Genomic DNA, 141,867 nt, shown 5'->3' on the forward strand with positions numbered 1-141,867 from the left:
TTCTGAATGCCATCATCTAGATTATGGTTAGTCCATCTCTTCAGGATGGATTCCATTCGTGAGACATAAGCTTCCACTCTTTCTCCAGAGGACTGACTTAGGTTCATAAATTCCTCTCTCATCCGCTCTTCAAAACCTTCACGCCTGAATTTAGTGAGGAAGGCCAACTTCAAGTCATCCCATGTGCCAAAAGTTCCTGCTGCTTGTCTCTCATACCACTGAAACGCCGTGCCCTTGAAAGTGGCGGGGAATATCGCTAACCAATGCTCAGGGGTTCTGGCATTGTTAGCCACACATGCTACCATAAACTCTGCAACATGAAGATCGGGGTCTTCATTGTACTCTCCCTTAAAAACTGGCAATGGGACTACATTCGCTGGTCTGTCATCAATATTTCCAGGACGGATCTGGCTTGGAAGTGGACCTCCAGCAGGAGGAAGGGCTTGATGTGCCATTGGGACTTCTGTAAAGAGTTCCGCAAGGGCGTCAAAGGTGGCTTCTGCTGCTAGCTCGTTCTCAGTCTTGATTTTTGCTTTCTCTCTTCTCACGTACCTCTGGACTCGTTCTAATGCTTGCCTCTTTATTGCGTCATTCATCAGGGGGTTGGCTCCACTATGTTGTTAGTGCTCCACAGAGGGTTAACAGAAGGCTTCAGTCTCTGGAGGACTCTCTTGCCAACATTTCTTCGACTTCTTTCTTTTCAACGTCCCTGAATTCTGCTTTCATGCCACTGCACAGGGGAAGGTATTCGGTTCTGAAGGTGTCAAAATGCATACGTCTGAGTATTGTGGTGGTGCCATCATCATAGTAATGCCAGCTTCTGATGGTTTCAACAGTGTATGTTGTGAAAAACACTCTGTCTACCAACTTCCAATGGGTTGCTAATTGAATAAACAAAAGATTATCAGTACACCAAGCATCCCATGTATCTTGCTGTTGAGCGTCCACGAACAAATTCCAACTTTTTTCCTTCTTGTCTTTGTGAACCTCTACGGACCAAGACTCCTGAAGCTTCTTCACAATCTCCCACTTGATGTTTTCTGGAAACTTTTCAATAAATGCCAAATCTTCCATGGATGGTCATTCTCTCTGTTTCTGCTCTTCAGTTTGTTCCCAAACAGTTTGCCACCAAGATGCAAGTTTCTGCTGCTTCAATAGGAAGAGGAAACTGTCCACCACATAGAGCATGCATCATGATGGTGATGTGTTTCCGCCATTGTGGGATGAACTTCTTGTGGAAAGTGGCTTTGATTATGAGAAATTCCAACTCCTCAGTGGAAGAAGGAACTTTACAAACATCCATTGAATTCTTCTCTTCTTGGCAATGCCAATTCCTTCATTTTCAGCCTCTTCTGGTGCTTGTTGATGGCAAGTTTCCCCGGCTGCGCACCAAAAACATGGAGCCCCAAGAGGAACACCAAGGAAAAGGGAATTCTCTTGCAAGAAAATCTATCTTGTAACATCAACAAGCTTGTTTATCATGTTTCATATGATCACAATGAAGAAAAGAACACCAGGCACAACAAATCTTCATGTAGCATCATGTAGATCTTCCACGGATTTGATAGAATCAACCATATTCTTCAACATCTTCACAAAATCCATCAATAGAACAAAGAAAGGAAAGGAATACACCATCTTTGAATGGAAATACATCACATAGTATTCATCTTCATAGTCTTCTCTCTCAATCTCTCATATACAATCACTCTGTTTGAGTAGAATTGGCTATCTCTGACTCTCTCTCTCTCTCTCTCCATCAATAATACATCATATCCTCACTACAATCTCCAAAAATTACTCTCAATAATCCCTCTTAGGTCGTGGATACCCCTCCCAAGAGGTATGTCTGATATGAAGAGTCACCAGAGCCACTACAGTGTCCTTTCATAGCTCACTACTGTCACTTCACTCTAGTCTTCACTTGAGTCTTTGGCAGCTACTTCTTCTACTTCTTTCAGCTCTTTTGCACTTGTATTCACCTCTTTCCAAGGCTAGAAAACTTTTCCAAACTACACTCTCATCCATCAGAACACATACAGAAGCATACAGAACAGTCTACAAAACAGTACCAGAACAGCTACAGTACAGAACAGAACAGAAACAGAACAGAAGCAGAAGCTCTACAGAAGACCTACAAAAGGTTACAGAAGGTCATCAAAACCACATAACTCACTCTCAAACCATTCCAAACTCTCACAAACCATTCAATAAACTTTCACAATATCTCATTCTTCATCAATCAATACTCCATCCCTCTTTACAGAAGACAATCAGAACAAAACAGACCAAAACAGAGCAAAACAGAAGGTATACAAAACCATTCAGAACCTATCAGAACATCACAGAACCACCAACAAACATCATGATCTTCCAAAACACAATCAATATCATCCAAAACACTCTCAAACCACTTCCAAACCAATTAATCATCTCATAAAATCAACCATTCAGCTCTCAAAAACAACAAAAATCAGCCAAAAAACAAGTCATTTCAACACTCAACAGCCCTATGACTAGTTTTGGCCTTGGTTGTGTAGCTAGATCAATTTGATTGGATGTAAAAATAGTGTATAGGGACTTGCATGAGGATATCTATATGCAGCAACCTAAGGGATTCATAGAAAAGAGTAGAGAACACCTAGTGTGCAAGTTGAGAAAGAGCCTTTATGGTCTTAAGCAAGCACCTAAGGAATGGTACCATAATTTTGATACTTTCATACATTCGTTGGCACCTACGGATATACTCGCAGTGATAAGGATCAATGCTTATACATGAAGAAGGTCCATAATGGTAGCCTTATTATCTTGGTACTTTGTGTCGATGATATGTTGATTGCTAGGAGAGCTCGTGATGAGATGGATGCTTTGAAGACTCAACTCAAGAAGAGCTTTGTGATGAAGGATATGGGGCAAGCCTCACATATTCTTGGCATGTGCATCACACACAATCGCTCTAAGGGGCTCCTTTACATGTCACCGATAGATGTATATATAAAATGTGTTTGAGCGATTGTATATGCAGGATGTTAAGCCTATTGGCCATCCTTTACCATCTTATGTAAAGGTATGTCTCGCTGATTGTCCCCAAGTAAGATGAGTAAAAGGCCAAGATGGCCAAGTTCCCTTATGCATCCATAGTGGACAGTTTGATGTATGCCATAATAGCCACTCACCCTGACATAGCCTTTACACGTTTCCAATCAATAAGTGTGATGAGGATGAGCCCACTACTTTTAAAGTGACACAAAATTGAAAAGATTGAATGGATGCTATTATGAAATATGAATATGATGCTACTGGAAAAAATGAGACTTGGTTCTTTTGTGACTTACTTCTAAGTAGAAAGACCATTGATACTAAGTGGGCCTACAAGTTGAAACATACACCAAATGAGAGTGTCGATTGCCATAAGACTAGAATTAAGACTACCAGTGATTATCAATACAAGGGCATTGAATTTTATGAGACCTTTGCTCCCAATTGTTGTATGACAATAATTTGTAACATTTGTGCATTAGTAGCTCTTGCCAAGCATTTATACCTTTGCTCATGTTATAACTATGGCCATTTGCTTACTATAGCATGGACAATAAGAAGTTGAGCACTAAGTCATGGGAACATTATACTTTTTGTGGCCATATGACTGGCCTTCCATCCTTTTTGCATGCACCTAGACTCTACTCTAAATGCAAAAGTTAGATTGTGCACATCCTAAAGTCTTATTGCCAATAGTATGTTGACTAATTGTTGTATAGCCACTTCCATCCCTTATCAACTAATTGCTTAATGTAGGCTCCAACAACGTCAACTCCCAAATTTGTAGAGAAAAAACTTGCCAATACTGGACTCTTTATAAGCTATGCGATCTTATTATTTCCAAGACAAAAGACAATGCTTTTTAATCATTTTCCTAGACCATGAAAAGGATAATTCACATTTCTCTAGACCATGAAAAAGATAGTAGAAAAAAATAAAGTTTCGTTTGATTAAAGAGTACTAATTACATCTAAGAGAATGTGTAGTTAACAATCTCACACCTATTCCTACTTCCTTTCCCACAAATCTAATGAAAGGAAAGTCACATTTTCCTTGAGTACTAGTTATGGCTAAGAGAATATTTAGTTGACAAACTCATACCATTTGCCACTTCCTTTCCCACACATTGATACACCTGATTTTCCTAAAACATGTGATGCCAAAACGGATAACGAAAAGTTAGAAAGTCACATTTTTTGAGCCTACTAGTCATGTCCAAGAGACATGTGGTTAAGACAATCGTATCATTTCCTTCCCCCTTTCTTTTGACACAACCTCTTACTCTTCCTTGAACCCTATCATTAAAGTGAATAAAGAAAGAAATTAATAGTGTTAAAGAAGTGGAATAGCTTTAAGCCCTAATAGTATTTGAACAGTTCTTCTTCTAATCGTACCATTAAAGTGGATAAGGAAATGAATTACCAACTATATGGAGACTAGGAGCATCTTTCAACCTCTAAAATATTTTAATAGCTTTTTTTAGAAGACTCAATATATAGCATTCCATATCAATATTTCTTTTCTAGAAGTATCATCAAAGGTTAGTGTATCCAATAGACACACTACCCTTTTTTAGGAAGTCTTTGAACATGTGGTTCTCACAAAGAAAATCCATCGACTCCTCCACAAGAGGAGGGATGTTGTCCAACACACTCTTAAAGTATAATCACACAACCATCTTTAGCCATAATCTTTTCCATCAAAAGAGAAAAATGAAGAAATCCATATAAGTAATAAACCAATCAACTAATAGATCTATCCACCATATAACATCCACCATGGTATTAACTAATTGTCTTACCTATGATGTATTCTCTTGCTTAATTGGGTTAATTTAGGTACCTTCTTTAAATCCACAATACTCTTGATATCTTCAAGCAAGAAAGAGAATACATCAAGCACATGAAGCATCTCTAGGCTTCAAAGCTTGTGGGCAACAAGGCCCCTCTACCTCCAAGGCCTAAATTAATGAAGATAAATCCCCGTGCATATGGTACCAATAAACCTCATGCCTCAAGTAGTCATTAGATATTTTAGTGTCTATAAAGTATATCGCAGATGAATCTTGAGCCTTTCAGATGAATCTTGAGCACATATGAATTTTAGTGTTCTAGGTACGTTTTTAGTGGTCCATCGAGAGACAAGTCTAAGCGATGATGCACGGCACTCCCATGGAATGTCATAGGGTTTGTCCCCTAGGTTTTTACGAGTCTGTCTTGCAATAAAACGTTCACAGCCGAACCCACTAGGATCGACCTTAAACTTGGATTCCTAGTGGTCAAGGTCTCCTGACAACATTCTAGCGTCAGGTCCTGGACATCCTGCTTTACGCAGAGATACCCAAGCAGAAGAATATCCTGCTGCACTTGGTTCAAGGAGAATGGAAAATGAGAGGGATACGTCGCTCAACCTCTCTCCCCATAGGACATAGTCCCATTCCGGTCCCCTGAAATGGCATGAATCAGGGTTCTAACCTAACAATACTTAAAGGTCGAACGTTGGTAAAACCTTGTGAGAAGCCTCCAATTCTCTGGGACCACCTTGCCGCAAGACGAACCCATTGGGGGTTCAGCCCACCTGCTTCCCTCAATGGCCCTTCTTTAGTTATCTAATTTGGTCCTATCATATTTATGTGTGATATTTAAAATTAGCTTCCTTAATTAAGCCTTTTTTGGGAACATGGTTTATTCACGTAATTTACACCACAAACACGAATACAGAGCAAGCAATCCTTTGACAAACAAGTTCAAATAAATTCCGTAACTTATCTTCACGTTAATCTATGTCTCTTGCCCATACAGGAGAAATTGTATATCCCTTTTGTCCAACACAAGTACCCGGTCCAAATCACATGGTTTCCATCCTTTATTTAGAATAGGATCTTCCAACACCATAGACGTTGGGCTCACGGCAGTCTTCAACTTCATTTCGGACTAAGCAAGGGGTGTCCAGAGCTCCACCTAACCCCAAGCGACCTAGGAGTGAGACACAACTTCCGTGGTTGGCCCTTTCACCACTCGACCTTTGGCCCGTGAATTGAGCAGTGCCCTCTCAGGTTGAAACACGGTGTGACCTTGGAGATGATCCACCCGCGCAAAACATCCTTTCTTAATTAATCCCATTAAGAATCAAGCATAATAAAGGCATTCAGCACTAATATCATTGTCCAAGGAAGCATTCCTTTATTCCTATGGCAACTTGTCATCACAAACCCTTGCCATGCATTTACCATCAAACACAAGTACTTGGAATAATCATCCAAACCACAATCCAACAATTACTTTATAGTAAAAGCATTTAATGTGTTGTTCCATTAGCCAACAAAACAATGGTATTCTTTTCCAAGCATTGCAAGAATAGACATGATAACATTTCCATTGCACATTTGCTCTCCCCCTTGGGACCAAAGAGTAAAATTTACTTAACATTCCCTTCTTTTGGCTAAGGCATATGCTAAGGGTTCAAATATTGTACACAATGTAAGTCGTATCATTTCAATGCGAGTTAATCAATCTAGCAAAAGCATTTATACCTCTTTTCTAAGTGACATTTATCTTTTAGCCTTTCACTACTATGCAGCATTTTATCTTGACATTATCTTCCTTTCTCCTAAGGCAAGGAGTCGCGTGTCACTGATGTAAAGTTCACATAATCTCTTCCATGTATGTACTGACTATGTGCATCTGCGAACCTTAAACAGTATTGTCCTATGTAAAGATTAATCGAAGACTCATTGATACTTAATACTTTAGAGTCCCATATGCTGCTTATGCTATGCATGGATTCCTCGTATAGCAACTAGGTGCAATTAACTTCCCTTGATACAAGCACTTTGCAAACTTCATCTTTGAATATTTGAGATATGATTTATCATTTTTAATGACTTATTCTAGCACGGCAAAGCATGGAGTCTAATGTATCTCATGTGAGAATCAAAGCAAGCATCTATCAATTTGGAAATACATTACTTACGACCAGTACTGCAATTGGATTGACAGTGATGCCTTCACCTGAAGCTTCATTGTTGGTTGTAGATTGCCATCCACACCAGACATTCTTCGCTTGGGGGCCATCACCCACAAGTAGATTCGAGAGATAAGGAAGGAATGGATTTTGAGATGGAAGAGCGTAAGAGAAGATGGCTTAATCAAAGACTGAGATAGGGGAAATTGAGCTCTCTCTCTCTCTCTCTCTCTCTCTCTCTCTCTCTCTCTCTCTCTCTCTCTCTCTCTCTCTCTCTCTCTCTCTTTGTGTGGGTCTCCTTGTGCTTCCTTGTGCCTCCCATGCCTCATATTTATAGCTAAATAAGAGAAGAAGGGTTGTGACTGAGAGGAAGAGCTCTTTGTGGAGGGGATCTTAGAAAAATCAGTGATATGATGCTCAAATCATAGATCTAATGGTTCCATTGTCTCCGAAAGGGGGTAAAACCCCAAGGCACTTGATTAAAAATCTTTCAAATTACTCCTTCTTTTTCTCCATGTTTGAAGTGCTGTTTACTACTTGTAAATTGCAATCACAGCACGCGTAATTTTGCCAACCTCTCTTTTTCTTCTTTTTTTTTATAAAATCTCCAAAACTAGCTAAAACATCACCTTTTTTTTATATGACATCCAATTCTAAAAATCTCCATATCTTTTTAGGATAATATCTAAAATATACTAGTTTTGCCCAAAATCTAATATTTTTGGACAATCCATACTATACACATTAACACAAGTGATTAATATGCCTCATAACTCTCATTCACTTTGTAACTTTTGTGAAGGGTGGCTATGGTCCTTGTCAATCCGAGAAAAATATCCAATTATGACTCTCGATTTTTTAATATATTTTTAATTAAATAAAAATCATTAGTTATTAACGTTAGTTAGTCTTTAGTTAGTAATCTTACTAACTTATTAATTAACTAACTAACTTTTAGACTAATCAACTAACTTTTAATTGCGTGGATATATTACAATTAAATAATACCCTTTTATATACAATTAAAAGCTACTAACACATAACTTTAACCAAAACTTTATTAATGGCAGATCAATGATTGCCAACACAAACTAAAAAAAAATTGACCCAATCCTCATTAAGTCCATCTTCAAACCTCCTATTTAGCTCTCTCCAAAGAGGTATCCACTTTTCCATGTTTTATGCACTAACAATAGTATGTCCCCTAAAGATCCTTATAAAGAAACCAAAAGCTTTCCCATTGAGTCAATGATTGCCAACCCAAACTAGAATTTTTTTGCCATTCAAGCACCCAATCCTCATTAAGTTTACACTCTGCTTGGTGTTCTTATAGTTAATGCCTAAAGTGTTAACCTTCATGGATAAAGTATCAAAAAAATGTCATTATCCTAGCTTGAACATATGAGGATTAAATTCTATAGAAATCAAAAGTATGTATCATTTGTTTCCTACAAGCTAAAAAGGTGAACAACATATTCAAGAGTCCTTCTTTGATGGCTGCAAATGCTTTACGAAGGCATATATTAGAATGCATGGTGGCATGATCCTCTTTATCAAAGTTTATATCAACCTACGGCTTGTGTATAAGGGTGTTGGTGGCTCATTGCTAAGGGTGCAAATAGATGTTGGTGGAGACATAGTATGAACTTATGCCAATCATGTTTCTAAGTACAGGAAAGGAAAGAAGAATGGCTCAATACTCATATTATGACTCAAAATATAGTCTTGATAGATTATTGGAATATGGCACATGATCTTAGGGATATATCCTAGACATTGGAATGCATGACTTAGGATGCTTGGGATATCCTTGAATGCAACATCAACTCACTAAATCTCGTGAATAATAACTCCACTGGGTTGGTCACTTGGCATAACATGCAAATAGATTATACTTGAAGGGAAATTTGATTAAACCGATGCAATTTGTGTGGAGGGAGATGGTGGATTCTTCTAAATCCTATATACCAAGTGCTCGAGGCACTACTGTAGTTTGATCATGCTCCAATTATGATTACTTTAAGGGTGCTTGTGTAAAGAGGAATGAGAGGCAATGCTCTACCTTCAAATTCAATACCACATTTTTAAAACAAATATCCTATTTAAGGAAACTTAAGAAGGCTTGGGTGAGAAATGAAAAATCTACTATTGACCCGCTGAAAAGGTGGGGGAGCTATATGTATAGTGTTAGAACTATCTTGAAGAGTATGGGTATCATAAAGCTTATTTGGGATGATAGTGGTAGGAAATTATCTATACATTTAGAAATCACATTTTGGATCATCTTAGTTTCCACCCTAGAAGTGTAATTCTACTTAGTTTGGTACATGAGGTTGAAGTCACCTTTAAAGATTGGGAGGGTCATAAAGTTTCAAGTGCTAGGATTTAATTTAGTGCAACGTGGAATCTCCAAGGGAAAGCACGAGATAGGTGTTACTTTACATCTCTATAGGCCAAGTTGAAGAAAGAAACTTTGGCCATGATCCAATATATGGTTGGTAGGATGGTAACTAGTGAAGAAGGCATAGCAAGGGCGTTTCACACATATTTGTTTTCCATTTTTGGAAAACAGTTTGAATGTAATGAGGACCACAATGCAAGGCTTTTGAAGTTTCTTAGAGGGTCTTATTGACTTGTGGAAAATGGTCTATCCTTGCTCATGGAGTTATCATTTAGCCTAGAAGAAGCTAATTTTTCTCTCAAGAGAATGAAGAAGGGCAAGACACCTAAGTTGGATCACTCTCCCCCTGAGTTTATGTCAAAATTTAGGATGCATGTGCATTTAGGGTATGGTAGCTTATCTAAGTTCATTAACAAGGGTGTCATAAATTTTTTTCTTAAGTATTGGGAGAGGACGGCCTAATCGTTGGGGGCCCTCTCACTACATTGAATGTTCCTTATAAAGCCATAGCAAAGATACTTGCTTTGATTTTTTTCTTTTTTCTTTTTGCCTTAACTACAAGAAATAGTATGGATTTATTTACAACAAGAGGATTCAAGATGTAATCTTTCATAAGTTAAAAGGAAGGGATGATGCATTAGGATGCATTATTACTGATTTCTACAAATGGCTATTTCACAAATTATTTTTCAATCAAGAGGTTTGGATGGCAAGGCTATCCCCTTTCGCCTCTTTTATTTGCTCTTTACTCAAATTAATTGAATAGAATCTCAACAAGGTTTGATCAAGGAGCTTCTGCTTCCCAATGGTGATATCTTTTGTAAACAAATGTTTAATAACATTTTTAATGACAGTTCTAACATGATAATAGCCGAGCAAGCTTCATTGGAGCCACTATTGAAGACATATGCTAAATTTGCATATATTTTGGATTCTCAAATTAGTCGAGGTTCTTTATATGGGTTGGGGTGATACCCCCAATTGGGTTTCTTAATATAATTTTAAAGATTTATGTGTCACTATGCAAGAAAGATTCAACTAGCACTATGCAAATTCTCACCCTTATAATAATATTTACTAGTTTACTATTCACCTTTACTGAATCCAATTGGACTCAGTTGAAGAAGTCATTCAGGAAGCCTTTTATGGTCCTTTGGAGATAACAATATGTGGTATTCTATTTCATGGGAGCAATTGACAACTACTAAAATGGATAGTGTATAGGGCCAGAACCCTTATAAAGTAAGGCTAGAAATTTCTATTTTAACCTCTTCAACAAACTTGAGGAGGATTGAATTTGGGAAATGACTATGAAGGACTGGATTGGTTCTTACATATTGCCATGTGGTAATTGGGAAGGTCTCAATTGGAAGGATATCTTCATGTCGAGATACTGAAGCTCAAAATTAAAGTTGCAAGTGTGGATCATACCCTAGCAAACTCATGAATTATGCTACTCAAGATTGGAGTTGGTATGAGGATCTAGTACAATGTAAGATAACTCTCTACAATAGATGTTGTGGCTCCAATATGCCACCTTTGAATATGGGTTTTCTCCATTAGTGGAAAATGCTAATTGTTCTTTTTCTATCCTCAAAAAGGGGCTTCAATAATGGTCAAATGTCTACAACATGGGCTCCAATGCAATGAGGGGCTTGGAGAATATCACACACTAGTATAACTTGAGTGCACCTAAGGTGTTGTGGCTATGAAGGGTAGCAAACCATCTTGGTCCAATAGCCTTTAACAACCAAGTTAAGGGCTACTTAAAGGAGTGGATCAGCTAAAAAGGGAAGCCTAGGCAAATGATTCCTAAAGACTCTAAATAGTTAGAAGAAGCTAGAGCTTAGTGCACCCTATATGAGTGAAAAAAGAGGCTTAAGCATTCATGGAGGACGATCTACTCCTTCAAGCTCAATGTGTTGCTTAAGGGCACCTATATGTCTGGAAAAAGAAGCTTAAGCATGCATGGAGAACCACCTACTCTTTGAGCTTAATGTGTTGCTTTGGAAGGTCTTTACAAAATTCCTACTCAATAAGGCTTTTCTCCTCAAATATAGAACGGTCTCCGCAGTTAAGAGGACAAAGATATATTGCATGTTTTATGGGGTTACATGGAGCTAAACCTACTTCCAAGTAAACTTATCAAATTATCAAGGGACATGCTTTATACTAAGTCCAAGAATGAGATTATTTTCAAAAACAATGGAAGAATCCTAGAGCTTTTGGCTAATTGAACATCGAAGATAGTCTCTAAAGTTACAATTGTTATCATGTCTAGGCAACTAAAAATGGATAAACTTTCAAGCTCTTTTGTGAATGACTTATCTTTCTTTTTTGAGAATTATAGCTACTCCGTTATAAAAAATATTCCTGTCACACAAAAATTCATTTTTATATTACACTTCCATGACCTGTTTGTATTGCTTTTTAATTGCATTTATAGTACTATGAAATTCACATAGTCTATATCCTTGGTACGTATATCACATTCTTTTACACCTTACTAAAGTAATTACTAACACACATATACTTCATGCACTTATTCACTAACAACTTAACATAACTAGATAGACATTTGTGTACATTTGACCACACACACACACACATACACACGCACGCACGCACGCACCACATGCACACACATGCACATGCACACACACACACACATAAACTTCCATGCAAATATGAATATGTGTTTTATCTTTTACATCTATTAATATCTTGAACCTCCAAAAAGAAGCTAATCCTATGTGGTGCATGGTAGAAATTTCCCAAAGTTCTTGAAAACAAAAATTTATTTGCCTTACTATCAAATTGTGGTGCTCCTTAACTCCTTGCTCTCAGAGTCGCCTTACAAAAGAAAAAGTGAAAATGCAAAATTAGGCTAATTCCACATAACCCCAAGTAGCTAGGGTAGTGCAAAAATAGTTACACTTTAGTTTACATATGAATTATGCCCCAAAAAGGTAAAAATTAGCTTGGTAAAATCACTTTCCTCATGGCCAATCGATAAAGGATCCATAGATGCCAACGGTGCATTCACTCTTTTCCCCTTAATATTCAAAGTAGGCTTTCTTGTCTTGCAATATGGGTGTGGATATAGAACTTGTGCAATATGGGCGTGGATATAGAACTTGAGAAAGGAATCTTAGTATCTATCGTGCATGAATCATGGACCCAATGGGTTATTACCATGTTATCTTTTTTTCTCCCAACTACCCCAAATGGTGTAATCAACCATAACAACATGAACTAAATACAACAAATGCTCTTGTCCCTCTCCCTTCTCTTTGCCATTCCAATCTTGTACACATGCTTGTAGTCTCCTCTAAGCAAGGAGGAGGAGGAGGAAGAGGCATACTTGCTTAGACTCTAAACTAGAACCAACTCCTCTTGATGGCTCATGAGGTAAATAAAGGAGGCAAATAACAAATGCTCCTACAATTGATAATGATGGAGAAGTCAATGTCCAGAGTACTTTCACTCAATCTAATTTTATATAAACATTAAGTGGCCTACATTACTCTATTCACATTAGTCAATTTGGCTCTTATCTCAAGTAGAAGGGGACCTTGAGTTGAAGTTTTGATAGGGTAATGAAGGACCAACTTCTACTAAGTGAATGGGAGTCAAAGTTTTGGAAATCATAAAATACAAACTCCTAAGTTTGTATAGGGGAAGGATGCATTAACGATGCATGATGGGTGGGTCTAGTTGAGAGAAGGGAAACTTTTCTTTCAAATACAAACTCTTAAGTTTGTGTAGGGGAAAGATGTATTAATGATGCACGATGGGTAGGTCTAGTCAAGAGAAGGGAGACTTTTCTTTCTTCTTGAACAATCGATGATATAATGAGACCTCTCCCCTCCCCCACTTCGACCTTACAACAACCAAAGATTATCCCTACCAGGTGTGAGGTGCTAGCTCAAAATTTTGAATCATGCTATCATATTGAGTAGGAAAAGCAACTAACCGCCCAAGAAGTAGAATAGATAATAGAAGGGAAAGCAAGAGATGATTGGCCCACTTCACCAAAGATACATAAAGGTCATTTAGTCTAGTTATTTGAGACTTAAGGAAAAAAGAGGCTTCTATTTTGCAAGAAGCATAAGGAGGTAATAGGTGGCAACAATGCCCACAATATGTGCATAAAGGAAAGGTGAAACAAGAAATACCCTCTAATAAAGATCTTGCTATGGAAGAGAAGAATATGTAGAGCATGGGAAAGGATCCCCTCCACTAGGCTTATGCCTTAAATGGGCCTCCTTTGATTTGAGGTAGGCTTTTAAGGAGATGAGTGTCTTAGATGGTCCTCCCTTGAATGGAGAGTTGAAGGAAGACCTATTCTTTTTGTGCAACTACATTGTTGGTGCATATGTGGGTGATTTCCACTTTTGTTAACCTTTAGTATCCATGACTTCATTGTGACAATTATGCCTTTTTAGGAATTTGTGCATACTACATAGTTAGAGTCCTATGAGATGATGCAACTTACTCTAATCACTTAACACATATTTTATATATCAAATAGAAATGAATTGAGGAAAAGCACCAAACCTCCTTGTTCTTATCAATCGAAAGAAATTATTTGAGAAACATTATTTGCAATAAGTTGGATCTCTTGGGAATGATGATCTCCAAAAATAGTTCTCTGACCAATATGCTCATGAGGATGCTTTATTTTTCCTAGAGCTTTATCTCTCATTACGCTCTAAATCAAGGATGCTTTACTAGATTGTGTTTCCACACACACACACATACATGCACAAAAATTAGAGAACTTGAGAAATTGAAAGCTTCTCATCATTAGCTTTCCAATGCAGAGATAAAGTGGGTAGCAATGGCCTTCATGTTCTTTCTCTCCACATGTTTTCTTGCAATACAATTAAACTTTAGTCATGCTAGGTGCCACATGCACAGGCCTCATATGCCCTCCTTGAGAATTGTATGGCATGTGAATGGTGTAGCCAATGCCCTAAGCATAGCTCAACCAATGGAAACTAAGTTCTCAATTTTATTTTATATAAGTCTCTTCAGATACATGGTACAATGGAGAGAGAGGGAGAGAGAGAGAGTCATTTGATTTAATTTACACCCAAGTGCTTAACATGTTAATGATGATGAGTTAGCCAATGCCTTATAACCATAATTTAAACTATTTTCTAGAAACCTTGCCAATCATTTTAGCCACATGGTAGAGAGAGAGAGAGAGATAGAATGAATTCTTAAAGGAAAAAGAAAAGTTTTCTAAAAGATATAGAGGTATTGAGTCGTCTTTAAAGTGCCATCTAGAATTGGATGTAAGGTAGTAGCATTTATGCAATATAACATAGAAGTGTAGATTTCTCAATTTAAGGAATAATTGTGCTCACAACTTATCTTTATCACATGAGGAAGTACTGATGTTGGACTCACCAAAAAATCATAGACAAGCAATCCTCAGTATGGCATGATGAAGGAAGTTTATACATTTTTGAAAAGTCTCTCTGCATGATAAGATATCCTTTCTATCTCCATCCTCTTCTCATCCTTCCCAAGCAAGGGTGTTAACCTCATTACAAAAAGAAAGTGAAAAAGTGGAAAAGTGCAAGTTAAGTCAAAGGCAAAATCGCATTCTTAAATGCAAGGTGCCCCTAAAACTTTTTGTAAAAGAGCACCAAGCTCCCTCCTGTGCAAACTATAAAGGTAGATGGGCAATAGAAAGGAAGGCAAAAAGAAGGCACATAGAAGGAAATGGAAAAAGGACCTTGTCACAACGACTGATCATGTAAAAAAGGGAACAAGGGTATGATCACCCAAAAGGGATTTAGGGTTTTGTATATAAAGTTGAAAAGTGGATGAAGAGCTCATTCTTTGGTGTGTGGCAAAGTGGATTCTTCTTCTTCTCTCTTTCTCTTCTCTTGCTTGCTTGCTTGTGATGCTTGAGGGAGGGAGTGTGAGTGAGTGAGGGAGTGAGTGTGTGAGGGTGAGGGATCTTGGAGGTGAAGCCCTCCACAATCTCCTCTCTTCTTCTCCTCTTCTCTTCTCTCATCTCGCACATGGCTATGAAGGATGGAGCTTGAAGGAAGAGTCTTGAGGATGCTTGAGCTTGCATCACAAATCGTGGAGCTATCGGAGTGTTTGAGAGAGGAAGCAACTCAATCGGGCATCAAGGTAAGCTTGCTACACTCGTAGAGAGGGATAACACGTTGGCTATATGAGAGGTAGCCATTAGTGTTCGCTTGAAACGCTTGAAGAAATAAGCAGTTCGTAGGCATTAGCGGTTGAGCAAGAGCTCCTTGCCGAGACCAATGGATTCAAGCTTAAGCACTTGAATGCTTCAAATCAAGCATCAAAGTAAGGGTTTTTAATCCATGCTACAAGTAAGTATTTCTAGTTTTTAATGATTAGTTGAGTGGGAGAAATCATTTCAATACTTTGCTTTTGATTTTTGTTGCATTTAGAGTAGGTTATGATTGAGAAATCAAAGCAGAAAGCTTAGGGTTTGCTGCTGTAAAATATGCCAAAACATGGCATAAACAGAGAAAAAATGGAAAAAATGAGTGATTAGATGTGTTGGAATAACAAGGGGAGTGATCGATGAGATTAAGTTTGTGCCCACAACAAGGGTTTAAGACCCTGAGAGGCAAGGGAAAGCCTCGTTTGTGACCTAACATTGTGTGTGAGAGAGAGAGAGAGAGCTTAGAGGCCCTTACTTGGCAACGGATCGATCAGGCTAGATCGGAGGTTTTCGTGACATCTAGGTATATGAGACTCTTTTCCTACATCACTAGTTGTATTTTGGAAAATCAAGAGTGCTAGCATTGCTTTATCAGTAGCTTTTGATTGAATCATACTCGAGTATATCGCTTCGGCCATAACAGTGTCCGATTCCCAAAATCGAACACTCGGACCGCCTTATCCAATTTTCAAAATCAGACACTTAGGATCAGACCTACCATGTCACCACTTGGACAACTCACTCCTCTTCGATTCTGAGAATCTGACGGGAGGGAATCAGACCACCCCACGCTATCCGATCGGACATACCTTGTTCGATCATGACAATCGGACACCTGACCACCCTATCTAGTTCCTAGAAATAGGCATACCCTAAATCGGACACTGGTAAATTGGGCATCCGATTCTCAAAATTGGACTCTAGTAAATCAAACAAAGCCTAAGAGAGAAAATCAAGACATTTGATAAACCTCGACCGACGAAGAGCGTGACTCGCACTAGGAGAACTCACCAAAAAACCTTATAGATAGTTATAAACCTAGAAATTGTAGCCGAATGGCTAAGAACCATGCTGATGTACATTTCAGCAAACTTGACATGCTTAGTGTTGTAGGTTGATTGTAAGACCCCTAATTGAGCTTGAACAAGTTGAATGACACAGCGTAGACCCTAACAAGTGACAAGGAAGGCTAAGAACCGAGCTTAGAGCCCCATCAGGCCACAAGCATAAGCGGGAGTGTGAAAGCTAAATAGTCATCTTGTCTTCACAGTCATATTGTTTTCCAGCACATCTAAAGTACACTAGATGAGAGCTAAAAGCCTGATGTATGGAAAAGAGTACACACATACACACTGAGTGACTGTAAATTGAGAATCTCTTGTAAGTAACAAGGAACACACTCAGACGCAATAACCTAAAGGAACCCACCAGAAGACCCTGAGACTTCGCTGGGTGATTGAAACCCCAAGTGTATGACCTAGCTAAAATTGCAACAAAGAAGCCAGGCACAGCAAGGACAAACCCCATCGGAGAGGTGGATCTACCTAACCTAATCAATATCATCGACAACTTGGTAGAGCACGAGACGGTGGACATGGCAGAGACAAGCACCAATCAAAGATAGCATGAGGAGCTCGACTTAGGCAGTCTCCCCACAGAAATCCAATTACTAGTCGCCAATTACGATCTACAGGCCCCGACAAGCCACCACGATAGGACAGCTAAGGATATCATAGCGAACCTAGAAGAGGAAAGAAGACTAGCACAAGAAGTTATGCATGGTATAATGGACTACAATTAGGAGCAGCAAACTAGAAACTTGTAGTAGAGCATAGAAATGCGAGAAATTCAGCACGTGCTAGCGCTGACAAGTAGAAATAGGACAGGTCATGATGCCGAGAGGGAAAGAGCACTAAAGGGAGATCTTATGCTAAGTGAGCTTCTCATGAAGCGACTATTAGACAATGCCTCCGCTGAGCGAAGTGCCACTGCAATGGCAACATCATTGCTTGCAAGATTAGGAGTTACTCAGGGCTCTAAGAGCCAGTCTAAAATCCTGATAGTCGTGAAGAAGCTAGACAAGTACCAGCCTAATGATGACCCATATAGCTTCATGGAGTAGTTTGAGCAAGTTTGCAAGGCCAATAGCCTCCAATCTTACTTTTCTCTCACAAGGTTTGGTCTGTGCTTAGGAGATAAGGGTAGGACTTGGTACAGGAGTCTAGACACTACCAACCGAACTAACTTTAACAACCTCAAGTTTCTCTTCATTAAGAGATTTTTCGATCCATGATACTCTGACAACCTACTAGTGCGACCCATAAATGGCAAACAAAGAGAGAAGGAAGATATCCGGGATTACATGACCCAAGTGAGGAGTCTCTTCAAGAGAATCCCAACTGGTGAGCGACCAACCAAAAGAGTGGTATCCACGGTATTCATTAATGGAATATAAAGTGAGGAGCTCTACAAGGCCTTGGTAGGCAACTCAAGCTTGCAACGAGATGTGCTGATGACTAGGGTCTTTAAAGAGGCGATCAAAGTGGATGACCAACTTAAGGAACGAAGCTCCAGGAGCTCAAATCGATATGAGCCTAACACTAGAACTTCAGAAAAAGCTTCAGCATTGAGTGAGAGATCATGCCCAAGTACTCAAGATAAAGGAAAGGGCATGGACTCAAGTTAAGAGCTAGCAGAGATGAAGATGGAGCTAGCTAGATTACATGAGATAATGAGACAACCAACACGTCCTCACATCCATGCATGTATCCACTTGCCAATTGAGTGTCAGCAGGACCCTAGGTTGTGACCTTGCACAAATTGCGGTAGGTTCGGCCATGATGCCATGTAGCATTGTAGACTGCCAAGGAGACTCCCATATCACAACCATTCAATTAGCCTTACCTATTGAATAGGCCACCAAACTTATTTGAAAGGGGAGCCCCATTGGCTCTCCCGACACCTAATGACACCAAGCCAACCGTTCCTAGGATGGAGATAAACCCTATGGGCATACCTAGACCACATGGACCCTACATGACCCATCCACCAAGTGACGTTCCGATTCACTATGTCGAAGAATCGAATGACGAAGAGCCTTACATACACCCTTGCATCTCGTACGACAAAGAGGGCAATGCAATCCTTGTGGACTACCAACCAGTACTAGTGAGATGGCATTAGGTAGAAGGAGAGGTAGAGGCTTAGGAGAGCAGACCCAAGAACCAAGACTTGCGGTCACCCAGGGCATGTTTCTTCACACTGCCCCAAAAGGGAGCAAGCAAGTCGAGACAAGGCTGATCTTAAATGTACTAAATGCAAAAACACTCATCTCTTTGTTGATGGCCCCAGACGGAAGCCATATTCTAGTTCGGCAAATGAGCTATCAGCTTCATTGGGACTATTCAGTGTTGAGACACTCGATGGGGAGGCCATGCCTATCCCATTGCGTGTCATGACCCACGCACAGACCAAGCAGGCCGGCATATCATTGCCGCCTAGCAACTTACACGCAGCCTCAGTAGGGAAAAGAGCTAGAGATAAAGAAAGAAGAGATAGATGCAAAGGTCACAATGAAAACTGAGAGTGCTAGGATGCTGTCTGCTAGAAAGAAAGTGACCAACGTAGAGGCAAAAATGTCAACTCCAAAGACAGATAAGAAAGGAAGTGTGAGGGTTTGGGAGTATCCCAACCCAAAGCACCAACTCAAAGCCATCAAAAGGTGAAGGAAGCCAAAGAAAACCTAAAAGACACCGAGCCCATATTGGAGGATGAGATTGATAATCTCTCAAGCATAAGCACGCCAATGTCACCTCCATGACCAAAATCGAGAGATGTGGTAGCACCACAAATAGTGCTGCATAAACAAAGCCCAAACGTTATGGACCAGCGAATCAGCCAAGGCCATTGGCCAGGAAAGCACAAAGACAAGAGCGTGACAAGCAGCTAGCAATCTCCTCACCTCACTAGTAACCACCCTTGTGACACTAAGCCTAAGAGATATGCTTAGGCAGCATCAACCGCTGCGGCAGGAGCTAAAATAATGGATTGAAGGACCAATGGGGCAAGGTGCCGACTTGAATGAACACGACGCAGAAATGTAGACACCGAATCTAACACTGCACTCAGTGCCAACATCCTTATATGTCAATGCTTTTTGAGAGGGCCCTAAAACACATGCTATCTTACCGATCTTAGCTCTAGGCGACACCACAAGGAAAGGGATCGTGGACACGGAAGCGCGATTCAGTGTGCTGAGCTGCCATGCAGTGCTCCAGACCTGGGGTAACCCACCAATCGAGACAACCACGTTAAATGTCACTCTAGCTAATGGAATGAAAGTAAAGCCATTCGATATGTTAAAAAATTGGCTAGTAAAAATGGCAGGAGTTCAATTCTCGGTTGATTTTATAGTCATGAAGGGAGTGGACTATGATATCCTGCTAGGCCGACCCTAGATGTGCATTGTAAGAGTCAGAAGACTAGGGCAATGGTCTAATCTTCCTAGGCAATCAAGTGAAAGCCGTAAGAATAGAGATGGACATGTGGAAGGCAACTCTAGTCGACCTAGATGCCATTTTCACTATGATGCAGGGTGACGGCCCGAATACAAAATCTTACTGGCTACTGACTAAGTATATCCCTTGTCCTCAGGATGAGCGAGACTAGATGCATGTCCTTGCTACAATTAATTTTTCATTCTCGGACAATGAGGAGTACGAACAATTCATCAAGGAAATTGGCAAGGCCAACAATGCACCCTCAGTACCAGTCTGTATGATGACTAGAAGCTCGCATACAAAACCCAATCCTGTCACATTCCAAGTATTGAATAATAAGTGAGAGCCTCATGTGATCTTAGAGCACCCGACGACAAGTTAGCTGGTAACTCATCAGCAAATCTTAAACCACTTGAAGATCTCTTGAACGAACCTTAGTGGCGATGGACCAAAGTGCATGACTTAAACTTGATGTACAATTGGGCCTCAGTTTACCGATGAGAAGAAGCCTGAGTATTAGGACTTGGAAGATGATGGGTAGTCAGATGAGGGCGATTCTGATGATGAGTACAAGGATTTTTTATCCTTCAATGATGAGCGTGAAGGGGAGATTGATATGATAGAATACGATACTAAGGGACACATAATCGAGCAAATACAAGCAGACTCCAAACCACACAAAGAAAATGCCTTTAGAATAAAAAAAGGAGTCATGTGCATGGATTGCAATCACACTTGGTTAGAGCATGTAGGTGCAATGGACTATGAGGAAGCAGGACTAGTCCAACCAAGTGTTGCGCCCATATATAGGACGGATTCACCTTCCGAGCTACGACCACAAAGAGAGACTCCCTCTTATAGCGAAGACAGAGAGTTTGATTCTGAGTCAGAAGTGAGCTCAGACAGTGATCCCAAGATACCTCAACCTGCTAAGACTAGGTGCACCAAATGGAAACTACCCGTTCACTTAAGGTGCCGAAGATTAAAGGAGGAAAGGAGAAAACAGCCTAGGGACATGCAAAGTAGAAGAGCAAAGAAAACCGCAAGACTTACCAAAGGGGTTCACTAAGTTCAAAAAAGGCGATAGGGTAGTGATCTTGCTAGGAGCCAAACACCAGGGGCAAGCAAGTGAACTAATCAAAGAACTCACCAAGGTCAAGGAGGTCAATTTAGCTAAGGAAGGGGAAACCCTCCGACCTATCTTTATCATCGATGACTTGACTAAGGAAGAGGAAGCAAGTCTCATTGCTCTCTTACTAGAGTATATAGACATCTTTGCTTGGTCTCTCGAGGAACTCAAGGGGGTAGATCCGAGTGTAGTGACTCACAACATACCCATGACACCTAACGCAACACCGATCAACAAGTAGTGACCGTACCCTATGAATCCAAAGCATGCCCATACTATCAAGAAAGAAATTGATAAGCTAATGAGAGCAAGATTTATCTACGAGATTGAGCATGCGGAGTGGGCTTCACCCATAGTCATCGTGCTAAAGAAGAATGGGAAGATCATAGTGTGCATCAACTACCACAAGAAGATAAACGCTGCTACGAAGAGAGATAATTATCCATTGATGTATACCGAGCATATGCTCGAAAGAGTAGTTGACAAAGAGGCCTACACCTTCTTAGATGGCTTCTCGGGGTACAACCAGGTGCAAGTGCACCTTGACGATAAGCACAATACCGCCTTTGCCATTGAGTGGAGAATCTTTGCCTACACAATCATGCCCTTCGGGTTGACTAAAGCACCAGCTACCTTCTAGAGGCTCATGTGTGCTATATTCAAGGACATGCTTAGGAAGGAGTTAGAGGTTTTCATCGACAATCTATGTGTCCACTCCACTTGGAAGGAGCACATAGACAAGCTCTGAGCTGTCTTTGAACAGTGTCAATTATATCGTCTCTCGTTGAATCCTGTAAAGTACTAGCTTTGGGTGAAGCAAGGATATGGCATGTGGTATCAAAGAACAACATCACCACTAGCTTCTCGAAAGTTAGGGTTATCATCGATCTTCCACCACCAATTAAAGGGGAGTTCAGTGCTTCTTGGGCCATATAGGATATTATCAACGATTTGTGTTGAACTATGCATTGATCACTATACCTCTATACAAGCTGTCGATTGTATTCAAATGGACCAAGGAATGCCAACACACGTACAAGAAATTGAAAAAGGATCTAACCATTGCACCAATTCTAAGGGCCCCAGATTGGACAATTACCTTTCATATTCACATTGAGGCTTCTAAATTTGTTGTAGGAGTAGTGTTGTGCTAGCCTCGTGAACACAACTTAGACTATCCTATGAGTTTTGCCAGTAGACAACTCACGGATACAGAAATGAATTATTTGACAACACAGAGAGAGGGGTTAGCCATGGTATTTGCTGTAAAGAAGTTTCAGTACTATCTTTTGGCTACTCTCTTTACCTTCTTTGTTGACCATCAAGCCTTGCTATGTCTTACTAACAAATCTTATGCTACATGACGCATCACTCGATGGCTACTTCTACTTTTAGAATTTGACTTCTTCGTGGTTGTATGCAAGGAAAAACAACATTACATGGCTAACCATATGTCTTGTGTATTCCCACAGGAGAAGCTGTTGAACAAGGCATTACGAACGAACTACCTGATGCCCATCTCTTTAACCTATCCAATGAAAGAGATCTATTTAAAGCTTATTTGATGCCATATTGGGTAGATGACATAGTCCAAGTGCTTGAGCATGGACTCCCTAAATGACCAATAGAAAAGGCTTGACTTAGGCGACTCATCCTAAAAATCCAACCCTATCAACTAATAGCATGTCAACTTTACTAGCTAGGGCAAGACCAATTGCTGTGCCAATGTGTGTGCGAACATGAAATGCATGATGTGCTTATTACTGAAGCACACGACGGAATCACAGGAGGACACTTCAATGGAGACAGGACAGCCTGCAAGGTACTGCAATCTCAACTATGGTGGCCTACTCTCTTCTCAGATGCAGCACGATTTGTAAAGCACTATGACGAGTGCCAATGGACCAAGGTCCCAATTCGCAACGATCAAATGGAGCTAACCCCAATAATTTTGTAAGACAACCATTTGAAAATAGAAGAATCAACTTCATTAGACCAATACGTCCCGCGGCACAATATTCACAGGTTAAGTACATCATCGTAGCCATAGACTATCTCACGAAGTGGCCGGAAGCACGAGCTACGAGAAAGAATGACACTAGGACCACTGCTAAGTTCTTATGGGAGCAGGTGATCTCACAATTCGGCTATCCCATTGAACTTGTTAGTGACCGAGACACACACTTCATCAATGAAGTGATAGCTCATCTCCTATCCATCTTTCTAATCATCCATCAAAAATCCTTGTCGTACTACCATCATGAGAATGGCCAGACTGAGTCTATAAATAAAATCCTAGTAAACATCCTAACCAAGGTGGTCTCTACTTCACGCAGCAACTGGGATAACAAACTCGTGGCAGCCTTGTGGGCCTACCATATGGCTTATAAAATGGCAGTTGATCAAAGGCTAACCTATGGAATTGAGGAAATTCTACCTGTAGAGTTATTCATTTCTAGCTTGAGAGTCACTCTTTAAGAAAGATGGGATGGAAAGGAGGCATGAGTGCTTAGTCGAGTTCGAACACCTATCGGAGACTCGGCTCGGCTTCTAGCCACCCATGCACTAATATGCGAGAAGGCAAGACACAAAAGCTAGTTTGATAAGCATGTCAAGCAGCGAGACTTTGAACATGGTGACTTATTACTGTTGTACTCAATCAAGGGACATAAACAGAAAATGAAAATTTAGGGGTTAAGACCTTTCACAGTTCGTGCCATTAGTCAAAATGGCAACATAGAACTCGAAACCCTAGAAGGAGAGGGCATAGGCTTCTTCAATTGCAGCGGCATAAAAATGTACTACCCTCCCACGCACCCGCTACATGAGCCTCCGATGCTAGAGTCCCCTGCCAATGTACCAGTGGGTGGCCACTATCATTGAGATAGACGATGAGGATGAGGAAGCCATAGAACAAGCTTATCTAAGCATAACATTCTCATTGCCAAGCAAACACATACCTTCAATGCATCGATCGATGATGAGGGAGCCGACTTTAATGCCTTGACTCATGATCATTGGCTTCAAATCGGTTGGCAAACCATAGCTACAACAGCCCACTAACACCAAACTCAGCCTGTATGGGGGCTGGTCATATGCACTCTTGGGAAAGTGCAAGGCTATAGTCTCTATCAAGTCTGAAAGCATACCAATAATCTTCTATGTGTTGCCAAACACCAAAGATGCAGGTACGGAATCGCTGTTAGGATGCACATTTAAAAACAAACTCATTGCAACGTTGAATACGAGTCCCAGCGTATTCACATTGCTATATGCAACATACGTATAGTCACCACTTTCAGTAAGGATTGTGCAACTCCTTCAAAGTCCGCAAAGCCACCAGTAGAGAAGCCCATTGTCAAGTCTGAGGGGGGTCGTGAGTCATCACAACCTGCCAAGCCTCAATGCCAGCAACCCACTGAACCTAAAGCTGAAGCCCATGAATCCTAGTTCAAATGGGTATCTAAACATTAAGGACCGCCGCCTAGAAGCAAAAACCCATGCCCTCACAAGGCTAAGGATCCACACTCAAAACTTAAGAGGCATAGAAGAAGCTACTGATATCGACAAACGGTCAAGCCGCAATGGGTCCCAAAGACCTTATTGCAAGCACAAGGTTACTATGAGGGTGACACATGTATCTAGAGGTACCTAAAGCCAAGACAGCCAAAGGCACTCCTCATGAGCCACCCTCAAACTTGACCACACGAAACATCTAGACAAGTTAGGTTGCCCAAAACCACAACCTGCTATTAACAAACCGCCCAAATCTAGTCCCGCTAGTGCCCCTCAGACCTTAGAAGCACCTAGTAGTGCAACACCCGTAGCTCCAACCAAACCCATTGAACATGAGGCCAAGCCACAACCTCAAGGGCAAACCAAGCGACAACCATCAGCTGTGTTGAACTCTCTAATTCTATCAAACCTAAACCCTTGGCGGCCTTAGACTGTCTTATGAGCGGCGATCAATTCTAACCTTGGCCATGGACTTAACTGAAAATATGGGGGATGCCTTGGTTTCTTGCCTTAGACGCTTGGATGCTACTTTCATGACACTGGCTAAAAGATACAATCAACTAGACTTAGATCTTTTGGAAAAGCCTATAACAACGGAAGTGCGTACACTCGCTGCTCTTGGGAGGAGTCAGAATTTGTATTCGTTAAGGCTTCCAAAGCAGTTGAAGAGTTAATTGCCACTGAGATATCCAGAGAATAGGCAATCAAACAACATCTCATTACGTTGTATAACAAGAATATGATCATGGTCCCACAAAGCAAGAAATCAAGGAGTTGAAACAATTTGCTGACAATGACTCCGCTTTCTTTCAAAAATGGTACGCTCTTCGATTGCAATGGGAGCTAGAGGGATGCCAAATAATGAGCAACGCTGAGTAGTGGCATGCAATCATCAAGGCATCAAATACAACCCAACCTATGTAGCTCCAATTTCCTATAGGGTGTTGACTACCATCCGTAATCGACCCCTAGAAGAACACATTAGGGGACATCCCTATCTAGGTCGCATCCTCACCGAGGAGGAGCTGCACATTGTTAGCAAAGTGGACTTTGGTGACTTCTTGCTTGATGTCCTCGCTTACATTACACATGTAGGCATCAGTCCTTTCGACATGGATAGCTATGCTAATTTAGAATATAATCCAAAATTCTATGCTTAGCTCATGTGAAAGTAAAACACTAAGATTATGTGCTGAAGGCCCTTCATCCTCTAACCCTTTAATCCTAGGAAGGATTCTTCTCATTTCAGAGGGGGAACGGGGTAAAGTTAGTCAAACCAAACACATGAATCAAATCAAACACATAAGGAAAACATTAAAGAAAAAGCACACATTAGAAACCTCAATCAATGCCTAAAAATAGAAATGGAAGGATGAAACAACTTGTGATTGAGGAAAATGTCAATAAAATTTGAAATAAATAAACTACTTGAAGGAAAAGTCTACTTCTGCACTCAAGCATTTCAATTTAGCTAGTATGTAGTCATTTCCTTCTGCTTGTAATTATTTTGAAAAGCACTAATGGTGGATATGGCTTCTGACAGGCACCCATCATGGCAGGCCAAGAAAAAGCTAGCAAATTGCCCTTTTCAGAAGAAGAGCAAGCAAAATTCGACCTTTTAGTGGAAACAGAGGCCTTTAACTAGTTTAAGTTCTGGCATGTCTTCAACCTAGAAGACGTTGCCATCGAGGAATGCACCGTGAGGCAGATCCCATATGCAAAAATACATGGAAGTTGTGAGCCAAGGAGTTGATTATACCCGCTGTGCAAAATTTCTAAGAACTTTTAACAGGAACCATGGTACTATCACCATGTGAGAGGGGGGAGAGACACGCCAAGTACAGATTGAGCTAACCCCAAATCTAGTAGAAAGGGCCCTGGGATTGGCCAATAAGGTGGAACGGAAGCCAAATAGAGATGTGTAGGCCATGATAGGAGTGGACAAAGTGAAGGTCCATACCAACGACGGCATCAGCTTGGTAGATATCCCCAATCCTGAGATTCAACTCCAAGCAAAAATGGTGCACGTGTTGTTCTCTAGCTAGAGGTACAACACTATCATAAGCCGCATTAATGTCCCTTTGTTAGAGAGCATGGCAACACAATCACTGGATGAGGTGAATCTGAATGGTTTCATGAGAAAGACCATCGAGACCTCAGCTAAGGCCCTGACAACAAGAGGAGGGCTAGTAAGAGGAGAGCCCCTAACTACCAAGGCCAAAAGGAAAGCCTCATTTTTTAAGGTCTCAACCATTGAATTCATTGGGGTCCTTATACGGCCATTATCAGAGAAGCCTTGGGGCAAGGGTAGAGAGAAGGAGAAGAAAAAGGAGTTGGAGAGACACCACTAAGATCACCTCCTCAACAAGAGTAGTAGACACAAACAAGTGAAGAAACAGAGACTGATGATGAAGGGGAAGGAGAGTAGCAGACTAGCCGACAGAGGCGCAAGGAGCAAAGCAGGAAAGCTTCACAGGGAATGACGGAAGAAGAAAGGAGAAAAAAGAAAAAATAGATTTGCGGAGGGCTCGTAGGGAGTCTAAGAAGACCGAAGAAGAAAGGAAGAAGAAAGCACAAGAAGAGGTAGAAAGGTTAAGAGAAGAATCGAGAAGGTCTAAGGAGGAGAGAAAAAGGAAGGCACTCGAAGAAGAGGCAAAGTTGAAAAGAAAGGAGGATGAGAATATGGCTCTAGCTACGCGCCGATCAATATAGTAGAGCAGGAGAGATGAGCTGGATACCATGAGCCCGCCAAAAGAGGAAGGGCCAAGCTCGAGCACCCATTTGCCAGAAGTCGTGCCGCCTCCTCCAAAATAAGGCAAGGGCAAGGAACCAATTGTGCCCATTCCTACCCTCCTAGTGCCAACCAGCCCCCCACAGTCACAACCACCCAGGGCTCCACACCAAAAGTAAACTCCAGGAATGTCTTAGCCTAGGTACCTTATCTTGTAGATAAGGAGAGGACCCAAGGGACCGAAGAGGGTACCCCAATGACAAGGACCAAGAGACCACTGCAGTTGATGCCGAGTCCAGGCAAGATCTGAAGAGGTAGATTGTGGAAGTCTCTACCACCTCCATACCCACAATAGAACTGCTAGCTAAGAAGTATGATGAATATGTAAAACAGCTACTATCGCAGTTGGAAAAAGCTAGGGAAGAAAATAAAATAGCAGCAGTAGAGCTCGAAGCTAAAAAGGAGGCCATGGATGTATTCCAATTGGAGAAAACATGCCAAATAGCCATGGCCCAAAGGGAAATTAATGAGCTAAAAGAGCATCTACATGCTAAAGAGGAGAGGGAAGCTGAATGATAGGCAAGATTAGATGAAGAAATGAAAGCCTTAGTGAGCCTGCGAAGACACAACGAAGAGATTGTGGGGCTTTATGAAGATTTACAAGCTGAAATGGAAAAGATCACTAAAGACACAAAAGAACTAGAGGAGCTAAGGGAGGAAAGAGCACACGGGTATGAAAAAGAAATGAAAATTTTAACACAAGAAGCAGCCTCGGAGCAGGAGGAGCAACAGAGGCTAAAAAGAGAAATGGAGGATTAGGAGCGAAGGCTCACAATATTGGCCTAAAGGTAGGGGGAAAGCCTCGAAGACATGAAGAGAGTGGAAGGATGGGTTAATTAGAACGAAAGAAGAGTTAAAACCTTGGCCCAACATTTAGCTCAAGTGTAAAAAGACAAAGTATTGGCTGAAAGCAGAGCAATAGCCATTCACATGAGTTTTTCAAGGCCCGACAACACGCCTTCCTCAATAAGCTACTTGATGTCACTTAGACGACAAAGGAAAGGGAAGCCATTGAAACAATCAAGAAGAAGCTTGGGATTGCACGAAAGGCCCTGAAGGCAGGCTTGTAGATGCCGGTACAACCCGTGGGAGTCCGCCTAAGCTCCGAAGAACAAAGAAAGTATATGTTACAAGCATGCCTGGCCCCATAAGAGGTGGATGCATTAGGGTTCACCAAAGGGGCACAACATGAAGCCCAACAAGAGGAAGAGGTTGGATTGAACTTCGAAAAGGGACCTCATGAAGAGGAATTAGTCCCACTGCCTCCTTCTCCACCCCTAGAAGACCAATAACCAATGAACACCTCCACTAAGAGGAGAGTAGCACTGAAAGAAAAGAGGAAACAAATGGTGGAGGAAGCTAGGAGAAGATTGAATGCTAGACTAGTAATAGGGCCAACTGCACCCGTTCCACCAACCTCAGATGAACTCCCAGCAAGCTTCCACATAGATCTCATTGCCTGGTAGCAATAGGAGAATGCACGGCAACCCTTTGATCTTAATTTCCACTTCCCCACCAACTTACGCCGGGTCCTGCCCATAAAGGTGGTGGTAGAGGTGATTATCACCATTGGAAGAAAGCTAGGAGAAAGATGGCTAAAGGAGGAGAGAGAGCAAAACCCCACCCTTTGGGGCACTGAGGATGTGGAATTTTGGAAAAACAAGGTTTTTGAAGTCACGAGATTAGTGCCAGGCTATGAGTGCCAACCTACGTGGAGGTGTAACATCATGCCCTACGAGCGAAATAATCCTACATTCATGCCATACCCTCAAAGAATAGGAGTGGATTTTGACCCCAATGTCCACGTCTTGTACAACTTCCTTGTAATCTACAATGCGCATTGCACTAAGCTTGAAGATGCCCCTGTCTTCACCTCAAAATACCTGTATGATTCCTTAGTCCACTTCCACAAAGAATTCTCTTCATGTCCTGACCCCACCTTTATAACCACCTGTAATTATATTAGATTACTTAGAATACTGCTTAGACAAGCCCCCACCCCACAAGAGCGCAACCTTCCAACCCTCTATTTTGACCCTAATGCTATAGATAGTTACGCAATGGCTCGACTAATTATGCGAGCTACACTACTTCCTTCATTTTGCTTAGCTCTCTTGGAGGACATGAATGATAGCTAGTTCACCCCCGCTGCAATCATCCATTCCTCTCCACCACCACTCTCCAAGTCTATCTCAATGTGAAGGGATATATCCAAGGCTGCCCATTCCTCAATAAATCTTTTAGACCCCCTTCTCCACCTCATCATGACCATGAGGACGAAGCTTAGCTTTTGTCATAACTATGTAAATCCAAAACAAAGAAAGAATCCACGAGAGAGAGAGAGAGAGAGAGAGAGAGAGAGAGAGAGAGAGAGAGAGAGAGAGAGAGAGAGAGAGAGAGAGAGAAGAATAAGAGAAAAGAAAGAAAAGAAAAGAAAGGAAAAGAAAAAGAGAAAGAAAGAAAAGGAAGAAACAAATCTGGATGAAAGAGAATCGAACACAAGAAAAGCACTTAACTCCACAAAGGTCACAGTCACTGCACCTAGGGGTTCTCAAGTTGGGTGCATTCGGTGGCTTTGATCGGCCGGCTCCATCCCTAACTCCCTAGCCTCACTTTGATTCCCCACTTCATGCTTAGGGCACATCAAGGGCAAGACATACCTAGGGAGGTAACACTCGCATATGGTTTAGACCTATCACCCTAAGCTACATGCACCACACCTCCCTTATGCACAAAATGGGTCCTCAAGTGGGGGGACAACACCCAGGCTTGCCGAACCCACCTCCCAATTCCACTAGCACAAGTACAATGCACCACACGTCAAAGAAAATAGACCCCCAGGTAGTGCACCTTATTTTCTTTTTAGGTACAAACAAGGCTCCAACCACCAACGTTGGAGGTCCCATCATCCATCCAATGCTCTCCCGGCCTCCACCACCTTAACCAGTTTATCAGTTGCTTCCCAAGACCAATAGCCTCGAGACCCCATCATCATCAACTATGACGATCGCCCTTTCCAATCAACGAACCTTCATCAGCTCCAAACTGCAAGTGTCCTAGAACTAGCACCTGTCTAGGAGGGGGTCCTCTTACATGACATATCACCATGCAAAAGACGAAAGACAATAGATACAGAGCAAGGCAACCCCAATAAAAAAGTGAATGAAGAAGCTCATTTGGAATAGTGCAAGACAAGGCAAGCTCAGAAAAAGAGGGAGCTCCACCTACTATGACGAGGTTCTCTCAAGGATGATGGAGGCCCTGTCAAGGATGAAGGATGCTCTCTCAAGGATGACGGTAAGCACCGAATATTCTAGCAAGGCTCTCTCAAGAATGAAGGAGAGCCTCCAAAGGCCCTCACAAGGAAAGCACGAGGTGTAATGCAATTCATTTTATGATGAATACAAGTATCCTCTTGTGTGAAAATGGTGAACTCTGAACAGACATAAGCAAAGATATAAGGCAACTTAAAGGCGATCGGGAAAAGCCAGGTTCCACTCATGTCATTGCAACCTTGGCCAGCGAGAGGGAGATCTGTCCAACACCATATTCAAGGGACAAATCCACTCCAGGTCAACAGTAGGGAAGGACCCACAACAACTATATCTTCAATTTCAAGGTTGGTCCACCCAACACCATCCCTTGCAAGGGCTTGTATACAAACTTGAAAAAGTCATTTGGCTACACCCATCCCACCTTCCAACTACTACCCATCAATGCCATGGGACTGGCACTAAACTAGGAGGGGGATAATGTTAACCTTAGCACAAAAAGAAAGTGAAAAAGTGAAAAAGCATAACTAATTCAAAGGTAGAAGTGCATTCCTAAACGCAAGGTGCCCCTAAAACTTTTTGTAAAAGAGATCCAGGATCCCTCCTATGCAAATTGTAAAGGTAGATGGGTGGTAGAAAGAAAGGCAAATAGAAGGCACACAGAAGGAAATGGAAAAATGACATTGCCACAACTGCCGATCATGTAAAAAAGAGGATAAGGGGATGACTGCCCAAAAAGGATTTAGGGTTTTGTATATAAAATTGAAAAGTGGATGAAGAGCTCATTCTTTGGTGTGTGGCAAAGTGCACTCTTCTTCTCTCTTTCTCTTCTCTTGCTTGCTTGCTTGTGAGTACTTGAGGGAGGGAGTGTGAGTGAGTGTGTGAGGATGAGGGATCTTGGAGGTGAATCCCTCCAGCATCTCCTCTCTTCTTCTCCTCTTCTCTTCTCTCACCTCGCCCATGGCTATGGAGGATGGAGCTTGGAGGAAGAAGCTTGAGGATGCTTGAGCTTGCATCACGAATTGTGGAGCTATCAGAGTGCTTGAGAGGAAGCAACTCAATCGGGCATCAAGGTAAGCTCACTACACTCGTAGAGAGGAATAGCGCATCGACTACGTGAGAGGTAGCCATTAGTGCTTGCTTGAAACGCTTGAGGGAATAAGCGGTCCGTGGGTCTTGGCAGTTGAGCAAGAGCTCCCTTTACAAAGGGTTCCTTCCCTCAAGGAAGCATGAATTTGTATTTATATGTAAGTAACATAACTATTGTAAAATTCATAGCTATTGAATGATTGTTTATGAGGTTCTCTTGTACATAAAAAGTGATATCTTCTATCAAAAGGAATAGTTCAAATTCTCATCCCCATTATGTGAACTCATATCAAAAAAAGAAGAGCTTAATATTAGCCAAGAGAAGGGAATGAGATAAATCCCAAAACTTACAGTGCTTCAAGCCTCGAGAAATAAATTATTGGAGAAACATTATTCGCAATAAGTTGGATCTCTTGGGAATGATGGTTTCCAAAAATAGTTCTTCAACCAAAATGCTCATGAGGATGCTTTATTTTTCCTAGAGTTTTATCTCTCATTACACTCTAAATGGAGGATACTTTGCTAGATTGTGTTTCCACACACACACATACATACATGGACAAAGATTTGAGAAATTGAAGGCTTCTAGTCATTAACCTTACAATTTGGGGTGAAGGGGGCCTAGCAATCTCTCTCTCTCTCTCTCTCTCTCTCTCTCTCTCTCTCTCTCTCTCTCTCTCTCTCTCTCTCTCTCTCTCTCTCTCTCTCTCTCTCTCTCTCTCTCTCTCTCTCTACACACACACACACACACAATACAAAGAGATATACAACAACATCCATGCTAAAGCATTGTAAGTTGCCAACTAGTAAGCTTTTAAGTGCACGAGCTTTCCAATGCAGATAAAGTGGGTAGCAATGGCCTTCATGTTCTTTCTCTCCACATGTTTCCTTGCAATACAATTAAACTTTAGTCATGATGGGTACCACATGCACATGCCTCACATGCCCTTCTTGAGAATTTTATGGCATGTGAATGGTGTAGCCAATGCCCTAAGCATAGCTGAACCAATGGAAACTAAGTTCTCAAATTTAATTTATATAAGTCTCTTTAGATACATGGTACAATGGAGAGAGAGAGAAAGAAAGAAAGAAAGAAACAAAGAACTATTCACGTCTACATAAGGCCAATGTGGTCTACGAGACAAAATCTAGAGTACATCCATGTCTAATGTCATCTCATCAGTAAGGTAAAGATAACATTACAAGTAAGTGGGTGGCCTATGAAACAATATTGAAAATAACTATATGATGGGACTATACCAGGATTGAACCATGTGTAGTGTTGTTCCATGGATAGAAAAGAAAAAGGAAAGGAAAGGAGAACCAGATTTAATAGAACCATGTACAAAAGTGTGGTGGAGACTATGGGCTATACCTGATCTCAAGATCTACACATGATCTCACCTATGATGCGGTCCCTAGCTGCTTCATTGATATGCATGGTGGTGAGTCTTCGATGTCTCATGATAATGGCTCTAATCCAATTGTGGTGTGGCCTCCTCGGACGCAGTCCTAGTAGATGGGGTTGTTTTGCTCGACGAAGGGAAATGGCTCTATCCAATGTGACTCCATGGTGTGGCCTGCAAGGTGTCTAGCAGGGTGGCTTTGGCTCTGCTAGGCTAGTAGTGTCAGTAGAGTCGGCTCTGTAGAAGAAGTCTGTCATTGTATTATGTGTGTGTCCCTCTGGGTGAGCTGGCCTCCTGTCTCGAAGTAGTGTAGTTAGGCACCTCTGAGCTCTAGGAGGAAAAGACCTAGGCATCTTTGGTCCTTGTACTCCATGACACAACGAAGGGGTCCAAATCCATCATGGAAGAGGCAATGGTACCATCCTCGTATGTCATAGTATAATGTGCATTTGCATATGTAGTGCTTCTGTGTCTCAGGCTCTCGACCACAAAGCTAGCAAGTCCTATCCTCTACTAGGGTATTTCTCCATTTGCCTATCTCCATCTGAAGCCTATGTGAGGAGGTGCGAATCTGTTCGATAGCAACTTGTACGCTATGGGAGAGATGGGTGTCCATATATGCTGGTCGAATAGTGAAACCATCATCAGAGAGACACAAGAAATGACTCCTGTAGAACTCCATCCTCGATCCTAGAGGGAGTGGTGGATGGATCCATGTCTTTAGTGTCTCAATCTTCAAGATATCAACTTTGATCACCTGGCTCAACTTTGATTGGCTGAGAGAAAGTGTAGGCAGTCAAGGCTATAATCAAAAGGTGGAAGATGATGTCAATATCCAAACCATGTAGGCTCATCCATATAGCCATATGTGAAAACCAATAGTTCTTCTCACCTCCTACTATAGTTGTCTAGATGAGGTTGGTGCCAATCTAGAGTATCTATGGCGTGGAAGTTCCCATAGTCCGTGCCAAAAGGTCATTGCCCTAAAGAGTGCCTTCGTAACTATAGGTGTTGGCCCTAGCTCTGCTCTGACAATGGGATGTGGGGTGGAGGGCTTACTCCTAATCATGCGTGCTATCATCATGATCAATGGCCTTTCCATGCTATCCCAACCATCATAATAAACCCTCTCTACTCCAATCTGATCAATGAGTGGGCTAAGACGCCTATGGTACAAGCTGCAACCCCATACCTCTGCTCCATATAGTAATGTTAGTGTGACTAGGATGTCAAACAACCAAAGTTTGGTGTGGGGCTCCTGGAACTGTATGTGAGCACATTGACTCTTGAGTGCCCCTAGTGCTACATATCCACATGCCAGACATGCCTCTAATGCCGCTCTCAACGAAAAATGTGGGCCAGAGAAGGTGACTCCCAAATAGACATATTCCCTTACATGCTCCAGTATGTCTCCCCCAAATGTGAACTGGTACATAGATCTAGTCACCCATGCTGCTGAAGTATTGAAAACCATGGTTTTGGTCTTCCCAAGGTTCACTGTGAGGTCTTTATCTCTACAAAAGATGTGCAAAGCATCTAGATGGCATTGCAATCCCTCCAGTGAATCTGAAATGAGAACAATATCATATGCATACACTGATATCGGTATCAACACCCCTGCCAGGCTGGCTCCAGCTCCTCCTCCTCGATCTACGTAATCAAACACTTCATCTATGTATAGACCAAACAATGTGGGTGAAAGTGGACATCCTTGTTTCAATCCTATGGTACTTTCAATCCTCTTTGATAGCCCCCCACGTGCTCACACATGACCTATCAACACTACCTCGTACAATGCATATACACCCCATTGTATACCCTCTGGTACTCCAATGCCCTGCGATCTCTGCATTATGCGTGTATGAGGCACTGTATCAAAAGCTTTGCGAAAGTCTACAAATCAACAATAGATCCTCTTGTCTCGGACCCTCCTCAATAATGGCTCTAAGTGTGAGAATATGGTCTAGCATGGTATATCCTCGTCTGAAACCTGCTTGTCCTTGTGCTCTCTTGCCTTGCATTTCAGCCCACTCATTGATTTCATGCTCCAATATAGATCCATATATCTTGGCCAAAGTATGACCGATCATGATAGTCCTGTAGTTGCTAGGAATCAAGGGATCACCACTTTTAAATAGTGGAATTATAGTATTGTCTAACCAACTCATAGGGAAACCTTCACATACTACTCTATTGAACATAGGTGCTAATATGGGTGCTAATATGTCACAAGCATGTGAGAAATGTTCTGCTACTAGTCCATCCTCATCTTGTGCCCTCCCATTTTGTAATCTATAAATTGCATCCCTAACCATTTTCATGTGAAGAAAGACCATTGTGTTGGCCTACAAGCTTGTGGGGGCTGCATAGGTGGCTGTCCTGGCAGGTCATACAGCTGTCTCCCATAGTCAAGCCAAGCATTTGGTGATGTAATCTGTATGGGGGGCTGTCTTTCATGAAACATCTTCCATGCGCTCTTGCTATCCTGCCCCAAAAATAGCTGATATATCTCTGTTTCTGCTTTCGCTTAGTAGTCTCGTTTCTTCTTCCACACAAGGCATTTGAAGAATGCCTTTGCTTAACATGTTGAGAGAGAGAGAGAGAGAGAGAGAGAGAGAGAGAGAGAGAGAGAGAGAGAGAGAGAGAGAGAGAGAGAGAGAGAGAGAGAGAGAGAGAGAGAGAGAGAGAGAGAGAGAGAGAGAGAGAGAGAGAGTCATTTGATTTAATTTACACCCAAGTGTTTAACATGTTAATGATGAGTTAGTCAATGCCTTAACCATAATTTAAACTATTTTCTAGAAACCTTGCCTATCATTTTAGTCACATGGTATATATATATATATATATATATATATATATATATATAATTATATAATTTTAAACGTTCCTTGCTCAAAAACTTCAAGATTTTGATTCACTCAAACCAAACCTACCAACAACAACGTTGTTTTATCTGATCCCCACAATAGTTTCATTATCTACCAAAAATGTTGAATCCCTAGCAACAACAACTTTTACTCCAATCATCTAGCTCTATCCCTCTTAAGGATGGATCCTCAAATATTTAAAATGCTTTTGAAGAAAAAATGAAATAGCTGGTAATGACAATCAATCACAAGAAATAAAAGATGCGTGGCATTATGGAGAGATCTTGTTTGTGTTGGTCTTCTACTCCCTATATATGTGGAATAGGCTCAAGGAGAAAAAGCTTTATGCCCCTACATGCAAATGGAAGAGGAAGATGTAAGTCCACATCTACAAACATTTACTATCTCGCCAAAAATTGGGAATAATACGTGATACCCAAAAATGTGAAGCTACCAAGGTACAACAAACTTCATAATTATTCATTTTTGTAGAAAGGTTAATGAATAATGAGGCAACTAATAGAGTGATACTAAAGGATGCATTGTTTGAAGGTTTTACAAAAATGAAGGCATAAAATGTATGAATTATTTAACATGAAACTTATATTAAGTGTTTAAAAATTTGCATCATAACTTCGAGTAGCTCTTAAGAATATATAATTACACACAAAGTGTAAAGCTAGTGAGGTGAAACCTGAGGAGCCAAGGCTTGGTAGCCAACTAGTAAAAAGTTATGCTTCCTATGAGTGACCACTAGGGAGGCACTAGAAAAGTTTCAAGGAGGCCAACCAGACGAGCTGAAGATAACGTCGAGATAAACAATCGTACGCGTGCGGAGTCATTTCGGTTTTAAGCCATGGGGTGTTTCTACCTGCCCTGCCCTGCATCGGCGCTCTCTTCCCTGAGTTACCTTACAGGTCTCCATATGTATTTGAGTTTTTCTCTGGTTTTTGCTTTGGGGGGCACAGAGAGAGAGAGAGAGAGAGAGAGAGAGAGAGAGAGAGGATTTGACATTGTCCGGCCAGCACCTGCGCATGTGGACACGTAGAACATGATCGTGTTAATTGGTAGGCTCTTTCTAAGGTCTTTAATTATCATTTCAAAGGGAAAGAACAGAAGCTCTCAGGTAAGATTTCACGTAGTGGATTTATTCCGTTACCCGGTAAAAATATCTACAAGAAAACAAACGCAGAGGACAACAAATAAAACGTTTAAAAGTTACTGCGTGTTAATTTTGGTTGAGTGGTTCAGAAGAAAATTCTTTCAAACTGTCAGCCAATAATTGTAGTTTCAAAGTATTTTTCCAAAATCATCTAAGTTCTACTTGTAATCATGCTGCTGCAATAAGGCAACTTCCAAAGACGAGTATTATTACAGCATGGAATCCTGAAGAGGTTCCCTCTGGTTGTATTTGTAGAAGCACAAGGATTGAACTTCCTATTATATTGACAAATGTGCAAATTTGCGGCTCTGTGCGGTCTCCACATTTGAATGTGAGCAGCAAGGGCAGAATCTCAGGGCCCTAAAATATCGGAGCTTGTGCATGCAGGAGAAGATAGTAGCATTGCATAATCCCAAACTACTTATGGTATAACCTCTTCTGCACCCTTTGGATGTTGCTCTACCTGTTCTATGATAGGCTCTGTCCCCAAATCGAGCAATCACACTAGTGCCTACTCTTTGCACCAGCATCTAATCCAAGTGCAAAGACCTTACTCGTGAGTTTTTGCATGTATTGCATGCATGTTTTGCCAAGATATTTCAATTGTTTCACTCGCTTTCTTGCTTCTTCCTCAAATTGCTTTCTTGCTCTCAAGCCATGACTTTAGTTTAGAGTTGCTAGTATGCCTTGTAGGAAAATGCAAGAGCATGAAAGGTGTTCTTGCAATCTCATTTGCATCCTCGAGAATAGCACAACCTCATTAGATTATTACAAGGTTTGAAAGGCATAACTTGCCAACTTTACATAACTTCCACACCTTTGAACTAGCCAATCTTTATACTCATTAATTGATGTAGAAATTACACGGTGCAGTAGATAGAATTTGAGCAAGGAGTAGAGAACACACACAACAAATATGAAAAAAACAAAAGCTACTTTACTTTTAAACGAACTGATACAAAGATGGTTCTGTCCACTTGTGTGTTTCTATCGTGAAGCTTAGATGGCGATTCAAACAGATGGTAAGAGAAGAGCTTAAGGATAGCTAGAAGAACTTTGACTGGGTGAAAGATATATTGACGATGGCTTTGGAGGGGTCTTCCTTTTATAGCTTGAGAGGGTAGTCTAGTCAGCGTATTCGACCATATTATGAACCTTTCCTAGTCGCTAGGGAATATTCCCTATTCCCTTTATCGTCAAGTTGGGGGTGTTGCCCCTGGACTCTCATCAAGGCGGCTGCTAGCCCCTTGAGACCCCCCAACTAGGGATTGCTTACACGGCCCCTGGATCTTAAAATAGGGGTCCTTAATAACACCCACATATTGCAACTCGATGCATTGTGCCTTGAGTTGTTACCAGCATAACTACTTTATCTAAGCCAAAGACTAGGTCTATAAAGGTTACCTTTTTGCCATTGGGTCACATAGATTTTGTTTGACATACAAGTAAGGACCTAATCAATGTCCGAGGTTCCACATGGCTTCTCTTCATAAGGAGGGCCTTGTGACTTATGTGGAAATGTTGGATCTAGAGCATGGTAGGAGCTATGGCGGTTGGAAGGTGAAGAGTAAATTCATGAAGACATAGAGTTGGAGATAGATTGTCACACAAGTAAATTAGGTTCCAAGATTGAGACTTGGACTTGTAAACACAATCTTGTGTGGTTGACTCAGACATTTAAGTGAAAGGATAATAGTATCATCATATTGCATTTCTCATCTTGCAAGTACAATGCCTTATAGTAGTTGGGTTGTTCCACTCTTCTCACTGTGCATATGGAATTCAGGACATTTCTTCCTATAGCATATATAATTTGTCATTTCTCAACACTTCCCCTCAAATGATGAGTTCCTATACTAGCTGGCTTTTGCTCCCCTTACATGGTGACATGGCTTGGGAGACTAGCTCATAGGCAGCCTAGTCAAGTTAAAGCTTGAAACTTTACGTCTTTGGCAAGGGTTTTTACAAAGCAAATCTACTAAGGGAAACATAGAGATCCACTATGAGAAAAACATATAAAAGATACAATGAAAAATTCTTTAGAACAATCAGTCAGAGTTGTTGATGGTAACGAAAGCATGTTCTTTTACTTCTTCTTTTTCATTCATGAATTGATTATGGTGGTTACCATTCTGCATTTGTTGTGCTATTTTAAGGTGGAAACATTCACTGACTATATGGCCAGTCTTACCACAATAATGACATGTCATCTGATCATTGTTGTTGGTATTAAATCCTCAATCTCTTTCTTTGGGTCCAGCAGCTTCTTTGGTATATAAGAGATTTTCCCTAGATGATGGGACACTATCTTTTACATTCTTGTTTTTTTGTTTATTCTCTTCATCAAGCAGAGTGCTCAATATCTTTAAGTGAGAGACTTTGAACATTACTTAGGATGGACACAAGATTCTCATATGGATTCTTATTTACACTTGCAAGCAATACAACTATTGCTTCATCTTCATCAATATTCTTCTTAAGAGTTGCAAGCTAGGTTTTTAGGCTCTTGAACTTGTTAATGTGTATGGTCATGGAAGCACTGTCTTTTATATATAGTTTATAAAATTGCATGAGTAATTTTACCTTTGAATTCTTTGCTTGGGTACTAAATATCCTGTTAAGTTCCTTCCAAGCAATTCTAGCATCACGGATGCCAGAGATATGATGTAGCCCATCATCACTTAGTCCCTTGGCAATGATGCCTAGTGCCTTGCTATTAATCTTCTTCCATTCTTTGGTTTTTGGTGGAGCTATTGCAAGGATCTAGCTTTTTGAATCTTCTTTCGCTACATCACTTAGTCCCTTGGCAATGATGCCTAGTGCCTTGCTATTAATCTTCTTCCATTCTTTGGTTTTTGGTGGAGCTATTGCAAGGATCCTGCTTTTTGAATCTTCGTTCCCGTCATCTGCATTACCTTCATCATCTTCAAAGAGATCTCAGAAGTCTTTCCTCATGAGGTGGTACATGGCCTTTTCCTTCTAGACATGGAATCCTTCTCCATTGAACTTTGCTATTTGCTCAAGCTCTGCCATGTTGATAAGCTTCAATTAACCAGCAAAAGAGTTGTATTTCAATGTGTCAAGAGACACAAGAAGGTCAGTGTCAAATTGACACTAGTTGAGTATTAATGGATACTAGTCGGTTCGATTGGCTCTCTCTCACGAACTTTGTGGATGACTTCTGAGCTTTCTCGGGCACTTCTAGATCTGTAGTGAACTTCAGAAAGTGTAGCTCAGTGATTAAAATAACTGTTGATAGCTTCAGTGAGAAGAAAGAATGAAAATTTCAAATTTTGAAGCTTTGGCTATGGCTGCCCACAGAGATGACAGTTAGGGTTTCACAGATTGTGACAGATAGAGAGAGAATTTTGAGGACCCCTTTCAGCCTGAGATTGCCCTCTTGGGAGCCCTCAAATGCCCCACAAAGATTTGGAGAATTGCGCCTTGTGCTGGATGTTGGATCAGATCGAACCCCTGTCTGCGAATTTTGTGCTAGTTTCACGTATTTTTGCAATGCCAGGTCCTATAGGGCACAATGTAGACCTTTGATGTGACGAGGAGCACCTCAAGCCGGGAAACAACATTCTTGAAGAGAGCAAGGGCTAAGATGCCTTAGTTTGCTCACACTACCTTCTCCAAGGTTAGTAGGTATGTCAGTCTGCAACCACAGTCAGGACAGTAAGCAATAATTTGTACAATGCTGGGCAGCAAAGAGCCGAATGCCCTACTGTAAAGTGATAGAGAAATCCTTCTTGTGTCAGGGAACACTTCTTCATCAGCAGAATGCTTGAAGAGATTTGGCTTGTGGAGGAAGATCCAAGAGCTCAAGCAAGAGTAGGCGTAGTCTAGCTATGGCAAACATGAATGTCAAGATGAAGTTGAAGTTTTAAAAAAAAAGTCATGAGCTGGATGTAAATTGAATAGAGACGACCAGAGGTGAAGAGAGACTAGGAAAGCAATATATGGAGCTATGCCATGCTTAGCTGAGCTCTGATACCATGCGGAAATGTTGGATCTAGAGCATGGCAGGAGCTATGGTGGTTGGAAGGTGAAGAGTGAACTCATGAAGACATATAGTTAGAGATAGAATGTCACACAAGTGAATTAGATTCCAAGATTGAGACTTGGACTCATAAACACAATCTTGTGTGGTTGGACAATGACTCAGACACTCAACTGAAAGGATAGGAGTACCATCATATTGCATTACTCATCTTGCAAGTACAATGCTTTATAGTAGTTGGGTTGTTCCACTCTCCTCACTGTGATATGGGATTTAGGACATCTCTTCCTAGAGCATACATCATTGTTATTTCTCAACAACTCAGAGCACCGTAGATCATTGGTGACACCTTATGAGGGTAGGGCATTGAGCATATTTAATACCCCCTCTCAATGTCCACTTTTAGGTAAACTACATCCTTGGCCCAATGCCAAGTCTTTGAAGATGAATTCGAAGCAAATCCTTTAGAAGAGCTTTTGTGAAGATATTGGCTCCATTCTCCTTCGTTGGACAATAGATAAGTTCTATTATCTCATTCTCAATCAAGTCACGCATATAGTGATGTTGGAGCTCAATGTGTTTGGTGCATATATGAAATATTGGATTTTTGGCAATGGTGATGCAACTCTATCCATTTAGCATTGTTGGATCTTCATATTGTACTCCCATATGCCATAGGATCCTCTTTAACTATGTTGCTTCACATGTAACAAAACAAATTGCCTTGTACTTTGCTTTGGTAGAAGGCAATGCCACAGTTGGTTGCTTCTTATTGATCCAAGAGAATATTCCTGAATTAAAGAGAAACAATATTCGGACATTTGATTTCCTGGAATCATTGTCATCTGCTCAATCGGAGTCACAATTCCCTACAAGAGCACATCCAAAATTGCAGGTGATACCATAGTCAAGAGTTCCCTTCAAGTATCCAAGTACTCACATCCCAGCTTTCCAATCACTTGTAGTTTGTTTGAGGGAATTGTGATTGGAAAGCAGGTTCTCAAACAAACTACAAGAGCACATTCAAAATTGTATGTGATACCATAGTCAAGAGTTCCCTTCAAGTATCCAAGCACTCACATCCCAGCTTTCCAATCACTTGTAGTTTGTTTGAGAACCTGCTCAAAACACCAATAACAAAATTGATAATCTGACTTGGTGTTGCATAAGTAGATGAGGCTGCCAACCAATCTCTTGTGCCTCCCAATGTCTGCTAGGGTTGATGTATCCTCAATGGATAACTTCACATTGACCTCTATAGGTGTAGTTACCTTTTTACACTCGGTCATGCCAAATGCTTTTAAGATCTCCCATACTTCTTTTAAGAGATGAAGATTTTACCAAGCTCTTGTTGAGCCGATTCCAAGCCCAAATAATACTGCAACAAGCCCAAGTTTGTCATTTCAAACTTAGAGCTTAAAACCTTTGGAGTTTGATGGATCATATTTTCATATTCACCTATAATAAGAAGGTTATCCACATATAGGACAATCACTACAGACTTTTCACTATCCTTGTAAACATAGAAGTTAGTATCCGAAGCACATCTTTTAATATTCAAACCTAAAAAGAATTTATCTATCCATTGGTACTATGCTCTAGGGGCTTGTTTCAGCCCATGTAATGTCTTCTTGAGCTTGCAAAATTTGTTCTCAAAGTGGAGGGACTCAAACCCTGGTGGTTGAGCCACGTATACTTTCTCTTTGAGGTCACCATTCAAGAATGTTGATTTAACATCCATTTAGTAAATTGGCCACTTCTTATGAGTGGCCACTCCAAGTATTGTGCGAGTAGTGGTCATTCTAGGAGTTGGAGCAAATGATTCTTGAAAATCATATCCTTCAACTTGTGAAAATTATTGTTTGACTAATTGGACTTTGTACTTTTCTAAGCTCTCATTAGTCTTGTGCTTGATCTTCCAGACTCACTTGGTGCTAATAATCTTCCGCTTTTCCGATGGATCCACTAGCTTCTAAGTATCATTTTTCATTATGTTGTCATACTTAACTTGTATAGTTGCTCTCCATGTTAGATCGGCAAGTACTTCTTCCAAGTCTGTTAGCTCCTTTACTTTTCTCATGATCTCAGCAATCAAGGCCATATTGACTATGCGAGTAGAAATCTTTTTTTGCTACTCTATTCTTAGAGATCTTCTTGGTCCATCTGTCTTTTTCTCAATAGTGTAGTGGCTTTTTCGATGATATGATTGCAAGTTGGTGAAGTTTTTTCTCATCGTCCAAAGATGACGCTTCCTCCTCCTTGAGGATAGGACAACTCTTGGGATAGGTTCATAGTGGACTACTTTTTCGTTGGATGGTAAAGTGGAAGAACTTATATTCTTTTTCTCCATTGTATGTGGCTGTTGTTTGAACACCACATCACATCTCACTATGATCTTCTTTGCCTCTTGGCCATATAATTTGTAAGCATTTTGCTCATCACTATAAGCCAAGAAGGTAAATTTTGTGATTTTTGGTTTTAACTTGTTTCTCTATCTTTTGGAACACGTGCGTAACATTTACATCTAAAAGCTCTAAAGTGTGAGACAGATGGTTTCTTACCACGATAGGCCTTACAAGGAGTTTTACTCTTAAAAGCCTTTGTGTAACTCCAATTGAGAATGTAGATTGTAGTATTAACAGCTTTTGCCCAAAACTGGTTAGGCAATCCTTTACCCTTAAGCATGCACATTGCCATTTTCACAATGGTGCGACTTCGGCCTTTAACAATGCCATTCTATTGAGGTGTATGAGGTGTTGTCAATTGACGCTTAATCCCTTGGCTCTTGCAAAGGTCTTCAAACTCCTTTGAGTTGAACTTACCACCACTATGTGTTCTAAACTTCTTCACACTTTGCCTTGTTTTATTCTCAACAAGTTCTAGCTATTTTTTAAACTTTTCAAAAATTGAAGCCTCATCACGAAGGAAGTACACCCACATCTTTCTACTATAGTCGTTGATAATCAACATAAAATAAGAAGATCCTCCCAAAGCTCGTGTAGGCATTTTACCGTACAAGTTAGCATGATCCAACTCTAGAGAAGCATTTGCTTTGTTCTTTCTTACTCGTGGAAACGCCTTTCACTGTTGCTTTTCCATCATACAAGTTTCACATGGTTTCTTTATTTCAGTTATTACAGGTAGGTGAGTAACCCTATCTTGCTTATGCATCTCCTTCAATATCTTTCATGCCAGAGTTTACTTGTGTTCACATCAGTGGTGGCTATAAGAGTACTTAGTTCATACAGGTTATTTTTTCTTTATCCTTTGCTAACAATGTTACCGGCATTGTTGGTGATTTTTGCACTTGTCTTAGTGAACTTCACCTCATGGCCAAGATCAGTTATAGAAGCAATTGATAGCAAATTTCTCTTAATCTCTGGAACATACAATACATTTGAAAGATTATTGAGTTCACCATTTGTGTTCAACAGGTATTTTGTATCATTCTCAGCTGTCGTAGTGATGGAATCTTATAGAGGCTTCATAGAACTATATAGACCTTTCTTGTTGGCCATGTGACGGAGGCACCACTATCAAATACCCATGAGTTAGTGCTAGATATTTTTTGCGCCAAGGAACACGCTTACTCAATGGCGCCATGAATAACTTCAACTTCGCTTCAGTAGTATTGGTTGTCTCCTTTCCTTTAGTCTTCACCACGATACCGTTCTTTTCATTTGTTTTCTTGACACGATAATCTACAATTTCATGTTCTTTTTTCTTGCAGTAGAAGCACTCTCCTTGAAACTTTTTCTTAGCATCTTTCTTCTTTTTGTCACCATTGGTAAAGGAACTACCTTTGCCGTTTGCATTGAAGACAAATGCTAAATACAATGATGTGGACTCATCAGTCCCTGCATGCAGCCCAAGGCGTCAGTGAGGGCACCAAATCAAGCTGAGATGATGGTAGTAGAAAGTTGGAGAGTGTCTAGGAGCTAGATTGTGCTGAAATGTACAAGAAGTGATCAGCCAAGTGTGCATTGTGGCTATGTATAGCCAAACACCTCTAAAACTGGCCGAGTACAAAAAAGGTCTTTAAATTTGGCCGACTTGCTCAAATAGGTGATATGATTGCAATAAATGCAGTCTGACTGCACATAAAAAAAGAAGGAAAAATAATGACAAAATATCCCAAGTAGTCGTGGAGCAGGTAGGCATTGTCAAGTGGTGGAATCTAGTCAATTGATTGAGGAAATGTACAGGAAATGTGCCTAAAATGAAGGAAATGTATAGAAATGCACACTAAACCGTCAAAGCTCCAATGTCTCTGTTAGACTCTAATAGGAGCTCACAACTGAGACATGACACACTAACATGACTAAATAGGGTAGGCTAATATCCCCTCTCATATCCTAGGAGTGTCTGAAGACCCAACAATCTCATATGATGAAGCATAAAAGCCTTGGGCAAAATCCAAGTGAGGAGATCCACCACATTGTCCCTTGTGGGACAATCGGCCACTGGCTCGGAATCCCTGGTTTGCTCACAAACATAGTGATAGTGAATCTCAATGTGTTTCGTGCTGGCATGAAATACCGAGTTCTTTGCCAGAGCAAGGACACTTTGGTTGTCCACGTTGTAAAGAAATACCCTAACATAGAAACACAAACAGAAACCGTACAAAAAAGCATAGATTGTTAAAAGAACACAGTTAGGGTTAGGGTAACTCAAAGACAATGAACATATAAAATAAATGAAGTGATATGACTGTTGAATATACAATGCTCATGCAGCAAATGCACTATGCAATGAATTAATATTGAACCTCGAACTCCTATATCTCAAGGATCAGGGCAGGGGTAATGAGCTGGAGAGTGTATCGTACTCTGAACGAATCCCGAATCGCAGCAAGGCAGGCTCTGGATGTTGAACAATAGTAAACGTAGCCTGTGTATGGCTGGACTTGAAGCAGACGACAGTCTAGAGAGAGTGTAGTAAACACAAGTTGTAGAGAGAAGAAAACAACAAACACAAGATGTGGAGAGAGAAAATCAGCTGAATGTAGGTAGAGGAGAGAGAAAATCTGCAAATGTAGGCAGTGGAGAGAGAAAATCTGCTGCGGCAGGCTGAGAGGGACAAACAGCAGCGACAATAGGGAGGAGAGAGAATATTGAGCAGGTGGTAGCTGGAGAGTGATCAGCAACAGTTGCTCTGCTGTAAACAGCTGCAAATTGCGGGTGGAAGGCTGGAAACAGGCGCTAGAATGTAGATGAGAGCAAGGGACAGCTGAGACTGCGATGCCCTCTGTGAAAGGGGTGTGGGTAGCAAACTGAAAACATCTGAAACCTGCAAAAACGAGATGTATGGCTGAATGGAGGGTAGCATATCTATTTATAGAAAGTTTTGGCCCTTCCAAGTGGGTTTGTGCTTGTGGGACACACATGCACTCTCTGGAAACACATTTCTTTTAAATAAACAAGGTTACTTTATTAATTAAGCATGTTTTGGGGCTGTTTAAGTAAAGCTAATGCATTTTTAGCTTAACATCCCCTCTCAGGCCCAACAACGGTGCCACAAGAATGAAGGCTAGCCAAGCCCTTTTTCTTCTTTTACCCCAAGGCATCCCATCCCAAAGCAGCCAGAGCATTGGACAAAGGGTGCACATTGGTTGCCCAGTGGCCTACTAAGACTATAGAGGCGATGGTTATCTTACCAAGGGAGCCCAAGTGATCACCCCAGAGAAGATACGGCATAGGACAAAGTGTGCACTTTGGTTGCCCAGTGGCCTACCAAGCTCTACACAGTCGGATGGAATCAGCTATGGACTTTTTAAAAAAAAGAGCTTTTTAGATTTGATAGATTTAGCATTAAATGAGGGTTGCAAATCAATTTTCGTCCTATTGAGTATCCGTGCCCCAATACGAGAGAGTGATAAGGGATGGGTAGACCCAAGACCTTCACAAAACAAGCATACTATTCCTACCATTATTGGATGTCGGTGAAGAAGGAAAATAACTAAGGTGTGGATATAGCAAATAAGTGAACCAAGCTAGACAAGCAAAGCAAGCAAGCAAGTTAGGGAAAAATTGTCTTGGAGACTGACATGTGCAATGCCACGAATATGGTGGATCAAGAGCTGACCACTCTAAAAGACCGAAAAGGGATAAATGCGCACAAATGCATGTTTACACGAAGAGAATGCCAATGCATGAGGTAATGCAAAGGGAGATGCAAGATGTCATGCTCACATAAAATGCTATGCAACGGTGTCACTTGGACAGTGTGCTCGTAGGGGAATTGTTCACTTGTCCAAGCGTCCTTTTACAATCATATCATTTTGATAGTGCGGATGAAGTTACAAATGTGCATAATACAATATAAAGGAATAAATGAATGTCTAAAAACTGTAAGCAGTATTGGTGTCACTATCAAGAGAAGAAGCCGCCCTCTCTCAAACTAGAAGGGAAAGCAAGAGCGAAGTATCCTCTCTCCATCAATCTGAAGAAGTAGGGGGGGGTGTACCCAAGCCAATCCTGGGGTAGTAGGTACTGAAGGATCAGCTAGTCGATCCCCTTGGCTAAGATGTCTGCAAAATTATTTGATGAAGGCACAAACTCTAGGCGGATAGTGCCTAGCTTGACTTGCTCTTTGGAAAAGTGGAAGTGGATTCCCACATGCTACATCCGTGGTGTGATGATTGGATTACCTGTAAGGGCAATGACACTCTAGTTGTCGTAGTAGGCAATAGTGGGAGAGTTGCAAGGAAAATGAGGCGTTGCCAGTAAACTCCTTAGGTAGATGGCTTGAGTGGTGCCATGGAAGAGAGCCCTATACTCAGCCTCAGCTGTGGAAGCCGCCACCGTCTCATGTTTACGGCTAGACCAAGAAATGGGAGCCATGCCCAAGGTAAAGAGGTAGCCACTATGGGAACATCGGGTATCAGGATCTCCTATCCAATCAGAATCAATGTACCCTTGCAAACATAAACCAGAACCATATGTTAGGCCATAAGAATAAGTATACGGTAAATAACAAAACACACGAAGACATGCAATCCAATGTAATATCCTAGGTGCTATAAAATACTGACTGAGTATGCTAACCGAGTAAGCTAAATCTAGCCTAGTATGATTCAACAAAAAAAGTTTCCCTACAATAGACCGATAGGTGTGTGCATCAAAGGGCTGACCTAGGGTATCCTTCGATAAGTGGACCTAGGGTATCCTTCGATAAGTGGACCTAGGGTATCCTATGAAACCAAGACCGCGGTGCTTGCTTCAGCCCATAAAGAGCTTTCTGCAAGCGGAATACCTTATTCGGCGGGTTTCCACAAGGAAAGCTTGGTGGCTGCTCCACATAGACTTCCTCCTCGAGATAACCATTCATGAAGGCACTCTTGACATCCATTTGATGTTTCGGCCAACCATGGTGAGCGTTTAGCATGAGAAGCAACCGGAAAGATATCAACCGTGCAGTAGGGGCAAAGGTCTCTTTATAATTAATGCCATGCTTCTGTCGAAACCCTTGCACTAGAAGGCGAGCCTTGTACTTGTCTAAAGTCCCATAAGCTTTTAGCTTGGTTCTAAAAATCCACTTTGTCCTGATGACTTTCTTGTGGCTCGGACGATCCACCAATGTCCAAGTCTCATTTCGGTTAATACTCTCTAGCTCCTTCTCCATGGCCTCTCGCCATTGAGGGTGCTGAAGAGCCTCCTACCATGTATCCGGCTCAGAATGTGCTACTGCTTGAGGAGCAAGCCGGGGTAGATCTTCTAGGTCCCTTCGGAGTGGAATCCAGTGGTAAGAGCCTTGAATCCCGCATGTTCTGCTGGTACCAGGGAGGTAACGGGTCTCGGAGAGGGGGCCTAGGAGCTAAAGAATTTGTAGGAATGTCAGGAGCAAGAAGTAGACTAGGCTTAGTAGGCACGATCTTCGATGATGTGGAAGGAGGAATCGGATCGGAATTTGGTACAGAGGACTGCACTATATCCCTCTCATAAAAAAAGTTCCTTCGAATGATCACCTTATTTGTCCGAGGATCGAACAAACGATAGGCTTTCGCTTCAGAGGAATATCTGACAAAAATAAGATTAGCTCGGGGAGTGAGCTTTGCTATCTTATCATCAGACGTGTGTGTGTAGGCATGACACCTGAAGACTTTGAAGTGGAAAATAACAAGCCGAGAGCCAAATAATGCCTCATACGGGGTCCTCTGAGGAAGAGCTGCAGTTGGGCACCAATTGAGGATATACACCGCGGTGTTAAGAGCCTTGACCCAAAGGTGCTCAGGGAGCTTTGCTGCGAACAGCATAGAGTGTGCCATTTCCATGATTGTCCGGTTCCTTAGCTCTAGGACTCCATTTTGAGAGGGGGAGTTGGTAGAGGTGAGCTAGTGAGAGATGCCATGCTACTATAGAAACTCGGAAAACTCGTGGGAGATAAACCCACCACTGCTATCACTCCTCATGCAACCACACAACGTCCAGTTTGGTTATGAACTAGCAGCATCCAAGCAAAAAAATATGTGAAAGCATTTGACTTATGCTTGAGGAAGTATATCCACAGGTATCTAGAATGATCATCCACTATCAAAATGAAGTACAACGTGTCATTCAAGGCAACAGTGGATATTGGCCCACAAAGATCAACATGAATCTATCTAAGAGGTGCCTTAGAATGATGTAGGGGTACAGTGTTGCTTCTCGAGCTGATAGGTTTTACGGACATCGCGAGCTAGCTTTAGGCGGGGAAGGTCCTTAACGAGCTCACAGCATGATAACTCATAAAGAGAGTCATAACCAAGATGCCCTAAGCGTAAACGCCAAAGACGCACATTGTTCATAGGCTCATGAGATGTGGCAAATGCTTGGAAGCTATGGAATACCTAGCCCTCGGCTGTCGGCTCAGTCAAAAAGTGTGTCATGTGGTATAGGCCAATAGGCTGTGCCTCACCGCGAGTAATCACTAAACCAGTAAGAGAGTTAAGGACCTCAACTGTGGTTGCTGTAAAGAAAATTGCTTGCCCCAACCAGCAAAGCTGTTGAACAGATAACAAGTTCACCCCAAGCTGAGAAACATGATATAAATTGCCTAGCAAAGCCAGATCCGGATCCCTGTTAGTGGCAAAATTGATGCAACCTTGAGCCTAAATCTTGACTGAGGAGTTATTTCCTACGCGGACCCGCCCAGTTGCAGGGGCTCGGGTACAGAAGATGTCCTCTATAGGAGTCATGTGATGTGTAGCTCCATTGTTCACAATCCAAATAGGACCTGAAGCGCTCAGCTGTGATGAGTAGGCCTCTGTGAAAACCTTGTCAAGAGGCAACACACAGATATGGACAAGACTTGCATTTGATGTCTCTATGGAGACGATGTGGACCGCTACAAACTAGTCAGACAAGCCCTCTGGAGTTGAGAACATTGTTGCTTGAGATGACGGACTAGTGGCAGTGTGAGTTTTAAACTGCCCCTTGCTATCACCTTGCCTCCCCTGTTGGGGGTCGCCCAATTTAGGGGTGGGGGTTTGAGACTTAGGTTTTGGTGCTGTGCCTCTTGCCTTACTTGTCGTCAAAATGGCCAATCTTTTGACAATGTTGACAATACTTATTATTTTTAGGTACATTTTGCCACCTTGGTTTGAGTTGTGACTGGGAGTTTCATTGTGATTTTCTGGATTGATTTTTTTAATATTTTGATTGTAAGTTTGATTTTGTTTGCCCTTCCCTTGTTGCCCTTTAGAAAATGAGCAACAAGAGCGACCTCTGAGAGATTATTCATATGAAATTGATTGAACAATCGTGCATAACGCAACAACTGACACTCAAATTCATAGAAAGTAGGCATGGTAGGCTTTGAAATTATACCTTTCAAAAATTTGAAGTATTTCATGCAGAGTTTGTTTAGAAACAGTGTGACGTGATTGTTAGAGGACTTGGGAGTCTCCATAGTGGAAAATTCGACACCGATACTCAGCCAACTTGACTTTCAAGTCATCTCGGTCAGAGATTTTGAAATTTTGAAGCTCATGGTTAAGATTGATACGACGGATCCTATCGTGAGCCGCATAATGGTCAGTTAAGTGTGCCCATCGCTTTGACATTAAGTCAAAATGTTGAAGCTAAGAATGAAACTCAGGGAATAAGCCTTGCATCAGCTTGACAATAGTGGAGGTATTCCTAGCCTTCCATCAGCGGACGACCTTGTATGGAACAAGTGCGGGATTGGGTTGGGGTTTCAATTGTTGCACAAGATTCCATAGGTTTTGTGAGTCAAGGACATGTCTCATCAAGTTTGACCAAGTGGTAAAGTTTGACCCGTTGAAATGAGTTTTGTCATTGAATGTATGCTTGGTTAAAGATGAGGTAGAACCATGAGGTGTTGGGAAAGTGGGGTAAGATGGATGGGTGGAATAAGATGGTGGTGGTGGTGGAGGGTTCTGAAAAGAAAAAGGTGGAGGAAGAGGTGGGTAGGCAGAAATGGGTTGTGAATGTCCAATGAGTGCCGATTGAAGCGAAGGCACTAGAACATGAATGTTTCCATAAGGTGCCGGTATAGGTGGAGACACTGGGATACGGAAGCCTTGTTCAAACTTCAGCTAGGGCACATCAGGATGACCAGAAGGTCCACTAGGTAAGGCCATGGAGGCAAACTATGGTACCAATTGATCTACACTCGGGAGAGATTGGGAGGTGTGCTTGTGTTTCCATAACCCCTCGGTGTGATGTGTGGTGCAACATGAGGTGCTTGAAATGGAAATGTGAATGGTGTGAATGGAAGTGGAGAAGTAGCAGAAGAAGATGGTGGGATGGGTGGGTTTTGAATTTGTGGAGTGAAAGGTGAAGATGCATTTTGTTCATTTTTACCATTTAATGATTGAAAATGAAAAGATGATGACGAAGATGCACCATGTAATGAAGGAATAGGAACACCAAATTTATTCTGATTTTGAGAAGTAAACTGAAAAGAAGGAAGGGTAGAAGAAGAAGTACCTGGCGTTTTCTTATAATCCCCACGACGTGTGTTAACATACAAGAATTAGTCCTCAAGAGAACCTTTTTTGTAGTCAATAAACTATACTCTTTTTTCCTCATGATTTCTACCAGTATGTTGCAAAACAGAAGAGGTAAAATACAAAGGAACAAAAGACGAATCTAAAGTACCTTGTGCTGGAGTAGACAGAAGAGGATGAAAGAATGGAATATACTCCGGATCTCTTTCTCCAACAGGGGGGCCCATCCCTGATAGAGGTCTCGACGGCCCTGCACATCATCAGACTTACGTGCAAAATTTGAAGAGAGAAAATCATGTATATCTTCATTGAGTAGCTTTTCTTGAAGGGAAATCCTTCGATCAAGAGCTCCTCAATCTTCTTTTGTCTGTAAGCCATGATCATGTGATATTCTTTGTCGGACAGCTTACATAACTTTGTTTCTTCCTTGTGGGTCAGAAGTGTCTTCCACCATGGTGGAACTTTGTGGAGCAAGCTGATCTGCCTACTCTCACTGGGTTCTCGGCATAGATGTTTCTAGAGACTGAACTAGTCTTGTTGTGTTCGAAGTCATCTGAACCCACTGTTGTTCTTGCTTCTGCAGAGAGCTTTCAGATCAAGGCCTAGGTTTCTCTTAGAGAACCTTGCTCTGATACCATGTAAAGAAATACCTTGACACAGAAACACAAACAGAAACCGTACGACAAATCACAGACTGATAAAAGAACACGGTTAGGGTTAGGGTAACTCAGAGACAATGAACACAGAAAATAAATGAAGTGATATGATTGCTAAATATACAATGCTCATGCAGCAAACACACAATGTAGTGAATGAATATTGAACCTCGAACTCCTATATCTCAAGGATCAGGGCAGGGGTAATGAGCTGGAGAGTGTGTCGTACTCTGAACGAATCTTGAATTGCAGCAAGGTAGCCTTTGGATGTTGAACAACAGTAAACGCAGCTTGTGTATGGCTGGACCTAAAGCAGACGGCAGTCTAGTGAGAGTGTGTGCAGTAAGCGCAGGCTGTAGAGAGACAGCAAACGCAGGCTGTAAACAACAAACACAGGCAGAGGAGAGAGAAAATCTGCAAATGCAGGCAGTGGAGAGAGAAAATATGCTGCGATAGACTGAGGAGAGGGGAAAAAAGCAGCGACAACAAGGAGGAGAGAGAAAACTGAGTAGGCGGCAGTTGGAGAGTGATTAGGAACAGTCTTTGCTGTTAACAGTTGCAAACTGCGGGCGGAAGGCTGGAAACAGGTGCTAGACTGTAGATGAGAGCAAGAGACAGCTGAGACTACGGTGTCCTCCGCGAAAGGGGTGTGGGCAGCAAGATGAAAACACCTGAAACTTGCAAAAACAAGATGTATGGCTGAATGGAGGACAGCATACCTATTTATAGAAAGTTTGGGCCCTCCCAAGTGGGTTTGTGCTTATGGGATACAGACACTCTCTAGGAAGGCATTTCTTTTAAATAAACAAGGTTACTTCATTAATCAAGCATGTTTTGGGGTTGTTTCAGTGAAGCTAATGCATTCTTAGCTCAACACATGCACAACTCCATAGGTCATGTGAATGGAAAGTCAATCTCTACCAACATACGATGAAGCCAAATTGCCTCCATAGCCGTCGAACATAGGGCATGGTACTCAACCTTTGTAGAAGAAAGGGCCACAGTAGGCTCCATCTTTTCGCTATAGGAGACCCGATCCAAGGAGAAGGCATAACCCGTAGTGGATTGTCTCCAATCCACATTATCTACCCAGTTAGAGCCACTCCATCTAGAAAGAGTAACCCCCTCTCCATGCATGATCCCATAGGATTGAGTCCCTTTAAATACCGATGAACATGTAAGGTTGCCCTCCAATGATCTTGTGTAGGAGTCTTCATAAAAGAAGACAATAGAGCCACGACAAAAGAAATATCTGGCCAAGTGTGGATGAGCTAGATAAGGGAGCCAACAAGGCACTTGTAGTGGGTAGCATCTAAAAGGGGATCTCCTGTTGCCACAAGCTTGGACTAAGGGTCCATGGGGCAAGAAATAGGCTGACACTCCTCCATACTGAACTTCAAAAGTAACTTGGAGATATACTTGTGCTATGAGATAAAGATGCCCTGTGCCATTTGATAAATCTCTAGACCAAGGAAGAAGTGTAGGATCCCAAGAACCGTCATCTCAAACTCCTGTTTGAGAATATTTGGAGTCCGATCAAGCTCCGTAGAGGCACTCCCTGTGATGATAAGATCATCCACATACAAGATAATCAAAACACACCTATCACTCTCGACCTTATACTAAAGGTTAGAGTCATGAGCTAATCTCCGGAAGCCACTGTCACATAATACCTCTTTTCTTACGGTTGCTCCATCCATCGGTTAGAATGGAGCACCCATACTTCCCCCAATTTGTAGGCACAGGCTTAAGCGACTTATTGATCCTCTCTCTCTCTCCCCCTTTCTCGTCAATTTTCTTTGATTACATATCATGATATGTGACCCCATACTAACCCTCGCATGGACCGATGGTAGCAATGGCTTTTACCATCCTCTTTCATCGATCCACTTTGAGGACGTGGAAAGAGAGATTGCACTCAATGCTGGTGCATACAATCTCTATCTCACCTTATCTTTGTCTCTCTTTGAGAAAAGAGGAGGATTGGATACTTGGCCCATTGCTTGGGCAAGAGTAGGTCGTCTCTTTGTTGTTGGTGCACCACTTGAATGGCTTTTTCTTAGTAGGATAGACGATGCCCCTCCAATGGAGGATATGGAGATTGGTGGAGAGGGATAATCCTCCGCATTGGGACTTCATGATTAGGAGATACTACCTCCTTGCTCGCCCTTGCAGTGCCTTTACGCCACCTCAATGGCAAGTATTTTTGATGACAATCTTGATAGATACTGTTGGGAATATTGGGGCATGGTGTGGCCTCGTCTTCTAATTTCCGTAAGTGGATGAGGAGTGATAGATGAGGTTTTTATCTTGGGGGAAATACTTGTATTGCCACTTGCGAGTGTTGGCTTGCTCAAAGTAGACACTATGTAAGTGAAAGTCCTTATGAAGAGAAGGTGCCATTGGTTGTATGGAGAAAGAGAGAGAAAGGGCTTGAGGTAGAGAGGGTGAAGGTGGAGAGTTTAAGATGTAGAGACTCGAGATGGTGGAGGTGGAATGATTGAGGGAGTAGGAAGGGAGAGCTTAATGGACTAGAGAGCTTTAGGGAGTAGAAGGGTTGTCTCCGTACACAGTACGGACTGATCCGTAGAGTACGTATTCGTAGGATTTAGTACGAAAAAATAGGCACTTTTTGGCCACTCTCCTTGAAGCCTACAATCTTCTTTTTTTTCTTTCTCCTTTCTTTTTTTTCTTTTTTTTTCTTATTTCTCTCTCCCCCAAGCTTCTCTCTCTCTCTCTCTCTCTCTCAAGCTTCTCACACCCTCTTTCTCTCTCAAGCCTCTCATCTCTCTCTTCAAGGAGGGATTGGAGCCACTCTCCCAAACACTAGACTTTCCCGACTAGAAATGCCTCGGGCTCTTCCTCTTGGAGCTACTCCGACATAGAGACCACCTTCTATGGGTCCAGGACCAAATAGCCGGGAACACATAGCAACGCACCCTCCAAGAGTTCTACAGACCCTCGGCCATCCCCTCTACGTTGAGGATTGCAGCGAGACTAGTGGCCTCTCTCTGTGCTCGGTGCCCATACCCAGCAGGCCCACGCCCCTGCAAGAGATATCACCTATTGATACAACGGATTCTACAGCGCCATCGGGGAGCCATACCCTGCCGCTTCAGCCTCTCCATGCTAGATAGGCCTATGCGGGACATCTTAAGATGACCATGCTCCATGAGCAGTTCCACACTGCACTTGAAGTGCATCTAGATTGTATCGAGTTTGTATATCATTTTGTACCTGCTCACCTAGTTTACCATAGCACTAGAAAGTAGCTTTACTGGGACTTGGAAAACTTCCTAGACATTTTGTATGTAACCTTTTAGTCTCATAGGCCGACTTGGCCTTTTGTAGACGTTAATATAACTTTCTTTCTTTCTTCTTTCTCTCTAGCCTCTCACTCTTTCTCAACCTTCTCTCTCTCAAGCCCACACTTCTCTTATTTGTATGATCATCCATGTATAAGTATCTACTCTTATCCATGTAGTTGTAAGTTGTAGGTAGCAGTAGCGCATGCTGCGTATGCAACATCAGGTTTTGGCATGTTACCCTCAAGTATTTTTCTTATATACTCTAATAGTATTGCTATTTAGACATGAAATATCTATTCTAGTATCTTTAGTCCAAAATAATCAAGTTAATTCTTTTTCATACTAATTGTATCGTACCTTATAAAATCTTAAAGTACCATTTAGTACCGTATTTTATTGTACCGTATCGTACCGTACCTTTTGTGCTTGACAAGTATGAGGAGTAGAGAGAGTTGAAAGATTAAGTGAGTAGACAGGATGAATGAGATGGAGGATGGGGAGAGATTTTTATAGAGAGGGAGAGTGTTTTAGGATTTAGGCTTGGGGGAAAGGAAGGGGGGAGAGAGAGTGTGTGTACGGATATATCCAAGGTTGAGAGAGAGAGAGAGAGAGAGAGAGAGAGAGAGAGAGAGAGAGAGGGCTGGCTAAACGGATGACATGCACAAAGAGATGGTTGACCAAACCAGTGTGGCTCAACTGGTTGAGTTGAACATATGGTGATCAAAAGGTCTTGGGTTAAGCTCCTACATTCCGCATGGTCATTTAGTGTAGGTGTAGAAAAAGGGAGATTTGAATTGGGGTCAGTGGGTTAATAAATTAAGTGGCTTACCACTAGGGTAGCCACTTGATTACGTGTGAGAGTCTTGGTGTTTGTGTGAGAGAGTATAGAGTTGTTGGAGGAGGTTGAGGGAGTTGTTGGGGAAAAAGAGCCCCAAAATGGATAGAAAACGGTCATTTTTGACCTCGAGTAGGTGTAGTTTGATCCATGCAACGGACAACTAATGCCATTGGATGAGTGTGGATGGGATCGGATGGGGTAGGACGGATTGGACGAGTTGACATGTCTGTTGGATGTGGACAATCTTGTTGGAGACAAACATAATCAATCAGAGATGGAAGGGCAATTGAAGGATGTCCATGACAATAGTTGGAGGTGAGTGGGTAGCAACAGGCAATGGAGCTGGAAGCTACATGGTGATGAAGAGTGGGGTACATTGGGGGTGATAAGGGATGAATCGAGATGCAAGTGACCTAACACTACCAACCAAAAGTGGGGAGTTTGCTTATGGGACACTCAAACACATGGAGTGCATTTGAGTTTTGGGGTGGTTTAATTTTAATGTCTAATGCACCTCTTTTGGCTTAAAACTGCCTATTTGGCCCAAAATTGGAACCTTGAGTGATTATCAAGCAAAGCTCGCCCCATTTTACCCCAAGTGGTCTCATCTCAAGCAGCCAAGGCATCGATCAATGAGTGCACGTTGACTGCCCAAGAACCTACCAAGACCATAGAGAAGATGGTTATCTTCTGCTTGGTATCCTAAGAGCGGAATCCAAAGGGCCACCCCAGAGAAGCCAAGGCATCAAACAAAGGGTGCTTATTGGCTGCAAAGTGGCCTAGTAGGACTTGCAAAGGCAATTCAATAATCACTTCAAACTTTCTTCTTCTTCCTCTCTCTCTCTCTCTCTCTCTCTCTCTTTTGGATGAGAATGAAATTGACCTTTCTTCTTTGGCTAGGGTGGTAGATAACCTAATTTAACTCAAATTACAGTAAGCATTAAATTGATAAATATGAAACAACACACTTTATGGTCAATCTTGGATAGCCAACATCCAATTGGCCCCAACAATTGGTGCCCCTTGTGGTATTTCTTGAATTTGTATTGCCAAAGGTTGAAGTACTCTAAGATATGGATTGATCTCCTTCAATCTTCAATACAATGTCTATCAACAATTATAGGCGACTCTTGGGTTCAATTGGGGTGCTGGCCATAATAAATGGAGAATGGGCTTACCCCTTGGATCGGCTGTACATTCTTTGTCTCTAGCTGCTACACTGAGTGTGGGGTCTGTTAAGCTAAAAAAGTTGAATATGATAACAATGGAAGACTTGTAACACATATTGAACTCATTGGCCACTCTTTTTTCTTTCAAGTTTATCAATGATATGTTGTCAAGCTTACAACTGTTTTTAAATCTCTTAGTACAAACTTCTTAAAGTAGGTTGGATATCCATGGCAATGGAAGTTTATGTTTTTACTCCATTCAGCTTTTCTTGCTCTATCTCATTGCTTCAATAGGTTGTGTTGTGCACCCATAATGTTAAAAGCATTTGATGTATATTATTATGGGATCAATAGCTTGGTATCAGGGTCCTTGTTAATGTTTTGATTGGAGGCAGTCTCAATAGTGTTGATTCTCTCCCTCTATGTGTATAGTAAAATGTTATTGATATCATGTAGGTCTCTCATTGTCATCAAAGTTTTCAAGACCTAATTTGAGAGAGAGAAAATTTTCCTGCCAATCATCTGTTTCAATGCAAGAGGAAAGAAATTTTGGACAAATCATCAATATGATGTCAACTCGGCGGGAACAAATAATGGGAGCCTTTCTTTCTACCACTCTGTCAGGTACATACTCTCGAGACTATGATAATTTGTATTTTATATACACACTTTTTTTGTGGGTATTGATGTACAAGTTGATTAGACATTGTAGGTGAATGCAGCATAAAAGTCCAAAAGCATTTGGAAAAAAGATCATATTGAGGTTTATGCAATCCTTTTGATGTAGAGATGTTTCAAAGTATCGCCATTAAAAGCAATAGATATGAGATGGTGAGATTGTAGAGCTTCCCTATTGTCTAGAGTGTTGAAAAGTGCACCTATGAAGAGAAAGTAGCATAAGGCTGAATTCAATCTTACTCAGAAAGATTCAAAGAGCCAAGAAAACTTGCCAAATCCCAAGGAGAACGAAGTTCAAGAGAAGAAGGCGCTTGTTGAATAAGCTCTTGCAAACGTGGACATTACCAAAAAATGTGTGGAGAGGTCTCATGCAAAGAACCATATCCATGACAAGTAGTAGGAGCAATCCTTTTGATGGCAACTGTAGAACTCAAAGCCAGGACATTGGCAACCATAAAACTCAAAGCAACATCATCAAGCGTCCCTAGAGGGAAAGTCTCTTTTTCGGTGGGGCCCAAATTTTAGAAACTGTTTTGTTGAGATATCAAAGTATTAAGTGCATCGTATTACATTAGTTCCTATTTTGATCTCCATTTACAGTCCCCAAAAGGCTTTATTTGTGGTATTTATTAGAGTTCAGGCGCCACCCTAAGATAGGAGCCACCCTAGACAGTTCAGTGACTCATGTGCCTTTAATAGGGCAATGCGCATTATTGTCCATACACCTCCAACACTCCCACATTTGTTCTTCATCATTTCCCCATTCATTCACTCCATCACACATTCAACCTCAGCCCTCTACCACTGCTGTCCACACCTCTATCCTAGCAGATATGTCAGTTTGTGGTGCTGTCCAGCTGATCGTGACACCATACCAGCAGGTAACTTCTTTTTGGAGGTGGTCTCCACATCATCATCAGCTCTAGACATTCCAGATTGGCTGCATGTGCTAGTTTCATGCATCCTTGGACTGGTAGAGTAGATCGTCTTCATCTTCATTGTGTGTTTCCAGCTCTTGCCCCCACCCTAGCACCTAGATGACAGTTCCAGCCATCAGCTACCTTTTGGCAGCTGTGTTTGCAGCAGATTGAGGCCGTCTGCAGTAGGCTACACCCTCTTTATCAAATTTGCATTAGATATCTGCGTTTTCGTTTTTTCCTCCTCTCTTGAAGGGGTGCCCAAAAATCACTTGTTTGCAGCTGCTTACTCAAAGAGATCTTCATGAGACATTCTTGCATTTTCTTCTTCAGTTAGCTGCCTAGTAGTTGCCTTGATAGCAGCCATCATCTCAGAGAGATTTGAACATGTTCTTCATCTTCGACATCGTCTGAGGATTGCAGTTTGCTCCCTCTATTGTGGTTTCATCTTTGAGTGTCTACTCCATCATTCCATTGCCAGGAGGACTGTGTTTTGCTCCCTCCATAAAGCAGCTCTCCTTGTCATCAGGATCTTTGCTTGAAGGACTACGTTTGGCTCCCTTCATAATGCAGATCCCTTCTAGTTGCTTCATCTTCCTTAGGCTAGTTTCTTAGGCATCCAAGGTCATCCTTAGGAACCTTAGGCTAGTTGGACACCATTTCCTTTGTGCTTATCTGTACTTTTTCAAGTACAACTATTTTTTCCTTTACTTTGGTGCATTTTGCGCTAACCTAGTGGTATTTTTCATGTAGTACAGCATCCAAAGCATCTCCTTATGAAACATATGGTCTATGGGTTTCTTTCTTGATACTTTTATGTTGGGTTTTGTATTTCAGCTCAAAACTAACATTGTAGGTATTTAACGTGTCCTAATTGGGCTGAAGGTTTGTTTTTCAGCTCTTGCCTTGGTGAGTATCGTCTCCATTAGCATGGCGATGGTGTTACACTTATCATGTTCCTTTGTAGGTCTAGTGTAAAGACTCCCTTATTCATGGGCACTTTTTACTTTCAAGTTGGAGAAGGGCTGTTTTCCCATGTGAACACTCATCAATGGGTGTGGTACTTCAGTACCTTAGGAATTGTACTTTCATTATCATTGTCACATAGTGGATGTGACCTTCTAGCAATTCTGACACCAAAATTTTGGGGATTTTGTGTTCAGTCCACAATATTGTCTAGTTTCATGTCAAAAAATTGGGGCTTTCCACATTCAAGCCGGAATTCGCCAAATAAATCTGGGGCTTTTGTGAAATTTGTCCAAATTCATCAACATTGGGGCCAATTTCATCATCTACATCGACATTTGGGGACATTCGGGTCTTGTTAGCTGCAAAATTTTCTTCGACATTATCAATTGAGCACAAAATTGTAAATTTTGTGAGCTTTTCCTTGCTTTTTCATATTGGTGCACATACAAGTACACATTTGGCAACCGTTGTGAAAATTGAGTTGCACACAACCAGCAATGGCGTGCCAAAATGACTTAAATATGTTTGGGGACTTGGACAAATTAGATGGCACAAATTATCCAATGTGGCATGCATGATGAAGCATGTTATGGTTGCCAAACAACTTTGGGGTTATGTATGTGATGTAGATGTTATGCCTGTAGGCCGTGTTACACAAAATATTGCACATTCATCCAGTTCATCCATTGCTACAAGTGCGCCTTTTGCTCTAGCTCCTATTGCACCTTCAATTGTTGATCATTTGAGATGGTTTATGGGAGAGATGCCTAGGTAAATGCTTTGATTTCATTATTGTGTAAGAGACAAGTCATTCTACAATTTGGTTGTGCACAATGGCCAAGGATGCTTGGGATAAACTTGTTTCCTTGTATCAAGTGTGCATTGAGGCTAGTGTGGCCTATTTGCGCAAATAGCTTGAGATGCATTACATGACTGAGAGTGATTTGGTGGATGCCCACATTACACATGTAAATGATATAATGGAGCAGCTTGCAAATATTGATGAGATTATTCATGATGCTTCTCTTGTTTCTACAGTCTTGGTTGGTCTACTTGAGTCTTATTAAAGTTTGGCCACTACACTTTGCTTGGTTGCTCCAACACAGGTGAATTGCTCCAACATAAATATGAGAAAACAAGCATTTGCAGCCAGCCATAGAAACAAAGAAAAGTTATGGCAGCCATCCAACTCAAAGGGCAAAGGCAAATCAGCCCCTTCTATGAACTCTTCAAGTACCAAAAGATGAGGGTGCTAAGAAAAAGAGAGGTAATTATTGCAGGAAAAAGGAGCATGTCATTGAGGAATATAGAAAGAGGGTTATTAGTGAAAAAAGAAAGCATTCAAGTATAACTGTTGGTGCTGAAAATTCAGCAAGTGTAAAGGGTGCAACAACACATTTAGCTTTGTGTGTTGTTCGTAGGATCCTTCTTCTTATGCACATGGCTTATCAATGGTTGAAAACAACAATGCATGGTATTTTGACAATGATTCCTCCTAGCACATAGTATCCTTTCAAAACTCGTTTGTATCATATGCAAATATATAAAAGAAGGATGAGTTTTGTGTGTAAATAATTCTTTATATAAAATTCAAGATATAAGACAGATTCCCACTGTTGCCACAATGAATAGGAAAATTATTATGCTTGAAAAGATTTTGTATGTGCCTAGCATAAAGAAGAACTTGCTTTCAGTTTCAACTGTTGCATGTGTTGGTTTCATGGTGAAATTCCACATGGATTGATGCAGTTTTTGTGACTATAGTGATGGGGATGCCCTTGTTGTCACAAGCACATTCTACAATGGTCTATATCAGCTTGATTTATATAAGAGGAGAGTGTCATAGAATGCATTAGAGGTGGATGACACTGTGTCAAGGCATGCACACTTTGGTCATCTCAATTATGGTAGTTTGCTTTGCGTGAGAAGAAAAAATATGGTGCTTGATCTCCCTCCGTTGAAAGCACCTACTCATAATGTATGTGAGAGTTGTGTACTTGGCAAAATGCATCGTGCTTTGTTTCCCAAAAGTGGATCTATGTGTGCTAATAAAAAATTACAGCTTGTGCATAGTGAAGTTTATGGACCCATGTGTATCGAATCCATTGAAGGATACTTGTAGTTTGTTACCTTCATTGATGACATGACCCACCCCGTTATTGTTGGGCATATGTTTTGAGACACAAATCAGAAGTGTTTGCATGCTTTAAAACTTTCTTGGCCTTGGTGTTGAAAATGGCAATGGATGCAAATTGAATACCCTCCATATAAATTGAGAGGGGAAATGCATGCCACAAGAGTTTGACTCTTTTTTGATTGAAAGGGGCATTAAACATCAATATACTACGCCTTATATACCTCAACAAAATGGTGTGGCTGAAAGAAAGAATCGAACTTTGATGGAGATGGCACGTTGTATGCTTTCACACAATAAGCTGCCCCCAAGTCTTGGCTTGATGCTATTATGTGTGTAGTTTATGTGCTGAATTGCAGTCCCACTAGAGCATTGGTTGAATGTATGCCTTATGAGGCTTGGAATGGCCAGACAACTAGTGGTGTCACATATTTGTATCTTTGGTTGATTGGCATATACTTTGGTACCGCAACCACAAAGACATAAGTTGCAAGGCAAGGCTTTCAAATGTATTTTCATTGGTTACAGTGTAGAAAGTAAAGGGTATTGCTTATAGTAACTCTCGATAAACAAGATTTTAGTTAGTAGATGTGTGATATTCACTACACATGCTGGCCATACCTTCATGGATTGCAAAATCAGCCCTTTGTGGGCCTATGGATATGTTTGACAGCTTTTGCCATTGTTTTAGCAAAGTGCATCCAATTTTGGTCAATTTAAACAACCTCTTGAGGGTTTACAACAGCAAAATCAGCAGCAAACACATGTTGAACAAAAATTTGCTTTTCAGCCCATTGATCAGGGCATTGTTTATGATGAAGTGGCTGATGAGGGGCTGTTGTTTGGAAAGCTAAAACAATCTCTAGATGGCTGTTGGATATATTACAAGACAATAAAAATCCACTCCATTGGGTTTTTTCTATCCTAAAGGCACTTCTCTTTCCTTACAGACATTCACAAACAGTGACTAGGCTATATGTTTTGACATGCGGGTGTCCACTAGTGGTAATAGCATCATGCTTTGTGATTCATGTATCTCTTGGTTGGGCAAGAAGCGGTCTATAGTAGCCACATCTAGTTGTGAAGCTGAATATAGGGTAGCATTTACAACTATATTGGAATGTATATAGGTTAGATGCCTTTTGATCGATCTTATTGTGGGACAACGGCCACCCACTCCTATTTGTGTGATAGTTAGAGTGCCATGGTAGTTGCCTTCTACTTGAATCCCCCAAGGACTATATGTATCTTCAAGGAAGGAGAGATGATTTTTCTAAGGAGATGAGACTTTAGATAAGCTCTCTATCCCTAGAAAAATACATGAAGCTTAGTGCAAGATATTGTGGATCATATGAAGTGATCAAAGTGATGGAAAAGTAAGTCTACAAACTCAAGTTGCCACCCCATCTCAAGGTGCATAATGTATTCCAAATGAGCCTACTTAATATGTAGCCAACCCAAAGCATTAATGCCAACTCAAGGGATTTTTAAAATGCATCTGAAGAGGATCCTTGAGATAAGAAAGAAACCTTTGAGAAAGACATCATCTTGTACAATGAAAGGCTATTATGAAGAAGATCCCACTTAGGTAGATAAGAATACTTCCAATTTCTCTCAAGGTAAGAACATCTCAATTGCTCTATGAGAAGAGAATGTAATATCTCCATTACATAAGTGTTACTAATAAAACAAAGTGAGTTTTGAAACAATTAAATTAATGTGTAAAAGATTCACTATATATGTTCACATCATTTACTTAAGGGGGGTTTGTTATACCTATCGTGTTCCTCTTTAGTTTGGTATGAACGTCCATATGCACTTTTTACCCTCTAGTTGGAGAAGAGTTTTTTCCCTGTGTGAACATCCGTCAGTGGATATGGTACTTTAGTGTCTTAGAAATTGCACTGGTATTATTGTTCTCACCTAGTGGATGTGAGCTTCTTGCAACTCTCTTCTCCCTCACTATTCACTTGTTCATTGTTGTGAGTGTGTGTACACCTACTGTTGAATCGTAACCTTGTAGACGGAGATAGTATGTTCTCTCTCAAGATCAAGTCTTGGGCATCCTTTTTTTAATCTTGACATCCGTTTTCTTTCCTTTTAGTCGAAATGCTTTTATTGTTTAATATAATTTATTACTCCATTGGTTTTTTTCTTTTTCATACTAGGTGGGCGACTGCTTTGGTTGTTGTGCCTATGCGACTTGATCAAGTTTGGAGTCATCTCTTGGGATTGAGTACAAGCATATCTTGACTACCTTGGTGGCTCACACTTCCCCTGCCTGCCCTTCCATTCGGGGAGTATCAGGTCTTCTTCACGAATCATCCTTTTGCATGGCAGAGTACTATCCTAGCACTTCTTGACTAGTAGAGCCCTCTTCCAAGATTGAGAGCTGGTCTTATCTTTGAAAGAATTTTAGAAGCTTAAAAAAAAAAAAAAAAGCTACATGTGGCATCTAGAATAGAACCATAGTTGTCAGGTATGAAAGGTACGGTACGATAAAATACGGTACTAAATGGTACCTTATGATTTTATAAGGTACGGTATGATTTTGGTATGAAAAAAAATTAAGATGATTTTTAAAATAACAAAAACCATAAATCATTAAATGATAGATTATAGAATACATGTTTAAAGAGGAAATAGCCATTTCATTATAGAATAAGATGAATATATGAGGGTGACCATCGCGGTTACATGGGCTGCACAAAACATGCAATACAACTACAGTCTAATATATTTGAAAAAAAAAGAGAGAGACCTATGTCATATGAATCTATGATGAGGCATCACTATCATCATTATCATCATCATCATTAGAACCATCTAAGTGCTTATCAAGAGAGTCTGAAGATGACTCCTCAGTATCCGATGAGACACACTCATACTCATCCTCATTGATGAGGTTACCATCATCATCAAATGATGGCTCCCTAGGTGGTGGCTGTGTCATGAGGCACAGGATGTGAGCTACTAGAGCCTCGCCTTACATATGTCTGCAAGCCACTCGAACCACCCCTTCTTGATGATGGAGAGCATCGAATGACCATGCCCTTGCTACCACCTACTCGAACTCCTCGCCCATGAGCATGTTGACTGCGAGTGTTACGAGTATCTGTTGCTATAAGCTCTCTACAGAGCTCTGCAAAAATCATCTTCTCCTCCTCGTCCACCTCCTTATGTATACTTGGAAGATCGTTGCCTGTCAACTTGAATGTATCAACATTCACCTACACAATGCAGTGATGCACATAAGATTAATCATTGTAAATGCTAAAGTCTAAATTGTAAAGTATAAACTTCAAAGTTTAAAAGTTAAATCAACAAATTTTAAATGTTATGGTTAAGTGTTTAAACTTTACTTGCTTCGGACTACCCATGCTTATCATAGCCCTCATCATGTGTAAGTTGTGTGGCAATAGACTAGCCGCTCTAACTGTCGTGTGTTAAGCAAATTGCAAATCTTTATGTGAATGAGAGAATAGGCACTCCGGTTTTTCTCACATGCACCCGAAGAGCAATCCTGGGCAAGGACCTTCATGGCTAAGGACTGAAGGGTCTCTAGTGCGTATCCAAATTTTTGCCACCAAAATAAAGGCTTCATAAGTGACTCTCTCCTCCAACAAGTGGGAGAAGCAAAAGCCGTATGCCCCTCTCTGATCTGCATAGCATCCTAGCTCCTTTAGCACTGCATTGTGGTCATCCGTAGGGACCGCATAAGTCAAATAAGCAAGCTGGTCCGAATGGAACTCTCTATTATCCATGACTGCCGGTGACTTGTAGGCCGGACGTACCAATGCGGCAAAACCATGGATGGGCTTATGCATCCACGTGTATCTCCTCTCTGCTATCTCTAAAACATGTGCACGCTGTGTCTCTGTGATCATTGTACAAGCACGTGCCTTCGCCAATGCCATTCTAAAGAAGTGAACAAGAAGGCTCATGGTGGACCCCTCGCAATCACTCATACGTAACACCCTATAAAAGGGAGTCGCGACAATGACAATGGCACATACTTTTTGCCAAAATTGCTCATTAAGGCATAAGCGCTGCATGGCTTTGGCCTCCTCTATCCCATGCTCATCCCACTCATTCCATAGAGTGGACACCACTCTCTGCTGGCCCAAGGCAGACCACACCTCATAAAGGTGCTCCAGCAATAATCACATGTAAGCAAAGTGAGTTGAAGAAGGCTTCTTCAACTCCACTGTGCTATGCTAATGATACATCGCAAGTGCCTTTACCTTTACCGTGAAGAATGTCACAATTAATGTAGCTTTGTGGACCACACTCTTCACCCACTTGAGCTTTCCAATGTCCTCCATGTGCAAGTCCAAACAATGACTTGCACATGGAGTCCACACAATCATAGGCAACTCGGCCTCAAGCAAACAGTCCATGCACCGACAATTCAATGCATTGTCAGTAATAACTTGCACCACATTTGAGGGGCCCACCTACAACCACAATTTACAAATTACAAGTAAGTATACTTATTACTAACAGTACTTGGAAATTGGAGGTTAGAGAGTAGAGAAAGTTGAAACTTGAGCCTTTCAAGTTTCAAGTTTCAAGATTCAAGAATAAAGAGAGATGGGACCCGGGGGTTGGGGGCCTTGTGGCCCGGGGGGAAAGAGAGAATCAAGATAGATCATAGATACTAGAGAGAAACTAATTATTAGAAAAGGGAGATAGATAGTTATGCATAAATCAAATTTCAATTATGAATCATGATATTATCATAATGAAAGAAAGTGAGACAAATTTAAAAGGCAAATTGCAATGTATACCTCAATGATAGCTTGTCGAATGTGGCGGTAGATGAATTCGCCCGCCATTTTTCTCCCCCTCTTGCTGGTATCTATGGCCCGCAAAAAGTAAGTGCCGAGTGGACATGAGACGAGTATGTTGATGATGCCCCATTTCTTACGATCACTCCATCCGTCGATGAGAATGGAGCGATCATATTTTATCCATGTGGCCCGAATAGGATCAAGGGCTCTATCAATCCTCTCCTTCTCTTCATCAATCTTTTTTGTCCTCATGTCATTGTTTGTAACACTGGTCCATTCTTCACATGGACCCACATTGGCAATGGCTTTCACCATCTTCTTCCATTGCTCTTGCTTTAGGACATTGAATGCAAGACTGCACTCAATCACCATGTGTGCAATTTCAATGTCCTCAAGTTGTTACCTGGCAACTGATCCACGCACATGACCGGGAGCTTGAGAGAGAGAGGATTGTCTCTCTGGCACTGCATGAGCCTTCACTCTTTGTCTTTTATCGGAGCTAGTTGCGGATGTGGAGCGCCCACCACCAATGGTAGAGGTGTCTCCCGCATCGGTTGAAGATACGCCCACATTGGATGCTTCCTCGTTAGTAGGCATAGGAGCTGGTGCCAATAAGCCACTTCATCCTCCTCTTGTGGATCCCCCTCTCATCTTGGCGAGAATCTCCACTGCAATGTTTTGAGGGATCTCCTTGCATGGAGCAACTTGCCCCTCCGTCTTGGAAAGATGTTGAAGAAGTCGAGTTGCACCACTTGTATAGCGCTTCCTGCAATACTTGCATGTCCAATGGTGGGAGTTGTTCCTCTCCACATGGATCTCATGCAAATTGAAGGTCTCGTGCTTCTCACGAGTCATGGTGCCGACGACGGATAAAGAGGCCGGAGAGAGAGAGAGAGAGAGAGAGAGAGAGAGAGAGAGAGAGAGAGAGATGCTTGAGTCTCGACTCTTGAAACTTGAGTCTTGAAAGTTGAAAGGGAGGGAGACTTGAGAGGCCCGAGGGTTGGGGTAAAGTTGAAAGAGCAAGAGTGAGAGAGAGGGGATGGGAGATGAGATTTGAGAATGGCAAATGCTTCAATAGGATGCGAGAAAGAGGGGATGGGAGGTGAGATTCGAGTATGACAAATCATAAGTCCATTCAAGAATCAAGATCCAAGAGAGAAAGATGAGAATGGTAAGTGCTTGCTGAATTGGTGTGGAAGCATGGAGGAGAGGAGCACCTTTTGTAGATGAGAGAAGGGTCAAAGTTCAAACAGTCAAAGAGGGGTCAACGATCAAAGAGAGAGCTGCTAGTTGGAAGGAATCCAAAGAGGGCTTTTGGGGAGGGGGGAGGAATGCATGGCTGGAAAAGGGGGTGGGAGGAGGTATCCAAGGCTTCTCACCCCCAAAAAGTGCCTCACAGGCAGGTGGAACACGCCAGAGTAAAGGCAGGGGCACAAGAAACACGGGACGCGGGATCCAGGATGCGCAGACCACGTGGCCCAAATAGGCCCAAAATCACGTACGAATTCGTATGGATACGTAACGTACGATATCATACGGACAGAACCGTATGTCATACAGAGGCAACTATGGGTGAAGCTTCACAAAGAAGAATATGGAAACTTTATCTCTAACTTTACTTGCCTTCAAACCTCCACTAGGTTTTGTAGGTCTTTCTTCCCCTTAAGCATTGCACTTTCATATTGTTGCAATTCCAACTTAATTGATATGCAACATTGTATCAAGTGGACTTGCCCCTCATATGTACTTAATACACTAGGAGCACCAAATGCATAAGGAAACATTCTTGTTTGCATACTTGCCGACTGGTGCAATGTGACTTTGCATTTATGGGAATTTGCATACTACTAGCCATACTAAGATACATTTTCCCATACATTGCATGCATTTTTCCTCTCATGATCAACACTATACGGAGCATTTGCACGATTAGCATTAATACCACGAATTCCAAACACGGTGGACTGCGTATATGCATTGCCAAACTTGCCACTTTGTGTCCTAGCATCATGCCAACATTGCTATACATGGGGTTATGAATATTACCAGCCATACTCGAATACATTGGGCCTTGCACACCATACATTGGTTGCTGCATATCATAAGAAGTTGTGTCATACATCTTCGTATGCAGTCCTTGATCCACCATAGCATGGAAACTAGTGCCACAACCAAAGTACCCTACTACCCCATCATTGCATGCATGCCGTGGTGTCCAAAAAGCATTAGATTGGCACTTCCAAGTTGGCCTTGCTATGCATCAATTGCCCCGTAAGTACCAACTATTTTGCTTCATTAACATCCTTGGGAGCTTCAAGTGAAGGCTTTGGCATTTCTTTTGATGCACCTTGTTGTCCCGAAGGTGTAGATAAGTTTTTCTTCTTGCCCTTGCTGTTTTTCTTCAGAGCATTTTAAAATTATATGAACTGAGAATAATTTACCAATTGCACAAACATTTAGCTGTTGTCATCAGCTGATCTTTAAAATGATCATGAAATTCTTCTTGGTCTTGTTGGTCATTAGCTTCTAAAAGCCTAGAAGGATCCACATTTTGGTCTAAACCCACTATCAGCTTGATGTTCATGCTGTATGCCTTGTCCAAGATCAAACATTGCATTTTTCCCAACATTCAGTGAATTTCTCAGATTGAGAGGCATCATCTTTGTTTGATCCCATCTCACTATCTAAAGACATTCTTGTTGCAATACTTAGTTGAATACAACTTCTACACCAAAGCAAAGCTTTTGACCTTGAATTAGGTGCCTTAGGCCCACCAATTTAAGGAAATTGATGGTATCTCGGTAATGAAACCATGAAACTAGCTTTTCCTTTGAAGAGCGTGGTGAAACTTGATTAAGCACTAATTATAGCAAGCATAAAATGCAGATAAACTGAAAATGCATACTTTACCACTTTAATCTTGGACATTGGACACTTGGTTGGCCCCAAAACAGACGCCCTTTGCAGTATTTCTTTATCTTATATTGCAAATGAAAAGAGTACAACTGAGATTCTCTGATCTCCTCTGCTAATCCAAGTGCCTCTTGTTGGCAAAACTGACTAGTAAGCCTCCAAACCCATTTGCCCCTTGGTTTGCGTGGGGATTGACCTTCACCCTGCTCCTTGAAAGACAAATTCAGTCCCAAATCTCATATTGGTTGGCTAGCCGCTTGAATCTCTTTGAAATTGCTCGATTTCAGCTGTTGGAATTCAGGTCATGAGACCTAAATTTTGATTATGTATCCCAAGGTAACTGTCAAAACCCTAATTTTTACTTGTAAATTAGGATTTATAGCAAATATTGACTAAAATCTCTTCTCTTTGATGACTCAAATTGTTGGAAAATGTTGGGATAACTTAAGAAATGATTGGGGGATGAGAGAGAATGTTGCAAAGAGAGAAAATTCAGAGTTTCATTGCGAGAAACATTGAAAAGCTATTGTTGTTCCACTCAAACAGCCATGGAACCTATCATCTACAGCTTAGGACACTAAAAAAACTGCTGCCCCTCTTGTATGCTATCATCTGCACTAGAAAGATCTTGGGTTACTTTCACTTGCTCTTGGAGGGTTCCAAACTGCTATCACATGTTGTAGGATTGATCCTTGGTGGCTGCAAATCACATTAGCAACCTCTCCTTGCTCTCTAACAGTCTCCTTCTCTCTCACAATGGCTAGAATAGACTTTCATCAGCCCGTAAAAACGTATTTTTCACTTATATGGACAAGTTTTTCCAAGTAGCAGTCTTCTAATCTCAATTTTTAGCATTATCTAGTTTATTAAATTAATTTTTAGAATATTAATTCTAAAAAGTAATTTAATAATTATTCTAGTGCTAAAAAAAATAATTTCGCGTACCAACAGTTAAAGTGGCTAGGCCATATCCTTGAGTAGTTATTAGCTTTTAGACCGGCATTAATTACAAAATCTAACACTGGGTATGACCTAGTACTTGTCAGGCACAACTTATTACAACTTTTGCATTTGACACCTATTGTATCCTCGAGGTCTCTAACTTGTTACCATGAAATAACTGCCATGTGTATCACATGTGCTAAACAACCTTGCACATTTAATTAATAACTTAATTAAATGTTATCAGCAAGATTAAAGAATCTCAAAATTTCACGTCCCCATCATATTTATAATCAATATACAATGAGAATTATCTTTTGAAGAACCATGGCATTGAAGTGAGCGATGCGCAGCGGCGATGCAATGTCCTGCAATGAAAATGTCAGGTAGAGACCAAAATGTGAGCAAGGGTAGAGAGTGAGAGTCAGAGAGAGAGATGCACGATGTTCTTGGGTATAATCTTTTTGTGTGTGTACCTCTTTAGGTTTTAGATAGATATATATGAAAGTATAAATGTACTAAGGGTGTGTTTACACTCGTGCACATATAAAAGGCACGATGGCCCTTTATTCCCAACAACCTCCCACCTGAAGGCAATGTGCCTTAAGAGGAGAAAAGAATAAGCTAAGTCTAGGTATGCACAAAGCTAAAATACATATACCTATCCAACTCCCATCATCTATCGACAATGAGTAAACTGCTCTGTTGGAAGACCCTTTGTGAGAAGATATACAAGATTATCATCTGTATGCACTTTGACAAGCTCAATGCTCTTGTTGTCAAGTATATCTCTAATTAAGTGATACTTCACCTGTATGTGCTTTGTCTTTGCATAAAAGATAGGATTCCGTGCTAGCATGATAGCACTCTGACTATCGCAATGGAAAACAGGTAGCTCTGTAATGCCAAGCTCTCCCACCAAACGTGAAAGCCATAAAGCCTCCTTGCATGCCTCAGTGCCAGTCACATACTCTGCCTCTATAGTAGACAATGCAACACACTTTTGTAGCCTAGAGATCCAAGAGATCCAAGAGTTCCAAGAGACTTTCTACAGTCCGCATGACCAGCATAGTTTGCATCCATAAAGCCAATGACAGATGGCTTCTGCTTTCCAAAGCAGATACACAAATCCTTTGTGTCTTTGAGGTATCTCATAATACCTTTCATTGCTACCCAATGCTTTTTACCAGGGTTTGCTATGTATCTGCTAACCACTCCCACTACAAAGGCAATGTAAGGACTTGGAGTAACCATAGCGTACATCAAACTGCCAACAACTGAAGCATGTGGTCTTGGCCATTTTAGCCTTCTCATCATCAGATGTAGGGCTGTTCTCTGCACTGAGTTTCATATATGGAGGTAATGGAACCCCAATTGTTACCCCCTCCCCCCTCCCCCCCAAACCCCCGGCCCATATTGAAACACTGCAAAATCTTGAAGATATACTCCTTTTGAGATAGATAGAGTAATCCTTTTAACCTATCTTTGAGTATTCGCATGCCACGAATGTGATTTGCATCACCAAGATCCTTCATGTCAAAGCTGCCATAAAGACTTTGCTTCAATGAGTCCAAGGCACGAGTATCCTTGCCAGCAATGAGCATGTCATCAATACATAGAACCAAGATAATCAGGCTGCCATCTGTTGCCTTCTTGGTGTACAAGCAGTGATCCACTTGACTTCTATGAAAACCTTGAGATTGCATAAATGTATCAAACTTATGATACCATTCTCTTGGTGCTTGTTTTAGTCCATACAAACTCTTTTTGAATTTATATACCATCTTCTCTTTCAAAGACCTGTTTGATGACCAATTAATCAAGTGAATAGCTGTCATAACAGTCTCTGCCCAAAAGCCAGGGGATAATGCAGCATGAGACAGCATAGTACAGATTTTATCCTGTATGGTCCGATTCATACGCTCTGCAACTCCATTTTGGGGTGGATTATTAGGGGCAGTGAGCTCCCTCTTTATCCCTTTGCTGTCACAAAATGCCTGAAAGGCCTTGGACATATATTCCTCACCATTGTCAGAGCAAAGACACTTAAGTGTCTTATCAGTCTGATTTTCAATCAATGTGAAGAATTTTTGAAACTTGTGAAGTACTTCATCCTTGCTACGAATAGGGTAAACCCATACCTTCCGTGTAGCATCATGGACAAAGGTGACAAAGTATTTCTTTCCCCCTAAAGATAACCCTAGCATCTGACATACATCAGAATATACTAACTCTAGAGGAGAATATTTCAACGAAAGAGACTTTTTATGAGACATCTGTGTATGTTTACCATAAACACAATGATCATAATGCTCAAAATCAACATAACGAAGACAAGGCAAGTAACCCAAACAAGAAAGCACTTTCATTCCAGTTTGACTCACATGTCCCAACCGGCCATGCCACAAAGAAACACTTGGCTGCTTGGTCACGGCAACAACATGGTCATGCACACTAGATACATGGAGAGGATACAAGGTATCACTTTTACAACCTTTGGCAATCACTCTAGATCCCTTACAGATTTTCCATTTCCTTTCACCACATTTGGTATGAATCCATCGTCATCTAGCTGCCTTGTGCTAATCGAGCTCTTCTTGAGCTGAGGTACATGCCATACATGCTGAAGTGTGAAGACAAAACCATGCTGAAACTACAACTGCACATTGCTAATACCTGCAATGTTACATGCATAGTTGTCCCCAAGATGGATAACATCATGTCGACCCCCTGTATAGTTAGAAAACCACTCACAATGAGGGGTGACATGAAAGGAAGCACCTGAATCTAGAATCCAAGTGTGCATGTCATCATCCGTATTTGCAAGTAAAGCATGTGTACTAAAGTGTCAAGAGACAAAGAGTACATCATTCCCACTGTCACTGTCATGAGTAACTACATTTACCTCTTCAATTTTGACACTGCTCTTCTTAGGCTAACTCTCTTTCTTCTCTTTCTTGCTATCATGTTTATAGTGACCCTTCTTGCCACAGCGATGGCATTTAACATCCTTACCACGTGATTTATTACATCCCTTGCTATCAGATTTGCCTTTCTGCTATGATTTGCCCCTAGTATGCAAAGCATTGGAAGACTTATTGGATGCATTGTTTTGCCGATTCATCTCTTTCATGAGTAGAGCACTCTCTACATCAGCATACAAAAGTATTGCATTAGAATTGCTCGTAGCAGTCCTGAATGTACCTCAACTCTCTGGCAGAGTGCAAAGCAAGAACGTAGCCTTAAATTCTTCATCAATCTTGAACTTCAAGGCAATCGGTTGGCTTAAAATGGAGTTAAACTCACTCAAGTGAGTAGAGATTGCTGTACCCTCTTTCATACACAAATCCATAAGCTTTTTCAGCCAGTAAAATTTGCTTGCGACACTCTTTTGGGCATACAATTCTTCCAGTTGAGTCCAAATAGCATAGGTAGAATCCAAACCTTCAATGTTAAATAGCAAGGCATCATAAATCGATAGCTCGGTGGTTGAGCGTGCAAGCTCATTTAACTCATCCGAGTCTTCCTGTTCCATATCTGCAGGCTTTACCCCTTTGGTCTTAATCGGCCTTGCTTGCTTCTTTTGCAACAAGATATTATGGCACTGTTTTTGCGAGATTGCAAAGTTATGTGCTTCTTCAAGCTTCTTAATGTGCATGAGATGACTCTTGTCACTGCTGTCAGCCATGATTTTCAGCCCAAATGTGACAAAAAAAATTCAGCAAATGCAGGCCCAAACTGTCACACAAGTGACCAAGGTATAAAAAGTGCCAACCAGCAATAAATAACCACGTAAAAGCACAAATTTCAGATTTGCAAATAAATTTTCAGAAGCACTAAACCTTGTGCTACAGCACTCCACAACTGATTAGAGCTGTTCCAAGGACAAATATATGAGAAGTCCCAAAATTTAGCTGCAATTTCTGTTGTACATACATCCACAGGCACAAAATTTGACACGCACGGTCAAAAGCCCCAAAATTTTTGTGCTCAAAGCATCAACCATACATTTGCACTATCTTTGACATGCATAGAATAGGTAAATTTTGCCAAAATAGAGCAATTTCAGCAAAACTCCCAAAATTTTCCAAGTGCTAGGTGTCCAAATTGCATGGAATTAAACCCGCATGTACATAAAATGGCCTAATGGCACACAAATTTCGCCCAAATAGCAAAAGCCACAAATTGCACAGGGTCCAATGTGCATCAATGTCGAGAAATTGGGTAAATTTCAGCCCAATTCTTGCATGTACATGAAAGGCCCCAAATATCGGAGGCAAAATGTCACAAATTCCTGCAATTTCTGAGACAAATATCATTGTTGTGTCTTGCTTGAATCAAATCTGGACAAATCCCCAAATTTTTGGCACAAATCTGCCCAAAATTCTGAATTGTGCTTATATGCACGAATGCCCGTCAGCGATCAAAGGCCTTGCTTGCAAGGAACATTTAAAAAAATTAAAAAAATTTGCAAAAGAAAAGTGACGAATCTGCCCCGTTTACAACCACCAGCCCGTCGCTTGTTCATGTGACCTGCTCGTGACTTGAAAGACAACGTTTTGACCTGTGCCTGAAGTACGTGACCTGCACGTGACTGCGTCTGACCCAAAAATGATGATTTTGGCTTGTATGCAACTTGGAATTGTGGCCTAACTAAAAATGTGGCCTATTGACCTACGCCTGACTGCACGAGTTGTCGCCAGTTTGTGTTCAGTGAAAGAACAATGACGAGCTGATGTGCACGTACTCCGAGAAGTGCGAACGACTTAGCCGTAGCTATGATACCAGTTTGAAGTAAGCGATACACAGTGGCGATGCAATGCCTGCGATGAAAATGCCAGGTAGAGAGTAAAACAAAAACAAAAACAAAAACAAAGTAAAACATGAGCAAGAGTAGAGAGTGTGAGTCAGAGAGAGAGGCACGATGTTCTTGGGTACAATCTTTTTGTGTGTGTATCTTTTTAGGTTTTAGATAGATATATATGGAAGCACAAATGTTCCAAGGTAATAGGCACGATGGCCCTTTATTCCCAACAGGCATACCAAGAATGACATTGATATGGTCAAAGCTCATAAGTTGAAAATCCATGATTTAATAGTATTGTTGAGTTGAAAGATCCAAGTCTGGCACCACCCAATCCTAACCGTCTAGCATGGGTCCCTCCGCATATCAGACACGATAAACTCAGTAAGTAGATACCATGTGGAGTCACAAACTTTACCCTATGACATTTAAAAGATCATGTGGATCAAAAACAATTTTATTAATGGGATTACTATTGCTATTGCTAGCATTAACAAAACATTTTTTAAATAAAAATTCAAAAGAAACACTTGGAGCCTCAGGCGTATTTATCGAAGTCTTGGAAATAAACTTTGCCTTTTTATATTGGGGAAACTCTCGATTACCATGAAAATGAACTGTTTGATGGCATGTGAAACAATGGTCCTTTGAGCAATACTTGTCGTGAGCGACCTTATGCTTGCTATCCTTTTTCTTGTGCAACTCTGCTAATGAGTTGCTGTTGGGATAGGTGATTTCTTCAACTTAAAGATTGAGGCAGGTTAATGGTAGCTCCCAATTGATTGGCTGCCCCTACTTGCAATCAAAGTATTATCAAAATTCTTTGCATACCTTTAGATGTCCTCAAGCGAGTGGAGAAAATTACAGAGCACCTCATTTTGGTAGTCTGTGGGCAATTCAAAAAGGTATCACATGTAGAGCAATGCTTGAGGATCATCCAAGGCCTTTGTCTTACGCAATAAATCTTTCAATTCTTGTAAGTATGCATCCAAGCTTTTCTTCCCCATATCAAGCTCAAATAATTTTCAAAAATTCTCAATCCAATCATCAGTCATGAAACGTTTCTGGAAAACAGATTGAAAAAGAATCCAAGTCGTCGGCTTAGGGCACAATGCCACAAGCCCACCCACTAAGCGTACACCTTCCCCTATAACATGATTTGTATTTGCTTGATGTGCTGAGTGTTATCGAAGTGATACAAATTAAAATAGGCCAGCCATGAGTCAATGTTCATCTCATCACATTCCCTCTTCTACCCTTTAAAGGGATCATGTTGGAATTGAAGATGTAACGTTCTCATGGTTGTGGGCACAAACAAAAAAATGGGAAGTGTGAAGCTCGGCTAAGTGGTGCTACATTTCCTTCACTTGAGCTTGGATAATTGCTATAGTGGACGAATCTCCTTCGAACTTGAAAGAAGAAGAAGCTTCGAAATGCTACTTGTGCATGTGTTTGGGTTCAGATGGAGGATTCTCCATGTGTTGAGTCTAGTGGGGATGGGCGTATCAAAGGGAGATACATCATGAGAAGACATAATATTAGCAAAGAGAGAGACGTCAAGAGAGGTTGAGAGAATATTTGATTTAGAGTTCAAGGAGTGGGAGAGAGAATAACAGAAAAAGCAGAAACGTTCTGCATTTAATGCAGAACTGGAGTCTTTTTTTTTGGGGGGGGGGGTTTGTAACTTGGGTGGGATAAAGAGAAGGGGTTAGCTTTGGTTATTTCAGTCGAGAGTGGGATTTCAAAGGGCATAAATAATAATGTTTTATTAAATTCAAACTTGGTTTGTCTCTTCGCTCTTTTTAAAAAAAGAATAAAGAAACATGGGCTTACGAGCGTCTAACCATGCGGGTCAGCAAATAGGAGATATCTCCACGTCAATGTCTAGGGGGAGTCAACCCCTTAATACACGTGGACTTCCTCACAAAACATGCCTTTTGGTGTGTTCACCTCCTTGTTTGCTTGAAACGACCATCGTGCACAATGTTTGTCATGGCACAAGTTGTTGGCTGCCCTGCCACAGCTGCACCACAAGGCCCCTTCTACGACTATACCCATCTCTCTCTTTCTCACTGCTGATCATTGCAATAGTAGTCTGTTTGCCTACATCCATCTTCTCTTTCATCTACCTACATCCGTCTTCTCTCTCCACGACTCAATAGTATTTGTTATCTCCACACTACAAAGTCTTGGTGTTTCTCTCTCCCCAACACCCACATCTAGAATGACCATAAACTAAGATTAGCATTAATAAAAATTAAAGCTGAAATTCACATTAATGAAAACATTAACATGAAAATTAATGGTAGCATGTTAAAACAATATTGACATTTAATGCTTTACAAACAATCGCATTAATACTAACATTAACATTAAATGTTAGTTTATTGTCAATGGAAATTCTCTAATGCTGATTTAGGCCACAAAGTTTTCAGTTTCCAACAATGGTCTACCATAGCCCCAAAGTAGCAACTCTTGGGACTCCAACCGTTAGAACAACCGAAAAACTCTTACATACTAGCATCACCCCAACACAAAACTCGGGTACGGATACAAAACATACCTTACTCTCGTATGCACCACTTGCAACACGTGCCCCCCGTGCATGCCTCTCCCACAAGCAATGTCCCGTACCACCCTTAATGAGAAAAAGGCGTACTGCGCATGGTTATGTGAGCAAAAGTGGTTTTGTACATGTCATCGAGTCTCGAGGCCAATTGCAAGTTGAAGCTCTGATACGAATGAAACGTTTCCCTAAGATCCAACCTACACATGAGACATGGCACAAGCCAAACTCACCATAAAAGGGACTGGACATTAGACTCACCTCCCAACCAACCAACCAAATGGGCTCACCCTCCAACTTGGAAGCTAGTAGGTTTCCGGGCCATGACCACATAGTAAGGGTTGGCGTCCCATACCACCAACCCACATTATCCCGGTATACGAATGTATTGGCCAACGGGCCAAGAGTCCAAGAGTGGTGATCACACAATAATGATGCACAATAGGGCCTTGAGTCCTATTTATAGGACTCAGCTGCCCTAACCCCAAGGTGTCCTTAGTGCATTCGCACTAAGTCACCTCATGACCACTATGATCGGTGCTACTAGTGTCCATTTGGATGTCGAGGGACAAAACAATTGCCTATAACAAATGATTGATTTGCTGCCTTGAAACTAATCAAAAATACCTTCTCTCTCTCCCTCCTAGGTTGAATGCATTGAATGAGTTTTCTCAGCCCCAAACTGCCTTCTCCCCCATTACATGGGCATTTTTGCCAAGTGGTAGCCTTCTAATCCCATTTTCCATCAATTTTCAGAATTAATTAATTCTAAAATTTAATTTCAGCCCTTTTGATCCTGCCCAAAATTGAATGTGCCCATCCACAATTTAATTGGCTAGGCCATTTGCAACCTCAAGTGGTCCCCAGCCTTAATTGACCCTTGGAAAGGCATAAATTAATTAATTAGTGCCTAGTCCCTAGTGTCACCACTGACACTTACTGGCCAATTGATTGTCTCAGGGCCAAATTGATATCATTTGACATCCTAAACCCAATTGCTATACCTTGTCACAACATTTGCCTTTGACACCCCTTACTTCCTCGTGGTCCTTGGCTTGTTAACATGAACTAACTGTCATGTGTATCACATGTGCCTTACAACATTGCATATTTGATTATTAAATTAATCAAATGTTACCAGCAAGAGCAAAGCATCTCAAAAATTTCACATCCCTGTGACACTATCCATCATGCTCCCCACACTCACTCGTGATTTGCTGCTCTTGCCTTGGACTACCTCCACGTTGAGGGTTCTTACGGGACACACTTGCTTTATGCTATGGAAAAAGGGCACTTTGCATGTGGATATCTCATGGAGCCATCCTTGCACTCCCCAAAGTATGAGTGGTGGAGCTATATTGGATATGCACACTCACATGGTTGCTCTTCGATGGTCTTTCTTTTGTGCCATGTGCATTGATCAACACCCATGGGTCTTAGTTGCCCGGTTCTGTTTGGAAGAGCAGAGTGTGGTTCATGGTAATATGACCATTCATGGTTCTTGGTGGCAAGTTCTTAATGCTGATGCTCCCTTTTCCTTATTCTCTTCCTTCTTGGTCACTAGGTGGAAGTTGGTTCTTCAAATGGCCTAGTGGCACCCTATGGAAGATTATTTGGCTACTGACTTTTTTCAAATGGAATTGCTAGTAATGTCCAAGCTGATTTTGTGGGATAGGAAGCAAGAGGCTTGTACTAAATTAAATTGAATGGTACGACGGGGCTTATCTTCAATTTCTAATGCCACTCTAGTGAGTCACGGGGGGTTGATGTCTTTTTGCACAACCAGGACGCTTTTTTGCATTCCTTGAGGTTATAGGGACTTTTGAGACCACCTTTTGACGACGTTGTAGCTTAGAGAGCTTTTCCTTGCCTTGATTCTAATCGTCCATGGCAAGATTGGAACCTCGAGGACTCCATCTAGAAAAGGCTTTGACTAATCAAGTATATCACCTTATAATTAAGAAGCACCATTGGTTGGTCGCTAAGGCCAATATAGTTTGGGGCTTGTATAAATCTCGGGATTGGTGGAAAATGACTGTCATGGAGGTTGGTTCAATAACACACCGTAAAAAAGTGAAGTCTTTCTTTGGCATGTCATAGTTGGTGGGCGGGAATGTGGCACTTGCAAAACACTGTATTTCCAATGGCCCTTTCTTTTTCTGCCTCACAAATGCGGAATCTTCTTGCCACCAATTCCTTTCGTGCCCTTTGGCAAGGAAAATCTGGTCCTTGTTGTCTACTATTTGGAGGGTTATGGTTGGCACATCACTACGCCCCTTTGATTGGGCCTTTGCTCTGCCGCCCAAATACCCTACTTTGGCACAACCACATACGAAGATCCTATTTCCATTCTTGTATTTTTGGGGCTGTTGGCACAATTGGACAACTCAGAATGCTTTTGTTTTTGATTCCATGTTTGGGGTGTAGACACACCTTGCTAAGTTGAAAGGTCTTCTACATTGGCAGTTGGGCCTTATTCAACACTCTAATCTCCTTTCCAGGGAGGACTTGGTCCCTCAACATACGGCAATCTCTGTTGCTTCTTTGCTGTGACTTTTGTACTCTTTTAGTTGTCTCTTCTGTAAAAGAGAGCTGAGTTTATGAACAATGGCCTAGAGCCATCATGTAGCTTGTAATCTTGTAGTCTTGTACATCTTTTGTAGTTAATATAATTATCTATTACGGAGAGAGAGAGAGAGAGAGAGAGAGAGAGAGAGAGAGAGAGAGAGAGAGAGAAGTCGTGTTTCAGGGCTTGTAGCAAGCGACGAAGCAGCAGCTGTATCCACCAGCAGGCGAGCTGTAGGCAAAAAGCTGTTCTTTACTCCCACTATAACCTTCTATAATTTATGATTTTTCAAAACCTTGATATTTTCTCACTTGGGAACTTGTATTTTCACAGTTGAGAGCAGAAAAAATTCCTGAAAGTGAATACAAGTCTCTTCCAAATGGCCTCAAGTAGGTAATAAATTCCTGGTTCATATATCAAGAGTCAAATAAAAGTATGTTGCTGACTGTTTCATGCTATGAATCGGAAGTATTTTTGCTGAAATTTTTTACGTTTGAAATTTTTTAATAATTAATAATGCCATTGTGTTTGTTTGTACATCCTGTTATAGATTGTGGTGATCTGCATAATACTTATTTGCTCTTGTGAATAAGGTACTACGATCTTAAAGTTGGAGGTGGACCTATTGCTGCTAAGGGCTCTCGTGTTGCGGTATATTGTTGCATTCTAAAAGACAAATGATCTTTTATAACCAGCTGAGATTGTATATGATTACAGATTAACATTGAGCATTCTAGATTCTCTACATTCACATGATTCAATGGATGATCTATTTTAAACAAATGGCAGTATGAACCCAAAAATGTAACTCTTTAAGACAGTTTAGGTCATTGTTTTTGCAGGTGCATTATGTAGCCAAGTGGAGGGGTGTAACTTTCATGACAAGCAGACAAGGGTTGGGTGTCACAGGTGGAACTGTGAGTAGATTCTAGCAGTTTTACTGCTAATAACACATGCTTAAGTAGTCGGTTTTCAGTAGTTCTTTTGTGCACATGTGTGCATTATGTGCTAAAATGTCAGTAACGTTTGTAACTGACAAGAGCGTGTTTTTTTTTAATCCTCCATTTTTGTTCTTCTGATCAATATCTTTTTCTGAAATTTACGGGACAGCCTTATGGATTTGATGTGGGTGCATCAGAACAAGGATATGTTTTGAAAGGTTTAGACATTGGAGTTGAAGGAATGCGCGTGGGGGGTCAAGTAAAGCCTTTTTTTTTAAAGTTGTACATTTGCTTGTAGTGGCTCTATTATGAGGCTACTAATTGTGTGAAGTTGTGTCTATTGAAGCGGTTGCTGATTGTCCCTCCTGAGCTGGCCTATGGGAACAAAGGGATCCAAGAAATTCCACCAAATGCAACGCTTGAGGTTGCTTAATTCATATGTAGCTAACGTTTTGTATGTGTTGCAGTTATTATGTGTTTACATTTACCATCCTGCCTTTTTTTTAATGCCAATACAGTTCGACGTTGAGCTTCTTAGCATCAAACAATCTCCATTTGGGTGAGTTTTCTTTGTAGCTCCATATTTTTATTCAGCCAATAGAAAGAGCTCTCATTTGGTTTAAAATATGACATTATCCTTGGCTCCATAATGGTTTTATTTGTGGACATTTAATAAGGCCCCTTTATCCCGAGATCATTTTTCACTAGAATGAGAAATAGACTTGATGATTTAAATGAACTCTAATTTTGGTACCCTAGCTCTTGGCTGTTGAACATCTGGTAACTCAACAAAGATGTTGTAAGTGTCATCTAGAATGGAAGGAAAGTCAACGGCCTTGAATTCTAGAGCTTGTGAAAAGAACAAGAACATGAAGATGATATCAAGAAATGTGATGGCCCCATGTGGGACTAGGATGGTCAACTTAAGGACAATGAAGTTGGTGACCCCCTCTAGGACTTGGATAAAGATGACCCCCTCAAGGATTGAACCATTTCTCAAAGGAACGTGGTGGATATCTGTGTTAGGGATTGCAAGGACCCCTTTGGAGTTTTGAATGTTTCCTTGTGAGATTGAAGTGTCCTTAGTGAAAGGTCCTCTGGTGTCACTGTGACCATTGCACCAATAGTGAAGGGTTTGACAGCAAGCCATGCTGTTGATAAGTTCATAGGCTATGTGGGATGAAGACATGGCAAAAGGAATCAGGTGCATTGTGAAACTTTCATCAAATTCAAAGTTTGCATATTAGAATTGATTGCATTGAAAGGTTGGCCCAATAAGCAGCTCACTTAAAGTGATAAAGAAGCCTGCTTTCATGTTGAGGAAATAGTGTCACCTAGAGCCTTTAGAGGAGAGGCAATGTGGGTATGAAGCTTCAGAGATGAAGGCGATGGAGACATCAAAGGTCAATACTTGTTGCTCATGCAGACCTAGCTCTAATGAGTTGCACAAGTTACTCTTTAGAAGAGCCCAACTTTGGTACCATGTGAGAGTTTACTAGGCTGTGTAGAGAAAGCACAGATAGCATATGAGCATGACCAACACAATGAACTAAGATAGGAATGCAAATGAAGAAGACAACGATAAACAATAAATGCTAAAATGAATGATGAATTTCTGAGAAAGAGATACTATTGTGTGCTCAAGGAGTGGAGACTGTCTCACAGGCCCTCTCTCTCGTGGGAGCAGGCTGAGAGAGTGTTGGAGAGTGTCATCCTGTATGAATGGATTTAGAGTGCAGCAAACCTCCAATCTCAATGCAGAAATCTGATGTAAACCACTATCAGCATAGACGAAGATGACTGTCCCACACAGCAGTTCCGGAGAGGATTAGCAATAAAGATGATGAGAGTCTGCTCTGGACTTGGGGCTAGAATGTCAAAGACAGACATGTATGATGGTGAGATGGCAAAAAGCATGTATATGCAGCCTGATGACAGTCTCCACAGCAATTATAGCAGGCTAGCAAAATGCAGTATGTCTGTGAGCTGGAAATGAAAATAAAGGTGAAAAGAGGGACTGAGATGGCAGACTATTTAGCACATGTGCAGTGATAGAAAGCAGGGTGGGAGCTTATAGACAGCTTGAGGATGATGATGCTCATGATAATGATGAGAGAGATGTTCTCTTTTCACCACCCTTTTCACCCATTTGAGCTTACTGATGTTCTCTACGAGCAAGTCCAAACAAAAACTTGCACATGGAGTCCACACTATCAAAGGAGACTCGGCCTCAAGCAAACAGTCCATGCGTCGACAATTGGATGCATTGTTAGTAACAACTTGCACCACATTTAACAGGCCCACCTACAACCACATCATACATGGCACAAATTCAAAATTATGATAAGGAAAGCTTCAGGGGAACATGAATTCAAAATTATAATAATGAAAGCAACAACTTTAAAATTTAAAAAGATAGTGTATACCATAATGATAGCTTGTTGAATGTGGCAGTAGATGAATGTGCTGGTTGGTTTGCTTTCCCTCTCGCTAGTGTCTATAGCTTGCAAAAAATGTGTGCCGAGTGGACATGAGACAAGTATGTCGATGATGCCCTGTTTCCTACGGTCTCTCTGTCCGTCGGAAGTAATTGTTTCAAGGACTGTCCATGCGGCCTGAATAGGATCATGGGCTTTATCAACCCTCTCTTTCTCTTCATCAATCTTCTTTGTCCTCATGTCATTGTATGTAACACCATCTTTCTCCATTGCTCATACTTTAAAACATTGAATTCAAGATTGCACTCAATCACCGTGAGTGCTATCTCAATGTTCGCTTGTCGTTGCCTTTTTCTAAGAAAGGCAACTGATCCAAGCATATGAGCAGGAGCTTGAGAGAGAGAGGATTGCCTTTGTGGTGCCGCATGAGCCTTAAATCTTTGCCTTTTGCCAATGTCGGAGCCGAAAGTAGATGTGGAGTTGGCACCACCAATGGTGGAGGCCTCATCTGCATTGGTTGAAGATACCCCTACATTTGAGTCTTCCTCACAAGTAGACATAGGTGTGGGTGCGGTCACCGATGCGCTACTTCCTCCTCTAGTGGATCCCCCTCTCATCTTGGTGAAAATCTCCTGTGCAATGTGTTGAGGGATTGCCTTGCATGTGTCCCCCCCCCTCCCTCCAATCTTGGAAAGATGTTGAAGAAGCCGGGTCGTTCCACTTCTATAGCACTTCCGGCAATACTTGCATATCCAATGGTGGGAGTTGGACTTCTTTGTGTCCTCCACATGGATGGCATGCAAGTTGAAGGCCTCATGCTTCTCACATGTCATGATGCCAAAGTGTCGAGGCAAGGCCCGGTCCGATGGAGAGGAGAGAGTTGAGACTCATCACTCCAATCACTATAATACTTGAAGAGGGAGGGGATGGGAGGAAGAGGAGAGAGAGAGAGAGAACTTTAGGGGCTTGAAGACCCAAGAGGGATGGGGTGGGGAGATGATGCTTCAAGAGAGAGGGGATGGGGGGAAGAAGAGATGATGCTTCAAGAGAGAGGGGATGGGGGGAAGAAGAGATGATGCATGAAGAGGGGGATGGGAGATGATGCATGAAGAGGGGGATGGGAGGTTGATGCTTGGAGACGAGAGGGTGGGGATGAGCCTTTAGGAGAGAGTGAGACTTGAGAGAGTGTGCAAATGAGCCCCAAGTCCAACACCCGTTCCTTTTTGCCAAACGTTGCCCCCAGCCCTCACGAAAATGTGCCGAAATTGTTTTGCATAACCGGTTTTCATCTATAGGATGGGTGGAAAAAATGTACCTAAATTCATGTATGAATTCATACGATTCCATAGGAGTACATACGGTATGAACCTGTCCATATGTCATATGAAGGCAACTATGATGAGTACCTTTATATAACTTTCAGCTAAGATGGCAAAATGCAATTTTATATAGCCTAGCGACAATCTCTACAGTAGGAGTAGCAAGCTAAATCAAAATAGAGTTTAGGGTATTAGCATATAGACAGATGAGGATGATAATGATGATGAGAAAGGAGAGAGAATGCTAGTGACAGATCATGAAGCAGCAAGGAGGGGATGGCAAGTGCAAAAAGGTGTGAGTGGGGGATGAAAGTGGCAATGCGCAATGAGTTCTTTTTGTATAACTTTTTGAGTTAGTTGTGAAATGTTCCCCTAGGATCCAACCTACAAGAGATGACACACAAGCCATATCCACAAATAAAAGGGACTGGACATTAGACTCGCCTCCTAGCCATAGAACCAAACGGGTTCACCCCGAAACTTGGGAGCTAGTAGCACTCTGAGTCACAACCATATCCCAAAGCTAGTAGCTCCCAAGCTTGGGTTCACCCCGAAGCTTGGGAGCTAGTAGCACTCCGAGTCACAACCATATCCCAAAGATTGGTGTCCCATACCACAAGCCCACACCATCTTGCTGTACAAATACGTCAACCAATGGGCCAAGAGTCCAAGAGTGGTTATCACACAGTGATGTGCCTAATAGGGCCTTGAGTCTTGTAAACAAGACTTGACTGCTCTAACGTTGAAGTGCCCTTAGTGGATTCGTACTAAGTTACTTCATGACCACTATGACCAACGTTATAAGCACCCATACGGATGTCCAAGGATGTAACGCTTCCCCCTTATGAATGATTGCTATCCTTAACAATATCCTTAGTGACGAAGCGGGAAAAATGACTCTTTAACAAACGTACCAACTCCCAAGTAGCCTTTGCCTTCGGGCAGTTTTTCACTTGATCAAATACTCTAGATAAATGGTCCGACGAAATCGGTTATTTCAAAGGTTGAGAACCAATTGAGGTTTGAGTGGACTATATCAAGAAATATCCTCAAGTTTTAGGGCCTTCTTAATCAAAACAATTAGTTCATCTTGTCCCAGTCGTTCTTTCAAACAACTAAGGTGGAACGATGACTTGGATTTCCGATGGTAAATCTAGCATAGGATACTAAATAATTTATAGCACTTGTCAGTAGTCATGGAGTCAGATTCCTTTAGGATTTAAGGTAAAACCACATATCCTCTTGAAACTCTTGAGGAATAGAATGTTGGTTAGCATAAAACATGGCACAATCCTGGACCGTTTAAATGCTTTTCCTAGCAATTGTCAACATCTCTTGCATATTGTACAAAAGTCAATCATGGATTGGATTTTCACCCCCTTGAACTTGATGAGAATGGGTGGTTTTGGCTCATAACCGTACATAAGCACAAATGGGCTATAACTAGTAGCTAAATACTGAGAATTGCTATAAAAACTCAATTTGAGGAAGTTCATGCTCCTAATGAAATTGCCTACAAGAGATATATACATGTAACATATCCTTCATGATTTGATTTGACTTGCGGTTTGTCCATCGGTTTTAGGATGCTCCAAGGATGACATGGACAGTTGAAATTTCAGTTTTTGGAAAAAACTATTTGCCAGAAATGGCTGGTGAGCTTAAGGATCCCTATCACTAACTCTTTCATTGGGCAAACCATAAAGTCTATAAAGATGTTCAACAAAGAGACTAGCCAACTTGTGGTTGTTAACAATCATGTTTGTAGAAATGAATCAAGCCATTTCCCTCAATTAGTCGACCACAATTTAGATTGCATCATGAGTTCGATTTGTATGGGATAATCCTACCACAAAATCCATGGAAATGCTACTCCACTTTTTATTGGGATTTAGTAAAGGATGTAACATCCTCTCCTTTCTATGTCATTCAACTTTATTAAGCTAATACTATAGATGCTTACGTACACGTGACTCAACCATAGTTTGAATATGCAGCCGATAAAAGCAGCAAGTAACCAAGGCCAAAGTCGGGTATATGCTAGGGTGTCCAGTGCTTGGCACATCATGACACTCCTACAAAATCTTCTTGCAGATATCTTGATCATTGGGCACACAGATTTCACCTTGTTTAAAAAGTAATCCGTTATGAATGAAAAACTTTTTTGGTATCTTTCTCTCAATAGTCAGCTTTTGGACATTCGGACCGCCAAAGCTTCCTAGGCTACTTGACCCCTCTTGAACTAGTTACCAAATCTTTGCAAAGTGAAGATCATTTTGGCAATGCCCCTTCAGAGAATGATAGAATTTGGTCGTAATTTTGGAGAAAGACAAGGTATTAACTTTCAGTATTCAACCAAGGATATTGACAACCATATTAGTTACATCCTTTCTATACCTTGTAGGAATGGAGATCGGGCTGATCATAAGATTTTTTTTAACGAATGGTGGTTAGTCCAAATAAAAAATCAAGCACCATACAAATAATTACACCAGATTTTAAGCACATGGATGACTGCCAACAATTCCTTCTATTGGGTGATGTAATGCATTTGGACATCAGCGAGTTTACGGCTCTCAAATGCGATAGTTCGGCCGTCTTAATAAAGAACTGCACCCATAGCACGATCATTTGCATCTGTATGAACCTCAAATGTTTATTTGAATCAATAATCTGTAATATCAGTGCAATGGTAACCAATTGTTTCAATGTTTAAAAACACTGATCGAGCTCACTATTTCAAACAATTAGCGAACTAACGTGTTTTTTTAAACTTTGGATATCCTTAAGCAAACGTGTTAAGGGTTCAACAATATGAACATAGTTTTTTATGAATTTTCGAAAAAACCCATAAAACCTAATAAAGATTTTACTTACCTTATGGTCACTGGAGTGTGCCAATCAAGTACTACAACTTTTTTGGGATCAATGCGGATGCTATCAATCGAGATGACATGTTCAAGATATAACAACTCTGCGTAAGAAAATTCGGACTTGGAGCATTGGTTAACCCAAAAGGTAGGACTAAAAATTGATCATGTTACCATATTCGAATTATAGCTTTTGGAATATCCTTTGAAGCTATCCATTTCTGATGGTAATTGTCTAAGATCGATTTTGGTAAAACATTGGGGATTACAAAGTCAATCTACAAGGTCATCTATCCTAGGTAATAGATATTTATTCTTGGCTGTTATCTTATTGAGACATTTATAATCAACACAAAAGCGCATCGTGCCATACTTTTTTTTAGTGAGAAAGATAGGTGCGCCTCATGATTATTTACTCAGCTCAATAGAATCCCTAGCTAGGAAATCGTGAAGTTGCCCAGCTATCATGTCCTCTCTCAAGCTAATCTATAAGGTTGCTAAGAGACGAAATAGCTACCAAGCAACATCTTGATCTTATGGTCTAATGTTCCATGAGACGGTGGAAATGTGTCAAGTAATTTGGATAGAAAGGCATCAATATATTCTTCTAAAATTGAATCTAATTATTTACTCATATTTAAATTCGTATTAATATTATTATTAAAAATTTTAAATTACATTGTGAATCAAATGATTGAATTTTTTTAATGAAACAAGTGTAAGTAACAACATCCGGATCAAAAAAACATCTACTAAATTTCAAATATGAAATCATATGTAGATTAGTTTGGGTAATTCTAGAGGGTAAACAACTCTCAAAGTCTTGGAAGTAGACTTCGTCTTTTTATTTTAGAGACTCACTCAACCATAGGAAAAGTGGCTCGTCTGATGGTAGGCAGAGCAATGACCCTTGACAAATCTTTGTCAAAGTTAATGGAAGTTGCTTTAGGATGTTACACGTGTGTGTGTATGGGTTTGGAATTGGGGACATACATCCTTCATGTTTTGAGGTTTGGTAGGAACATGTTTATCAAAAGGAGATACTCCACAAGAAGCCATGATGGGAAGAGAGAAGTAGACTGAGAGAAAGTAAGAAGACTGAGAGTGAGAGTTTATGTTGTTGTGATTTGAGAGAGAGACAGATGCAAATGATAATAGGATTGTAAATGGGGTGCATTAAATGCAGGTTTGAGCGGTCTTGTTTTTTTCAGGGAAGTAGGGGGGCAACTTTTTAAAATTCAGAGCTTTAAGAGAAGGTTTATGCAAAGAAATGGAGGAAAAAATATGACGAGCATTTTGTCTCTTATTTCTTTCTCCCTTCACTTCTAATTGTGGCCTCCACATGCCACAAAAGAGGATCAACCACTCTTTGACGGCATAGGTCAAAAGCTTTGGCCTGCCCTCCACGTAATCTACACACCTCTCTCCCCTAAGAAAACAGTTGATACTCCGTTTGTCGTCTGGGACTGCCCATGTGGCAGCCTACACGCTCACTTCCCCTTGCCTATCCACGGTCACCTCCCCCCACCCAATCCACGGCTGCCACCCGCTGGTGTAAGGTTGTGCAACAACTCTCCTTGACATCAGAAATTTCCTAATGTTTTAAACAATCATTAACATTGTTAATGTAAAATGAACATAACATTTACTGTCACATCAACATTAAAATTAATGATAACACCACCATAAAATATCAAATCAATAACCAAGAGAGAAATCTTAATTTGAGATTTCAGCTCCTATTGACGACAGTCTAACCTTGGAGTGGCAGCTCCTTAGGCTCCATCAGTACTACCGAAACTCAATGCTTATGCATCACCCCAACACAAGAATTGGAGCATGAGCATTGGACAATGTACCTTGTTGTACCCACCACCTGCAGCACATGCCCCTCGTGCACACCCCTTGCCAGTAGTGTTCCATATTATCCTAAACAAGATAAAAGTGTACATGTTAGGGGTGGACCATTACAATTCCATGAGCCAAAGTGGTTTTGTGCATGTCATTAGATCTCGCGTCCAATTGGAGGTTGACGTTGTGATACCAATGAAACATCCCCCTAGGATCCAACCTACACAGGAGACACAACACAAGCCATATCCACAAATAAAAGGGATTGGACATGGGACCCATCTCCTAGCTATACAGCCAAACTGGCTCACCTTTGAGCTTGGGAGCTAGCAGCATTGCACCCCAAGGGTATGCGTCCCATACCACCAGCCCACACCATCATGGTGTATGGATTGACGCCAACAGCCAAGAGTCCAAGAGTGGTGATCACACAAAGATGTGCACTATAGGACCTTTAGGCCTATAAATAGAACCCAACTGCTCTAATGCCAAAGTGCCCTTAGTGCATTCACACTAAGTCACTTTATGACCACTATGACCAATGCTACTAGGGTCCATCCATATGTCCAAGGATGTAGCAAATTGTTATATCAAATATTCTAGATTCTCATACTAGTTGATTTAATTCTTTTTGGGACTATTTTAAGTGGCAGCTTCTTGGTGGCTTATATGTTTTCTCTACAAATCCAAGTTTATTCTCACATGACCACACCAATCTAGCCATGTGAGCATGAGGTCAATCTTGTGTGTGTGTGGGACACACCGGGAGGGTGGTGGGGGTGGGTTGGGGCAGGGGATGATGTATCTATGTTTCCAAAAAGCCAGAATGGCATATGAAAGAAAGAAAGAGTACATTTGACCATGTCATCTTGACTCAAGAATGACCATGAAAATGGACTATCTATGATGACTGCAAGTACATCCACACTGGAATGATGACAACACGAACACATAAGAGTAAGAATCCTCCTCGGAGTCAACTATGGGAATGGTTGGCAGATCAGTTCCCAAGGAGTAAGCCCTGAGCATTGCCTATGGCTGCACATTGTCTGGTGTAGGCACAAACAGCTGGTCCATATTAGAATGTAAGCATGCATGATAGCAGAAGACTTAACAGAATGATCTACTGTGCCCCTTTACTCTTAATGTGGCTTGCGCCCAAAAAGTCTGGAAGTTTTGAAAGATGGATGAAGCTAAACAGTAGCAAAGGGTAGTACCCTCACTTGTATTTAGGTTGGCAATGAGTGCAGGAGAAATGTAGCTGCTATATCAAGCAAATACTGTGTTATGCCTGAACATAGATTTTTGTTTGAATAGCTACGTGACACAACTTGTAGTGTGCCTTTCATATCTTCTTCTGTTTAAATGACATGGATTATAATATCAAAGTAGACTTCTGACCATGTTCATGCTTCTCATGAGCCAAGGACCATAACACCGGATAGCTGTTGTTGGGTTTTGCTTTGTAGTCATTTTACGCAGTAGATATTTGCCGAGGGTTCTTATGGGATTATGGCACTCGGTGGTTGTGCTCTCCAAGCTCTCTGCTATTCAGTGATGGAAGTGCTTACGTTTTACCACGATCATGCATCTAACAATGGGTTTTGTTTTTGCTTTTTTGGGATCTTTCAGTTCCCCCGTGAAACTGGTTGAAGGTTGAAACAGGCACAGCTATGCAGGTATTGCATAACTTTCGTCTTATGCAAGCCTTTGTGAGTGGGCGCGATCCTGACCGGCCTCAGCGATTTTGATATTGATCATTTAAGAAAGGAAGTGGCATAGCTTCGATAGAGAGAATGTTGTGTGCTATGTTGTTATGTTCCTGAGCGCTCCCCGTAATCTATGCATACATTACACTAGTTGCATGGTGTATCTTTTAAGTAATCAAGATAGTAAACTCTTGAATCAAGAAAGTTTTTAGATCGTTTTGACCCTCTCAATTTTTGCATCATGTTGTCATGTTGCTACACTAGTCAAATGGTGTATCTTTGATTAATCACCATAGTAAGCTCTTCAATTAAGAAAGTTTGTCCATCTTTTTGAAACTCATATTTTCCAATACATCATATCACTTAAAAATCTTTTCAAAAGCTTACTATATTCTTTGTTTGCTCGTGATAATGGACTGGCTTGTTAAAAATCATCAAGTTACCCCATGGCATTGGGAATGCTATTAGAAAGCTACTTTAACCTTATCATGTAATTTTTTTTCCTTTTTAGTGAAGACTCATTCCATTCTAGAAAAGGTTATTGTATTCCATACAATATCATATATGACATACATGTGTTTCACTATAATAAAGGCATTTACTGAACCACTTGATCATTTTGAAGCCCATCTCAAACATATATTTTGCAAAAAAAGTAAATACTAGAGTCCACATGTGAAATTGAGATCTCGTTATCTCTTTACTTGCTCCTACCTCCCTCTATCCATAAAATCTAGAAATGGCATGTAATATGCCCAATCTTGAGGGAGCACATACAACAAGGATATAACATAACCATCTTGAACACAAATAATCCCTTGTAAAAAAGCTAAGCTCTATTTGGTTCTTGGAAAGCTAATGGAAGGTCAAACTAATCTGGCTAGTGTATGCTTTCAAGATGCATTAACTTGACAAGTTGCTATAATCATTTTGGAACTCATCATTGATTAGAGGAGAAAGGAGATGCATTAATTTTTCCTTTAAAATGTTTTAGGGCAACAACCCAATGAGATGCTACCGGATTTTTAAAAGTCATAAGTGATATTAATTTCGAGACTAAGCCAATTTTTAAAGATAAATTCAATTAATAATGAAGCTTTTCTTACCAACATATGTTAATGAATGTGCAATATATTAAACCCATCATGCATTTTATGAGGACATGATTTATCAACAATATAAAGTCATATACTTGTATTGCCTATCTTAATCTTCCAAAAGACATGAATGGGCATAGACATAAATATATTGATATGCACATTTTCTTTAAACTAGTAGCAACATGAAGGGTTGGTACAAACCATAATGATATACTAAATTATTCAAATATGAAAATGGAAAAGGCCAAGTGGATAGTTTGTAATGGTATATTTGGTTTAGAATCTACAAAATGCAACCAATGTTTTACGGTATAGTAATATTCCAAGCCAATCGATGAACTTAGTGATAAAGAATATGATAAATAGGAGAAATTTCACCAGATCAAAGCAAATTATGTCATAGCTATGTGGACATTGTACCTTGGATACATGAATATTAACTTTTAGAACATCAATAAGCTCAAAAGTTTTCAATGCTTTCATAAAATTGCTAGCATTTTATTCATCAACATGCTTGAGTAAGAATGTTCGAGTCAAAAAAGACAATCTGTTAAGTAAATCAAACCATGAATCACTAGTAGCTGTGAGGTGATCTAGATATTTGAGAAATTGATTAGTAGCCATTGCATAACACAAGGCAATCTAGGGATAATAGGGATTTTGGTATTCCTATACTAGAATAGCAAATGTTTTATTATCTACACTAACTTGGCACCAAAACCCAATTTTGTTGTGGTTAATGCATCATAATTCCAACTAAACAAATCAAACATTTTCTCAATGTCAACTTGCATGATCATCCTAAGTTGTATATCCTCAGAGCTAATAAATAAACTATGTTGGAATTAATGTCTTCTCATTAGAAAACCATGTCGTGCAAGGTGTATGCATTATGAGGTGCTAGATGAACAAGAGAAATGCAAGATATGTCAACTTGCATGATCATCCTAAGTGGTATATCCTTAGTGCCAATAAATGTATTAATAATACCCTAAGTTGTCACAAAACCATGTCATCCATAGCACAAGCAATATGGGGTGGTGGATGAACAAAAGAAATTAAGGAAATGCCCATCTATGGTAGAACGCTTCTAGAAATTAACAATTGAAATGGATGTAAGTGTAGAGAAGGAAATTGTTTTGTGTGTTTGTGTGTGTGTTTTTCAACAAGAAATTAAACAAAATAAGCAAATATGAAAAATAACTCCATTAATAATGGAAATGATAGTTTAGAAGCAACCTCATGCTATAATGAAATATTCTAGACTACACATCAAGCAACCAGTTTACAATTATAGCTAGAATGCCCTTCACCTTAGTTTAGTGTCAAGATCTAAGGCATTGCAAAGTAATCATAAAAAAAGGGATACATTAATTATCAAAGGAAATTTTATTGACCCATAAATCTAATGCATTAGTGATTCAAGTCTCATAAAAAAGCCTCTTTTCCAAAACACCGAAAGTCTTGCCAAAGCACCAAGCCTTTTCTACAAACATGAGGAAGCTCTCTTTTGGAGTATTTATAAGAGTGTATGTTCATCAAAATTCTCTAACTAGGTTGACCCATGTAGCTAGGTTTAGGTTTTGGGATTTTGTTTATTAGACAATTTGAGGTGGGTTTTGGTTTGGTAATTCCACCTACCTTTTAGGAGGTCCTCACCCTTGTATTTAGTAATCTCTTACAAGTATTTTTTCATGGTTATATATGTCACTATTTTGTTTTTCTTTAAATCCTTCTTATGGCATCCATGATTACTTTTGGGTCCCTTGTTTATCTATGTACCCAAAGGTAGATGATGATACACATCATGAGAGAAAGGTATGTATATCCTACTACTTCGGTGAAGAATAGCTATGCAACAATGTAACCCATGGTTCCTAAGAGATCCACTTAGGTGAAACCATATGCCTTTGACTAGCCTTGTCCACGTGCCTCCACATTTTTCCACTTCTCAAAGACCTTGTAATAATATCTAGAGCAGTGGCTACCCATACCCTATAAACATGTTGAAGAACCCATTCATGTATGCTTTTTTTGGTTGATTCATGGGGGTACCTCCTCCAATAAGCTTGACTTGGGATACATCTAAAATCTTGCTAATAGGACTATGGGACTCTATAGGCCAAGTGGATGGTCCTAGCTCATTGGACATTCTCTTCGTAGGAGATTCATGGGAGTATCTCCTCCAATAAGCTTAACTTGGGATACATCTAAAATCTTGCTAATAGGACTATGGGACTTTATAAGCCAAGTGGATGGTCCTAGCTCATTAGACATTCTCCTCGTAGGAGATTCCCTTGTTGGGGATAATAGGGGGACCATAGATGCACTTCGTGAAGGGACAATAGAATAGAAGGGGTTGTCCTTCTATTCTATACTCATTCCAACTAAAGTAGTAGGGATACAATCTTCACCAAACTTGAGGCTTTATGGGATAAAGCTTGACATTAGCCATCTTAAGGTTTTTGGATGTTTGGCATATGTACATGTTCCAGATGAGAAGAGGAAGAAACTTGATCCTAAGGCAGAAAAGGCCATCTTTATTGGGTATGCACAAGATAGAAAGGCTTACAAATTCTACAATCCCTCTACTCATGAGACATTGGTCTCAAGTTATCTCTCCCTCTGTGCTTCTCTTTCGACTAATCATTGTCAAAGAGAGAACTAGAGAGAGAGAAAGAGGAGAGAGAAGACTGCAGAAGAGAGAGAGACTGCAAGAAGAGAGAAAGAGAGTGACGAGGAGAGAGAAAGACTAGAATTGGAGAGCGAAAGACATGAAAGAGAAAGAAGCCATAGAAGCTGTGAGCAAGATGGGAGAGAAGGACAATAATTGTATTAATGTGTCAAAAGATATTAAAAATTACATGTCCTCTCCTTTTATACCAATGTCAGTGTAACAGGGCATAACATTAATATTATTTTTACACTAAATCCTTATTCCCAGCTTCTTACAATCCATACCTTCCCAAAAGTTTTTGCTCTCAAAAACAAACTTGAAAGGCTAGAAAAGGATGGATAGAACAAAGTACTCCTATGTTTTTACAGCTTTACAAATGAAAAATGAATGAAAAATAATCAACATATGGACTAAAATTGAAGAACAAGAGTAGGCCTCAACTATATACATGATTGGAAATACTTCAAAAGTATATGGAGTCCTAAAATCTTCAACAGATAATCTCAAAATGAAGTAGACAACTTGTGCAAACAGACCTTACTGGACCAAATCTGCCATAACTTCTAGTAGAAGTGTCCAAATGAGGCATGCTATATATCAAAACGTAGCTCTTGAAGAGTACTTTAAGCCCATGTAGATAGCTTAATTCTGAAAATTAGGCACAATAAAAACCGTTCTAAAACAACGTGCTGTCCTGATCCTGTCTGCACCAAAACTAGCTCCATAATCAATAGGCTTTAGCCTAATGTATCCCTTAAGAAAGGAAAATCATCCAATATAGAATCAGTCCTCCAAGAAGCTTCCTCAGGTGGCAAACCTCTCCATTTGATCAAATATTCCATGATAGAACGAGATTGAAGCTTCTTCTTACGCTGACCTATAATAGCCTATGGGATGTACTGAATAAGACCTTCTTCATCAATAGGTGTGGCAGCTCATCAATTATATCCACTGGATCACCATAGAAAGGCTTGAGTTGACTAACACGAAAGACATTGTGAATTTTTGTGGAAGAAGGGAGCTCTAAGCTGTATGCCAAGTCTCCAATGCGCTTAAGGATCCGGTAGGGGCCATAAAACCTGTGAGCAAGCTTATTACTTGATCCACCTTTTAATGTAGAGTACCTAGACTTGGGCATCTTCAGTAAGACTAGCTCTCCTTCTTGGAACTCTAAAGGTCGCCTCTTTTCATTAGGATACATCTTCATTTGGTCTTGAGATTTCCTAAGACTCATCTTATATTGCTGAAGAAGGGTTTGCATTCTTTCCAACTCTTCCTTCCCATGAGGGTTGATCCTTTCATTAAAGATGACCGTGGGTAAGGGCACCTTGTAGCCATACAAAGCCTCAAAGGGCAAAACTCCAATACTAGCGTGGTTAGAGTTGCTGTAAGCAAACTCGGCTAAGTGTAATCGAGAATCCCATGAAGTTTGGACATCATAGCAGAAATGGCGAAGATAAGTCTCCAACCATTTATTAACTCTTTCTGTTTGTCCATCAGTTTGTGGATGATAGGCCGTAGATGGAGCTAATTTAGTGCCTATAGATGTAAATACCGCCTACCAAAAGTTACTCATAAACTTTGAGTCTCTATCATGAACAATCACCAACGTTAATCCATGTAGTCTAAAAATATGCTCCATAAACAGACTAGCCACTTGAGAGGCAGTAAACTGGATCTTGGTTGGAATAAAATGGGCTGCCTTGCTGAGTCTATCTACCACCACATATATACTATTCTATCCCTTCTTGGTAGTGGTAAGCCAGTAATGAAATCCATAGTAATGTGAGTCCATTTACTTGTAGGAATAGATAATGGCTGTAACAAACCTCCTAGCTTATTGGTGCTGTCCTTATTTTGCCGACAAGGCATACACTTCATGACAAAGTCCTTGACATCTTTCCACAGTCCTTTCCAATAGAAGCTTCTATTGATCCTATCATAGGTCTTGAAAACTCCTAGATGTCCAGCTAAAGGTGAAGAATGTAGTTCCTCCATAATTTTCCATGTAAAAGAAGAGGTAGAAGGAATGACAATCTTGCCTTTCAACCAAATAAGGCCATTTTTAAACTGATAATGCGAGTTTCCTTCCATAAGACCTTGCTGTAATTTTTGACACATATGGTTGAATTCTTCATCCAAAAGATAAGTCTCTTATAGTTCTTCAATCCAATTATTATGCAATTCAATCATAGCTGAAACTTTGCAAGCCCACATACAAGAAAGAGAATCAGCTACTATATTGTCTTTGCCCCTCGTATGAGTGATGTCAAAATCATAATTTTGTAATATAGCTACCCACTGACGCTGCTAAGGAGTAAGATTGGATTGAGTAAGGAAATACTTAAGAACCCTGTGACCACTCTAGACTCTGAATCGGCTGCCATACAAGTAATGGTGCCACTTCTTAATTGCATGCAAGATAGCCAACATCTCTTGGTCATAAACATTCATGGCCATTTCTTTATCTGTAAGCTTATGGCTCTCAAAGGCAATCACTCCATGCTCTTGTAACAAAACAACCCCAATGCCACGGCCACTAGCATCACACTGTATGGTAAATTCTTTGGAGAAGTCCGGGCATACTAAGATATGAGCAGAGGTAATGAGTGCCTTTAATCGGTTGAAGCTACTATTTGCAAGAGCATCCCAAAAGAAAGCCTCCTTCTTCAACCTGTTAGTTAAAGGAGCTGCAATAGCCGCATAATGCTTAATGAATCGACGATAGAATGAAGATAGACCAAGGAATCCTCTAAGAGAGATAGTAGTAGTGGGTGTTGGCCAATCTTTTATACACTGGACCTTCTTGGGATCAGCCCATCCCTTTTTCACTAACAATATATCCCAAGTATTCCACTTCAGTCTACATGAAAGAACATTTCTTCTCCTTATAAAAAATCATGTGATGCCTCAATACATCAAAAACCCTCCTCATATGTGCTAAGTGATCTTGTAAAGTCTTACTGTAGATTAAAATTTCATCAAAGAACACCAAGATAAACTGAAAGAGGAAAGGATAAAAATCTTATTCATCATGCTCTGGAAGGTAGTTGGAGCATTTGTAAGCCCAAATGGCATCGCTAAGAAATGATAGAGCCCTCGATCAGTCCTAAAAGCTGTCTTGACTTTATCACCCTCTCGCATGCGAATCTGATGATACCCTGACCTCAAATCAATCTTCATAAAGAATCGAGACCCCTTGAGCTCATAAAGAAAATCATCAATCCTGGGTATCGGATACCTATTCTTCACTGTGATCTTATTATGATCCCTGTAGTCAATGCACATTCTGAAAGATCCATCTTTCTTTTTGACTAACAGGATTGGAGATGCATAAGGTGAATAACTTGGTTCAATGAATCCCATCTCAAGAAGTTCCTTGATTTTCTTGGCTACTTTCTCTCGTTCACACTTAGATAATCTGTAAGGTGGCTTATTGATTGTCTTTGAGTTGGGCTCCAAATCAATAAGGTGATCTACTGCTCTCTTGGGAGGCAATGAAGTAGGCACCTCAAACAAATCCCTATACTCCTCAAGAAGAGCTGTCAAGGCTGGATGGTTTGCTGAGTTATTGGGTTGATCTTGCATCTCTTTATTCAAATGCAAAATAAATATTTGTGAATGCCTCTTGTACTCCCTTTTGAGTTGTTGAATGGCAATAAGCTGAAAATCTGATCTACTAGGAATTCCCTGTAGATGGATGAGCTATCCATTGAAGATAAACTCCATATACAACTCTGAGGAATCCATAGTGATCCTGCCTAATGTAATCAACCAATCACAATCGAGTACAATTTCTATAGGGTGGAAGGGGGGGTGAAATCTTGTGGAACGGTGGCCTATGAGCATGTATGCAGTGTGAGCATGAGGGAAGAAGGTAACTCAGTACAAGGATAGGCACCAATTCCAAACAAAAAGGGCTGGACAACACTGGATAGCATGTTGTCCCGAATAGGCCTGCAGTGGAAAATTGATCATAACTTGCATCAAAATCACAGAGTCTTTGTCCTACATGACGTAAAAGGTCTTACAGATGCAACAAAGCCATGTTAGATGCCTCATGCTGCAGAACACCAAGAGAGGCGTGCACGTGCTATAGCTGCAATCTATACATGATATCCTCTACCATTGGCATCAAAAATCTTTCCCATAGATGGCCAGGTCGAGCTGGCTCACAAAGACAAAAATTGCAGCCTTTAAGTTAAGCATCCACACCTCTATAGAAATATGCACATAGTGGGTGCTGGTCAGTAAATTATATGCAACTTGGGTGTCGGTTGACTGCTTGGATGGAGTTGATCTCACAAATGTACAAAGAGAATAGAGCTCGCCATGTCAGGGTTGTTTGTTCTGTTATTGATCCCACACGGATTTCAGAGATTGCTCTTCTCGTTGGACTCCAAAGAGTCAATAGGTGAGTGTATCAATATTTGTTACAATGAATTGACATCTATATTTTTATCTATAGAACTCAATCTTACAAATTTTCCTTTATTAGCATGAACGAGTATGCCATCGTGAAACCTAGCTTGCGGGATGTACTTTGGAACTGCAACAATATCTTCAAGTGTGACATCAATGCATTCTTGAGTGCCTTACCCTAGGATCAACTAAAACTGTTGGAGTCCTTGAGAGCAAAAGATAGCAGTGTCAAGGGAAAACAACAATGGTATCCACTGACAAGGGGGTACTTGGCAAGATTGGTATTTCAGGTAATACATGTCATGGTTGTTATTAAGAGGGATTATAATAGATAAGTTTCCTTTTTAGGGTAAAATTTAAAAGCTTCTCTTTTGTTGTGAAGGTTGAGTATACTTCAGAACTCAAAAAGGTTGAGGATTTGGTATTAAACACTGTCTCTATTGAGAACAGAGAGGAGACATTGAAAAAGGAACGTGCCAAGATACATAAAAGATTGGCAGACAAGATGGGCATGGTATGGCCCCTTTGCTTCTTAGTTTACTCCCCATTACAGTAAAATATCTAAATATAGGTTTCTTATCCACTTTGCAGGTTCTTAATGTGCTTGATCCCAAGCTAGGGGATAAATGGTTGGATAGAATATTTACACTGAAGTTTGATAGCCCAGACTTAGTGATTACTATTGCCAAGTTGAAATTCCTAGCAAATGCTGATATGAGGGAAGAAAAAAGATTGGTGATGCTCTCTCTCTTGGATGCAAACAAGAGATTAAAAGATATGTATGGTATGCCATCATCGGATAATGAGTACAGATTGTAAGTGTCAATTTGAAAGCTTTTGTAGTCTTGATATTGCTAGTATCATGTGTATCTTGTGATACTAATAGATTTGATTTTTTTTGTTAAGGTGGTTGACACGGGAGTGTTTTTTGGAAAAGGTTGAGGTCGAGGCTATTCAAGCATTGGAAGACTTGAAAAAAATGTGTGTTTTAGGTACACCATTGGATCTTCCACAGGATTACTTATTATAGGATTACATGGAGGGTGTGAAATTAGAGGCTAGAAAATATATGTTTGCTCACGTAAGAGCAAGAGAGCAAACTATAGATGCACGAGGATCAAAGAAGGTGGAAGGTCCTCAACGCCGAAAGAGAAATGAAATCATAATGTCTGCATATCGACTTGTCTACAGGTAGATTTGTTGCCATAATGAGCTTAAATTTAGTTGCTCTTTGTTTATTTTAATAGCTTGTGCTAATATGTCATGCAAAAGGTATCTACTTCATTTGATTGGAGAGAAGAAGATAGCCAGGGTTCCAGATCATTGCAAAGGATGGATTGACAGAGATAATGAGGAAGTATGCATGTATCCCAAGAGCATGCATAATCTCTCTGATTGGGAGATCGACCATTGCCCTTGGTGGGTGGATCTTGGAAGTGGATATGTTTTGGCAAGAGAGAAGGAATTGCACAAAGTGCATTCCAAAAAATCTGTTGATACACCTCTTGGGGATCGATGCAATACACGGTCTAAAAAGGAGACAAAGAAAGAAAGTGATGGTAAGATTATATTTTGGGTGCAATGGTTGTGAAGTTTTTTTCCCTTGTTAAAATGCGAACCATTGCAAATGCTTTGTGCTGCAGCAATGCAAGAGAGAGAAGACAATAGTCCCAAACAACATGAAGTGGAGCAAAGGAGTAGCGTCCAAGGAGGTGGAATAGATTATATCATTAGAGATCGTAACACATGTTGCATCCAATTTATACTCATATATTCTTGTTTATTGCAGGGCAAAGGGTTGCCATCAAGGAGATCATTCCATTTGTATTTCTTCCTTGCCCACTAAATGATATGCATTCCAATAAAGATGATGGCGTGATAAGTTATGGGTGCATGATGGGTGACTACATCTCTATGGGGCAAGATTTTATTGCAGGGAGAAAAAATGATGCTTACAAGACAATACATGAGTTCTTTTCTAGGCTTGCAAAACATGATATGACATATGTACGGAATGGGAAGCATGTGAAATGGGCTTGCGATGTTGTCTTCATTGACTTTCCTACTGGATGTTTGATTGATAAAGAAACCACCTTGCCTGCTTGGAATATGCTCACGGAGGCACACATTCGCCTAGGAATTACAGTTGCTGCTGCCTCTTTGGGAGATAGTGGATGGTTAGTTACTTGGATTACTTTGACAGGTATATTGTCCTGGTCAATGTGTGTTGGCATAAGTACTTAACTAAACAAGAAAGTAAAGTTTTTCTTTGATAAAATAGGTGATGCATTATCTTGGCTTGAGAAGTACATACATGTGCTTGGTCTTGAAGTTGTCAGGTGAGTTTTTGTGCTTGACAAGCTTCCATATGGCTATGGGGAACAATGTGATCTTGAGGTGTCAGTAAGTGATCTTAAACTTTTGGTTTGTAATTCTTGTAGTGAACATATCTGACCTTTATGCTTTATGTAGAGCCGATCTTCTCTTTTGGTATCTGCTCGTCGTAGTGGATGTCATCCACCCACCTTTCTTGGAGAGAGCAGCTCTCAATTCCACAAGTTGCAAATTGATCCATCGAGTGACTACTGGCCCCATTACCTTCCAGAGAGAAATAGATTGGCACCACCATCTTCTTCGACTCTTTGGCGTGGAGGTATTCAGAGATCACCTGTATTCTTGCTCTGTGTATTAGATCTTTTGTGTCCACCATCGGGATTGATTTTGGAGATGGGGTGTGGCACTGCACCTCTGATGCGTGCATGCCAAGCATCTTCTCGTCCATGTTTTTCATTTGATATATGTGAAGATATAGTCGATGTTGTGGTTCGACCTCTTGTAGAAGAAGTAGGTGCAAAGAGAGCATGCTTGGGTCTTGATGATGAGGAGCTAGAACTAGATGCCTACGAAGTGCAAGTTGTGGACAATCCCTATGATGATTAGTGAGCATTCAAACATCTGATACTTTGGAAGCAACTTTTATTATTGTCACTTTTATCAGTAGAAATTATGTGTAGTTATGGTGAAACTAGTTATGAATCTTTGTTTTGAACTACACTTTACTTTTATTATACCATTAACTTTTCTTGCTCGCTTTTTTGGGCTCGCTCGGTTTTGTTCGCTCGTTCAATTGACTGCCTCGTTTAGCTTTGAGAATGCCAATGTGTATACTCTCTCCTTGTTCAATACAACCCCCCGTCTTGGAGCCCTACTCCAAGCATGAGACAATTCTGCATTGACAAAAACATTGCTGCTTTGGACCAATGTAGTTTGAGTACTTATAGATGGCAAGTACAAAAACGTAACAACTTACTGATACCACTTCTCTCCAAGGCTAGGTTTTGCAACTCTTAGCAAATGTCGAATTTTCTTGACGACCTTTTCATTGACACTATAGTATGCCTCATCCCACTTGGTTCTAAACTTAGAGTTGGAGAGTTGTGTTTGTTTCTATTCAATCGGTCGCACTGCCATATCATGCCCGTCTTGCACTTGGTAATTAGGGACAACATCATTGCATTAGGACAAAATGCATTAGGAAAAACATTATTAAGCTAGCTTGAAGAACTACGTACCTTCCACATAACATGGGCAAGTGCAATCAATGGTACCTTGTACCATGCAGGAATGGGCGACGGATTTCTGTGTGCTTGCACCCATGCTTTTTCCTTATCAGTTAGCTTGTCAAAAATAGTTGCGTGGTCAGCCTACCCTGGCATCCTTACTCTACAAACAAGGTCTGGATACGAGGTATGGACAGCCACCTTTTGTGCTAGCCTGTGTACATTCTATACTAAGGGGATGCAATGGCAGTGGAGAAGGAGAAGAGGAAGATGCGGGAGAAAAGAATATACACAATGTAGGTGCTGTCCAACTAAATTGATAGCCTTATTGCACTATCATATTATATATGAATAAAGAATGGGCCCATCTCCAGAGTCAATCACTGAAAGAGGGCCAACATCCCCGACACTCGTCCAACGGGGTCTCAAGACTACATGTGGCCTTAGTGAAGCGGAAGACTGACATATGGCTAGTTGTCTAGCCTGCAAAACTACAAGAAAACAGCTCTCATGAGCCTGCAAGGGGTCTAGCAACTCACCACCAACATCTTGACCCTGACTGCTATGCATAGCTACGTCATCTGGGCCAATAAGTGTCTCATTTTTAGCATAAACAGCTTGCTATAATGGCACTGTAGCTGTAAAATCAGCCATAAAGCGTACTGAATGCTCATCAAGAGGGCTAAGAGGTGTCTGCGTCTCATAGAAGACAGTATGACGGTTGCGTACGACCTACTGGGCATCCAAATCCCATAATCTGTAGGCCTTAAAGTCACCATCTCCATAACTAAGGAGGATACATCTACGTGACATAGGCTCATGTGGCATACGTACAGATGCTTGGCAGCCAAACATCCTCAAGTAATCATAGGAGGGTTGCATGCCACTCCATGCCTCATGGGGTGTAATACCATCCAAGGTCAAGCACGGCGTCCTATTAACCAAATAGACTGTTGTCATAAGGGCCTCAACCCAAAAGCCATAAGACAACCCAGCTGTCGTAAGCATAGAAGCAACCTTTGCATGTAAGGTCAGACACATGCCATGAGAAATCCCATAATACTGTGGGCACAAGAAATCAATGCCATACTGCTGACAAGAGGTCCGAAAGCCGAGAGAGAGAGCATGACTCTCATAATCCATCTGCAAGCACCTAGGCTTGCTACCAGCAGAATCCATAAACCTGTCAAGTATAACTGCAACATCCTCAATCTGCACCAAGGGAAAAGCCCAAATGCGATGGATAGCATGATCAACAAAGGCCACAAAGTACAACGCTCCACCAAGTGACTGGGAAGGCATAGATCCATATACTGCACAATCGACAAGATCTAGAGGAGCATGCCTCATACGATCTCCATAAGCCAAGGGGGCTCTGCAACGACCAAGAGTACAATCAGGGCAAGCATCAAGATCTGTAAGTGACATAGGAGGCAACAATGATTCTGAACGAGACAAGATCTCCATCTCTCTGTGGTGCATATGGCCTAGGCAATAATAACATAACAATGCTTGTGGTATCCGAATAATTGCAACCATAGAATCTCCCAAATGAGAGACATGCACTGCGTAATGAGAACCAACTCGAGAACCTCTGGCCAAAACCAAGCAACCATGACAGATCTTCCATGACCTATCCTGAAGAGAAACAGAGTAACCTACATCATGCAACTGAGTGACAGAAATCAGGCTCTTACTGAGCATGGGAACATGTAGAACATCCCTGAGCATAAGAGAAGTCCCATTAGGCAAAGCTAGGTATATGTTCCCTGTACCAACAATAGCATAAGTCTGCTCAAGGCCCAGATCAATACATCCATCAACCTCCCTGTAAGAAGAGAACCATGCTCTATGAGGGGTAACATGACAAGATGACATAGAGTCAAAAAGCCAATCAAAGGCATGGGCCTGATCATTGAGCAAGTAAGCTGCAGGGAAACTAGATGACAGGAGGACATGCTCAACTGCATCATCATGGGTAACTGCATGTACCTCACCACTAGAAAGAGTGGCAATACCTACTGCATCGCTGACTCTCTGCTCATGTCGAGTCCGTCTCTGTCTCTACTGCTCTCTAATCTGTCTAAAGCATTTTCTTTGATCATGCCCAAGCTTCCCACAATGGAAGCAAACAACATCTGAAGTAGAAGAACCTGTAGATGATGACAAGGAATCCAAGTCATCATGAATAGGGCTATCCATAGCATCCACGGAGCTCAAGCAGTCGAGGGCTGTCCCAACATAGGGAACCTGCTCATAAAGACAATCATCTGCTAGTACATTAGTGGTAGAAGCATGCTGCAAATGCTCATGAAACCTCAATGGATGGGAGGATGTAATGAAAGCAATCAACCATGGAATGAAATCTAACTGAAATTGAAAATTAACTAAGCTACAACAAAGAATTAACAAATCTATTGCATCAAGACATCCTCATCATGTATTAATGGTTGGGGATTCAAGAATACATGACGGCCATGGCTGAGTGCTTCATAGGCTAAGAAGAAGCTAACTCCAAGAAATGGTAAAGCCAAGATTATTGAATGATCAAAAGATGTCTTGCCTTTGGCCTCTAGTCCCTTTTATTCTAACCCTCTTCCAAACTTAAGGGCTGTTCACACATGTACACATAGGCTAAAGCTAAATTTACAAAGGCTGGAATTAATCCAAGGTGCAAATATTAATGTTGTATTTTTCCTTCATGACAAACCATCCCTTCCTGAAGATGGTTTTGTCCTCAAAACCAAGAAGTAATGGCCTATATCCAAGTCAAGAATGATAGTAATCATGCCCATTCATCTTCCAAATGATAAGAAAGCACTGCCCATGAAAAGAAGACCTTTTTGCATGCCAAACTGTGAGAAAACTGGCTGCTGTCCAAACAGGGCTGATTCACTAAAACTGCCATAACTTTTGATATATTGGTCCAAATAAGGCGTATGAGGTGTGGAAACGAAGTATACACTCCCAAGCATCACCCCATAACATCAGAATCAAATTTTGATGAAGTCAGGACAATTTTATTGTCTGCAGAAATTTCATACAACAAGTTGTCTCTGCACAGTCACTGCATACTACATCATATATCATCCTGTAATAACCAAGGAAAGTTACTGACATAAGTGGATGGTTGCCAAGAAGACTCTTCAATGGGCAAATTCTTCCACTTAATGAGATACTCAATGAGAGTACGATTTCTGAGAACTTTCTCTCTCTTTCCAATAATGCTTTCAGGTTCATATATGATCAGTCCTGCCTCATCCAATGGTGGTAATTCTTCCAATACTTGTACATCGGGCCCAACATACTTCTTCAGCTGTGAAATATGGAATACATCATGTATTCTAGTGGAGGATGGTAGCTGAAGTTTATAAGCAAGCTCTCCAATTTTGTCCAAAATCAAATATGGTCCATAAAACCTATGAGCAAGCTTGTTATTCCCACCCTTTAATGAAGCATAATGCGTCTTGGGCACTTTGAGAAATACCCAATCTCCAACCTTGAAGTCTAAATATCTTCTTTTCTCATCAGCATAGACCTTCATTACGTCTTGTGCTTTCCTTATGCTGTCCTTGCATTGCCTCATGAGCAACTCCATTCTTTCCAACTCTTCCTTTGCTTGTGGGTTGATGTTTTCATGGAATAAAACTGATGGAAGTTGGACTTTATACCCATAAAGAGCTTCAAACGGAGACATCCCAATGCTCATTTGATGCGTGTTATTATAGCAAAATTCAGCAAGGTGGATCCAACGATCCCATGAAGCTTGTGTGTCATGACAATAATGCCTAAGGTACACTTCCACCCAATGATTGACTCTCTCCGTTTGCCCATCAGTCTGAGGGTGATAGGCCGTGCTAGGAGTGAGGAAAGTACCCATAGAGGAGAATAGACTTTTCCAAAAGTTGCCCATAAACTTCGAATCACGGTCTGATACTATTCTCATAGGCATACCATGTAGTTTGAACACACCTTCCATAAATTGCTCGGCTACTTGCCTTGCTGAATATTGGACTTTAGTTGGGATAAAGTGGGCTGATTTGGTCAATCTATCAACTACCACATAGATACTGTTCCATCCATGACTGGTAGTAGGCAATCCCATTATGAAATCCATGGAAATATCTGTCCATTTGCCCGTAGGTATGGGTAAAGGCTGAAGTAAGCCGGCTGGTAATAGAGTGGAATCCTTATTTTGCTGACACTCCAAGCACTGAGATACATACTCTTTAACATCTTTCCATAGACCTTTCCAATAAAAGCTTTGATGAACTCTATCAAACGTCTTGAAAAGGCCCAAGTGACCAGCCATTGGCGATGAATGCATCTCTTGAAGCACCTTCAGCTTGAATTTACTGCTGGGAATCAAGTACACTTTACCCTTAAACTATAAGAGGCCATTATGCACTTTAAAATTAGGAAATTCAGCATCACACCCTTGCTGTAATTTCTGTAAAATATGGGCAGCATGCTCATCAAGCACATATTCCTCTTGAATGTCTTCAATCCAATCCTTATAGATGGTAGACACAGTAGATAGACTGCATGCCCACATTCTTGATAACGCATCAGCCACCACATTATCCTTGCCAGCCATGTATGATATTTCAAAATCATATGATTGCAAAGTGGCCAACCATCTCTTTTGCTTGGGAGAAAGATTGGGCTGCGAGAGAAAATATCTCAAGACCCTATGATCGCTTTTGACTTTGAAGTGTGTCCCATAGAGGTAGTGGTGCCATTTCTTGATTGCATGTAAAATAACAAGCATCTCCTGCTCATAAACATGCATCTCTCTCTCTTTGTCATCAAATTTTCTGCTCTCAAATGCAATGACACCATGCTCCTGTACCAAAACTGCTCCCAAACCTCTACCACTGGCATCTGCATAAATGGTAAAAGTCTTGGAGAAGTCAGGGCAAACTAGTATGGGTGCTGAAACAAGCAATTGCTTCAGCTCATTAAAGCTCTTGTCAGCGATCTCATCCCAAAAGAAGGCTTCTTTTTTCAGCCGATCGGTAAGAGGAGCTGCAACATGAGCATAGTTCTTCATAAACCGTCAGTAAAAAGATGACAAACCAAGGAAACCTCTTAATGAAGTGGCATTGGTTGGTGTAGGCCATTCTTTAACGCACTGAACCTTCTTAGGATCCACTTTGATTCCATCTTCTCCCACTATATGACCCAAGTATTCAACTTCTTTTGTCATAAAAGAGCATTTAGTGGCCTTGGCAAACAGTTTGTATATCCTCAATATGTCAAAGACCTCTTTTACATGCTGCAAATGGTCTTCTTTATTCTTGCTATAGATTAAAATGTCATCAAAGAATACCAAAACTGTTTTAAAGAGCAATGGCTGAAGTATCTTATTCATGAGAGACTGGAATGTGGCTGGAGCATTTGATAACCCAAAATGCATAACCATAAACTGATAAAGACCCCTCTCCGTCCTAAAGGCTGTTTTGAATTCATCCCCTTCCTTCATGCGTATTTGATGATATCCCGATCTCAAGTCAATTTTTGAGAACACCTTGGCATCCTTCAATTCATCTAAGAGATCATCTATTCTAGGTATTGGATACCTATTCTTGATAGTGACCTTGTTGAGATCGCGGTAATCAATGCACATTCGAAAGGAGCCATCTTTCTTCTTCACAAGAAGGACTGGAGAAGCAAAAGGTGATTGGCTTGCCTTAATGAGACCCATTTCCAAAAGCTCTTTGACTTGGCGTTCTACCTCTTCTCTTTCCACTTTGGAGAGGCGATATGGTGGTTTGTTGATGGGCTTTGTATTGGGCAGCAAGTCAATGGGATGATCCACTTCTCTTTTGGGAGGAAGAGAGGTAGGTGGCTGAAAAATATTATCATATTCTTTCAGCAATTTACAAAGACATGGGTCCATATTGTTGGTAGGAGAAGAGGGCTGATCCTCTTCAATCTTGGAAAAAAGAATGGTGAACATACATGCCTTTGCATTTATCTCTTTCTTAACCTTCTTGGGGCTGATCATCTCCATTCTTTTCTTTTCAGCTCCATGTAGTGTTACTTGTTGTCCACACCATTTAAACTCCATTTCCATGTTGTTGAGATCCATGGTAAATCTGCCCAAAGATTTCAGCCAGTTGCAGCCAAGTATTATATCAATGGGACCCATTTCTAATGCAATTAGGCTCACTGATGTAGTGCACAATGGGGAAAGGGTGATAGGTACATTTGGACAGCATTGATTTCTCATCTCAAAATTTCCATTTTCCACTTGGATTTTGAGTGATGTAGGCATTTCATGCGTATTCAATTTCAGCCCATTGAGTGACTTAGCATTAATGAAGCTATGTGTACTTCCCGTATCTATGAGTATATGAGCGGTCCTTCCCTTGATTTGACCTTTAAGGCGTAGGGTATTATCCCCTCTTGAACCACTCCATGCATCACTTGATATGGCACATAGCGATGGATGTAAATCAGTCCATGAATCATCCAAATAATGACCACCCGGGTCGAAAGGAAACCCATCCATCGGATCATAGAACTCATCATGGCCATTCTCTTCATTTTCATGCGCCTCTTCTTGAGTTGTTGTGACATCAAGCTGAGCCAAGCTTCCTTCAATAGATTCAACATCGGAATCATCCTCGATGATCATGCTAATCTTCATATTTTTGGCCTTGCATTTGGACTTATGATCGGGTGACCATTTCTCTCCACATTTGTAGCATAGACCTTTAGCATACATATCTTTGAGCTTGTCATTCGATACATGTTTGCCTTGAGTAGGGGATGAGGTTTTGGCATTTATATCAGTCCTCTTTCCATCAAATCTATTTTCAGCATTAGGTCTGAAATTACTGCTTTGTTTCGACCCAAAAACAGTAGGAAAAGTGGGTATCTTGCTGTAGGTATTGCTGAAAGTATTTGGTGGCTTCCCAATATGCTGAAAATCAGTTTTAGCATGCCCATAATGGCCTGATGTCCTTGGGAACTGCGTAGGCTGAAAAGAATGCCCTGTTTTTGGCTGAAAACCCTTGTATTTCTGCCCATAACGTTCAGCCAATTGAATGGCAGCTTGTAGGGATGTAGGATTCATGGCTCCAACTTCAGAAGAAAGAATAGGTTCCAAACCAAATATGTATTATTTGAGTACTCTCTAACCGAGAGACCACGTTGCTCAAGTGCATACCACTTTTTCTCTAACCGCTCTTTTTCAATAGGGGAAACAAAGACTTCAATCATAGCATTTTTCAATGCATCCCAAGACAAGAAGTCATGTCCCATCCTCGCCATATATCTCCACCAAGTGTGAGCATAGCCTTCTAGATGAAGGGCTGCAAATTTTACTTTGGCATTCTCGGGCCTTGGGTAAAGGGAAAAATACATCTCTAACTTGTCAAACCACTCCTCCAACTCCATGGGTGAAGGGTTCTCTCCCTTGAAGTTTGAGATAATTATTTTCTCCTTGTACTCTCTCTCGTATTGAGGAGGTTGTCCATTAGGGTGCTGCTGCCCACTATGGTGTTGTGGCCCAAAAGAATTGCCAAAAGGTCCTTGCCTAGGATATTCATTATTTCCATGCCCTTGCGCATAAGGAGTTTGCTGTCCATAATGCATACCATGACTTTGTGGCTGGAAACAATGTCCTTGAGGCTGAAAGTATGTGTTGCTCACATTGGGAGGTTGTCCATGCATAGGTGAGTTGAAAGGTGGTTGCTGCCCATTATTTTGTTGATTCCAACCATGATTTAACATGGGACTTGGCCTATTAGGCTGCATTTGAGTAGAGAAATTATGTTGTGGCTGTCCAAAAGCATTTGGGGCTGAATTCACATGTCCATGTGGCTGCCCATAAGAGTTTGGGGCTGAATTAATATGCCCTTGCTCATAGCCACCAACATTTGCTTGAGGGTAAAATTGCTTGTAGAATGAGTTGCACCCATGGATGTCTTCATCATGCTTTGAGTTTGTTTGCACTCTTTCTTGAAGATCCTGCCCATGTGGCTGAAAGTGACCCTTTTGCTGATGGAATTGTGGTTGAAGTGAAGTAGGTTGAACAAAATCCTTAGCTTTAGATGACTCTCCAACTTCAAATTGACCTACCACCTTAGGAGTAAGTGGTTTAGGTGGTTCTTCAGCCCTATGAGGATGTGGGATATTAAGACCAGCTATAGGCAACATTTTCTCACCAAGAAGTGCTACAAGCTTGTCAATACCCAACCTCATACCCTCGAAACCTGATTTCATATCCTTTATGTCATTTGACAATTGTTGAAAACTGTTTGAATTCATTGAGATATGAGATGTCTCTATGGGTTGATTGGTAGGGGAGTGGGTGGAACTTGCATCGACCTCATCGTTCTCATAATGCATTCGGTAAATGGCATCTTGAGAAGTGTCATGTTCACCCCTTTCCTGTTGATGTTCATCCCTTTCCTGTTGATATTCCTTCAATTCTTCATTGATAGTATCCAAAAAAGGGTCTCTCTTCTTATTCCTAGCCATGGTTGATTTCTGTCCTGAATTTCCTGCAATAGAAAAACTTGATTATCTTCACTTCTAGAGCTCCAAATTATGAGGTCTTTGGCTCTGTTCAAAGCTTGAAGAGCCCTCTATCCAACAATCTATCAATTGCAGAAAATGGATGAGTATAGAAATTTCTGTAAGGGATTTTTTGTTGCTGTCTGAAAATTCCTGCAGGCAGTGAATACCCTGTTCTAGTCAATTAATGGCTTGTACCATCAATACCAAGCATGTACCAACTTCATAACCTTGTAGGAGAGTCTCATACGTCTGCCCATACTAAAAATGACCTCTGTAACCAGTAAAATGGCTGTCTAACTCAATGTAGACTGCAATCTTTAATGAGGGTATGTATACATACTCTGTTCCAAACTTTAATGCTAAACCATAGTGTCTTTACCATAGGATGCATACATTTTACTGTAGCCATATGTCTTCATACATTTGCCATACCATACATTTGCCAATATCTCAAGAACTCACTGTCCATAACTCATGCTGTAGGCTGATTTCAAGTGCCTTTGAGATTTGTACCTGCACCTAAACTTGAAAATACGTGGGATCTGAGACCCGAGGGGTTTGCAAAGTTCCCTCTCGGGCCGGGTTGCGCTCCCCTTGAGGGTCCTCGTCGGTAGGGGAGGGTCACCTCTCTTTTGTCCTACCGACTCGCTCGGCATCCACTTTTCCTCGTGGGCAAGTACATGGCAAGTGAATTCTAGCTCTAAAAATCAGTATGATATGCATGGAATAGGAAGGAAATACAATTGCCTTTCATTTGCCCTTTTCATGATATGCAAGATTGGAATTGAAAAGGCTGAAATGTAAATGAGAAATGGAGAGGTATTTACCTCAACAGTGACTCACTGCTTACAAAGCTTTTCTCACTTACCAATTGGGTAATGATTTTCTTATGATCAAGAGGCAAAATAGGCAATCAATTTCATGTCAGGGTTAGGCAATAAAGATTGAGTAATGAAGCTCAAGAAATTACTGATTTCAGTGAATGAAAGTAGATGGGTAATGCTCATTCATTATGGAAGAGCTTGAGACATTTAGAGATGGCCATTTCAGTAAATTGAAAAGGTTTAGCAAAGACAATGATGACTGACATAACCTATAGGCTTCATGTAATGCGTTAAGCTATGAATGAAAGCTTCATTAATCCTCTTATTTCTCTTCAAAAATTGGAAATGAGATCAGCAATTGGATGGAAAGAGAAATTAAGAGTGATTAGAGTACCTCATTTAATTGATTGGAGAAGAGCATTGTTGATGGAATGACCTTCAATCCATAATGCTTGACATAAGTGAGTTGAGCTTGATAATCCTTCTAAAATCAGTCCAAGAGATCTTCAATATTCAAGAATAATCCCTTCCTTGATAAGCTTCAGCTTCATTAATTCCATGAAAGCTCCATGACTCCATGAATGCTCCAAATGAGGGTTGATGAAGACCGATTACCTTCTCTACTTGAAGTAGGTTGCAATAGGTAATAGAGAGGGCTTCAATGTGTCCAAGAGATCTCAAAATTTGAGAGGGAATGCCAAAATTTAATGGCATAAAAGCTTCATGCTGTCCATTGAACACCTAGACCACCATTGGCTTCAATCTCTTCAATGTCGGTCCAATGTTGATGGATTCTTGAGGGGAAATGGTTGAGGGAGCTTCAGAGATGCTTTGCCCACAAAAGCCCCATGAATTGCTTTAAAAATTTCAGGAATCTTTAATGCTGTCCCAAACTGTTATACATAGAGTTTGCAATCTCCATATCCAAGCTCCATCAAAGCTTCAAGCTTCAAGATCAATCAATGTTGGTACTAGGATGTATGTAGAAGCCTCAGGGAGAATAATAGAGCAAAAACCCTTTGATCTTGATGAAGAAATCTGAGAAATATGAGTGCTGTCCAAAACTGTCATAAAACTCCATACCCAGGGTTTGAGAAAGCTCCCATCTTCCAAAAGGAGTGAAAGATCAAGTAGAAGATGATGTAGACTCATAGTTGCACTCCATTTGATCCTCTCATGAAGAGTGCAAGCTCAGATTACCTCACGTTTGCTGATCACGAAGGGGGGGGCTGTAAAAACAGCGCAAACTGCTGCTGTACATCCTCTTGCATCACGTGATGAAAACGTGGTAGATATGAGGCATGTAGGTAATCCATAGGTAGCTTAAGACCCATACTACACTCTTGCATAAGCCATTTGAGGATTAGAGGTCATGGGAAGAAGATCTGAGAAGAAATGTCCATGGCAGTTTGTATGGCAGCTTGAAGGAATGAGGAAAGGGAAGAAGAAACCCTTCCTTCTCAAAAGTAACCACAGTTAAAGTGTCCTGTAACCATTAGTTTGTACACTTACCCCAATTTTTGGCTCAAATCTTGATCACGTCCTGATATTTTGGTTGGAGCCCTCCATTTCTTCCATTATTAATGCCAAGAATCACCATCTTCATCCCTGTTTGTAGCAGTCTTTCACAAGTAACTCCGGTTTGAATCCTTCATGTCCTGTCAAGTCCTGTCACTCAAATTTCTAACTATGGTTTGCTCTCTCTAGCCTAGGAAACTGAATCTAGTACTTGAAAATGACTTCTGCAAGGATCTAAGCTATGGCTCTGATACCAATGTAATGAAAGCAATCAACCATGGAATGAAATCTAACTGAAATTGAAAATTAACTAAGCTACAACAAAGAATTAACAAATCTATTGCACCAAGACATCCTCATCATGTATTAATGGTTGGGGATTCAAGAATACATGACGGCCATGGCTGAGTGCTTCATAGGCTAAGAAGAAGCTAACTCCAAGAAATGGTAAAGCCAAGATTATTGAATGATCAAAAGATGTCTTGCCTTTGGCCTCTAGTCCCTTTTATTCTAACCCTCTTCCAAACTTAAGGGCTGTTCACACATGTACACATAGGCTAAAGCTAAATTTACAAAGGCTGGAATTAATCCAAGGTGCAAATATTAATGTTGTATTTTTCCTTCATGACAGAGGACATAAAGGCATCAATCAAGGATGCAAAAGCTCCCACATGAAGAAGAGTCATAGCCAACTGCATGACATAACCAACCACAGTACAGTAAAGCATAAGACATCTGTCATAAGAGCATATGATATTCAGCCATGAAATCAGCCCATAACCCTATGCATACGCATAGCTCTGCAGTACATCATGCCACCAAGGAACATCCAAGTCAAGTAAAGACCGACAAGTGGCAAAGCATCCTGCAAGAGTCAAGCTTTAGGTGAAGCCCAAACATCTATACAACAACATCCAAATAAGTGGCTTTGTAAGGTATACAATAGTAGACCATGTGCATAGACAAGTAAGCATACATAGCATCTGCTCTCTAACATGGACGGGCAACAGGAGCCCAACTAGCATAGAAGCTAGACAACAGAGGAGCAAGAAAGCCATAACTGTAAATCTCAAGCACTATCCAAGTCCACTAATCAGTAAGTATCCCACATAGCAAATGCAAACGAGCAATCATAGCTCAATAGGAAACTACCAAAACAAGGGAGCAATTCACTGCTCAATACCTGTAAGCCCCTTCATATGTGAAATGAACTTGCTTAGATCTTCTCCCTGTTTGTATTCCAAGCTAAAAAACTCAATCTTGAGAAATATCTTGGAGTTCTTCCTTGTAGCACCGTAGAGCCTTTCGAGCTCATCCCACTTTTCTTTTGCAGTTGAGAGTTGGTCAATGTGATGAATTAAAGATTCATCTAAATGAAGCATGATGATGTTTTGAGCCCATTCATCATTTTCTACATCAAGGGGATTGGATGGGTCAATTACTTTGGTCCCTTTTATGAAGGGCCAGTATCCTCTTTTCATCATTTTTTATTTGACCAAGACTTACCAAGGATGGAAATCTTTTCCATTCAATTTCCGAATTTGAGGATGGACATCAACATATGTTGTGGCCATTGGGAAGGTCTTACCACTTGTTAGAACAAGAACAGTGTCTAGTCTCTTACAACCTTGCCATTGAATGCGGAAGCAAATCAAACAATTGATATCAAAGTTGTAATGAGGAGAAAGGCTAAAAATCATACATATGTAATATTTCAAAATATGACTTTGGTGGTCCTTTCTTATGTGCAATCTTCTTCCGAGGTTTAATGGTCTTTTTAGGCTTTAATGATGTGAACCTAGACTGGACTTCGGGCTCCTCCTTGTGGTATGGCTTAGTGGATGAACCTTGTGTTGGAAAAGGAAGGTCTATGATTTCAAGTCTTGTTGCTGATGACTCTGAGGAGAGTACAATGACACTCATCCCTTTGATTTCATTGACCAGTGTACTTGAAGAAACCACACATGATATGCAATACAAGTTTAGGATAGGATGGTCTATGTGTTTGTAATTGTATACATAGCCTTACAACATGAAGTAAAGCACTCAATTGTTTTAATTTTTTGATGAAAACATTCAGATTGTGTAAATACCAGCACCAATAATGATTGAGCAATGTGCCTTAGTGCTTACAAGCACTCATCTGTAGTTTATGTTGCTAGAGATGGTAGATGTCGGTGGTCTTGATGAGCTTGATGATGACCTTCCAAGTAAAAGAACCTCTGAAATGAAGTTCCTAGATTAGTAACTGACTCTGGAAGAGTTGACTCTGTGATTAAAATCAATGTTAATGACCAAACATTGAAAAATTTTGAAGATTGAAGAAGCTTGAAGCTTCCTGGCTATGGCTATCAGAGACCCATAGTTAGGGTTTGGCTTGTAGCAGCCATCAAGGATGGAATTTCTCCAAACCCTCTTAGGGAGAGATGGCCCACTAGGGGGGCTATGAAAGCCCTATGGTGGCCCCATTGATTGTGCCCTTGTCAGCATGCACAATAGCTCGTAATGTCACACTTGCAAATTTGCGACTATTTTTGTGTTTTTGACAACGCTGCCCACCACATTGCCTAATCCCAGCTTTGATGTGCCATGCTAAATTGCCTGAGCTAAGGAGAAGATCTCCATAAGAAATTAGGAGTTGAAATTGCTTCTATCGCACACTCCAACTCCTCCAAGGTCAGGGGGTCTGGCTGGCTATGGTGGAAAGGAAGGTAACTAAGATGGCAAGAGTTCTTCTTGAGCACTTAGATGTGTAAAGAGGCTAAGGGAAGCTGAAGGATCAGAGATGGATCTGATACCATGTTGCAAATCAGAGTTGAAGGCATGAGAGAGTGTGAACAAGAGGGGGAGAGAGAGCTCAAGTACAAGAACAAGATCTTGTTTAGTCAGTTGCTCAAATTACAACTAGTACACTCTCCTCTACATTAAGTGTGTACTTTAGGCTATTTATATAGCCACTGGAGGAGTTAGGGTTAGAGTTTCCCCTATCCTCTAGTTCATTTACACCTAGCTACCCTTATCCTCTCTAGTGTAAGGAGAGTTCCTATGATTATCTTTCAACACTATAGCCCTGTGGTTACATAAAGGCATCAGACTTATGATACCACTCCCTAGGTGCCTGCTTCAAGCCATAAAGACTTTTCTTCAACTTGCACACTAGGTGCTCCTTACCAGGTTCTGCAAAACCCTTAGGTTGCTCCATGTAAATCTCATCATGCAAATCCCCATGCAAGAATGCAGTTTTGACATCCATTTGGTATAAATCCAAATCAAACTATGCGACTAAGACCAAAACCAAGGGTAGAGTGGTCATCTTGACCACAAGAGAAAAGACTTCATCAAAGTCAAATCCATGCTCTTGTTTAAAACCCTTAGCAATAAGCCTTGCCTTATAGACCGGCTTGGGGTTTCCAGGGGTACTTTTCAGCTTGTACACCAATTTGCACGACAAAGCCTTCTTGCCCTTAGGCAATGCAACCAAATCCCAAGTCATATTCTTATGCAAGGAGTCCATCTTAGACTTCATAGCCCTCTCCCAGGAGTGATTATCACCCTTGCACATAGCCTCATCATAGGTGAAAGACTCTCCTGCATCTATAACCAAGACATAATGCATCGAGGACTCAAATCTATCAAGCGGATGTCTATCTCTAGTAGACTGTCTCACTACAAGCTCTGCTGCTTGTCCAACTACCTGTCCAACACCCTAGCCATGTGTACCAACTGCTGCTGCAGGCTGTCCAACTAGTTGTGCATGTTGTACTGGGGCACATGGCCATCTCTGCCACCTTCTTAGGCTACCTATGCATCTTGTCTTCATGGAAGACTACATTATGGGTGCAGATGACTTTCCATGCCTACGGATCCTAGAGGTAGTAACCCATCTTTTCTACATCTCCAATTTGACACTCTGAGGATCTAGCTTACTACGCTTGTCCTTGGGCACATGGTAGGATGCCTCACATCGAAAGACATGTATATGCGCATAAGATGGGAGGCTTCCCAATCCATACCTCCTCTGCAACCTAGAAATCCAAACCACTAAAAGGTGATCTATTTATGATATGCATAGCTGTACTGACTGCCTCAGCCCAAAAGCTCTATGGTAGGCCTGCATGGCTAAGCAAATTGCGTACACGCTCCTAGATGGTTCTATTCATCCGCTCAGCCAAACCATTCTAGGGTGGGGTATAGGGGACGGTCAACTGACGCTTAATACCCCTCTCATCACATAGTTGCTCAAAGGCATGTGGCACATATTCTTCGCCATTGTCAGTCCTAAGGCATTTCACCCTATGCCTAGTCTGGTTCTCAACCAATGCAAGCCATCTCTAAAACACAGCCAAGACATCAGATTTAAGCTTAATGGGATAAGCCTGGAATTTCCATGAAAAATTGTCAATGAACGTGACAAAATACTTTGCACCACCCATAGACTCACATGGCATGGGTCCACAAACATTCAAATGTACCAATGCCAAGGGCTCACTCATGCGTGTCCTACTAGACTTCTTATGTGTATTCCTAGTTTGTCTACCATAAAGACAATACTCACATGAATCAAAACATGCATACTCAAGGGACGGTAAGTACTGCAAAAACCAGAAAGCATTTTCATTCCCTTCAAGAACATATGGCCCAAATGGGCATGCCAAAAAGATACATGTGGGATGGAACCCAGTGACAAAACATGGTCAACAGAGGACCCATCAACTACAAGAGGATAGAGGCTTCCAGTCTTGGTACCTCTAGCAAGCACAAGTCTGCTACGCAAATTTTTCAAGCAGAATTCCCAAATGAAACATGAAACACGGTATCATCAAGTTGCCTTGTAGACATAAGACTATGTGTAAGCGCAAGTACATGACGTACATCATGTAACAGAAAAGTATTGCCCGTAGAGAACTACAACCGTACATCCCCAATGCCAACAATAGCAAGTGAGCTGTCATCACCCAAATGGATGGAACTAGAGACAGTGCAGTAAGAGTGGAACCACTCATGGCATGGTGTAACATGAAATTATGCACTGGAATCCAAAAGCCAGCACTGTACATACATAGAGTGAACCTTGGTCAACTATATAGTATCACAAGAACTAGCTGCAAGTATGTACTCCCCATCGGAGTCTTCAGTCTGCATGACATTTATCTCCTCAATTTTCACACTGGATTTTGCTGGCACAATGCTGTAATCAGATGACTTTTCCTGTACTTTGTCTTTCCTCTTCTCTTTGAGCTTCTCACTTCGCAACTCGTGACATTGTGGATGTATATGAACCTTCTTGTCTCAATGGTGACATGTCACATTAGCATTTTTCCCACGAGACTTATTGCGTGACTTGCCATGCGATTTAGACCTAGACTTCTGCAAGTCTCTGCCATGGCCATTCCCACGGTCATTCTTTACATTACCATCTCTGCCTCCAACAATCAAAGCATGCGACACATGAGAGGCATCCAAGTTCTTATGATTGATCTCTTCCTGCAAAAGAGCACTCTCTACATCAGGTAAGTTTAAAGTAGTAGCAAAAGCACATAAGGAAATGCAGGATACATCCCATGACTCAGCCAGAGTCCCAAGCAAAAACAATGGAGTAACCTCATCATTGAAAGTAATGCCCTGCGAAGTCAAGTTCTTGAGAATAGCATGGAACTAGCTCAAATGAGTAGACATAGTCACATTCTCCTTCATGCATAGGTCCATAAGTTGCTTCAATCAATACATCTGACTTGCTGGACTTTTCTTGTCATAGAGGTTCTTGATCTTATCCCAAAGCTGCCAAGCACTCTGTGCTTCCTCAATCACATTGTAATGCACATGTTCTATGAGAGACAAGATGAGGGTGGACTTGCATAACTTATCAAGCTCCATCCATTCATCATTACTCATAGTTTCAGGCTACTCTCCACTCAACCTTAGTGGCTTTATCTGGGATTTTTGCACCAATACCTGCCAAACTTGGCTCTTCCAATATGCATAATTCGTACCATCAAGCTTATGATGTTGAAGATAGCACTATCAGTGGAAGAAGATGCCATATTGCAGCCCAAAGCAATGCAAACAGTTCAAAACTGCTTGTTGTTTTCTGTTGTAAATAGCCAAAATACCACAACAAAACCAAGGCAAAATGACCACGAACTGATAGCTAATGATGCTGACCACCAAGTACCATCAAAAAGTACATAAAATCAGGATGATTCAGCATGAAAAATACATCACAATCCATGCATAACTGCTTGCAGTAATAAATTATAGCCAGGTACAATGAGAGAAAACTATAGGCAAAATGAATGCACCAAGTCAACCATTGACTATCAAAGCATAACTAGCATCAAGTGGGCATAAATCAACATATGACACTCGTACGGACATCGAGAAAACACCCAAGCATGTCAAATTAATCTGTTAGTAAGCCGACACACCTACTGTGTAATAGGGCAAAGTGTGCACAACACTGGCAAGACTTGACACAAATATGTGTATGCTTAGGGAGTGCAAAGCCCAAATCATCCCAAGTACATCTGTGAGGACCACGACATATCAACCATGCAACATCCAAGTGAAGATCCCAATCTCAAGTAGTCGAATGCTCAAATAGCATAAACCCACCTGGTCTATGTCTGCCAGGCGTATCAAGACACTCCCACTGGCACAAAAGCCGTGGGAGTGTGACATCCACCAAGCATATATGGGCATCAAAGTATCTCATATAGACATCAATGAAGGTCGATGTGAGCTTCAAGTAATGAGAGGATGACTATCACAGACCTGTAATAGCAAGTCTACTATTGATGTCATCAAGAAAAAGCTCAAAATGTGGTGCCCCAAAGCTCAAGTCAAGCACAAATGATGCTGAAAATAATGCCTAAATGATTATGTGATGCCAAAGAGGTAGATTGCTTTGTTGTGTTGTCCAAGGACCTAGAGGTTAGGGACAAACTGGTGTTGATTGTATGGACTTGGCAATCACGTCTTGGTGCTGAATTAGGGTGGTAGAAGTCTTCAATGGTTGCCAGGGAAGGCTCACATCAAGCCTTGAGTGCCCCACAAAGGCCTATGTCAAGATATGGAGCCAGCAAGATACAGTGGTATTGCCCCCTTCTTCTTCTCAAACGACCTGTAGTCCTGTAACCAGCATGAAACCCTGAAGAAGATGAATGAATACGTTTGTTGGAATGCCTTGAGGTGCCCAAAGGGACCGAGAAGGTGCTCGGGAAGCCGGGGAGTGATGAGAGCTCGAGAGAGTTGGCTATGGTTGTCGGGAAGGAGACCCAGTGAGTGTAGGGATTTGATAGGAAGCTAAAGATGCCATGAACCAAGTCGAAATGCTCAAGCAACCATGCTCTGATACTAGTTGAAATGTAAGAATGATCGAAGCTTACTTGGAAGAGTTATGGTAGAGAGCAAGATCGAGAAAGAGAGAGACACAATATGGGATCTCCGTCCGTCAAAATGTGTGATTAGGCCTTCTTTTCAATGTGTGATCGGGCTTCCTTTATTCAAACTGTCACTGAAAGAATAAAGAATAAAGTGACGGTGACGAGCACCCACCACCTGCAGTGTGCAGTAGCGGGTATTGTCAGTGTAGTAATATATGGGAGGCTAGGCAGAGGTGCCTTTACCCCCAATAGTAATCAAGAAGATAAGGCTACCATAAGTCGAGGATGTGTGTAGTCTAATATCTCTAATTCATGAATAGCATAATTATCATTACGTCACATGTAAACTATAGCCCCTTCCTCCTTGGACTAGGACTCTACCACAGTCAAGTTCATTAACATCGAAAACAAAATTTGAACCATCAATAGGTTTTTTTTTTTGGGGGTTGTGTGTAGGGTAGGTTTTGTGGGGGGGAAGAGATTTTACTTTGTTGGGGGGGAGGGGGCAAAGAGAGGTCTTGTTGGGGGGGGGGGGGGGGGGGGGGGAGAGGGCAAGAGGGTTTTCTAAGGGCTTTACAGCTATACCATGGCATTATCATTGGAAACACCTATATAGGGAGTAGTAGTGACTTTGAGCCCTGCTTGGTTTCCACTCTACGTGTGATTGCCTATACCCAGTGGTGAACCCTATTATGTGCGGTCTCACGAGGGTGTAGTCCTAGGATGTGCCTATGGTGTACTATTTCTTTGTTTGAATAATACAAGAGTATACCTTTCTCTCACATATCATGTTACCTTTCTGTGCCATGTTGAGTGAGTAATGAGTGCAGGTGCATCACACTTGATATCAGAGTAACTCTTTCTTGGAGTGAAGGAGTGCTCACAGAAGCAGGAGAGAAGATCCAATGCCCCAAAGAGAACGAGTCAAAACGACCCACGTCGTGTCGCCCCGTGTTGTGACACCCCATGTCACATCGATCCTTGTCGCATTGAGACCCTCGTTGCATCGACCCCGTCATGACACCCTGGCGTGGCGACCTTGACACCATCCACCATCTGAAGATGTGACACGGCTTTTCCGCAACACAACCACCACCCTGAAGGCGAAATGTGGCTTCTCGAGGTCAACAACCCCACCCTCCACATGGAGGACGACAGAGAGAATGTACCCATTCCAACAATGGAAAAAGGAAGAAGAGTAGAGGGCAAGAACGGAGAGTCGCCCAAGAGGAGAAGGTAGCCGGATTGGAGAGGCAGTTGGAGGGTATGTCAGGCATGCTAAAGTCAATTTGGAGGAATACGCAGATGAAGGAAGAGGAAGAGGAAAGGAGAATAAAGTTAGAAGTGGAGCAGGGATATAGAGAATGGGTGTTACAACAAGAAGAAGAGGAGAAAATACAGAAAATGCAAGAGGAGATGGATAGATTAGGGAGAGAGGAGACTTCTAGGAGGGTGCAAGATACAAGAAAAGACAAGGAGAAGGTAGTAGAAGTAGGAAGTAAGAAGAAGGATATGAAGCGCAACCATAGAGAAGAGGAAGACAGTGACAGCTCAAAAGATGACTACATCAAATTCAAGATGCCCCAACCCACCAAGTACAAAGGAGAGAGAGACGAGCTAGTCCTGAGAAGAAGTGGATTGTAGAGGTGGAAAAATACTTGAAGTATGCCCAAATCATCGAAGATAGGAAGGGGGAGGTGGTAGCCATCTACTTGGAGGAGGACACTGCAAATTGGTACCTGTTGGAACAAGAGCAGGGTCACACTATCTTTTCGTGGGAAGAACTCCATGAGGAACTCAAAGATTACTTCATTCCAAAGATGGAGAAATTCAAAGTCAGAGATGAATAGAGAAACCTTAAGAAAACACAAGGGAAGATGAAGGAGTATGCTAGCAAATATAGGCAGATCATGCTGCAACTACCCAACATGGACAGTGACACCAAATTACATGGATTCTTATTTGGGATGCAAGAATGGGCCAAAAGAGATGTAAAGAGGCAGGAGCCAACCAGCTTAACAAAGGCCATGAGAATGGCCGAAAGGCTAGTGGACTTGGAAGGCAAGAGAACAACCCAGGGGAACCAGAACAGATTCAACACCAACCTCAATAACAAAATTCATGGACCCTGAGACCCAACTCCCCCAAAGGCGTTCATGGACACGCAGAGCCAAACTTCTAGCATAACACCAACCGCATTGCAATCCACATTAGTACTAAAAGGAGCATGAGGTAGATGGGAGAACAACCACTACATGCAGACTCCCAGTGCATCATATGGCCCCACAGGATCAAACACATCATGGTGGAGACCCCTAGGCCCAAACACAGGGATGATTAGATGTTTCGGATGTGGGGGACCACACTATCAAAACAAATGCCCCATGGAAGACACAACCTCATCAAGCAGGTCGAGGGTGAATGCAAGTAGCGTGTATGGAGGAGAGGAATCGCAACCCCTGCGCATCCAAGAAATCCCAAGTGGAAGTGATGAAAGCATGGACCACCCAAGAGTGGGGACAATCAGTGCACGACCCCAATGCATGGTGGCTCAGGTAGCAGCAATCCACCACCTATACATCAAAGGTAGAGTGAGCAAAGGGAATTGAGCTATCATGGTGGACACAAGGGCCACTCACAACTTTATCATCCTAGAGTGTGCAGCCAAACATGGATTGAAATTGTCTAAGGCCTTGGAAGGATTAACAGTAACATTCGCACAGGGAGAGGCCAAAGAAGTGAAACAGGTTTTTGCAATACAAGTGGAAGCCGGTAAATGGAAAGAAAAACTTAACTTCTTAGTAATCCCCATGGATGATTTTGAAGTTATCCTAGGATTGGAATTCTATGACAAATATGTCATTGCATGTGGACCATAAAATCAATCTCATTCCAGGATCTATCCCACCAGCCAGAGCACCCTATCGCATGAATCACACCGAACTCATGGAATTGAAGAAGCAGCTACATGAATTAGAAGAACAAGGTTTCATCCGCCCCAGCAAATCCCCCTTTGGTACCCTAGTGTTGTTTGTTAAGAAGAAGGATAGGGGACTTAGACTGTGTGTAGATTATAGGGCCCTTAATAAAATCACCATAAAAAACAAATATCTCATGCCCCTGGTGGAGGACCTCTTAGATAGGCTTCATGGAGCCAAGTACTTTAGCCGTATAGACCTTAGATCAAGTTACCATCAAATCCTCATAGCGGAAGAATATATACCTAAAACAGCTTTCCACACCCAATATGGTAGCTTTGAATGGTTAGTCTTAGGATTCGGCCTAAGCAATGGGCTAGGCACATTTTGTGGCCTCATGGATGGAGTTTTTAGACCTAAGATAGATATCTTTGTCATTATCTACATTGATAATATACTAGTATATAACAAGACCCTAGAAGAACACAAGAAACACTTACGCTTAGTCTTTGAGAAGCTGTAGCAACATAAGCTATATGTCAAACTAGAAAAATGTGAGTTTGCAGTAAAGGAGTTAGAATTCCTAGGCTTCATTGTAGGAGAAGCTGGTATCAAAGTGGACCCTAAGAAAGTGGAAGCTGTCCAAAAATGGCTTGTACCGAAGACTGTAAGGGAAGTGCGGGAGTTCCTAAGCTTCACAGTATTTTGTAGAAGGTTCATCAAAGATTACAACCTCATCATCGCACTACTCTCCCACCTCACCAAAGAAGATAACACCTTTACATGGGGCAGTGCACAACAGGAGGCCTTTGAACACATGAAGAAATGCACGAGCCACACCCCTATATTGAAAGTATCAGACTTCACCAAACCCTTTGAGATCTCCACAGATGCATTCGATTATGGCATTGGGGGCGTATTGGTGCAAGAAGGCCACCCCATAGCTTATGAATCCAAGAAGTTCACAAATGTTGAAACTAGGTGGAGCACGCATGAGAAGGAAATATTGGCAGTCATTCACTGCCTCGCAAAATGGAAGCATTATGTTCAAGACAAGCACACAGTAGTCTGTAGCGATAACATCTCCCCCAAATACTTCCAATCCCAACCCAAATTATCAGCAAAACTAGCTCGTTGGCTAGACTTCCTAGCTAAATTTGACTTGGAGATAAAACACGAGCCATGCTCCACAAACAAGATAGCAGATGCCTTGAGCCGTAAAGCAGACTTGAAAGTCGTCAGTGTGGTTAGTAGCAACTTCATGGAGCTAGTGAAGGGAGCCTTGGAACAGGACCAAGACATGCACAAAATTATACAAGATGTGGAAGCTAACAAGACCTTGCATGGAATATACATCCTCGAGGAGGGAATCCTATTTGTAGACAATAGATTATATGTCCCCAACAATGTGAAGTTGAAGAAACTCATCCTCCATGAAATACATGATGGAAAACTAGAAGGACACAAAGGACATAGCAAAACACTGGAAGCCCTTAGGAAGCAGTTCTTTTGGCCTGACATGAAAGAAGAAGTTATTGACTACATCAAGACATGTCCTACTTGCCAACTTGTAAAGGCACCACGTGGTGCTCAAAGCCAACAGGATTACTTCGACCGAGCCGCCCATGCAATGTAATCAGTATGTATTTCATTGTGGAGCTCCCTGAATCCCATGGATACACCATCATTTTTGTAGTGGTGGACTATTTCTCCAAGCAAGCCCGCTTCATCCCTGCCAAACTACCATTGAATGCCAAGGAGGTAGCTTGCCTCTTCTTCACACGTGTGTTCAAACTACATGGCCTACCCTTAGCCATAGTGTTAGATAGAGATGGAAGATTCATGAGTGACATGTGGAAGGAGCTCTTCAAGACCCTGGAAACACAGCTGAGATTCTCATCATCCTCCTGCCCTGACACAAATGGACAAACAGAACGAGTCAACCAAGGCATTGAAGATTATCTCAGGAGTTACACCCGGGTGGTCCAAAAAGATTGGGCCTTGTACCTTGATGTGTTGGAAATCCACTGCAACAGCTCCATCCACTCCACCACGGGTTACATGCCCTTTGAATTGGCCACAGGAAGTCACCACCCCCCTTGCCTTAGCATCTGGAGCGGCCAAAGCTGAAGATCAAGATGTAGAGGAATTCTTGAAGAAATGGAGAGATCGGAATGCGCAAGCCAACAAAAAGAGAAAAGCAGTACTGTTCAGTAAAGGTGACATGGTCCTAGTCAGCTCTAAGAATATGTCACTTCCAAAGAATATGAGCCCCAAATTCAATCACCACTACTACGGACCCTACCACATCACTCAAGTGTTGAATGAAGTCATATACAAACTCGGCTTGCTAGAAAGTATACGTGTTCATAATGCTTTTCACACTCATCTTCTACATAGGTTCTATCCCGACAATTAATGGGGATGACATGTATCAATGCTCCATTCCGACGGTCCCTTCGAAGTAGAAGCATTCCTCCGATGCTGTGAACAAAAAGGATACCTTGAGTATCTCACCAACAAGTGGCGTGGGCATCCCCTCAAGGAAGCCACTTGGATTTTGAAAGCAGAGGCGTGAAAATGTGGCAAAGATGCCTTCGCCATTTGGCTCAAGGAGAACCCCACTACTCCTTCCAATGCACCTTGAGCCTCTTCAAAAAAACAGTGCTGAATCACAGGCCCCGTAATGCCTCCACTCCTCAAATGTACTTAAGTCGAGGATGGACTTGCATGGTAACCCAAAAACAATAAACCCAAAGAGCCTTACCAAGCCTAGATGGGTAGACATTGACCAACTTGCTAGAAAAAGTTGTGTTAAGACCCCCAAGTCCTAGTGCGGTAGACACTCACCAGTCTAATAGTATAGACTATGTTAAGACCCCACGATCATCTTACCAAGTCCTAGATCAGTAGACACGGACCAGCTTATTTAGCAAAAGCTGTGTTATGACCCCAAATGAGTCAAATAAATGCTACCCTTAGATTGTTGAGGACAGCAATCCAATAAGCAGGGGTGAGTGTAAGGGCTTTGTAGCTATACCATGGCATTATTACTAGAAACATCTATATAGGCAGTAGTAGTGACTCTGAGCCCTACTTCCACTCTATGTGTAATTCCCTATACCTAGTGGTGAACCATCTTATGTGCCATGTCATGAGGGTGTAGTCCTAGGATGTGCCTATGTTGTACCATTTCTTTGATTGAATAATACAAGAGTATACCTTGCTCTCACATATCGTGTTACCTTTTTCTATCGTGTTGAGTGAGTAACGAGTGCAGGTGCATCATAAGTTGGGGGGGGGCACCGGGGCCCCCTTCTTGGCGCTTACCTGACTGTGCCACGTTTGTCTGCCTGCGCCGCATCCATCCACTCGCTTGCCCGGCCGCTCGCATCCTAACCGCGCCGCTCTCTCTCCCTCTCTTTCTCTCTCTCTCTCTCTCTCTCTCTCTCTCTCTCTCTCTCTCTCTCTCTCTCTCTCTCTCTCTCTCTCTCTCTCTCTCTCTCTCTCTCTCTCTCTCTCTCTCCACACATGCATATAAAGACAAAAAGAAAACTAAAAAAATTAATTAATTTCTCCTGAATCGAGAAATTAATTAACTAATTAATTAATTACTAACTAGTTAATTACTAATTAATAGTAATTATTGGTAATTAGTAATTGGCTAACTAGTAATTATTTAAATACTAATTTATTAATTATTAAAAAATTAACTATTAAGTATTAAATTCATTAGGAACTAGTTAATTAGTCAATAGTTTGTAATCAATTAATCAAGTAATTAAGTATTTAGTAATTACCATTTTACCAATATTAATTAAAATTAGTTAATTACTAATTAGTTAATTAAATAATGGTAATTACTATTAATTAATAATTAGGTAATGGTAATTACTAATAGTTATTATCATAAATTGTAATTAACTAATAATAATCACAAATTAGTTAATTACTAATTTTAGCAAGTTAACTAAATAACTAGTTAATTAACTAATTACTAATTAATCTAAATAATTAACTTAATTAGTGAATTCACATAATAATTAATTAATTAAACTAAATAACTAATTAGGTAAATAAGTATTATGTCAAAAATAAGAGAATAAAATTAACTATTAAGTATTTAATTAATCATTAATCAAATTCACTTACTAATCAATCTATTGATCAATTAAGTAACTAAGAAAAATTAAGTAGTAGATTTTTTGAACAACTAATTAATTAAGAACTTTTAAATGTTAATTATTTAATAAGTAAGTAATTAATTAACTAATAAATTAATAACTAGTTAATAATTAATTATCTAATTAAAAACCAAGTAACTAATTAAGTAACCATTTAACCAATTAGAAAATTAATTATTAATTAACAAATAACATTATATTTTATATTAGTTACTTAGTTAAATAATTAATTACTTAAAATCAATAATTAATAATATTTTATAACTATTAATTAATTACTTGGCCAATAAAATTATATATTGATCGATTAGTTGAAATTAATAACTAATTGCTTAAAATTAATAATTATTAACTAAAATTTTTAGTAATAACCAATAACTAGTCACTTAAGATTAATAAATAATTCATTAAAATTAATAACTAATAATTAATAATTGATTATTTATTAATTATTTATAAGCTCCTTAAATATCTTTAATTAATTATAAATTAGTTTTTAATAACAACCAATAAATATCTTATATTTAAGTAGTAATTGCTAATTACAAATAATTTTATCATATTGTTATTTAGTAAGTAAAACTATTTATTGCTTAATTAATTAATATTAATCTATTAGTAAAATTTTAATGATTTAATATAAATCAAATAATATTTACCAAGATGTTATTAGTTAGTTTGTTGATTAGTTAATTAGTGTATTAGTCAAATTATATCAATTAAATTATCAATTAATTTCTTTATTGATAATAGTTAGATTGTTTTTTAGTTCATGTATATCAACTAGCTTATTGATTAATTCGTTATTATAGTAATCAATTAGTATAAAGTGAGCCATTGATATATTAATATTACTTGACTTATTTGTTAATTTATATATTAGTATTAATCATTTCATATAAATCAATGTATTGTAATAGTAATACTAATTAATCAATTAATATGATTGTACATTAATATGTTAGCTGTATGGGATTTTTTTTGGAGGGAATGAAGAGAGAGTGCAAGTGCATGTAAATTAGGATCATTCTGCACCGAGAAAGGGGTCACTAGCACCTGCATCTATCTTAGTTATTTGGGTTTAGGGTCTAGGGTGGTATGAGAGAGAGTGTGTGCATATGGGCCAAGATGGCTTATGTGTGTGTGTGTGTGTGTGTGTGTGTGTGTGTGAGAGAGAGAGAGAGAGAGAGAGAGAGAGAGAGAGAGAGAGAGAGAGAGAGAGAGAGAGAGAGAGAGAGAGAGAGAGAGTGTGTGTGTGTGTGTGTGTGTGTGTGTGTGTGTGCATGTGGATTGGGATCATTTTGTCTCCAAAGAAGGGGTCGTTGGCGGCCCAATATTTGGTGTAGAAAAATATGACTAGCACCCCTCCCCCCCCTTTCACATCTCTCTCTTCGTATGGCACATGTCTCCTAATCTCCCTTTCTCCATCTCTCTCTCTCTCTCTGTCTCTCTAACATGCATTTAATGCCCCACTATCTCAAAGTGGTTATATAAGGCCACACACCCCCTATGACACAACGCCTCCCCCTCCCTTAAGTTGTGGAATATTTTCTTAATCTCACAGGCACGTACACATCTCCCTCCCTCCCTCTCTCTCTCTCCTCCCCCTCACTCTATCCATCACCCCCGATCTCTCTCCTTGGCTCCCTCTATTGGTGCTCTCCAACCCCCCTCCCCTCTCTCTCTCTCTCTCTCTCTCTCTCTCTCTCTCTCTCTCTGTGGCACCCACATCCACTCACACACACATACTCTCTCTATCTCCCTCTTTTACTCTCTCCCTCCCACACAATCTTTATATCCTCTCACTCACTCACTCACTCTCATATATTTGGCACCTGTATCCATACACACACACACACACACACACACACTCTCTCTCTCTCTCTCTCTCTCTCTCTCTCTCTCTCTCTCCACGGCACCCACATCCACTCACACACACACACACACACACACTCTATCACCCTCTTTTGCTCTCTCCCTTCCACACAAATCTTTATATCCTCTCTCTCTCTCTCTCTCATATTTGGCACCCGTATCCATACACACACACACACACCCTCTCTCTCTCTCTCTCTCTCTCTCTCTCTCTCTCTCTCTCTCATACCAAATACTTTATATATGCACTCGCACACACACACACACTCTCTCTCTCTCTCTCTCATGTGCCAACCACAAACTTGGTAGAGCCAATGCATGCAAGTCGGTTGGCAGGGGAGGGATTCAAGGGATCTATCAGCTTGTATGATACATGTATCAGTGATTTGGCCAATGCTCTACTACTACAGAGCACAAAACGACATGCATTCATTGGTAGAAAGTTCCATGGTGTAGGACCCAATGTAGAGAACCTTTTGAGTCAACTATAATAAGGAATTAGCCCCATGTCTCGACCAATGGTAAGGATGGTTGAGGAGGTGGCAAGAGGAACTGAATTGCATAAATGTCCCGATTTTGGAGGGGACAATGTGACTGTAGTAAGAAATTGCAAGGTTGATGGGAAAGTGGGGTTCAAGGAAGTCAATGCCTCTCAGAGGCCTAAGTATGTGACCAAAGACATACCTAGAAGAAAGGGTACAAAAGAAAACTAAAATTTGAGGACCCTTTGCCTTCCGACCAATCAAGGGCAATATTACCAAATTGTTTGGAGGAAATGGTGGTGGGAGACAATCCTTCATGACATCGTTTGGGCTATAAGAAGGATTCCAACTCATAGTTGTGTACAATGTCAAGGATGGTTGGGAGCTAGAGAGGGAAAATGCAAAAAACCTATAAAAAATACATCACATGGGGTGCCTGCACCTTCATTTTGGGGCATCATTAAGTGGTCTAGCTCAAGAGGAGAAGTTAGCAATCAACATGGAATGCGACACTAGTTCATGTGGTTTTGTAATGATAGTATGGACCATGCATGGAATATTTGTTCTTCTATTCATCATGCACTACCCAAGGTTCCACAAGTATGGCCAGTGGCATGAGGCACCAACTTGACCGTAGAAGAAATCCACATGTTAGAGAGTGGTGGGTTTGTTTTACAAAAGGTGGCACAAGAGGCAAAATGTTAATGAGGGCTCATGTAGATATGGAAGAGGTGTTTAACAAGCTGCAGGGAAAAGGATAGACTCAACGTTAGTTCTAGATGCAACTGTGAAGGGAAACACAGTGACAAAGCCCTTGAAGCATGAGGTTTTCAAACTAGAGATAGCTAACTCAAGTGTCATGCATGAGTGTTATAATGTGCACATTGTAAAGAATCCAACATGTAATTGTCGGGATTTCATGGACCGTGCCGTAGAAGGAAAAGCATATTTGACATGCAAGTACCTATACTATGTGTACCTTCTAGTGTTTGGGATGAATGAAAATGCCAACATGTTTATACACCAATCCACACTCACTGAAGAAACTTGCACATTGTATTTGGAAGCAGAACTTTTCCAACACCACCTATATAGTGACCAGCAATGCAATGCCAACACTACCTCTTAGCACAATAGCGTTTTATTTTGTTGAGAAAGTCATCGTTATACAATCCATTTCTTTGGTGACCTTGTCTCTCTTAATTTGACAAGAAAAAGCACGTTTTTCGGAGTTAAGACAATATAAATGTATATTTGGATTGCTTGTATGAATTGTCTTGTATCATATTTGTTGGGGAGAGGGGGGGAAGGGAGAGAGAGGGGGAGGGGAGGGAGCTATCAATGCATTGAAAGTAAAGTTCTAAAAACACCGAGTGGCTATCCAAGAATTCACATTATGAGAGAGAGAGAGAGAGGTGTGGACCATGGTGTTCCATTCTTTCGGGGTGATCGCATGAATGAATCCATGTTACATGCTAGAGAGAGAGAAATTGTTTACATGAAATGGAGTGCTATTTGATCGAGTGTGCTAGAAAGAGAAAAAGAGAATATGTGTGTGTGTGTGTGTGTGGAGGTAGTGGTGGCAATTGTGGAGTTGGTGGGGAAAATGGTAGTGATGGTGGAGGTGGCAACAATATTGGCGGCGACAGAGATGGTGATAGTGGTGGTGGAGGTAGCCGTGGTGGTGATGGCGGCAGTGGCGGTGTTGGTGGAGGTAGCCGTGGTGGTGATGGCGGCAGTGGCGGTGTTGGTGGAGGAAGTTGTTGTGGTAGCGGTAGTGGAGGTCAAAAAAATCAAGGGTTTGGATTAAGTGGACTATGTGGAACAAGAAATGGAGGTTGCCCCCGGAAAATCTTACTCAAAAGCTCGGGGTCAAAAAGCTTACTTCTCGCACGCACTGGGGAAGGGCAAGAAGCGAGCTTTTTGAATGAGCATTTAAGCGAGCTTTCTAGGCAACCTCCATTTCTTGTTCCATATATTCCACTTATTTCTCCTATTTTCTTATGCACATATGAAGCACCACTACTGCCCCTACTACCACCACCATATCCACCACCACCACCATTGTGACCATCACACCACTACCGCTGCCACCACTACCACCACCACCACCACCATCTCTACCGCTACCTCCACTACTGTTGTCATTACCACCTACACCGCTTCCATCACTACCATCCCCTCCCGTGTTTCTCCCCTTATGTTAATTAAGGTCTCTCTCTCTCTCTCTCTCTCTCTCTCTCTCTCTCTCTCTCTCTCTCTCTCTCTCTCTCTCTCTCTCTCTCTCTCTCTCTCTCTCTCTCTCTATCCCCCATCTTCCACAAATCATTTACACACACACACACTCTCTCTCTCTATATATATATATATATATTGGCAGCTTCTCGCTTCTCCCTCTCTTACACTCACCTTCTCTCTCACTTGCTCTCTCACTCTCCTTGTGTTGCTCACAAATACATATACACAAACTCTGTCTCTATCCCTCTTTCCTTTCCTCCTCATCCTCCTCTCTCTCTCTCTCTCTGTGTCTCCCTCTCCCCTTTCCCCCTCTCTCTCACTCAAATATAGCAACTAATGAATATTAGATCAGAGAGCACTAGACCAAATAAGAAATTGCTCTCTTTCTCCCCCTCTTACACACACACACACAAACTCTCTCTCTCTCTCTCTCTTTCTCTCTCTCTCTCTCTCTCTCTCTCTCTCTCTCTCTCTCTCTCTCTATCAATTAGCAGTTTTTCACTTTCTCCCTCTCATGCACTCACCCCCCCCTCTCTCTCTCTCTCTCTCTCTCTCTCTATCAATTAGCAACTTTTCACTTTCTCCCTCTCTTGCACTCACCCTCTCTCTCTCTCTCTCTCTCTCTCTCTCTCTCTCTCTCTCTCTCTCTCTCTCTCTCTCTCGTGCATTCATAAAGACACACACACACACACACTCTCTCTCTCTCTCTCTCTCTCTCAAATAGCAACCTCTCTCACTATCTCTCACACACTCTCTCTAAATTAGCAACTTCTCTCTCTCCCCCTCTTAAATTTGCAAGGATCATCCATCCGTTTTTCACAACCCTCTTATTATTACAAGGGTCAAGGGTTTGCATGAGGTAAATTGTCTTAAACACTTTTAGCTCTTAATATCAGGACAAAAAGAATATCACATTGTTATTCCACATGCATATATAAATTCATCTACCTCTCACTTTTATGTGCATGATTTGATATTATATCTTAATATATCACTTCCATTGTGCACACATAAGCGAAACTACATTGCACATGTTTTCGCTACTTTCAATCGATCATTATTGTGTGGACTTACTACAAGAGGATAGGGTATCAAATAGTTTGTTACACTCATTGCAGTAACATGCGATATCTATTGTTTTTCACTTTGTTCGAATAGTTAATATCAAGACAACAATATTACCTCATTGTTACTCAATCCACTGTGCACATATACATTCACATACATGCATGTTTCTACACTCCACCCTTCCCTAGATATTTTGCACATGCTCTATTTACACATCTTGTAGTATTGCAATTGAGCGAATGCCTATACACAATCTCTTGCACTTGCACATTCCTCTCTCTTTCTCCTCTTCCCTCTCATCCTCATTTTATTGCGCTTGTAAATAAAAATAATCTAAGAAGTTTGAAAGTACATATTCATCATACACATCAAACATCAATCGAGTTCCACTGCTGGGGAGTGGAATTTGTGATCCCTAACAAAGTCTAGGACTGAACCATGAAAGCACTCTATGCTCCATAAGGATAATGTCCTTGGGGTTTCCCTCAAACGGGGGTGGGCATATAAAGGTGTTGGGTGTGTTCATCTACATATTCTCCATGCTATCATCCACAAATAGTGTTGTCGTTGGGCTGAAGTGGGCTCAAGTGTGGCCAATCAATGTCATCAAAACATTTCATGTAAAGGGGATTTGTGTAACTCCTTCTGGCAAAAGTTGTTGTGGGAGTTGCTCTGCACTTTCCTTGTCCATATTGGAATACAAAGGTTGGTACTTGCTTTGACAACTTCACACATTCACTTCTAACCAATTGGAATAGCTCACGTAAGTTGTCTTCCTTCATGGAGCTCCAGATGGCAATGTCAAACAATGTAGATATTTCCTTCAAAGACTTGGCGAGCCCTGGCTGCAAAATCACCCAATGCCTGCCCACTTCTAGGGGCTTCATTGGTAACGTTCCCTTTTTCTTTGGCCACCTATGTAGAAGCACCCCATTCATATTGAGCACAATTAAATTTCGGGTTGTGAGAGGTAGTTGTATATGCAAACCTGGAAGGTTGAGCACCCATGTATTGGTATGAAAAAAAAGAACACTACATTACAATCAGATATTATACAAGTTTATGTAAACATGTTACCCTTGCTCTTAGATATCTTTCATCTTCATTGAAGCAATACAGGCATGCAGTCAGTCTATTGGAATTTAGCACTACCGATGCAAAGCCACCACATCCCGTATTGCAATCTAAAATGGTGTCTCCTTATTTTGTGTACGTTTGCAAGAACGAGCTCCAAAAAGCCCTACCATGCTGCATGCCACCTAAAGTATCTGGTAGTCATATAATGGATTAGGAATCCACCAAATGTTTACAAAGCTACAGTAGTTTAACAACATTGGATCTCATATTGACCTCTCATTGGGATCCTGATGTATCTCGCACCCACTCATTCACAGTAATGTCATCTTTTGTAAACTTCGGAGGGATGATTCCATTGTAATTGATATCTGAATGCATGTGTACGCTAGAATATATAGCACATGTACTTGCATGTAAAGATTGAAATACTAATTTTAGTAATTATACTCACTAAATAGAGCCAACAAGTGTGATACATAAACAATATCTAACATGAAAGCATATCATGGCTTTAAAACTCTCACCTCTCTACCTCCAATGACACATACAGGAATCTCACAAAATGAACAACATGCGCCATGCGTAAGGCCCAACACTTCTACCCTGACTCCATCCGTTGTTGGTGTCCATCCTCTACAACCTGCTCGACAAGCTCCACCATGGAGTGTGTTGTGGCAAGGAAATGTAACATCCCTACCTCCTTGAGAACAGGATCAACCAGATACATGGCATCAATTGACTCTGCCTCAGTATGGGAGTTCCATGATGGAATTCCATCCCCCAATCCATGCACGACACTATCTTCAGTGAGACGAACCACCATGATATCACATGTTGTGTTTGTGGTTTCTTCATCAACCTCGACCATCTTGTTTTGGTTGACCTTCTCCAATGTCTCTACCAATTGAGAGAATGACTCACTTGATTGATCATTTCGCAATGCATTTCCGATCTCGAATGGGTCGTACAGAACAGTATGCCACTCCACCTTCGCCATTAGAGTGGCATGGGAGACAATGACTTGCAAGGGGTCTTCCATGGGGCTTTGAATGTTGTGGACCTCTGCACATTGACTCCTCGATTAGTAACATATTCTTCTTACTGAATGTCAAGGATAGATAATATTCTTCTTACATGTTTGTTTACCTGCATGTGTGGTTGGAACATCTTGCACTATTGTAGCTTCGTGGGAGACGATGTCTTGCAAGTGGACTTCCATGTGACTTTCAATATGGCCCTCTACATGATAAATTCATAGTTAGCAACATATTTTTGATTCAAAATGTTATTGTAGATAGTATTATTGAGACACGTTAGTTCACTAGTATATGTGGTGGCTGGCACATCCTTCAGAATTCTAGGCTAAAAATAAAAAATTGTATCTCCCTCTGCAAAAATACAGACCATTCTTATTTGCATTGTATTGTGGGAAAAAAAAAACCATGAGTCACGCTTATTTACCGGCAATTGCCATGTCCCCTAGCACGGCTAGTCCGTGTTCTTGCATTCTTTCCTTCCCTACACAAGGACACACATCACTGTTAACATCATATAATGATAGAATATTTTAAAGCTCTAACATCATCCAATCATGACATGTGTGGAATTCATGAGAATCATTTTTTTACCTCTCTGCGCACGCACCACGTCTAATGTGACCTCAAATCCAAGACACTTAGTTCTTCCACCCTCTCCATGTTAAACAAGAATTATGTGCCTTCACATCATGAGTTTTGTACAAAAGCAAGCTTACCATCTTGGTGCTCTATAATATGTGTGTCAATTCCATGTGATGCCAATGTTGCGGACGATGATGCCTTCCATTTTGCGATATGTTCTTTAGTGGTATCAAGGAAGGGGCCTACTTGGTCTGGTGGTTACAATTCATATTCAAAAAATATTTTCGCTGGAGGGACACAATAAATATCTTGGTTATAGTACTTCAAACCATCAAACCTTTTAGGTGTGGAGAAACCAAATTAATTGGTGATGAGGCCCGATCTTTGCTAGGCCTCTCTTCAATGATATTGGATGTGCGCTTGGTGATGAGGGCCTCTCTTCAATGATATTGGATGTGCGCTTGGTGATGGGGGCAATCTTTACTTGGCCTCTCCTCAATGATATTGGATGTGCACTTGGTCATCTGTTTTCTTTTTACAATAATTGCAACTAGTAGTATCATTTTCTTGTGAACCCATCATAGTCTCTTCATTAGGAGATAACAAAGTGCAATATACTCCTAAGAATGCAACTCATTTCACTTACCATGCCTCTGGATCCTTGTGTCTCTTGTGTTTTTTTTTTCCTTGAGTATTTTTGGTACAAACTTTCCTTATTAGAGGGGTATTCTCCTTCTGGATAGTTGAGGAAAATAGGGCATCTTTGATATACCTCCTCGTCCCACTCTTACTCTATCTAGTAATCCTCATCGTGCACTAATCCTCCTACATGTTTGCCCAGTCCTCACTCTCCTGGCAGAGTTTGTATAGCCCTTCTCTCCATCTGCTTGTACATGAACATGACTTGCAAAGTTACCATTACAATTCTTGAATGGATTGGCAAGATAGCACCACAAACATGCTACTAAAGAAGGATATTGTGAAGTACCTATATAGAAGCCTCCATGCTACCAACTTCATTGACTTTTGTGACTCTATATCTTCCTCTAGCTTGAAATCATGGAAGACAGTGCAAAACATTTGCTCTCTATGTTTTCTCTTTATCTCCTGGGTGTATTGAAAGAACAAATCATGTTCCACTTGAATGTTATAGTAGTCCTCCCAACTCAAAAGCAATCTCTTTCCACCGTCTTGCAACATGGCCCAAAAGGTCTCGTCTTACCCAACTTCAAAACTGTGCATTTCCATTTGCTCAAATCAAAGTTATGTCGTTTAATACCAATTCGTCAAACTTATAATGCACATAATTTAGATGAACAAGAATAACTCACGTTCAAGCATGCCCATCAATGTTCAAATTTTCATGTCAGAACTCTCCATGGCCTTCAATATCCTTATGTGACCTACCTCGTTTAGCTTTGAGGATGCCATTGTGTATACTCTCTTCTCGTTCAATACACCCACCATCTTGGAGCCCCACTCCAAGCATGAGACAGTTCTAGATTGACAAAAACATTGTTACTTTGAACCAATGTAGTTTGAGTACATATAGATGGTAGGTACAAAGAGGTAGCAACTTACTGATACCACTTCCCTGTGAGGCCGGGGTCTGCAACTCTTAGAAAATTTCGAGTTTTCTTGATGAGATTTTCATTGACACTATAGTATGCCTCGCCCCACTTGGTTCTAAACTCAGAGTTGGAGAGGTATGTCTATTTCTATTCAATCGGTCACACTGTCATATCATACTCATCCTGCACTTGGTAATTAGGGACAACATCATTGCATTAGGACAAAATGCATAAGGAAAAACATTGTTAAGATAGCTTGAAGAACTACCTACCTTCCACATAACATGGGCAAGTGCAATCAATGGTGCCTTGTACCATGCGAGAATGGGAGCCAACTTTTTGTGTGTTTGCACCCATGCCTTTGCCTCATCTGTTAGCTTGTAAAAAATAGTTGTGTGGTTAGCTTGCCCTAGCATCCTTGCTTTACAAACAAGGTCTAGATATGAGGTATGCCCAACCCCCTTTTGTTTGTACAAGAAATAACTGACAAAATCTCCCTTTCTGCCACACTTGTCACTTTCATAAGGCGACAATCAACGCACACATGTTGCCTCGTGTTATCTGGAAAGGCTATTGCAAACAATCAATCATGTTAAGGATGATGTAAGAAACAAACACATTGCAGAATGTTAAGGTCCTATGGTTTAGGGCCACTCACATGTGCGTATCTCATTCATCCAAGCTGTGAGCCGATGGTTGCCATCCCAAACATAAAACATGCAATTTGACAAAAAAGCCCAATTGGTGCCGCTAATTTTTGCGTGGAAGTCCTCATGCTTCTTTAGTCAATGGGGGTCCCACTCAGTTCTAATCATATCATCAACCTCCTTGCACTCGCGTCTTGGAGTCTCTAATGACACTATGAATATACCCATCCCTCTAACGTACCCATTGCTAAAAAAGGTTTCCCAGAGTTGCTTGTACCTCAACGTGACTTGTCTAATTGTAGACATGGAAACCAAACGACATAATGGGATGGGTGGCAAAGGGGCGGATGTCCGCATTTGAATGAGACAATAAAGCAATTAAGGTCTAATCAACGTAAGAAATAAAAACCATAATCTAAATCATGCTTCCATCTCTTACAAGCACTCACCGTCAATGTTTCCAACCGGTCTTCTATGCATGCTTGCACAATACGTTTATCACAAGTGACTATGAGAGCACTCATGCTAGTCGTTTCATTGGTATGTATCATGCACTTCTTTTCGGCTCTTTGTGTTCAATGCTTCTTGGGTTGTGTACGGCCACACCCTTGCTGTGCACTAAAGGACTTGATGCTTTGATGGCCGTTGCCTTCCTTGTCAGTATCACTCTCCAATAGTACGAGCTTTCTCTTGCCCTTCCTCGCCTGTGTCATCGAAGTGTGCCCACCTTCTCCTGAAGTCACTCCTTTCCCAAATGCAATTGCAACAGTTGCCTGTAGCTCGATGGAAGTCAATGATTGTGTTTGTGTCACTCTTCCTCTCGCTCTTGGAGGGCGACTCTCCCCTTGTGATTTCATATTGCATGTGACAATAGCCTGTCGGCCAATTGTAGATCGTGGAGGCAAGTTCAAAGTCCTCGAAAAACTCATCCGATCGTCGCTCTCATTCCTGCAAACAATGATCCGAAATAGGGTAAGAGCGGGAGATAGAGCAATCGTAACAAAAACCAAGAGAGGAGTTGCTTATCCTCTGTTCAAGTGGCCATTACACAATTGCATTTTCCTCAACATCAATCTCAGTATTGCCTTTGCCACAAGCCTTCACACCCCTTTGGTGCACGATGGTGATAATAACTCCCACTCGTCTAGGGAGCAAGCTCGGTGAGGGGAACATTTGTCGGATTGAACCTTCTGCAATCCTTTCATCGCCCTCATAAAGGGTGAAATGATCTTGTCTTTTGAAATCAGATTTGGCCATGATAGAGCGGCTTAGGGTTACTTCTTACATATATATTGCTTCCTCAATTTCCTGCCAATATACCAATTGAGAGAGAGAGAGGAAGAGATGACATTGGGATAAGAGAGTGAGAGATAAAGAGAGAGAGAGTGAGAGGTAGGTACAGGGAGAGAAAGTAAGAGGGAGGGAGAGGGAGAGAGACAGAGAGAGGGAGGATGGTGGGGATAGATTGAGAGAGAGAGAGA

At 41.0% G+C, this 141,867-nt stretch overlaps 3 protein-coding genes across 3 annotated transcripts; all 3 read left to right on the top strand.

Moving 5' to 3' along the window:
• The first annotated feature begins 36,950 nt into the window (after positions 1–36,950).
• LOC148040518 (peptidyl-prolyl cis-trans isomerase FKBP16-4, chloroplastic-like) lies at positions 36,951–92,923 on the top strand. Its single transcript, XM_087700223.1, has 10 exons — positions 36,951–37,112; positions 58,739–58,906; positions 81,748–81,797; positions 81,898–81,953; positions 82,158–82,215; positions 82,407–82,481; positions 82,675–82,764; positions 82,852–82,929; positions 83,024–83,064; positions 92,616–92,923. The coding sequence occupies exons 1-10, from the start codon at positions 37,052–37,054 to the stop codon at positions 92,641–92,643; spliced, it is 705 nt and encodes a 234-aa protein (XP_087556349.1). The 5' UTR covers positions 36,951–37,051; the 3' UTR covers positions 92,644–92,923.
• Positions 92,924–100,968: 8,045 nt separating this feature from the next.
• Positions 100,969–101,921, top strand: LOC148040519 (uncharacterized). Its single transcript, XM_087664139.1, has 5 exons — positions 100,969–101,007; positions 101,074–101,181; positions 101,274–101,405; positions 101,483–101,706; positions 101,798–101,921. Exons 1-5 carry the CDS (start codon positions 100,969–100,971, stop codon positions 101,919–101,921), a joined length of 627 nt encoding a protein of 208 aa, XP_087520265.1.
• LOC148040520 (uncharacterized) lies at positions 101,908–103,345 on the top strand. Its single transcript, XM_087664149.1, has 6 exons — positions 101,908–102,082; positions 102,164–102,450; positions 102,535–102,603; positions 102,681–103,094; positions 103,173–103,230; positions 103,333–103,345. The coding sequence occupies exons 1-6, from the start codon at positions 101,928–101,930 to the stop codon at positions 103,343–103,345; spliced, it is 996 nt and encodes a 331-aa protein (XP_087520275.1). The 5' UTR covers positions 101,908–101,927.
• Positions 103,346–141,867: the final 38,522 nt, after the last annotated feature.

Source organism: Lygodium microphyllum, chromosome 2 (genome assembly GCF_053477565.2).
Source record: "Lygodium microphyllum isolate KBCC chromosome 2, Lygodium_microphyllum_v1.1.10, whole genome shotgun sequence".
NCBI lineage: Eukaryota > Viridiplantae > Streptophyta > Polypodiopsida > Schizaeales > Lygodiaceae > Lygodium > Lygodium microphyllum.

Excerpts from the sequence above, each read along its gene's own strand:
- LOC148040518 (XM_087700223.1), top strand. The coding sequence starts at position 37,052 with ATGGGGTGTTTCTACCTGCCCTGCCCTGCATCGGCGCTCTCTTCCCTG. Across the intron at positions 82,216-82,406 it reads CTAAGGGCTCTCGTGTTGCG|GTGCATTATGTAGCCAAGTG; the intron begins GTATATTGTTGC and ends TTGTTTTTGCAG. Across the intron at positions 82,482-82,674 it reads TGGGTGTCACAGGTGGAACT|CCTTATGGATTTGATGTGGG; the intron begins GTGAGTAGATTC and ends TTTACGGGACAG.
- LOC148040519 (XM_087664139.1), top strand. The coding sequence starts at position 100,969 with ATGAACGAGTATGCCATCGTGAAACCTAGCTTGCGGGAT. Across the intron at positions 101,406-101,482 it reads TGGCAGACAAGATGGGCATG|GTTCTTAATGTGCTTGATCC; the intron begins GTATGGCCCCTT and ends TCCACTTTGCAG. Across the intron at positions 101,707-101,797 it reads TCGGATAATGAGTACAGATT|GTGGTTGACACGGGAGTGTT; the intron begins GTAAGTGTCAAT and ends TTTTTTGTTAAG.
- LOC148040520 (XM_087664149.1), top strand. The coding sequence starts at position 101,928 with ATGGAGGGTGTGAAATTAGAGGCTAGAAAATATATGTTTGCTCACGTA. Across the intron at positions 102,083-102,163 it reads GCATATCGACTTGTCTACAG|GTATCTACTTCATTTGATTG; the intron begins GTAGATTTGTTG and ends GTCATGCAAAAG. Across the intron at positions 103,095-103,172 it reads TACTTGGATTACTTTGACAG|GTGATGCATTATCTTGGCTT; the intron begins GTATATTGTCCT and ends TTGATAAAATAG.